The sequence below is a fragment of the Bubalus kerabau genome, chromosome 11 (assembly GCF_029407905.1).
Source record: "Bubalus kerabau isolate K-KA32 ecotype Philippines breed swamp buffalo chromosome 11, PCC_UOA_SB_1v2, whole genome shotgun sequence".
NCBI lineage: Eukaryota > Metazoa > Chordata > Mammalia > Artiodactyla > Bovidae > Bubalus > Bubalus kerabau.
The window spans coordinates 88,562,656-88,706,834 of record NC_073634.1 but is presented as its reverse complement, the minus strand read 5'-3'; the positions used below and the strand labels follow the sequence as shown (position 1 = coordinate 88,706,834).

Below are 144,179 nucleotides of genomic sequence, written 5' to 3'. Positions count from 1 at the left end.
ACTTTGTGGGTCAATTTCTGAAAGAGGGTATGTGAAAGGGCAGGAGGAAATGTCATCTGGATCATTTAAGAGGACGTTTTTCAGGCCCCAGTTCAGATGACACCTCTGTGGGAAGGCTCCCGCCCCTGAATTGTATTTCTCTATTATATATGTCATAGATCAACCATTTGAATCCTATTTATTTATTTATTACCCTCTCTCAACTAAGATGTAATCTTCATGAGGGTAGAGGCCCCAGATTTGTCAGAATATTGCAAATGCCTACAAAGAGAGTCTGGTACATGGTGGGTACTTGATAAATATTTGTTGATGGATTGAGTCAATGAATGAAGCAATAAATAACTAAATTAATGAATGGGTCCAGAAGATGGTGAGAAACAGTAAGAAACTATGGTGAGTGGAAGGAACCCGGCATTTGGAAATAGATGGACCTGATCCCAACCTTGATCCTAAACTAGCTGGATATATGACCTTAATTTTTCTGAGTTTTATTTTGGGTCTGTAAAACTCTGTTTCATAAAATTATTATAAAGATTAAGTCATAGTCCATTACCATCGGCAAAGTGTCTGGCATCATGGCTGACATCATGAGCCATGATGCCAGTCACTTTGAGAACTCGTGTTTATTAGTGTCACTGTCTTCCTTCCAAGTACATAAGCATAAGCACAACCATGCATCTACCTTGTGATAAATAAGCTTCAAATCGATATATATTTCTTGTACAAACTGCTAGGCACTTGGGACTGTTAGATAAATAAAGTTCATATCCTACCCCCAGAAAGCTCCTAGCACCCTTTGTGAGTGTGCTTGGTCACTTCAGTCATGTCTGACTCTTTGCGACCCTATGGACTATACCCTGCCAGGCTCCTCTGTCCACGGGATTCTCCAGGAAAGAATACTGGAGTGGGTTGCTGTGTCCTCCTCCAGAGGATCGTCTCAACCCATGGATCGAATCTGAGTCTCCTGTATTTCCTGCATTGGCAGGTGGATCCTTAACCACTGAGCCACCAGGGAAGCCCTCCTAGTATCCTTTACGTAGAAACAAAAAAAAGTTTGTTTGGAGTCAGGAATATGAGGTGGCGTTTTCATTTCTTAATCATACAAGCACCTACTTTCTGTCTCACACAATTATTGAATTGAATTTTATCTTTAAACCAAGCCTAAGAGATAGGTGCTATTTTAATTTTGCAGATAAAGAAATTGAGACTCAGAGAGTGAAGTAATACTTTCAAGATCACACTGTTAACGAGCCACAGACTAGCAGCTCAGTACCAGTTCTGTAAGACGTGAACTTCTGCATTCTTCTCACTATTTCATGCCTGAGTGTTTCTAACAACTCTGTTGGTGACTCTAGAGGAAGTCTCTGTTCTTTTTTCACCTATTTGCATAGGCAATGTTTATTCTCTCCTTATTTGAATTGAATCTTTCTTCTTGGAGTCCTCTAAGGCTTTGATATATGCCTGCCTTTATGTGAGCTGTTGGCTGCTACCGCTCAGTTTATTTCATTTATTATAAAGGATATGCACATTTTATGTATTCTGCTCCGGGGCAACTTAGTGAATCATCTTGTGATTCAAAAATACCAGACCAGTGGTTTTTTTGAACCGCAGCCATCATTTGGTGTGATCACAGAAGTTTAGCCATTTGGAAATTTTTTTCTGAGAGCCAATTTGTTTCAAGGTGACAACTCACAAACTAAATGAAAAAAAAAAAGATGTATTGAGAATAAACTACACTTACATATAAGAATATTTCATAAACTACATGCTGAGTAAAAGATGCCAAACTCGAAAGATTACATGCTGTATGGTTCCATTTAGTAGAGTTTAAAAACAGCAACAGTAATTTATGGTGAGAGGAGTCTAGGTGTTGGTTACCCCGGAGTCGGGGAGGAGAAGCTCAATGAAGGAATGAGGAAAACTTCTTTGGCTCATCCAGCTTGGAAAAGGGAGCAAGATTCTCGCAAATAATTCTGATGATCTTTCCCTTACACTGTTCTGCCTCTTTCCAAGTAGAAGTTTACTCTGTAGAAGGCAGACTCTTATGTTTTTGAGCCATTCCAGTTGACTAAATGCCCATTACACAGAGAGCTTTCTCCTGCAACTTCCAGCCATTGGTTCTACTTATGCTTTAAGTGTCTCCTAGAAGAACAAGAGTAATAACTACTGAATTTAGATGAGACCAGTCATGTGCTAGGCGCTTTACCAATTTTCTCTTTTAATTTTCATTAGCATCCTTCAAGTTAGGTACTTGAGGATCAGAAAGGTTAAAGTTAGGTGCTATTTTTTCCATTTTAATATTTAAGTAAATTGAGCATCAGAGAGGTTAATAGCATACCTAAGGCCATACAGCAATAAGATGGTCAATTTCAAACTCAGGTCTAAGTTCAAAGTCTGTGGTTTTTCCATCACTCCACTTTACCCCCTTTCCTTTGGTACAATCTGTTAAATGCTTGAATACCAGTCATCATACCCCAACTGTTTTGTTTTATTCTATACATGACCATGATATTGAGCTCACATTTACTTTGAAAAACACAGTGTAAGCTGATCTTGATGATGATTGATCATGATGTGTTGCTGGTGACAGTGATGGTAATGGTGGTGATGGTGGTGGTGATGGTGGTGGTGGTGATGATGGTGGTGCTGCTGATGGTGGTGGTGGTGATGACGGTGGTGATGATGGTGGTGCTGCTGATGGTGGTGGTGGTGATGGTGGTGATGATGGTGGTGGTGGTGATGGTGGTGGTGATGATGGTGGTGGTGGTGATGGTGGTGATGATGGTGGTGGTGGTGGTGATGGTGGTGGTGGTGATGGTGGTGATGATGGTGGTGGTGGTGGTGATGGTGGTGATGATGGTGGTGGTGGTGATGGTGGTGGTGATGATGGTGGTGGTGGTGATGGTGGTGGTGGTGATGGTGGTGGTGGTGGTGGTGATGGTGATGGTGGTGGTGATGATGGTGGTGGTGGTGATGGTGGTGGCGATGATGGTGGTGATGATGGTGGTGGTGATGGTGGTGGTGGTGATGATGGTGGTGGTGATGATGGTGGTGGTGGTGATGGTGGTGGTGATGATGGTGGTGGTGGTGATGGTGGTGGTGATGGTGGTGGTGGTGGTGATGATGGTGGTGATGATGGTGGTGGTGGTGATGATGGTGGTGGTGATGGTGGTGGTGGTGATGATGGTGGTGGTGGTGATGATGGTGGTGGTGATGATGGTGATGATGGTGGTGGTGGTGATGATGGTGGTGGTGGTGATGGTGGTGGTGGTGGTGGTGGTGGTGATGATGGTGGTGGTGGTGATGATGGTGGTGATGATGGTGGTGGTGATGGTGGTGGTGGTGATGATGGTGGTGATGATGGTGGTGGTGATGATGGTGGTGATGGTGGTGGTGGTGATGATGGTGGTGATGATGGTGGTGATGATGGTGGTGGTGGTGATGGTGGTGGTGGTGGTGATGGTGGTGGTGGTGATGATGGTGGTGATGATGGTGGTGGTGGTGATGATGGTGGTGATGATGGTGGTGGTGGTGATGATGGTGGTGATGATGGTGGTGGTGGTGATGATGGTGGTGGTGATGATGGTGATGGTGGTGATGATGGTGGTGGTGATGGTGGTGGTGATGATGGTGGTGGTGGTGATGATGGTGGTGATGGTGGTGGTGGTGATGATGATGGTGGTGGTGATGATGGTGGTGGTGATGATGGTGGTGGTGGTGATGATGGTGGTAATGATGGTGGTGGTGGTGATGATGGTGGTGGTGATGGTGGTGGTGGTGGTGATGGTGGTGGTGGTGGTGCTGATGGTGCTGCTGATGGTGGTGGTGATGATGGTGGTGGTGGTTGCCGGGAGCCAGCATATTGCATATTGAGTGAGGATCTGTAATAGCTCAACTGGAATTCTATCACTGCCGGGAGCCAGCGTGAGGAACTCCGCCCATGACAAAGGTCATGAGGAAGGAGGCTCGGCATACGCAAAGGTGGGATCGAGCCTCAGGAGTCCCCCTGGAAATTCTCGAGCATCTACCCCCAAAACCAGAGTCTGCCTACTTTCTGCTTTGTGCTTTCACCTACACCTCTGACTTTACGGGGGGCTGTCTCCCACTACCTCTCTCTGAAAAAAGAGTTAGCTTACAGCTCCAGTTAATAATTCCTGGGTGTGACAGTGTTTAACCTACAAACTCCTTTGGAAATCCTCTAGCCTGCCTGAATAGGTTTTTCCAGCCACATGTGATTGTTCAGAGCCTCCCAACTGTGAGAGGCAGGAGATGTTCTAAACTGCCTAAACACAGATTCCTTTGAGTAGTTAAAAGATTGATTAGAAATTGTATTGGTGAAGGGTTTTTCACTTGTTGGGCCAATGTTTGCTGCTAAGTCTCCATACTCCTTACCTACTGTGTCCTTGGCAGTGTATTGATTGATATAATGGGTGTATAGAAATGTAAAATGCAGCTTTGTCCAATGCTTTTTTGGAGGCTGGTGCCTGACTTTGGAATAATCACCTTTAGAGAAAAATAAGTTTCTTAAAATGTTAACAGGCCTCCTGGCCAGAAGATGATGTCAATCACCTGAACTTTTGCATATGATAAGTTTGTAAGCCTGGCTTCGATTAGAACCAGGAACTGCTGTCCTTGCATGACTCCACCCCTTCCCCCATTATCCTCTATGCATAACTTAAGATATAAAAACTACTTTGGAAAATAAACTGCGGGCCTTGTTCACTGAAACTTGGTCTCCCCATGTCACTCTCTCTCCCAAATTCTAGCTGAGTCTCCATCTGGAGCACGGAACCCACCATGCTTGCTAATTATGCCTGGGCTTCTAAGATCCGACCGGGGAGGCCTCAGTGTCTCCTCTCCTTCGGGAGAACGGAAGGACGCCTGCGGCCTACGTAAGTGGTGCAAACTTCTTGTCTTGAAGTTTTATTGGTCTCCCGCATAAACCAAGCTACTCAGCCTCTTTTCTCCACTGAATTTTCCTACTGAGCTATCCTCATTCTATTACTCTTTGTATCCTTAATTAACGTGTAATTAAGCAGTTGTTTCCTGACCCTCGCCTACGCCGTCTCTCCTTCGAATACCCTGGATCAGCTGGGGCTGGACCCCGGCAGGTGGTGGTGATGGTGATGGAAGCTACACAGTGGTAGCAGTTCATAGTAGCTGCAAACATTTTTAATAGAAGCTGAGAGCTATTTGTGAACAACAGGCCTATTTTCATCTTATGGGCACCTACGGGAAGATCCCCTGGAGAAGGAAATGGCAACCCACTCCAGCACTCTTGCCTGGAAAATCCCATGGACGGAGGAACCTGTTAGGCTACAGTCCATGGGGTCACAAAGAGTTGGACACGACTGAGCGACTTCACTTTTTCACTTCAATCCTGTCACTGCTCAGGTTTCTCTCTTTGCCTTGGCTGCTAGAGAACTCAGAACAAAAACTGTAGCTTGCCTCTTGTCCAGGATCATACAGAATGCAGTTATATGGACTGACCTTTCCCTGCATTTTCTCTTTCCTTCTTGTTCATGGTTTCCCTTCTTATTTTTCTTGCTGCATCATGTCTTTTGGTGGATGCTGATTATTATTTGTGGTGTGGAATCAGGTGTGGGGAAAAACGTTGTCCAATGCAATTGTCACAAGTTATGGCATAGGTATTATTACTCTCATTTTATACATAAAAAATGAGTTTCAGAGAGGTAAGATGCCTTTCCAAAGTTGCAGAGCTTGTATGTGGGAGACCTTGGTTTCAAAAACAAAATGATGCTACTTTAGAACCCACCCAGGACACTCTACTTCCTCCTTGCAGGTGCCTTTTAGTCTTTTCTGTTTTTAATTGTACAGCCACTTCGTTTTTATTCATTTGTTGTTTTTGAGTTGCTCAGTCATATCCAACTCTTTGTGACCCCATGGACTTCAGCACACCAGGCTTCCCTGTCCATTTCCATCTCCTGGAGCTTGCTCAGACTCATGTCCATTAAGTCACTGATGCTATCCAACCATCTCATCCTCTGTCGTCCCCTTCTCCTCCCACCTTCAATCTTTCCCAGCATCAGGGTCTTTTCCAAGGAGTCAGATCTTTACATCAGGTGGCCAAAGTATGGGAGATTCAGCTTCAGCATCAGTCCTTCCAATGAATATTCAGGACTGATTTTCTTTAGGATTGGTTTGATCTCCTTGCAGTCCAAGGGACTCTCAGGAGTTTTCTCCAACACCACAGCTCAAAACATCAATTCTTCAGTGTTCAGCCTTCTTTCTGGTCCAACTCTCTCATCCATGCATGACTACTGGAAAAATCATAGTTTTGACTGTACAGACCTTTGCTGGCAAAGCAATGTCTCTGCTTTTAAATACGCTATCTAGGTTGATCATAGCTTTTCTTCCAAAGAGCAAGCGTCTTTTAATTTCATGGCAGCAGTCATCATCTGCAGTGATTTTGGAGCCCAAGAAAATAAAATCTATCATTTGTTTCCATTGTTTCCCCATCTATTTGCCATGAAGTGATTTTTTAAATTAATTCATTAGTTTATTTTTGGCCATGCTGGGTCTTTGCTTTGTTACATGGGCTCTTTGTTGCTGCTCTAGGGCTTTTCTCTCGTTGTGGTGAGTGGGGGCTACTCTCCAGTTGTGGTATGCGGGCTTCTCATTGCAGGGGGTTCTCTTGTTGCAGAGCATGGGCTCCAGGGCTCACAGGCTCCAGGGCTCACAGGCTTCCACAGTTGTAGCACAGGCTCAGTAGTTCTGGAGCATCGGCTTAGTTGCCCTGCAGCATATGGAATCTTCCTGGACCAGGTATCAAACTCATGTCCCCTGCTTGGCAGGTGGATTCTTAACCACTGGACCATCAGGGAAATCCAAGCCTCCCAGTCTTGAGAATCTAGTATTCTTGTTCCACCGTCTGAGGATAGGCGGGTGCGTGGTGGTAGCAGAGAGGACCCCAGGATCTCTGTCCTGAGTGCTGATCACCACTGGACCTCCTCACCATGCAAGCCATTCAAACTCTACCTCCCACCTCCTCTCCTTTCACATAGGGGTCCCCGGGGCTTGTGTGTCTCCTCCATCAGCCACCCCAATTCTCTGTGGGCTAAAAAAGTGTGGTAGTCACGTGGCTGCAGGTTTGGTCAGTAGCTGACCTCACCCACAGCTTTTGTTGTTGTTCAGCTGCTTTCTTTCATCTAATCCTCACAGTAATATGATGATGTAGGTCCTTTTTTGATCTCCATTTTAAAGATGGAAATACTCACAGAAGGGTTAGATAAACAGCTTGCATCCATTCACTCAGCAAAGAATGAGCAAACCAGAATTTCAGTGCTGATGTGCTTGCTGCAGAACCCATGATCTTCACTGCTGTGCACACAATCGTATTATTCCCCACTGACTCCTGTCCTGCGTCCCAGGATGGGGTTCAGGGACCTGAGCTGAGGACTAGGTAGCATTTACAATGACCCGTCTGACCTCCCAGCCCTCCTTCCTGAGTCTGGATAGATTGGATTCAACTCTGAGAGCCTCTTAGTGCTCCGATTATATTGTAGGTTTATACTGGTTTGGTTTCAGATTGTGAGGCAGGAGACAGGAGTCTCAAACCCATCCCATCTCTTTTCCTGCCCAGTTAACCTCTGCTCACAAGAGCTGTGCCTTTAGTGGGACGCCCAAGCCTGGAAGAACCTCCAGCTGAAGCCAGCCAAGTCTCATTCAGCCTTCAAAGGCCCACCTCAAGGAAATGCCAGATCCCAGTATCAGATCCTGGTCCAACTCATGCAAACCACACAAGTCCAGGGCGATTGAGGCCATGGAATTCTGAGTCGAGATCAAGTGGCTTAATACTAAAGGAAAACATTTCCAAAGTTTTCTTAGAGAGAAAGTAAAACAGTGATGGTATTGAATTCTCCAGCTTGCTAATTCATTCCTATTTGACCAGTTCTTGATAGGATGTCATGTCTGAGTGTCCCAGCCCACAAATTTATAGTCAAAGAAGTCAGTGTTTTTACATGGATCAAGCAGACGCCAGAGACAGACTTGGACCTGCCCAGCACCAAGTGAGGAAATTTTCCACACCAGATCCTGGGGTAGTTGATTTTGCATAGATTCTCTTATTAATCTCACAAATGCTTTGTGTGGTCCAATATTTTTGGCCACATTTTATAGATTTGGGCATGAAGTTTATAGAAGAAGGAAGATAAAAAACATTTTATGGAACCTAGAAAGTGGTAAGTCCAGTGCTTTGCAATCATGCTCTCAGGTTCAAATACATCCTCTGCTTCTACTTCCAAGTGAACCCACCATCACAACAGGGCTCCTCGCTGGGCAGAAGCACTGTGTCAAGAGAGGAGGGCATTTCCTTGTGGAGATACTGGGAGTGCTGATCGGCACAGTACTACTGCACTCTACATGGTACTGGAAAGTACACAAAAGCACATCCACTTGTACGAGTGTGACAAAGCACGCTGGACATGTGAACCAACGTACGGGATAGGACATAGCAGCACACATTTGCATCTTTGGCAGCTTGCAACTTGAAGATTCCTTCAAGTAGGGGACTTACTGTATATCCTTCAGTCTTGGTGGGGGTGCTGGAGGGGATAGCCCAATGTTTATTACCTAAGCCATTTGCAATCCTGGCTCATAAAAACCTTGCACATACAATCATCAGCTTGTTTACCTTCTGTATGGAAAGAATTGAAGGACCTAGGAAAGGGCAGAGCCACAAGATGAGGAGTTTGGGGTCCCTGAATGACTGCATGGCAGTTCTCCAGATGGAAATAAGCAATAAACGGACCCTCACGGGGTTAAGCCAGAGAGATTAGGATAGGTTTGTAACTGACAGCAGTTGGCTTACCTTAATACTGGTGGGAAGACGAGGAGATTGATGGGAACCCTGGGAAGATTCGGGGTCTGCAGAGCTTCAGTATAATCTCAGAGAAAGGGGAGACATATAACAATAGCCTTAGGAAGCAGAATGTGGATTCTTCTGCGGATCCTCCTCTGTACACAGACATCCCTGGTAAGGATCACTAAGGGCTCTGGAGAGTGGAGGAACTGAAGGCACAAGCTCCAGGGTTGGGTTGCTCAGCTTTGCTACTCAGCCCCAAGCTGTTCTGGGGGCTCCGCTTTGCCCAGCACTGGCTCATCCAGGTAGGATCAAAGCCCTGAAATCTTGGTTGTTGGGGAGAAACATCTGGGGGTGTATGCATCATAGACACCCCCTAGAGATAAAGGGGGAACTAAGCTGGTTAGCGAAAGGTGGTGTGTATGTGTGTGAGTCACTCAGGTGTGCAGCCCCATGGACTGTAGCCCACCAGGCCCCTCTGTCCATGGGATTTTCCAGGCAAGAATACTGCAGTGGGTTGCCACTCCCTTCTCCAGAGGGTCTTCCCAACCCAGAGATTGAACCTGGGTCTCTGTATTGCAGGTGGATTCTTTACCATCTGAGCCCCCAGGGAAGCCAAATGAAAGGTTACCTAAGCTTTTTCCTTCTCAGTTTTCTGAGTCCCAGATTCCAAAGACAGACAAGTAGGAGGAAGGAATCTAAATTTCTACAAGACAGCTCGGCATCCCTCATTCCTGCAGCACTGGATTCTTAGTGCAGGCTGGTGGGAGGCAAGGCAGAACCAGGCAGACCTCAGAAGTTTCTCAGGGCCCTCTGATGGGTTCAGTCTTTACTGGGTAGGCAAAGGGGAGACAGGCAAAGCAGCAAGCAGAGCTGCTCCATGTCTCTGATGTCTTCGATGACTCAGATCCAGAAAGGTGGTGGTGGGGTGGCATGTGACCTGAAATAGAGTGAGTTTCTATAGGGCACTGGTCCAGAGTGGACATGATGAGGGCAGGATGCAGAGAGCAGCAAGGGGAAGTGCTGACTGGCAAGTGGGATGCCGCAGGTGAGGGAGGGTCAGGGATTAGTAGCTGTTTCAGGAGTTGGGAGGAGGTGCAGGGAAGACTAAGCAGCGGTGACCGGGGGTGAGCCCAGGTAATTAGGGTAGGAAATTAGGAAAATCCCGTAGTTTCCTCATTTGCACCCTCAGGACAGAGGCTGTGCTTTTCTCAGCTCTGCACTGGCAGCGCCTGGCAGAGCATGTGTGGGCTGAATTGAATCCATTGCTTCTCTGAGCCATCTTCAGCACCTCTTCGACTTCAGCAAACCAGTTCTTTTGCTCTGCCTGAGGTTCCTAGAACTCTGGCAAGGACCTGGAATGCCAGAGACTATGTGGCTTCTATCCAAGGACAGCTCTCAGTGACCTGGACAGAGGCTGTGACGTCACAAGCAAAGGACACTGTCCAGAGCTACCAGTTGGAGACCCAGGCCAGGTTGAGGGTTGCCGGATTTAGCAAATAAAAATACAGTGCACACAGTTAAAATCTGAATTTAAGATAATAAAATGAATACATTTTTAGTATCACTATATGTCAAAGGGCTTCCCAGGGGGCACAGTGGTAAAGAATATACCTGCCATGCAGTACATGCAAGAGATGTAGGTTCGATCGCTGGGTTGGGAAGACCCTCTGGAGAAAGAAATGGCAACCTATTCCAGTATTCTTGCCTGGAAAATTTCATGGACAGAGGAACCTGGTGGGTATAGTCCATGGAGTTGCAAAGAATTGGACACAACTGAGCGACAGAGCACACATGGAGATGTGTCAAATATTGCTTGGGGCATACTGATTTGTTGTTTATCTATGATTCGAAATTAGCTGGGTGTCCTGTGTTTTCTTGGTGAGCCTGTCCGGGTCCCTCTGGCCTGATTTGCTTGGACAGAATGACTTTGCTAATGAGAGTGCCTCCTCCCAGTAGCTAGAAACAGCTCTTGTGTTGTTCAGTGTCTAAGTAGTGTCCAACTCTTTGTGACCCCATGTACTACAGCATGACTGTCTCCTCCGTCCTCCACTATCTCCTGGAGTTTACTCAAATTCATGCCCACTGAGTCTACCTAACCATCTCATCCTCTGTTGCCCCCTTCTCCTCCTGCCCTCAATCTTTCCCCGCATCAGAGTCTTTTCCAGTGAGTCACCTCTTTGCATCAGGTGGCCAGAGGATTGGAGCTTCAACTTCGGCATCAGTCCTTCCAGTGAATATTCAGGGTTGATTTCCTTTAGGGTTGACTGGTTTGATCTCCTTGCTGTCCAAGGAGCTCTCAAGAGTCTTCTCCAGCACTAGAGTTCAAAGGCATCAATTCTTTGGTGCTCAGCTTTTTTTTTTTTTTATCAACTCTCACATCTATACATGACTACTGGGAAAACCATAGCTTTGACTATAGGGCCTTTGTTGGCAAAATGATGTCTCTGCTTTTTAATACACTGTCTAGGTTTGTTGTGGCTTGCTGACTCTAAAAAGGGGAGCCTCGGACCCGACTCTGGCCAAGCCCAGGTTCCTCCCACTGACAATTCCCTCACACTTTCTTTCATTCAAAACACTCAGCCCAAGGAGGTGATGGCACATGGGGAGGCAGCTGGGTGTCATCCATCAAGGCCACTCCTGAGGCAGGCTGAAGAACTGCTGTGGTTCCAGACAGAAATGATCATTAGGGTCCTAATGAAGATTTGTGGTGCTGCTGGGAGAGGCTTCAGCCCCTTGTGGTCCCAGCAGATGGTGGGGGAGTGTCCTGAGGGGAGGCTTATGCGAAGGGAGATTCTGGGCATGGGAAGACCTGGGAAGGATGAGCAGAAAGGAGGAGGGAAGAACATGTGAGCAGAAGGGGTGTCTGAGCTGAGGGCAGAGCTGAAGGGTGGGAAGGAGGATGCATGCAGGAGTAGGAGGGTCTGAGGCCATCAAGGGCAGAGTCAGGGAAGAGCTGTGAAGACAGCGACAAGCTTGCAGTTAAGGGGCTGTTGGCTTCCTTGGGCTGCTGTAACATGTTAGCACAAAACAACAGAAATGTGTTCTCATATTTCTGGAGTCTAGAGTCTGAAATCATGTTCACTGAGCTGAACTTAAGTCAAAGTGTAGACAGGGCCCTGCTCCATTTGGAGGTCCTGGGGAGAAGCCAGTTCTTATATCTTCCAGCTTCTGGTGGCCCCAGGCACTTCTTGGCTTATGGTCTCATCACTATATTCTCTGCCTCCATGATCAAGTGGCCATCCCCGTGTTGTTCTCAAAATTCCCTGTTTCTCTCTTATAATATAAGGAGTTATGTGATAGCATGGGGGACCCATTGTGATGATCCAAAGGGAGCTTTTGCTCTTGTGATCCTGAGCTTAATCCCTTCCTTTGCCATATGAAGTGATAGTCTCTCTTTAGCCATAGAAAGTGTTACTTAGTGGTCCTAGGATTAGAGTGTGGACATGTTATTTTGGGAGGCACCATTCAGCCCACTCTCTAGTGTGAGGAGGGACTGAGCATCATGTCAGGGTGGGGAAGGTTCCTTCCGGGGTCAACAGGAACCCTGCCCCAGCTTTCATTCCTTCCCTGCATTTTGATGCCTCAAAGTCCAGGCAGAGGAATTCACATGCTCCATAGGAAGAGGTGTGTGTTCCTGGTAGCAAGCACTGGGCCAGGAGTCCCAGCTCTCTCTGTCTTTGACACCCCCCCGCCCCACCCCAGGTGACCTAGGGGGCTGGTCATGCCCCTCTTTGAGACTATCTCACCCACTGCAAATATGGATGTAGGACTGCATGTTTTAGTCACTCACTCGTGTTTAACTCTTTACAATCCCACGGACTGCAGCCCATCAGGCTCCACTGCCCACAGGATTTCTCAGGCAAGAATACCGGAGTGGGTTGCATGGCCTCTAAGGCTTCCCAGGCAGTGCTGGTGATAAAGAACCCCCACCTGCTAATGCATGGGACATAAAAGATGTGGGTTCAATCCCTGGGTCAGGAAGATCCACTGGAGGGGAGCACAGCAACCCACTCTAGTATTCTTGGCTGGAGAATCCCATGGACAGAGGAATCTGGTGGTCTATAGTCCATACAGTCTTAAAGAGTTGGACATGACTGAAGTGACTTAGCATGCATGGGCCCTTTTAACCCAGAAACCAGTTGGTGATGTCCAGTGTCATTTCATGTGGGGAATCTCAGGTCCCTGGAAGTTGACCTCTGTGTGTTTCAGCTTCACTGGGGTGCAGAACCCAATGTTGGCAGTGGTCCAGGCTCAGCTTTTGGACTTACGGTTGATCTTAGCTCTACTGAGCTCTCACTGACAGCATGTCCTGACTTAGCAGTGCAGCACAAACCCAGATCAGCAATGGGGCCGCTGGAACACAGGGAAGATGGATAAGACTGGCTGTCTGTGACCTTGGGCATGCTGCTGAACTGTCTTCATTTAAAAACAGGATATTTTAAGGATGGTCGATGGATGAGAATTAGAAGTCAGTAATTGCACAGAGTCCACTAGAACGTTTGCTTTGCTGTGGGTCTCAGCCAGTGGTAACCCTGGCCCTGAGTAACCCCACAAAGGTGCCTCCTGTTTTGTCTTCAGTAACACTCCCCCAGCCCAGAGCAACCTTCTCCCAGACACACAAGGCTCACCCCTCACTTCCTCCAGGTATTCACGACCTTCTTAGAGAAGCCTCGCTGACACCCTGTGTAAACTCTCTACCACCACCCCACCCGCCCTGCTTTATTTTTCTCCCTGAATTTATCACAAGGTAACTTACCAGACATTTCACATGTTTTTCTGGTTATTCATACTTGCCTGTTTCCCTCTTAAAATGTCGGCTTTTAGAGGCCAGGGATGGAATCCTGTTTTATTTCTACTGGATTCTCACTGAAAACAGTGCCCGACACACAGTGTACCTGCATGCTTAGTCATATCTGACTCTTGGAGACTCCATGAACTGTAGCTCACCAGGTTCCTCTGTCCATGGGATTCCCCTGGCAGGAATACTGGAGTGGGTTGCCCTGCCCTCCTCCAGGGGATCTTCTCAGATCCTCCAGGGATCTGCCCTGCCCTCCAGGGAATCGGACCTGCGCCTCCAGCATCTCCCACTCTGCAGATCCACTGAGTCACCTGGGAAGCCCATCTCACAATAAGCGCTCAAATATTTGTGGAATGACAGAATGAGTTAGAGAGTGAAGGGGATGCTCTTGCAGCTGCTGTGTTGAGGATGGGACATTGGGAGTGGGGGATAGAAGCTGAGGGAGGAGTTAAGAGGTGACAAGAGACAGGTAGGAGCTGCTAGAGGCTTGGGGCAGTGGAAGCATTGGGGTGTGGGGGGTGTAGGGACAGGATATACAGCAGGATCAGATGGAGCGTGTGGCAGAAAGAGGACTCCAGGTTTTTTGAAGCATGTAGATGAATGGAGCTTCTCTTTATTGTGCTGGGATCTCTGCGGAAGAGCAGGTTTGTGATGCCCACATCCAGGAGCATCCAGTAGCCTTTCGAACTAGGCATATGCAGGTGAGGATGAACTGTACCAACCTCAGAGGGCTGGGATTCTCCTTCCACTTTCAAGAGGAGTTCGCTGGGGATTTTTCAGCTATGCTTCTGCTGCTGCTGCTGCTAAGTTGCTTCAGTTGTATCCAACTCTGTGTGACCCCATAGAAGGCAGCCCACCAGGCTCCTCTGTCCACGGGATTCTCCAGGCAAGAATACCGGAGTAGGTTGCCATTTTCTTCTCCAATGCATACATGCTAAGTCTCCTCAGTCATGTCCAACTCTGTGTGACCCTATGGACAGCAGCCCACCAGGCTCCTCTGTCCACAGGATTCTCTAGGCAAGAATACAGGAGTGGGTTACCATTTCCTTCTCCATTTTCAGCCATAATGTGAGTGAAAGTGAAGTCATGGAGTTGTGTCCAACTCTTTGTGACCCCATGGACTGTAGCCCACCAGGCTCCTCCATCCATAGAATTTTCCAGGCAAGAGTACTGAAGTGGGTTGGCATTTCCTTCTCCGGGGATCTTCCCGACCCAGGGACTGTACCTTGGTCTCCCACATTGCAGGCAGATGCTTTACTGTCTGAGCCACGAGGGAAGACCCTAACATGAGGAAAAGGGTGAATTAGACCCATGTGAGGTCTTTGGACAGAGAAAGTGATGGCACCCCACTCCAGTACTCTTGCCTGGAAAATCCCATGGACGGAGGAGCCTGGTAGGGTGCAGTCCATGGGGTCGCGAAGAGTTGGACACAAACTGAGCAACTTCACTTTTACTTTTCACTTTCATGCATTGGAGAAGGAAATGGCAACCCATTCTAGTGTTTTTGCCTGGAGAATCCCAGGGACGGGGGAGCCTGGTGGGCTGCTGTCTATGGGATCACACAGAGTTGGACATGACTGAAGTGACTTAGCAGCAGCAGCAGCAGCAGCAGAGATTCTTGGATTGACAGTGTGCAACAGTGGAAAAGGCTAGACTTCCGAGTTAGACACATGTGGACTCGGATCTGATTCTTGTAATTTCCTGCTTAGTTACTCTCATTGGATTCCTTATCTCTCAAATGAAATGGTAACCCTGACCTCACAAGGTGTAGCAGGAGAGAAAGGGGCAGAGCACAACTTTTGAAAGAATAACATAGCCCAAGAATATAACATGAACTGATTAGAATCAAATGGGACCAAGATGACAGACAAAGACTAGACCTTGATTCTCAATCAGCAAATGAAATGACTCACCCAGAGGTGCCATGACAGTTCCAAGGCACTGTTAAAAGACCAAGGAGTGGGTGGTGGCCCAAATCCTGGAAATCTCTGCCCCCTTCCAAAAAAAAGTTGGAATAATCCTCCCACTCATTAGCATATCAAATTAGCCAGCCTATAAAAACTAACCACGACACATTTCATGGCTCTTGCCCTCTGTGATGGCCCATACTTTGTCTGTGGAGTGTGCTTCTCTCTGATCTGAATAAATCCACTTCTTACTTATCACTTTGTCTTTCACTGAATTCCTTCTGTGATGAGACATCTGGAACCTGAACTTCATTAGGTCCTGAAATCAGGTAACATGGGTTTTGGCTGGGTTTGAGTCCCAGCTAATTTGGAACCAGTCTGTTGTTCCATGTCTGGTTCTAACTGTTGCTTCTTGACCTGCATACAGATTTCTCAGGAGGCAGGTATGGTGGTCTGGTATTCCCATCTCCCGAAGAATTTTCCACAGCTTGTTGTGATCTATACAGTCAAAGGCTTTGGTGTAATCAATAAACCAGGAGTAGGTGTTTTTCTGGAGAAGGCAATGGCAACCCACTCCAATACTCTTGCCTGGAAAATCCCGTGGACAGAGGAGCCTGGTAGGCTGCAGTCCATGGGGTCGCTGAGTTGGATATGACTGAGCGACTTCACTTTCACTTTTCACTTTCATGCATTGGAGAAGGAAATGGCAACCCACTCCAGTGCTCTTGCCTGGAGAATCCCAGGGACGGGGAAGCCTGGTGGGCTGCCGTCTATGGGGTCGCACAGAGTCGGACACGACTGATGTGACTTAGCAGCAGCCGCAGCAGCAGGTGTTTTTCTGGAATTCTCTTGCATTTTTGATGATCCGAAGGATGTTGGCAATTTGATCTCTGGTTCCTCTGCCTTTTCTAAATCCAGTTTGAACATCTGGAAGTTCATGGTTCACCTACTGTTGAAGCCTGGCTTGGAGAATTTTGAGCATTACTTTGCTAGCATGTGAAATGAGTGCAATTGTGTTGTAGTTTGAGCATTCTTTGGCATTGCCCATCTTTGGGATTGAAATGAAAACTGACCTTTTCCAGTCCTGTGGCCACTGCTGAGTTTTCCAAATTTGCTGGCATATTGAGTGCAGCACTTTCACAGCATCATCTTTTAGGATTTGAAATAACTCAGCTGGAATTCCATCACCTCCACTAGCTTTATTCATAGTGATGTTTCCTGAGGCTCACTTGACTTCACATGCCAGGATGTCTGGCTCTAGGTGAGTGATCATACCCTTGTAGTTATCTGGGTCATGAAGATCTTTTTTTGTGTAGTTCTTCTGTGTATTCTTGCCACCTCTTCTTAATATCTTCTGCTTCTGTTAGGTCCATACCATTTCTGTCCTTTATTGTGCCCATCTTTGCATGAAATGTTCCCCTGGTATCTCTAATTTTCTTGAAGAGATTTCTAGTCTTTCCCATACTATTGTTTTCCTCTATTTCTTTGCATTGATCGCTGAGGAAGGCTTTCTTATCTCTCCTTGCTATTCTTTGGAACTCAGCATTCAAATGGGTATATCTTTCCTTTCCTGCTTTATATCAACATACATCAAAACTGTATATTGTCACCCTGCTTATTTAACTTACGTGAGGAGTACATCATACAAAATGCCAGGCTGGATGAAGCACAGGCTGAAATCAAAATTGAAGGGAGAAATATCAATAACCTCAGATACACAGATGACATCACCCTTATGGCAGAAAATTGGAGAGGAACTGAAGAGCCTCTTGATGAAAGTGAAAGAGCAGAGTGAAAAAGCTGGCTTAAAATTCAACATTCAAAAAACTAAGATCATGGCATCAAGTCCCATCACTTCATGGCAAATATATGGGCAAACAATGGAAATAGTGACAGACTTTATTTTTGGGGGCTCCAAAATCATTGCAGATGGTGACTGAAGCCATGAAATTAAAAGATGCTTGCTCCTTGGAAGAAAAGCTACAACCAACCTAGACAGCATATTAAAAAGCAGAGACATTACTTTGCTGACAAAGGCCTGTCTATTTAAAGCTATTGTTTTTCCAGTAGTCATGTGCACATATAAGAGTTGGACTATAAAGACAGCTGAGTGCCAAAGCATTGATACTTTTAAACTGTGGTGTTGGAGAAGACTCTTGGGAGTCCCTTGGACTACAAAGAGATCCAACCAGTCCATTGTAAAAGAAATCAGTCCTGAAAATTCATTGGAAGGACTGATGCTGAAGCTGAAACTCCCATACTTTGGCCACCTGATGTGAAGATCTGACTTCTTGGAAAAGACCTTGATTCTGAGAAAGATTGAAGGCAGGAGGAGAAGGGGACGACAGAGGATGAGATGGTTGGATGGCATCACTGGCTCAAATGACATCAGTTTGAACAGGCTGTGGGACTGGGTGATGGACAGGGAGGCCTGGTGTGCTGCAGTCCATGGAGTTGCAAAGAGTCGGACATGACTGAGTGACTGAACTGAACTGACTGAGTGCCAACCATAGTGGATTCAAGTCCCAGACTGGATTTTGGTTGGGTTCTTGAGTCCAGCACGTGGGTTCAATTCCCAATCTGTGGTAAACGGTTTCAAAGGTACCGTGAAGTTCAAGTGACACATCTCTAAGAGCCAACACTGTGGCAGGCACAGAATAGAAAGTCAGTAATTACTGATTTTCTCTCTGACCCCACTGTGACTTCACAGTCTCTCTACAGACAGAGTTGCATGATGGTAGGGGTTTTTTAATGTTCTTTACTTATGCGCATCTGAGAAAACATTTCAGTGCAAATATGCCCCACAGATTATTATGAAAGGCCATTTAATATGTATCAAATAAAAACATTAAAAGGAAGATCTATTGCTTTGCTCAGTGTCACTTGATTATATTATCCAGAAAGAATTAGAATTAGTCTCTTTCTCTGCCATCACCTTTCTGTTCGATTTTCTCACACCAGGTGTTCACATTCCAGACAGAAAACTTCCTCTCCTCAGTCTGACATTTTCCAACGTGTTGATACATACCCAGTGGAGTGATTCTGCCGAAGAGGGTGCCACTCATAGCTCTGACCTGAATGAAGTGGCTCCCCGAAGTCTATTTATGTCCTAATGAATATACTCAGGTTAACGGCGTCAAAGTCTTGCTACGCACACCCGCAGCTGAGAGGGCAGTATGGGTCTGGAGTGAGTCTGGATTTTCCTTCCACAAAAATAATTTTGGCAGATGGGGATCAATATCTTCCTCCCATATGTTTTAAATTCTCTATAAAGGATAATTGAAGACACCCATCTCAGCAGTGCTGTTCGATGTGAATGCCTTCAGCAGTTCTAAAAAGGTAATTTGGAAAAGGAAGGAGACTAACACTTGGCTGTGTTATGCACCTTTGCATATGTTATCTCATGTAATCTGCACAACAGCTTGGTGGGGAAGCGAATGTCGGGCTTGCTCTTGCTGCACGGGAGACTGAGGCTCAGAGAGGTTAAGTTACTCGCTTAAGATCACATAGTCATTATCAGCGCATCCGGGTTCTGAAGCCTGTGTCGTCTGACTGCAAAGCTTGCTCTCTTGAGTCTCGTCTTATACTCTGCCCACTTCATCTCTAATTTTCCACCTCGCCCACCTCCAGGCTTGTTTTCATTGAGAACTTGGGCTAAATTAGTGGAGAAACCCGAAACTCTGAGACCAGATTTGGAAAGAACCTTCATGGCCCAAACTTACACTTGGACCACCTCCATTTCATCTTCAGTTAGACTGCGTCAGTGTCCTTATTTCCTTGTGTGTAAACGGAAGCAAAGTTGGACAGAGGTGTCTGTGACCTTGGACCTGGGGAGATTTTGCCTCTATTCTAGGAAATGTATCTCTTTCTCCGGAGGTGAGAGGGAGGCAGTTCCTGCCAGGGGAGATGGATTCTTTCCATTGCTGACTGATCATCTGGGCAGCCTCCCAGCTGAGCTCTCAGGGCGGCTCCTCCGTGCTCTGCTGCTTGGTTCCTGTTGGGGTTAGATTTGGCTCTGGGTTTCCCTCTGCCCATTAATCTTCATTTTAGTTTGTTGCTATAAAGATACATCTTGAAACATTCAAGAAGTGAAGGAGGAGTTCATCCGTGTCAAAGACAGCATGCTTCAAGGGTTGCTATTCCATCAACCTGGCCAACTTGGACGTCAAAGCATATACCCCGGGAGGAAGTGGCCTTGGAGGTTTTCCTTGCTTTTCACCATGTCCTCACCTCCAAATCTGTCCAGAGCAGCAATAACCCATTTTATTATTGAGTTGATGACCAAGAGGACAGGAATGCCTTCTATGGCCCTGAGAGCGTCTCTGATCCCAGGGTATTCCCAACTATCACGATCCCCAGACCATATGCCTTCAGCACTTCACTGTGTGAAGTCCTCTGCCTGGAGCCAGTGGATCTCTTCCAGACCCTGCAGACCCACTGGCAGTTCCCTTGATGTCCATATCATTATTATGAATCAGTCTCCTTGGTCTCAGGACTCACACTGCTTCTGCCTCTCTCACATTTGTTAAACTCATAAGTGCTGCTAGTCACTAACTGTACACCGATATGTCCTATATTTCTTTAGGGGGAATTCCAGATAAGGGAGAAGTTCTGACCATTGGTAACTTTGGATTGAATGAAGATGCCTTCCTTAGAAAGTGGAGCACTTTTGATGTAGAGGAATGAGAGTCTTTGGAGAGTGTGTTCCCTAATTTCAGCTTCCAGAAAAATGCCTTCATGGGGCCAGAAGAAAAAAGGATTAACACTAACTGAGTTCCTGCAGTCGAGTTCATATGTTCGTGGCCTTTGCTATCTACTTTATTTACATTGGGGCTTCCCTGGTGACTCAGAAGGTAAAGAGTCTGCCTTCAGTGCAAGGAGAGGGTTCAATTCCTGGGTTGGGAAGATTCCCTGAAGAAGGAAATGGCTACCCACTCCAGTATTCTTGCCTGGAGAATTCCATGGACAGAGGAGCCAGGTGGGCTACAGTCCATGGGGTGACAAAGAATCAGACATGACACACTGTCTGATTTAATTTGTGGCGAGCATAGCCCTATTTTGCAGAAAGGAAAAGTCAGGCTCAAGGAAAGTAAGTGGGTGAGCATGCAGAACTTTCAAATGGGATTGTGCCTGAAAAGACTGAATGGAAGCTATCGTCAGGCTGCTGAGATGTTTCACAAGGTGATTAGTGTTGAGGCCCAATTTTTATGGCTTAAGGTATAACCTTTAGCTTTCTGGTTGAATCAATTCACCAAGATTATGCACCATCTCTTGGGGCAGACTCACATTAACCAAACTTATAAAGGCTTATGTAAAACACCATGGTGTCAATGTATTAAGTGGGAATGGGAGTCACACCTCACACAATGGCCAAAATACTTGCAGTGACCCAAATGGTACCTTCTCTTCTTGTTGGCAAGTTACACTGGAAAATAAATTATAATTGGAAGGTTCCTTGATGAAAATACAGAGTATGATTAGGTAGTTATGCAATGCAAGTGTCCCATGGCCTTGGACTCTAGTGGCCTCTGGCCCCCATTATCATAAAGGGGCTAACTTTTGGCACAGAGGTTGGACAGACTGACCCTTAGACCTGGATTCCATCTCCCCTGGTCATTACTACCCTGTGACTCTCCACTTCCAGGAATGACCGAGTGCTCCTCTGCTTAACTTGAATTATATTAATGTCACCAGTTATTAATACCTTGGCTTATAAGCCATTCTATTTTTTCCCAGTTATCTTTCAACATCCCAGCTCTGACCTGGTATTTGCAGTGCTATTACTAATTCTGCTATTTATTCTCTAATTTCCAAATTGTTGGCAACCCCTATAGCTTTCCCTTGTAGAGATCATTTCTGTGCTGTAGGATTTGGGGAATGGTTAAGTGAGAGACAATATATGGTAAGAGAGCCCAGAGTGAGGCAGCTGATTAGTTAGTTCTGTTCTTTTCTTTCCAGAGGGTTCAGTTCAGTTCAGTTCAGTTCAGTCGATTAGTCGTGTCCGACTCTTTGCGACCCCATGAATCACAACACGCCAGGCCTCCCTGTCCATCACCAACTCCTGGAGTTTACCCAAACTCATGTCCATCGAGCCGGTGATGCCATCCAGCCATCTCATCCTCTGGCGTCCCCTTCTCCTCCTGCCCCCAATCCCTCCCAGCATCAAAGTCTTTTCCAATGAGTCAACTCTTCGCATGAGGTGGCCAAAGTACTGGAGTTTCAGCTTCAGCATCAGTCCTTTCAATGAACACCCAGGACTGATCTCCAGAAGGTTAAAACTATATAAAAATGCCCTACCTAGATCACTATCTCACTGATGTCAGAAGACAGAGTTAAATTATGATTTCTACCTCACATCACAAACTGTGGAGCAGGGAAAAGTTTTTCCCTCACTTAAAAAGAGACTATTTACTAGCAATGATGGTCTCTCTTTCCACATATGTGACTTTGATTACATTTTATAGAATCTCCATGTTGGAGACCATTTTTCTCAAACCTACTGCCTGTCAGTGGAGCTGGTCCAATGTCGTCAGAACAGAAGCAGCATCACTAGCCAAGGAGGACTTGACATTTCCTTCTGCTCATACTTAGCTTTAAGAAAGCCTTTACTGCTGCAGAACTTCAATGTCCACGGTGATACCTTGAGGTTGGGCTTCAAAGAGGGGAAAGAGCAAAAAGATGGCACCTAACTACCCATACAAGGCGTCATGGTGTTGACCAAGGTAGACACCCAAGTTTTATGCCTTCCAGACTTTGTATTTCTCCATTTAAAGAGTGAGGCGGTAATCTCCTGATAATATCAATTAATATTATCATTAATAAACAACACTTTGAAGTGTTTCATACTTGATTATCACATTTGATCCCTGATGAGGGTTTTTTAATTTTTAATCCCATTTCATAAATTAAAAAATGGACAGCAGATGCATCATATAGCCATTCAATTAGTAGAGACATATCTCTGTTGACTCCAAATTCAGGACTCTTTTCAGGATTCCATGTTTTTTCCTCATTTCTGGGCTCAAGTTCACCTCTGGCCCTTAGAATGAGTTTAGTATGAGGACTAGGAAATACATAACATGGGTCACTGTCCAGGTTAATTTTATGTGTCAACTTGCCTAGACCACAGTACTTGGGTATTTGGTTAAATGTTATTTCAGATGGTCCTGTGAAAATATTTTTTAGATGAGGTTAACACTTACATCTCGGAGAAGGCAATGGCAACCCACTCCAGTACTCTTGCCTGGAGAATTCCATGGGCGGAGGAGCCTGGTAGGCTGCAGTCTATGGAGTCGCGAAGAGTTGGACATGACTGAGTGACTTCACTTTCACGCATTGGAGAAGGAAATGGCAACCCATTCCAGTGTTCTTGCCTGGAGAATCCCAGGGACGGGGGAGCCTGGTGGGCTGCTGTCTATGGGGTCACACAGAGTCGGACATGACTGAAGCGATTTAGCTGCAGCAGCAACACTTACATCTGGAAATGCAGGAGACCCCGGTTCGATTCCTGGGTCTGGAAGATCCTCTGCAGAAGGAATAGGCTACCCACTCTGGTATTCTTGGGTTTTCCTGGTGGCTCAGATGGTAAAGAATCTGCCTGCAATGTGGGAGACCTGGGTTCAGTCCCTGGGTTGGGAAGATCCACTTGAGGAGGGCATGTCAACCCACTTCAGTATTCTTGCCTGGAGAATTCCATGGATGGAGGATTCTGGTGGGTTACAGTCCATGGGGTCTATATTCAGATGAGATTTTGAACTTAGAGTTGGTGCTGGAATGGATTAAGAATTTAGAGGCTGTTAGGATGAGGTGAGTGTATTTTATATGTGAGAAGAACGTACATCTTGTGGGACCAGAGGATGGAGTGTTATGGGTTGGATGGTGTCTGCCCAAATTCGCAGGTTGAAGTCCTAATCGCCCAGGACCTCAGAATGTGGCTGCATGGGGAGACAAGGCCTTTAAAAAGTTAACTATGGTGAAATGAGGCTCTACAGTGGGCCTCATCCAGTAAGACTAGTGTCCTTCTGAGAAGAGGAGATTAAACACCGACACATAGACTGAGGGGTGACCATGAGCAGACACAGTGAGAAGACCATCTGTCAAATCAAGAAGAGAGGCCTCGGGAGAAACCAAACCAGCCAGTATCTTGAGCTTGGACTTGAAGCCTCCAGTTCAGTTCAGTTCAGTTCAATTGCCCAGTCATGTGTCCAACTCTTTGCTACCCCTTGGACTGCAGCATACCAGGCTTCCCTGTCCATCACCAACTCCTGGAACTTGCTCAAACTCATGTGCATTGAGTTGGTGATGCCATCCAACCATCTCATGCAGATGAGAAGCCTCCAGACCTGTGAGAAAACAAGTTTCTGTTGTTTAAGCCACCCAGCCTTTGGTATTTAGTTATGGCAGCTGAGCAAGCTGATAGGTTACCAACATCAATTAAATAATTTAGTGGGAAGGGGAGTTAGCCACACCGTTTTATTGGCATGAAGATGACAAATCTTGGTTATTTGATCAATTTTGTTATTTCAAACTTGGTACTGCCTAGACCCAACTTTAATTATATGTTCCTTTATCTCTGGGTTTTTTTTTTTCCCCATATAAAATCATTTTCTCTCAAGTTTATTGCCTTTATAGCCTGGGGAATATTTGCTTCTGAGGATCATATATCAAATCTGTTTCATTTTGGAATATCTCTCTTTCTTTGTAAACAAAATTATACTCTGATTTTAAGTGCAGAACCTTTTGGAAGGAAAAGCCTGCTTTGAATTCTAATGAAGTTTTCTCTTATTACATTTCATCGCTGTTACATTATTCAAGACTTCTACTTGAAGGTTTGTTTGCAGACACTATGTGGAACCAAACTGTCCAAAATTAGCTGTTTTCCACCAAAAGGGATTGTAGGACTAAGGAACCTTCCCTTTGGAGAAATTCTTGAAATCATTCATTTCTCTCCGTAAACTTTTTAAAGAACCCTACCTGGTATGGGGATCTTTCCCGCCCCCTCCCAATTCTGAGTTTTAAATGCCCAAGTTCCAACATTTAAGCACAAATACATATGAAAAAAATGACCTAAAATTATTGCTAACAGACATCTCATTTTCTGGCTGTAGTTAGCTCTGAATATGAGAAATAAGTGAAAGGCAGAAAGAGAACCCTGTAAATATTTGTCGATAGACTCAAGGATAATCTCATGACACTTTAGTTCATGAAAAACATCATTTCTCATTAATTCACTTTTTTGATTAACCAGAAAATATTTCTGGTTTCACCTTTAAAAAAATTGTAAATATTAAAAAAAATATTGTGACCAAATTCACAAAATAATGAAACACTATGTTGAAGAAAATCGATTTTTGTTTTGTGATAATTAACTTTATTGGAAACACTGAAGATTATCCAGAAAAGTGTAGGAGAGCAGATCAAACTGTAGGAGTTTCCATAATACTCAGAGGATATTTGTTCATATCTTCTATCTTTAAAGTAAGTGCTCTCCAAAGCTCTCCTCACCCCCCAAAACCAAATAAACAAAACAGACCACTTTAGATCCCGATTAGTTGGATTCCAGGAGAATTTGGCCTCACAGGTATTTGGTGGGTCGTTATAGTTCTATTGATGGGGCTTCCCAGGTGGTGCTGGTGGTAAAGAATCTGCCTGCAACGCAAGAGATGTGGGTTCAATCCCCGAGTCAGGAAAATCCCCTGGAGCAGGAAATGGCAACCCACTCCAATATTCTTGCCTGGAAAATTTCAAAGGCAGAGGAGCCTGGTCGGCTACAGCCCATGGGGTCACAAAGAGTCAGACACAACTGAGCGACTGAGCACATTATAGTTCTATTGATGGTGTATTTGATGCGCACAATTCAGGAAAAGGAAGAATCCCAGTTCTGTCACTTTCCCATTATATGTCCTTGGCCAAGTCATTCAAATTCTGAGCCTTGATGGGAGAATAATAATATCTGCCTCACAAATTCTCATGTGCATCAAATGAGATAATGGATGTGGATTTGCTCTTTAAGCCATAACTGGGCTATGCAGATGTTAATCATTATTTTCAAACAGCATCTGCGACCTAGTTTTGATTGTGGTTTACTTTTGGAGAGAAGAGAATTATAAATGCCTCTTGGCTCATCTGGAAAAAACCTAATCCAGTGATTTTAACTACCAATGATCATGTTAAAGGCAAAGACCCTGCTACAAAAGAAGACTGACTCCAAGGACTGTTCTTATTTTCTAAATTCTTATTTGCTAATTAATTATAAGTAGCATTTCCATCAGCACACTACATTTTGAAAAATCCATGTAAATAAAAATCATACCCTTCTACAGACCACCTCCTCTAGATTCTCCCGCTTTGTTCAGCTTGGAGAAGGAAAATATATCTTGGAACTTTTCCATATTCAAATATTTCCATCATTTGTAAGGAACTTGCTTTTGTCACTTGTATGTTGTTTCTAGAACAATTTTTTTGGATAATTCTTCTGTTATGTGTATTTTCCATTTAGATGGTTTTGTATAAGGAACTATTTTTTTTATTGTTCATTTGCCATATGGGAGAGATTAATTGTTAAAAATCCCCAGGAAATTAACCTCTGGTTCACAATATTGCATATCAGATGGAATTCTTCAGGATGACCTCATTTTTTCCATCCCAAACTGTCCATTCTGCCATCTTATCAGGGAATCATTATAATGATTTTCTGGTTCAGGCAATATTTTGATAGAATTCAGAGAAAGGAACTGCACAGGAGACCCCCTCCAAGCTTGCCCACCTAGTTGACTTTGGATTTTTGTGCATAGTTGAATTCATACACCTTTTAATCTGTCATCAGTATCTCTGTCTTTATGTTTTAGATCTGACATTGGATTATTTACAAATTTCTGCTTTCACTTCATTTTTGCTGCCCTCTTAAAATAGTGTTCTCCAGGTTATCAGCCCCTTTTCTTCTTGTGTTCTGGGGAAACCTCTGGTAGTCGGTCCATCCCAGTGCATAGTTCTCTGAGTTTGAGCTTGTGCGGTGTAGGAAGAAGGGTAGAGCGGGTGGGCTTCAGGACCTAGTTTCTGGTTCTGCCGCTAATGAACTCCAGAGTGTTGCCAATGTCTCTAACCCTCTCTGGGCCTCCAAATAAAGTGTGTGGAGCGGCTATTCTCCAAGATTGTTTCCAAGTTTAGATTTTTCATGGTTGTCATGTATGTAGTACATGGGAAGATATGGGTTTCAAAGCCCAGCAGACCTGGGCTTTGTGTGGTGTTGGGAGAAGTGACTAAAATTCTTTAAGCCTCATTATTCTCTGTCTGTAAAAAGGGATGTTTCTGTTCACCTCAAAAGGATGAGGATTGAACAGGTTTATGTGTACAATGGGCTTTCCAGGTGACTTGGTGGTAAAGAATCCACCAGCAATGCAAGAGATATGGGTTCGATCCCTGGGTCAGGAAGTTCCCCTGGAGGAGGAAATGGCAACCCACTCAAGTATTCTTGCCTGGGGAATTCCATGGACAGAGGAACCTGGTGGGCTACAGTCCGTGGGGTTGCAAAGAGTCGGACACAACTGAGCAATTGAGCAGCAACAACAACAAATGTATACAAAACTCTGTGATATAGAAAAGAGATAGTAAATGTGGTTTCCCATCTCCTCTTCCCATCCCATTCCCACCCCTTTGGAAAAAAAATAGAAATAGAATAACAAGGCATATTTTGCAGTGGAAAAGGAAATCTGTCAGCTTGGCCCCTTTTACCTGGCAAACTCTTGGAGAAGGAAGAGCTGGAAGGCAGTTCGCCAAGATCTCTAGTTCACTTCTAGCTCTAGGTCTCACTGGCTCTTTAAAGGACTTTTCAAGGGACATCATTCAAGTCTTCTCTAATAAGATTTTCAGAGAAAATAGGGGATGAATAATCTGACAAAAGACACAGGGAATGTTTATGAGGAAAGATGATCTAGGAGAGGCAGCAAATACAGAAAAAAATACTGTGATTTCTAGCACATTTTAATGATTTATACAGACAATGAAGCAGACAGAATATGAGACATTGGGGCCGCTCCAGGTATGTGAGGTACAGTCATTGTGCCTTGGTGGCTTTCTTCCCTACAACAGAAGTGATGTGGATACGGACTAGATTCCAGAGTAACGTGGCAATTTCAGAAATGACAGCTGCTTTTGGAATGCTTGTCTCACCAAAATTCCCAGTTTTACTCTCTCCCAAATTTCCTGATTGTACAGTGCAGAATCTCAGTACTCCGCATTCTTCACCAAAGAAAGGACTGACACTATGATAGGGTTCAGTGGTGGTGGCTGGGAGCGTGAATTGAGAGCGAGGAATAAAATGTAGTAGTGTAAATGCAAATGTCTGTGTTTGAGGAAAATGAAAAATTAGTCCTTTGTAACCATGCAGCTTGGCAGGCATGGGACTCAGCAAAAAGTAGCTACTAAATCAGTGTTTCAGTGATTTGAGAGGACTGTGCACTTCCTAGAAACCAGCTATGGGCCATGGCTACCAGGAAAATCAATTCAAAAGGGAAATGCATTATTTGAAGTACTTGTGTGTTTGTGTGTGTGTTAGTCGCTTAGTTGTGTCCAACTCTGTGCTACCCCATGGACTGTAGCTCACCAGGCCCCTCTGTCCACGGAATTCTCCAGGCAAATATACTGGAGTGAGTAGCCATTCCTTTCTCCAGGGGATCCTCCCAACCTATGGATAGAACTCAGGTCTCCTGCATCTTAGGCAGATTCTTTACTATCTGAGCCACGAGGGAAGTCCATTAGAAGCATTATGACTTTTTAAAAGAAATGTTTTTTTCTTGTGATGTGCATGGCCAAAGCTCTAAGTAGAGTTGTGTTCAACTGTGGGGCTACCAGTAGAAAGGAAGTGGGTCATGTTAACCCAGATGGATCACTGGGAGTTTGCCCTTGTTGGTCACTCTGGAATTAGTTTCTCTATATGTTGCTTGGGGAAGCTCTGCCTATCCCTCAAGACCCTTGAGAACATCTGCACACTTTGTATGTTGTGTTACAGCACATACTGTCCTTTAATCTAATAGTCATTATTGACAGTGTCTTTGTAAGCCATGGATTCCTTGGGTGGACAAACTATTTCTTACTTAACTTCCATCCCTGTTGCTTATCAGATCAGATCAGTCGCTCAGTTGTGTCCGACTGTTTGCAACCCCATGAATTTCAGCATGCCAGGCCTCCCTGTCCATCACCAACTCTCGGAGTTCACTCAGACTCACGTCCATCGAGTCAGTGATGACACCCAGCCATCTCATCCTCTGTCGTCCCCTTCTCCTCTTGCCCCCAATTCCTCCCAGCATCAGAGTCTTTTCCAATGAGTCAACTCTTCGCATGAGGTGGCCAAAGTACTGGACTTTCAGCTTTAGCATCATTCCTTCCAAAGAAATCCCAGGGCTGATCTCCTTCAGAATGGACTGGTTGGATCTCCTTGCAGTCCAAGGGACTCTCATGAGTCTTCTCCAAACCACAGTTCAAAAGCATCAATTCTTCGGCGCTCAGCCTTCTTCACAGTCCAACTCTCACATCCATACATGACCACAGGAAAAACCATAGCCTTAACTAGATGAACCTTTGTTGGCAAAGTAATGTCTCTGCTTTTGAATATGCTATCTAGGTTGGTCATAACTTTCCTTCCAAGGAGTAAGCGTCTTTTAATTTCATGGCTGCAGTCACCATCTGCAGTGATTTTGGAGCCCAGAAAAATAAAGTCAGCCACTGTTTCCACTGTTTCCCCATCTATTTCCCATGAAGTGATGGGACCAGATGCCATGATCTTCGTTTTCTGAATGTTGAGCTTTAAGCCAACTTTTTTGCTCTCCACTTTCACCTTCATCAAGAGGCTTTTTAGTTCCTCTTCACTTTCTGCCATAAGGGTGGTGTCATCTGCATATCTGAGGTTATTGATATTTCTCCCGGCAGTCTTGATTCCAGCTTATGTTTCTTCCAGTCCCGAAATCAGATTGATTATATTCTTTGCAGCCAAAGATGGAGAAGCTCTATACAGTCAACAAAAACAAGACCAGGAGCTGACTGTGGCTCAGACCATGAACTCCTTATTGCCAAATTCAGATTTAAATTGAAGAAAGTATGGAAAACCACTAGACCATTCAGGTATGACCTAAATCAAATCCCTTATGATTATACAGTGGAAGTGAGAAATAGATTTAAGGGCCTTAGATCTGATAGATAGAGTGCCTGATGAGCTATGGAATGAGGTTCGTGACATTGTACAGGAGACAGGGATCAAGGCCATCCCCATGAAAAAGAAATGCAAAAAAGCAAAATAGCTGTCTGGAGAGGCCTTACAAATAGCTGTGAAAAGAAGAGAAGTGAAAAGCAAAGGAGAAAAGGAAAGATGTAAGCATCTGAATGCAGAGTTCCAAAGAATAGCCAGAAGAGATAAGAAAGCCTTCTTCAGCGATCAATGCAAAGAAATAGAGGAAAACAACAGAATGGGAAAGACTAGACATCTCTTCAAGAAAATCAGAGATACCAAAGGAACATTTCATGCAAAGATGGGCTCGATAAAGGACAGAAATGGTATGGACCTAACAGAAGCAGAAGATATTAAGAAGAGATGGCAAGAATACACAGAAGAACTGTACAAAAAAGATCTTCACGACCCAGATAATCACGATGGTGTGATCACTCACCTAGAGCCAGACATCCTGGAATGTGAAGTCAAGTGGGCCTTCAAAAGCATCACTACAAACAAAGCTAGTGGAGGTAATGGAATTCCAGTTGAGCTGTTCCAGGTCCTGAAAGATGATGCTGTGAAAGTGCTGCACTCAATATGCCAGCAAATTTGGAAAACTCAGCAGTGGCCACAGGACTGGAAAAGGTCCGTTTTCATTCCAATCCCAAAGAAAGGCAATGCCAAAGAATGCTCAAACTACTGCACAATGCACTCATCTCACACACTAGTAAGGTAATGCTTAAAATTCTCCAAGCCAGGCTTCAGCAATATGTGAACCGTGAACTTCCTGATGTTCAAGCTGGTTTTAGAAAAGGCAGAGGAACCAGAGATCAAATTGCCAACATCTGCTGGATCATGGAAAAAGCAAGAGAGTTCCAGAAAAACATCTGTTTCTGCTTTATTGACTATGCCAAAGCCTTTGACTGTGTGGATCACAATAAACTGTGGAAAATTCTTCAAGAGATGGGAATCCCAGACCACCTGATATGCCTCTTGAGAAATTTGTATGCAGGTCAGGAGGCAACAGTTAGAACTGGACATGGAACAACAGACTGGTTCCAAATAGGAAAGGGAGTACGTCACGGCTGTATATTGTTGCTTATACAAGAACACTATTATGTCCTCTATACCTGTTGGTCGAACAGTCAACAAAGAAAGGAGGTTTTCAGATGCACTGAGTTATTCATCTGTTTGTTTGATAAATATTTACTGAGCTTCTGCTGCACTCAGGAAGCCTTTATGTGGCTGCACCAGTGGATCATGCGTAGAGCCTGCATGTGGGTGTTCTCAGTCTCACCCAGATCTCTCAGATGAAATGTGGCTCAAGAAACTGGGCGCACAGGTTGTACAAAGAGCTTGGCATTATTTTCCAATGTTTGAAGAGCTGCATTAGGAAGTTTATTCAGCCTTAACAACCTCAGGGGGTAAACTTTGATTGGATTCTTTGAGAGAAAGTGTTCTAATAAGAACAGTCCTAGGATGGAATGGTTTGCCTTGAAAAATGAATAAGTATTGCTCAGTATTCTTGGAAAGAATTCTCCTTCCAAGCAGGAGGTGTTGGTTTGATCCCTGGGTTGGGAAGATCCCCTGGAGAAGGAAATGGCTACCCACTCTGGTATTCTTGCCCGGAGAATCCCATAGACAGAGGAGCCTCTTGGGCTACAGTCCACGAGGTTGCAGAGAGTTGGACAGGACTTAGCGACTAAACAACAGCAAATGCCAGAGGGGCAGTGTTTGTGGCTGATGCCTGTGATTCCCAGCTGACTGGAGGGCCAGAAGATGGAAGGCCAGGCTCTGAGGTCTCCTTTGGTCCTAGAGTTGTTTTCCCTGAAAAAATGGTTTTGCAGAATCCTATTTGGTCCCAGGTTCTTATCTTCTCTTGCAAAAATAAAACCTAAAAGAAAAGTAGAATACAAGGTCTATGTTGAGAAAAATTTCTAGGGACTGCCCAAGTAAGATCCAAGAAAATGTTTAGTCACCAGCTTGGGATATGGTCAGGGAGTCACCTCATTTATTTTTGCTTCTCCAAAGATGTAAATTTACTGGGTTTGAAATTTCGTATGTGGACACAGTAACCTCAATAGGACACTCTCCAGCCATTACTTAGAGTCTTATTGATACACTGGCGCTTGCTTTTAGCAGTGAATGGGATGCTAGAATGAATTCTCCCAAAATATAGCTGTTAACCTCTGTAGCGAGAAGATGTAAGAAAGATATTACACACCAAAGTGTATTCCATGAAAACAATGGATGGGAAAAGAAATCTTTAAGTATTTCTTCTCTCAGTGGTTGAGTCCTAACTGCCTGGTGCAGTAGAGAGGTCCTACTAGGCGGGGAGGGAGGCCAAGATGGCACATCCCACTGGGACCAGCTTGCTGTGTGAGCTAGAGTGAGCTGGTCACCTCTCTGGTTTTTGACGAAATGATCCTCTGGGGCCCTTCTAGCTCTTATACACCAAGATTTTTGTTTGATTCCAATCATCTTCTCAGACTTCCATGGTGGTCCAGTGGTTAACACTTGGTGCTTCCAGTGCAGGGCACATGGGTTCAATCCCTGGGGTGGGAAGTTCTACATGCATCCTGGTGAATCCAGGAAAAAAAAGATAGAGAGAGAGATGCCAAAACATCTTCTCTGCTGACAGGTAAGCCGCTGATTGAGTCACTAATGCACTTGTTTGTATATTCACAAAGAGAGATGCAATTCTTTGCTCACACCTTTGAGTTGCATCCCTGAAATAACTAAATAAGAGTTTTGATGGCTATTTAAACTGGTGCTTGAAGAATGATGAAGAATTTTACATTTGCTGGAAGGTAGAAAGGTTGTTATGTACTCTTTCTCACCAAGCAGATCTATGAACATTTTTTACTCCCTGGGTTGGTTTCCTGGCATTTCTTAGCACCTGGAAACACATAAAATAGGTCATATTTGAAAAATTTACTGGGCATGTTTCAAAAGTTGGGTGGAAACAATGTAGGAAAAAAGATATCTTTGTTTACTTGGAAAAAAGCAGTGGAACTTGGAAAAGTGTAAGTTGTTTTGAATTTAAGGGTTCGAATGACATTTCTGTGCTAGAAATTAGCGATTCTTTTCTACTTAAAAATTTTTTTTTTCTTTTGGCAAAGGTTAGGCTTTTGAGCATGTAAATTTTGAATACAAAAGTAATCTCTTATTTTTGCCTCAGTTCAAATTATTGAGTCTGAGAGGCCCGGCAAAGATGGAACTGGTAAAAATAGCAAAGTGCTGTTGTTTTTACATCTCAGAAAAACAACGTCTACGACTTCTGACAAGTATTTCCTAGAAGGAGTGGGATCGTCCTAGTGCAAATTGTGATACAGAGCCTATCAGGCTCACCAGTGAGCACTTGCAGGCTTTGCAATAGAAAGTGCCCCATAGAATCCTGCAGCACTTTAATACTGAGGATGCACCCACCATCTTCTGTTCATTGTGAAAGTGGCGCCCATTAATTGCATCAAATTTGGAAAATATATTTAACATAAGGGCTGCCATAGATCTACAGAGCAGGGACTTCGGGAAAGACATCTATGTCAGACTGCTTTATGATTGGCTTTTGAAGGTTTTGAGATCAGACTGAGCCCTGGTAGGTAGGGAAGGGTTTGCCATTGAGTGAATGCCCGGTTTCTCATTATCTCCAGAAGATGTATATCTTAGAGCAAGAAAGGAGGACTCAAGAGATGGGCCTTACTCATGTTTTAGAAGTTTGCCTTCTTGTAGAACAAACTTCTCGAGGTCAGTGATCAGTCTCTGAGGCAGAGAGCAGCGTGATGTGATTTAGTGGCAGGTGACCTGCCATGGTCTGTGGGGTCAGAGTGCAAGTCAGGAACCTGGGATCTGGCCTTGGAAGAGATGCTCAGGTGACCCTTGACCTGAGACAGTATTAGAAACAATTCTATCCATACCATTTCCCCTCCATTGTCCCAGAATGCTCTATATCCTCTTGCATGTTGCCGTCTGGGTGGTGGTCTCAGTAGATATGGCGGCAGTGATGGTAGTGGTACTGATACTGACAATAATAATAATACACTGACATAGTGCTCCTTATATTCCGGGTACTGTTCTGAATGGTGGTGGTGGTGGTTTAGTTGCTAAGTCGTGTCCGACTCTTGTGACCCCATGGACTGTAGCCTGCCAGGCTCCTCTGTCCATGGGATTCTGCAGGCAAGAACACTGGAGTGGGTTGCCATTTCCTTCTCCAAGGAATATTCCCAATCCAGGAATCAAACCCAGGGCTCCAGCATTGCAGGCAGATTCTTTACTGACTGAGCTACAAGGGAAACCCACTGTTCTGAATACTAAATGGAAACTCATTTGGTCCTCTCAGCAACATCATGAGTTAGGTACTCATATTTTCCCAATTTTGTAGGTTAGGGAACTAAAGTCCAGAGAGGGTAAGCAACTCGCCAAGGGCCCCACAGCTGGTAGGTGTTGGAGTTGAGATTTGCCTGCAGGTTTGTAGAGACACCTGTGCCCCAGGTATTGTGCGGCAGGCCCGGGGAAGTAAGGCAGAAGCAGTACCAGGTAGGAAAGGCTACACGTGCCCGGGAGCGTGGGCGGTCACAGAGTGAGCTAACACAGAGGCCTCCTGACTAGGATTTGGGAGAAGAGTCAGGAATTTATTCCAGAGCACAGTCAAGGCAGCCTCCAAAAGCAAGTGAGGACCACTTCAGGGAGGCTAAATTCTCACTAACAAGTTGGAAGTGGGACCTTATGGTGGAGGTAACATATACCAATGCATAAAACAGAGTTTAAAAAAGCACTCAGTTATTACCAAAAGGTGAGTACATTGTGTATTTTTGTACATATGCATGTTTGTGTGGACTTGTATGTAAAATGTGTTTTTCCTTGGTTTTATAGGTTAGAAACTTTCAAACATACAGAAAAGTTGAAATAATTGTGAGGTGGACACCCATCTAGTCACATCCAGATTTTCTCTTTGTCATTTTGCTGTATTTGTTGTAGCTCATGTTTCTGTTAATACCTATCCACTGAGCCATTCCTCAGTCTATTATCATATACATTCCCTAGTTAGTTGCAGACACCAGTACACTTCATTTCCAGCACTTCAGATCTGCAGTCACTTACAACACACACACATATGCAGGCATGTGTGATGCCTTTTCATGTGACAGTTTTTAGGAGCTAAGGAATATTTGACTGGTGGGCTTTATCACAAATTACTACAGCGACATGAAGAAATGAAAACGTCTCCAGCTATGTCTTCTACTTTCACCCACCCCAGGACACCTGTACCCACATGCCCTCCCCCTTTTCTGTTACCAGGGAAGAACTCCCTGGAAGAGTTTTGCACCAAGTACCTGCACAACAATTATTTATTGAATAGATTAATTTAACCATGCCCATTTGGGGAAGAGTCACTGTTTCCAATATTGTCTATCATCTATGCAAACACCACAAAAACATGAATGTACATTTATTTACTTTTTATACCTATTTATTTACTTGGCTGCATCCGGTCTTAGTTCGGTCACATGGGATCCTTCAATGCGGGGCACGGAATCTCTAGTTGTGGCACGTGGGCTCAGTAGTTACAGCACATGGGTTTAGTTGCTTCTCCACCTGTGGGATCTTAGTTCCCTGGCCAGGGATCAAACCCAAGTCCCCTGCATTGGAAAGGGGATCTTATATACTGGACCACCAGGGAAGTCTCTTATTCGCATTTATAAATTATTTTATAAGAATGGACTTTAAAAGAAGTGCAATTATTAAATCAAAGTTGATGAGCATTTTAAAGCCTTTCCCTCATTTCCCCAAACTGTTGTCTAGAATGCCATTGGGGTAGTAGTGCTTCTTCATGTGTTTGCATGGTTGGTTTTTACAAGCTTGGTGGCCCTTGTTAATTTAGTTCACTGTATTGTTTGAGATGATAGATAAGGACTCAGCTGAAAACAAAAGGAGAGTGCAGGCTATGTGTTGGGAGTGAATGCAGAGATTTTACTGGATTTTGAAATTCAAGTTATGGGATTTCTTGAGTGATTTTTCCCTCACCTCCATGGAAAATCAGTTTAAAAAACATACACTACCTCTCCTACCGGTGCATTCTCAGGCTGGGCTAACATGGGATGTAGGGATGTATGGAGTCTGATCTTGAATTCCAAGGTACTGATCCAATGTCTTTGAATCCTCTATTTAACCTTTTTGAATCTTCCACTTGGCTGGGTACAGAATGCCTGCCATTCCATCTAAGCAAAGAATGAACACTATTGCACATCAAACTCCTTGCTAATGAAAGAGCATAAATATATAGAGTAAGCAGTTTGGTGGTAATGGCTAGGATGAATAAGAGTTCTGATATGATTTTGAGAAGCATTCTCAATGCCTCAGCATACAAATGAACTTTAATCACCCCAAAGATCAGAACACTTCTTAACTGTAACAATCCATTCTCAACTACCTATTAGTTGGAAGCCTGGATAATAGACATCTGAACTTCAAATGTAATTTAAAATGCCCCTGTAACCGCTGAGATGTGACACCTCTTCTTTTATCAAACTTAAAAAAAAAAACAAAAAACCTTTCCCCCAAAGCTCTTAAACCACGCAATTCAGCTGCTAACCACCGAGGCTCACCCTTCTGGATTTCCCCTGCTGTACCGCGGTTGAGGTGCTAATTAGCAGAGAAAGTGCCAGATGGCAGGCAGCCAGAAGGAAAAGCAGAGAAGTCAGAAGACCCGTGTGAACTGCCAGTGGGATAACCTGTGCAAAATGGAGATGTGCCTTTGAGGAACTCTTCACTGAAGACCCTCTTCTGTTTAAGTGCTATGACAGGTTGGTAGTGGGCTCCAGTCTCCTCCCCTGCTAAATAGGGATTCTAATCAGACCAAGCTCCCCTGCTGGCCAGGGGGAGTAAATAAAATTGGATAAGGAGAGTGGGGCGTCCCAGGTGGAGCTAGTGTTAAAGAACCTGCCCGCCAGTGCAGGAGACATAAGAGACATGGGTTTGATCTCCTGGTTGGGAAGATCCCCTGGAGAAGGAAACAGCAACCTACTCCAGTATTCTTGCCTGGAGAATCCCCTGGACAGAGGAGCCTGGTGGGCTACAGTACATAGGGTTGCAAAGAGTTGGACACGACTGAAGCGACTTAGCATATTCATGTATATATAAAACCACTTCTGATTGATGGATGTGTAAATAAGTGATTCATGGCCAAGAAGCTTGTTGAATGTCATAGACCAAGTAGTCTGACCTCTCTTCAAAGCTGAGTCACAGGGCAGAGTGCTTGGCATTCTGTAGACACTCAATTATGTCCATTATTATTGGAGAGTATAAGAAAAAAAAAACCCAAATTATCCCCTTGTTATGACTGTAAACAGCATGTGTTTAAAGCTGTTGGGAGCCCTTGGGTGCTGATTTTCAACATCTAATTTACCTGCCCTATTTGAACCAATTCACATGAACATTTGTTATATAATGAGCATGTGCTTCTACTGTATATAACTTGGGTTACATAAATCTGAAGGCTGCTGACTATAAGCAGTCTTTAAAATGTAATGAGCTGAGAGGTTTGCTTTGAGCCTTGGAGCAGGATGGTTTTGGTTTAATCATTCACTGAGTTTAGTGCTTTAGGAGAACCTGTTTACTGCATCCCTTCAATAATCCAACTGAAGCCTGGATTCCAAGCAACTAGGGATGTGATTTCAGTTTCTAAAAAAGATATCAACTTCAATAAAACAAGGTTTGAACAGAAAGTCCCTGGGAACTCTGTATCCACATTCCATCAGGATAATGTAATAGAGGTTGGATCCAGACAAACCTCTCTCTTTGGGTCCTGTGACCACTTACTCCATGGAGAGGGGACATAACATAGCAGAGACATGAGGTGAGGTGGCTCATGAGAACTCCAAATCACAGTGGGGTTTTCTGTGGCCGAATATACTTAGCCATTTGTGAGTTTCTCAGCTACAAAGAGGATCTCTGTAAAAAATGCAGGGGAACAGTTTTGGTTAATTGAGGTCAAATGTTGTATTAAAAGAAGAGCAAATTAGAGTTTAGCATCCCATAGAGAAAATTCTCTATGTGGATAAAAGCAACCTAATATTTAGTCTTGTCTGTTTCATTGATCAGTTAAAATTGGAGCCATAAAATCAAGAGAGAAAGCTTCTGCAGAGCCCCTGGGTGCATTCCGCTCCATTAGAGCTGAAGTACATATGGGTCATGGCCTCACTGCCCCAAGCTGAGTGTAGCAGTCATACTGTTCCTTCATATAATTAGATGCAGATTATGGGACCTATGTTGAGTCACTCAGTTCTTCTGTAGCTCACATTATTTTTTCATCTGTAAAATGGGATAGTAATGGTACCTACTTCAAAGGGCTCTGTGTGCAGATTGAGTTCTAAATATTAATTAAATATTCAAATTTAAATAAAATAAATAAATCTCTTGGAACAGACTCAGACACATTGTAGATACTAAGGGTTTGTGATTCTTCTTCTTATCTGTATTACAGAGGCAAGAACATAGTACTAGGAGTGTGTGAGGTCTTAGGAGTCTGATGGAAACCAGCCCTGCCACACACTGCTTCCCCAACCTTGGGCCAGCACACAAAGTCTCTGAGCCTCTATTTTCCTCATCTGTAAAATGGGGATGTCAATTCCTAGCACAAGTAGTGTTATGAGGAAAAGGACACGATTAAATTAGACAATACATAGTAAGCAAGGTGTACAGCACATAACTAATGCTCTCAATAAATATTTGTTAAAAGAAGTAAAAAGGATGAAAATGGGATGCCTCAACCTCCAAGAACTTTTAAAAATTGAGCATCTACTATGTCCCACACAGTCTGTATTTTAAATATTCCTTACAATTCTGAATGCATCATGCCTACTTCAAGGATGATACATTGGAATGTGAACCCCAAAGTGCTACACTGTCTTCTCTTCCAGACTTAACCTCTGATCATAAATTATGAATCTCAAAAATCATACATCTGATTTTTCTTCCTTTCAGTGGCCTATGTGGCTTCTCTCTGGATCTTCTAAATTTTCTCTAATTGTTAATAGCAGTAGAATCTAGACTTGGATCCAGTACTAGAAAGAGAATGGTTATATTCGAGCCAGTGTGAGAAGCCCCTGGGGTTTCTAGGAGCTGCTCTGCCACTGAGCACTCTCAGACCTTCTCTTGCTTTGAAGCACACAGTAGCCAGAATTTACACAGCCAGTGAAAATGTTGTACGTAAATCAGTTTGTAGGCCTTGGGAAAGTATATTGAGAACAATAGACCTTACTGTTTTAAAAATAAATATCGATTTTTTTCAATTTTATTTGATGAATTAATGTTCAGTTTAAGTTTGTGTGAATCAGCTTTTTCTTGTGTTAGTTTCTGTGGCAGCTCATGGTGAATTTTTATGAGTGTGGTGATCCCATTTCCTTCCAGCCCTTACCCCAACCCTCACACTGTTGACTCTGGCCTCAGGCAAGCCCCTTGGCTTCTCTCATCCTGCACAGGTCACTGGCGTAGGGGACACTCAGACAAGACCATGAATGTGAACGCATTTTGAAATTCACGAGGTTATATGCTGACCATTATGATACTATCTGGATGGGTGTAGTTCATGATTTTCCCCTGGGATTCTATTCTTTACTTCTATCTATTAAGCCCTATTACAGTAGCTTCTGATGACATCTTCATAACTATCTTCATAACTTAATAACTATTGATACATTTATGTAAGCTTCTGGGAATGGACCTTGTCTAATTATCCTTTATTTCCAGCAACATTGGCACAGGCTCGGGAGAGAGAAGTTTCTTAACAATTTCTTGCTGATACAGAGACTTTTAGGCAATTGTGGTGGGATGAAGATAGATTGCAAACACTACCCCCCTGACCCCCCGCTTAATGACCAGCCAAAAGGAATAAAAAAAATGTAAAGGTCAAGAAGAATTCAGCAGCAGCAAAGTAATCAGACTCCAAAAGGTGTAAAATGTGGTGTTTTCATGACTTGATGGGCTTCCCTGGTAAGACAGTAAAGAATCTGCCTGCAGTGTGGGAGACCCAGGTTCAATCCCTGGATTGGGAAGATCCCCTGGAAAAGGGAATGGCTACCCTCTCTAGGATTCTTGCCTGGAGAATTCCATGGACAGAGGAGCCTGTGGGCTACAGTCCATGGAGTGGCAAAGTGTTGGGCATGACTGAGTGACTAACACACACACACACACATCCTTTGATAGGTAGGTTTCAGGAAGGAAACAGAAGATTCTTGACACATCTTGGGATAACTCTTTCCACCCTCTGCAGGTCCCCAGAGTGTTATAGAGAAAGAAGGGGAATGTAGGAAATTGTATAACTTCCCATTAGTACTGCTAAGCTCCAAGAGAGCAGAATTAGAGGGTCTTGAATAAGATTAATCCCACCCCATGGGAGATGCTAGGAGGCTGCTCTCTGCCCGTGGTTCTGTGTTGTGGAATGGAGGAGTTTTCTGGAAGAGATCCTGTGAAACCCACAAAGGTAGCAGCCTTTGTGGTGTGTGCTCGGCACCTGTGTGTTATGAGAATCCCAAGCTGAAAAACACAAAACTGGGTCCTGCCCACTGAAATTTTGGGGGGTGCAAGCACATCAGTAGCAAAGGCAGAACTGCTTTGGGGGGACTCTTCCGCTCAGTGTTCAACATAGATTCTTCTGGAATTTGTCGAGTCTTGCTTTGTGGCTTAGTAGATGATACATTTTTGAAACTATTCCATATGTTCAGGAGAATAAGTACATTTTGCATAGTCTTCTCCTGTTTCTGCTTAGCTAAGCACTTTTCCAGTTTGGACACTACCTATCCTGATGTCTACTTTCTCCAAATCTCAGAGGTGTGCACTGCTAAATGTGTATTGTGAGTTTCAAGCAAAAGTTTCTGTTTATTTTCTACTAGAATTCTTCTCTATGATTTTTTGACTTCAGCATAGTGACTCTTGTAAGCAGATTCGAATGATTGATACCAGAAAGCAGTTTTAGGTCATGTTGAGTATTTGGGTGTCTCCATGGCCAATTGAAGGTTTCTGAAACTTGCCAGCTGACTGACCTGCTTCTTCTCTATTAGATCTCTTTTTATCGTGATTCTTGTTGTTATTATCAGACTGGACAGCTCTCTTGTGAAGGAGGATTTTGAAAGATGAGAACTGTTTGTTCTCATTTTTTCCCCCCTTGTCAAAAGGCCAAGTGCAAATCACCCCTGTCTGTTTGTGATCCCCAAGAGTTGGCATCTAAGAACAAATGATTCCTGGGGGAAGACAATACTTGGGGTTCAGGATCAGGCCTGTTGGACCAGTTATCTCTCTCAAGGAAGGAATTCTCCCTTCAGGTTCACATTCAATATCTCTCGATTTGGTCTCAGTAGAAAAGTCCTTTCTTGGTCCAAATTGCCTGGCCTTCTGTAGGACTTAAATATGATCACAAGGAGTCATCTGACATCTGTTAGATGTTTCCTTTGCTTTAAACATGTTCCATAGATCATTAAATCCTCATGACAACTGGCAAAAGTGTCTCAGAGAGACAAAGAAACATTCCCTGGTCACATGGTTAGTGGCAACGCTGAAAATCAAACCCAAGCCTGTGATCTGCTCACCCTGCCCTGTGCTCTGCCATGCTTTAAGCTGAGGTCAACACTCTTGGTGAGATTATTGGAAAGTTGATGATAATGATGTTAGTAGAGCAGAAAGCATGGGATTCTGTGAACGAATTGATTTGATGAGCACAAATGAGTGCTTTCCTTACCAAATCTCAGGATGTTACACTGAGATGAAAACTCTTGGACCCAGAGGACCAGTGAAAAGGAATGCCCTACCTGGCAGGTGGGAATCTTCAAGGAGATCTTGGAAGAAATATTAGAGGCTAGAGTGGCTTTGCACGTCAGATCTCAAAGTCTAAAATGAGTTGCCTACAGGAAAAAGTTCCTGCTAATTAGTGGAGCACACAGAGTCCTTCCCAATCTTTTTGTCTTTGATCCCAACCTCTTTACCTACTCGCTCCCCAACCCTGGCCCACGTGGGACAGTCTGCTGCTCACCACTTCACCATGCTCTTCCCTCTCTCCATCCCTTTGCTCATGCTGTTTCCTTTTCCTGGGACAATCCCACCCATTCCAAACCCCCAGACTTTGAAAAAGACTACTCTCCTTCAAGTCCAAGCTCAGATGTCTCAGGCAAAGCCTTCTCTTGGCACAGTTCCTCTGATACAGATTTTTAAGGTAGAGATGATATTTTGTTTATTTCTTGAGCTCTAGGGCTTTGCACTATGTATAATGCACTTCAGAGCCTGTAACAAGCGTTTGCTGTGAGTATGACTGAATGAATTCACGACACAGCAGCAAAGGCAGTGCAGGGTGGTAGAACCAGAGCCAAACCAGGGATTCCGGATTTGAGCCCTGGTCCTCACGTGGCTACTTCTTGGCTCTGTGACCTCAGCAAATCACTGACTGTCAAGACTTAGATTCCTGTAAAATGGGGAAGCGTTAAATCTTGCTCACCAGGTTTATGGGGTATGGAAAAGATATGAAGAGTGAACTGTAAACTGTGATGCAGAATTGGCAGTGGTTTGAGAAGTAAAATCCAAAATACCAATATGAACTAAAGACTGATAAATTACACTGCATTAAAATTAAGAAGTTCTGATCCTTAAAAGACACCATAAAGGAAGTGAAAAGACAAGCCAGGAGATGATACATGTAGCATCAATAACTGACAAAATCCTAGTCTTAGGAGCTCCCGAAATCAATATGGAAAATCCACGCAATAAATATGGGCAATAAATATGTAGTGAGGTAGATGAAACTAGAACCTCTTATATAGAGTGGAGTAAGTCTGAAAGAGAAAAGCAAGTATCATATAGTAACACATATATATGGAATCTAGAAAAATGGTACTGATGAACCTAATAGATAATGGACCTGTGGACACAGAAGGGGAAGATAAGGGTGGGACAAACTGAGAAAGTAGCATTGACATATATACAATACCGTGTGTAAACTAGATAGTTAGCGGGAAGTTGCTAAATAACTCAGGTAGCTCAGCCTGGTGCTCTGTGATGACCTAAAGGGATCGGATGGTGGTAGGGGAGGGAGGCTCAGGAGGGAAGGGTTATATGTATAATTAGGACTGATTCACCTTGTTGTATGGCAGAAACCAACAGAAAATTGTAAAGCAATTCTCCACCAATTAAAAAATTTAAAAATGGAAAAAAATAAGGGAAATTCAAGAAAAGAAGACTATTATAATCATTTTGAAAAGCAATTGGTGATATTTTATAAATTTGAAGTTCACATACATTCAGTTCAGTTCAGTCGCTCAGTCGTGTCCGACTCTTTGCGACCCCATGAATCGTAGCACGCCAGGCCTCCCTGTCCATCACCAACTCCTGGAGTTTAACCAAACTCATGTCCATCGAGTCAGTGATGCCATCCAGCCATCTCATCCTCTGTCATCCCCTTCTCCTCCTGCCCCCAAATCCCTCCCAGCATCAGGGTCTTTTCCAATGAGTCAACTCTGCGCATGAGGTGGCCAAAGTACTGGAGTTTCAGCTTCAGCATCAGCCCTTCCAATGAACACCCAGGACTGATCTCCTTTAGGATGGACTGGTTGGATCCCCTTGCAGTCCAAGGGACTCTCAAGAGTCTTCTCCAACACCCCAGTTCAAAAGCATCAGTGTTTCAGGTTTAAAAAAAAAAAAAAACCAAAAAAAACCAAAAAAAAACAACTAACTCAACATTGTAAATCAACTATACTTTAGTAAAAACAAAGTTTAAATGACAAAAAACAACAACAACAACAACAACAAAAGCATCAATTCTTCGGCACTCAGCTTTCTTCACAGTCCAACTCTCACATCCATACATGACCACTGGAAAAACCATAGCCTTGACTAGACGGACCTTTGTTGGCAAAGTAATGTCTCTGCTTTTTAATATGCTATCTAGGTTGGTCATTACTTTCCTTCCAAGGAGTAAGCGTCTTTTAATTTCATGGCTTGCAATCACCATCTGCAGTGATTTTGGAGCCCCCCAAAATAAAGTCTGAAACTGTTTCCACTGTTTCTCCATCTATTTCCGATGAAGTGATGGGACCAGATGCCATGATCTTAGTTTTCTGAATGTTGAGCTTTAAGCCAACTTTTTCACTCTCCTCTTTCACTTTCATCAAGAGGCTTTTTAGTTCCTCTTTACGTTCTGCCATAAGGGTTAGAAAATTAGAGATATCGAGGGAAAATTTCATGCAATGATAGGCACAATAAGGGAAAGAAATGGTATGGACCTAATAGAAGCAGAAGATATTAAGAAGAGGTGGCAAGAATACACAGAAGAACTGTACAAAAAAGATCTTCATGACCCAGACAATCATGATAGTGTGATCACTGACCTAGAGCCAGACATCCTGGAATGTGAAGTCAAGTGGGCCTTAGCCAGCATCCCTATGAACAAAGCTAGTGGAGGTGATGGAATTCCAGTTGAGCTATTTCAAATCCTGAAAGATGATGCTGGGAAAGTGCTGCACTCAATATGTGAGCAAATTTGGAAAACTCAGCAGTGGCCACAGGACTGGAAAAGGTCAGTTTTCATTCCAATCCCAAAGAAAGGCAATGTCAAAGAATGCTCATGTACATTAGCACCCCAAAATTATCTACTAAACATATATATAAGAGAAAGTCTTATACATGTGTATAAAGTCTATGTATCAGAATATTCATAGAACTACACTTTTTAATAAAATATCAAGTAAGCCATGAGTATATTGACAGGAGACTGGATTGATAGACTGTAATATAGTCATACAAGGGAATATTACATAACAGTGAACATGAATGAACTTTAATGAGAATCTGGACAAATAATAATATCATAAATGTGAATAGAAAAAATAAATCTGACACAGAGTACGATAACTTGGAGTTAAAAATTAAGAAAACGAAGTGATACATTGTTAATGAATACAGATAGATGCCATATAGTAAGGAAAATAAAATTCAGGATGTTGGTTTCCTCTGGTGGGAGAGGGGAGATAGGAAAAATGATACATGGGAGGAAAACATGATAAGTGCTACTTAATTGTATATTTTCTATTTCTTGGCTTAGGTGGAAGGATCATGGAAGTTCTTTATGTTTTTAAACAAAGAAATAAACACAAAAGATACAAGGTCATGCAAGCTCTGGGGATGTCAATCAGTGCACCACTGCCGATCAATTCAGTTCAGTGTATCTTTTCTTGAGCACACATTCACTTTTAAAAATTTTTTATGCACATTTTAATTTATTTTTATTGCTTTTAAACTTTTTTTTTTTTTTTAATGTTGGAGGATAGCCAATTAACAATGATGTGATAGTTCCAGGTAGACAGCAAAGGGACTCAGCCATACATACATGTGTCCATTCTCCCCCAGTCTCATCGAGGCTGCCCCATAGCACTGAGTAGAGCTCCCTGTGATATACAGTAGGGCTTGTTGGTTAAGAAGGACCTACTGTATAGCACTGGACCACACGTTCATTTTGTTTAAAATATAGCGCTGAATCACACATTCATTTTGTTTTCACTCTGTGTGTGTGCATACGTGGACATGTCCCTGGTGTTAGAAAGGGGAAGGGGGAGTGACCCTAGGTCAGCTTGTCATTGGCCACAAATATGGGACAATGGTCACTCCAAACAACGACTGGTCTTGGGAAAGTCACTTCCTTACTGTGCCTCCGTTTACCTGTCTCTGAAAAAGGGAGTGGACACAGAGGCTTGGAACTCTTGAGTCTCTACAGCTTCTCCTTAATTTCCTTGCCACTCTGCAGGCATCTTTCTCAGATGTCTCTTCCTGGGTTTGCCTCACCACCCCTGCCTCCGGGCACAGGCTTGGGCGCAAGCAGCCTCGCGCAGAATCCTAGCTGCAAATCCAACTTGGCATCTTTTTTATTTTTTTCTGCCTTGACCGTCCGACCACATTTGTTAATCACACAATTTAGTGCCTTGTAAGCATGGCCACTGCTTCATTTCCCCACAAATTCCTGAAAATAGCAGCCAGGGAAGATTTGTTTCTAGTCATGAACCAAATATGAAGGTCGCATGATTTTGTGATTTTTTTTCTTACCAAAGAAATATGGGAGGCTTAAGCAGGCCAACCTTCCAATTAATCCTACAAACAGCTGCCTTCGAGGTGGGTGAGCCTGAATATTATTCACTTTCCTAGTCATTTATCAAGGAAGAGAAACTATCCGCTGGCCTCCGATAGCTTTAATTCATTGGAGGCTAAAATATAGCACAGTGAGAAGGTCCTCGACTCACAGGCATGATGCAGATTGTTACCTGTGCCCACCTTTGCTCTCTAGTGGCAAGGACTTGACTGATTGGACTGTCAATGTGGGTGCACTGACCCGTACACTCAAATACACACACACACACACACACACACACACACAGTGCAGGAGTCGGCATCTTCCTGCTGGTCATGGAGCTTTGGGGTACTCAGGACCACCCCCACTACTCAGTGGCCCAGCCCAGTTGCCCTTGTCGTCTCTTCCATTTGTCCTTGGTCACACCTGCCTCACTTGCCTAATTCTTAGCTCCATGGAGCCGTAGGCTTTTCTAGTAAAAAATGTACTTGGTTGGTGGCTTACCTTAGAACAGGAGAAGGAAGGCAGACTCAAAGTGGGAGGAACCCGCAGTATCAAGAGAAAACCAGCAAAACGGCCATAGTTACTAATGGATTTGGGGTCAAGAAGGGGGAGGTGTGGAGACTGAGGGGGCAGAGACATGGGTCAGGTCCTGTTTCCAGCGCTTGACACGTGTAACTTCAGTCTGCCTGGTAACACAGAGGGAGGCACAATTAACCCTGTGTTATCAGGTCACCCTTGCAGTATGGTTGCTGTGGGTACTGCCTCGCAGGAGCTTGGTTCCAAGTAGGCACTCCGTACATGTCTGCTGAAGAAATGGGTGGGTAGATGGCTAAAAGGAGGTGACCTTGCTGATCTGCATACTAGTTTAAAATTGTATCTCTGTTGCGATGTGCTGTTTTCAAGATCCTGGGAGCACTTTGCTCCCCTGTCTGAGTGGGCAAGAGATTTCTCTGGGTCCAGGTTCCCAGAATTCCACTGGGCCCTGCCTGATCTGAGTGGACCCAAAGAAGTCCTTTACCTCAGTAGGAAATAGATTCCATAGAGACAAGTTGGCCAATTATTTTCCAGAATGGTGAAGGTGGTGAACTTAGATGGTGACATATTAATATTAAGGGAGCTCAAGTGAAAGTGAAGTGAAGTTGCTCAGTCGTGTCTGACTCTTTGTGACCCCGTGGACTGTAGCCTATGGTCTGTCCATCCCTCTGTCCATGGGATTCTCTGGGCAAGAATACTGGAGTGGGTTGCCATTTCCTTCTCCAGGGGATCTTCCCCACCCAGGGATTGAACCCAGGTCTCCCACCTTGCAGGCAGATGCTCTACCCTCTGAGCCACCAGGGAAGCCCTAGGGAGCTCAAAATCGAGCAAAAAAAAGGAGAAATAATGCTTCAAAGGGCTGGGCAGACCCAACAGAATGGTCAGGGAGCCACTTAAGAGAGCTATAATGAGGCTGATTCACAGATTCTCTCCCTGGAAGGCAACTTTGAAATTTTTGTGCCAGTTCTCAGAGAGGAAAATAGAGAGAGGTCTTGTGTGCCTGGAACAGGTACATTTAGGGTCACTTTTCTGACGGCATAGTGTCACTGGCTTCAGGACAGGCATGGTGTCCTAAGTAGAGTGTTTCTGTCCTAGGCCCTCTTCCTCGGTAATTCTAGCCCAGGCCCTCAATTTTTACACACCTCATGAGGGCTCCCAGACCTCTGGTTTCACCCCAGATCTTTGTCCTGGGCTTTTGACTCACACATCCAACTGTCTCCGAGTCTTTGCCTCAAACGTCATGTCTGAATTGAATTCCCCATCTTCCTCTGAATCTGAGTCTTCTCTAATCCCTGGAACTGTTACCAATTTCCACTCACCTAGGCTAGAATTCTGATATCATCTTGTATTAGTCAGGGCTCCCCAGAGAAACAGAACCAATTGGATGTGTATATATAAAAAGATTTATTATACAAAGTTAGCTCATGCTATTATAAACGAAGAGGTCCCAAGATCTTCAGGATCAGTCAGTTGGCAGGCTTGAGCCCCAGGAAAAGCCAATATTTCAGTTTGAGTCCAAAGGCAGGAAAAGGCCAAAATCCTAGTTTGAAAGTGATTAGGAGGTAGAATTCTGTCTTACTCAGGAGGGTCAGCCATTTTGTGCTATTCAGACCTTCAACTGATTGGGTGAGGCCCACTCAGATTAAGGAGGGCAATCTGTTTAGTCAGCCTATGAACTAAAGTATTAATCTCATTCCAAACATCCTCTCAGAAACACCTAGAACAATGTTTGGCCATATATCTGAGCGTCCTGTGGCCCATCAAGTTGACACATCAAATTAGCTATCCATCTTTCCAACCACATGTTTTCATTATCCAGTTTAATCCATCTATTCCCTGTTTATAATATCTGCCCCAACTGTCCTTTCTTCCATTCCTGTGGAGATTGTCACAAGGTCACAAAGCACGTGCCCACAGGGACTTTCTGCCCCTCCAGCCTCAGTGTCCGACTTTGTCTCTGCCCCAGCGTGAGACCTAAAACAGCATGAGGCCACACCCTCAACTTTCATGCTCATGGTGCCCTGTCCCTCTCTTTCCTACAAAATAACAGCCAAGCTCCCTGCAGGGCATTCACAACTCTTTTATATTCCAGTCCCAATTTATTTAAGCCTAACTTCCCATTGCATTCCCATAGGTGCTCAGAGGAAACTCAATAGACTTCTCATTTTTGTACACTCCTCTCCTCCTATTTCTTCCTGGAATTTCCATATTTTTGAGAATACTCATTGCTCATTTTGTTCCTTCAGAAGCTGATATGCAACCAGCCAGTCCTTTCTGCTTTCAGAGTCGAAAAGGCCACTCACAAACCTTTGCATTTTCACCCACTAGCCTCCTACCATAGACCCTGACATGTGGTTTCAGTCTCTTGCAATTGTGCCTGTATACCTCACACCAGAAGACACAACTGGTATATGGGGCTCTGCATCACTGTGCAGTTTAATGCAAGTTCTCCCAGCAAAGAATGGGATTCGAGTCAGAAAGACCTGAGTTCGAATCCCACTGTATTAATTTCTAGCTGTGTGGTGTGGAGAGAACTATTCAATTTCTCTGAACAACAGTTCCTTTATCTGTACAGTGATGCTTCCAAGCTTTCTTCCAGGATTGTGACTATTAAAGAAGGCATGTGCAAAAATGCTTAAACAATACTGGCATCTAGTACACATTCAGAACTTTTATTTGATCAAAGGAACAGTGAAATCATAAACTTTCTCTTTTAACACTTCATTTAGTCATCACATATTGAATATTCGTTTTTCATGTATGATTCCCCTCCCCCTCCATTTTAGTTTGGTTTTCCTCAATGTACTTTTTGAAATAATTTTTTGGATGATGTGAATTATTATTAAATGTTAGTTACTGCTCTATCTCTCTTTTAATGACTGATTCCCTGACTTGAATTTTCACTCGAGAGTGTGTAAGGACCAGTGTTACACTTTTAAGCCATAGACCTATGCAACATGCGGTAGCCAATCCCCAATTCGCGGTGTTCCACTGTGGCTGTGGTTTCCGTAAAACAAGAGGGTGCTGCTTTCTGGACCCTGAAGGGACAAATACGAATCTATATCTCAGTTCTTCCAGGAGAAGCGAAGTGTTGAAAATTATATTCAGCTGCAAGAGTTTTCAGCATCACATTCAGAAAGACAGAGCAGAAGTTGCTAGAGGCTATTTTCAGAGAACTTCTAATAAGTACAGAACCAAAATACAGACACGGTTGTTAACACCCTGGGAAATGCCAAATCCAAGCTGGATCTCAGCCAGCAGAGAAATGGAAAGTCCTAGATAGCTTATCTCGGAGCAAATCTGTATTATGCAGAAGGTGTGAGATGCAATTATACAGGAGAATGAGCGCGCTCCTTCTCCGCTCTGCACCCGCTCCTTGGATCCGCCATGATCGAAGTGCATTTGGCATTTTCTAAATCTGTTTTCTGCGAGCAGCTCAGTTGCTCTGGCCTCTGTTTTTTCCTATGCTTCCGGCTTTCTTCTTTTATACTCTGTGCGTTCTTCCTCTTCCAGCTCATTCGTGCCCATCTATATCCCTAAGCTAACAACTTCTCAATATGTATTAAGTATTTCTAGCCTTATAATTTTTTTTCTAAACTTCAGACTCCCTCACCTTGAAGTTCCCCACAGACTGCTAAACTTACCATATCTTTCTCTACCTCTGTCCCTCAGCATTTGAGCTCAGGTTCTCTGTCTGCCAGCTTGGAGCTTTTCCTCTTTAAAACAATGTCTAACAAGTATGGAATTATTGCTGCTGCTGCTGCTTAGTCGCTAAGTCATGTCCGACTCTTTGCAACTCTGGGGACTATAGCCCGCCAGGCTCCTCTGTCCATAGGGTTTTCCAGGCAAGAATACTGGAGTGGGTTGACATCTCCTCCTCCAGGGAATCTTCCTGACTTAGGGATCAAACCTGTGTCTTCTACATTCGTAGGTGGATTCTTTACCACTGCGCCAACAGAGAAGCCCCATGGCATTGAGCTGAGATTCAATTATCCATTTAGAAAGCATTTTTTGGAAATGTAACAGAAAGGCTGTGACATTGATTAAGAATTTGAATTCTAGGAGACTTGGGTTCAAACCTAAGCTCTGCTGCTCTGTGGCAGCATGGTGTCAACTGGGAAAAAAAAAAAAAAAAAAAAGCACAACCTAAATGTTGAGTTACTTTTTATTGAGTAGATTTTCTGAGGACTTAAGCCCAGAAGACAACCTCTCAGATATCTCTGGGGGAGGACTCTGAAAAGGTAAGGAAGGATAGACAGGAGTTTTTGCAACAAAAACTGGGGAGTCAGAACAGCAAAAGATTACTGTGCTGTGTATAAAGGAAAATCAGGCATCTCAAGTTAAGGAATTCAGTGCCTTTCTATGTATGGGAAAATGCGAGAGTCTGGATTCATCGAAATCATTCTTTTGATATGCACCTTGGTTATCTAGAAGGCTAATAACCAGCTTTTTCCCAGCCTGAATCCCCTCAGGGAGCACAGTTGGGGGTGCCTGTGGTGGCTGATAGCTTGCTGGCCGCAACATCCTTTGTTTGCTGATACAGCTGACATCCTTTTTCATCCTCCAGGATTTCCATCTGTAGGAAGCGGAGCTAGATAACAGCCGATAATAACAGTTAGTCATTATGTTGTGATGAGCATGGTCTGGGCTCTGTTCTAAGTGCCTTCAATATATGAACTCACTGGATTGTCATAACCACTCTGGGAGGGATGGAACCATCACTGTTCACATTTGTTCAGAGTAGGGAACAAAGTCACTGAGCCTAAGAAAGTGAAGGAGTGGGGAATCCAGGAGATTCCACAAAGGGCGCTCCTAGCCCAGTGACTGCCAGGGTGCATGAGTGTTTCTCACCCTTTTAATTTGAGAAAAGTGACAGGAGAGATGAGGGACACACTTGAAGTCCTCCAGCCTCAGAGGTCAGTTCAGTCTGGAAGGATGTCTTGCCCATTTTTTTTTCTCGCCTGCTCACTTTTCTGGCATAGATTTTTGTCTACCCAAAGTAATGTTTAGTCATAGGGCTTCCTAGGTGGTGCAAGTGGTAAAGAATCTGCCTGCCAGTGCAGGAGATGCAAGAGACACAGGTTTGATTCCTGGGTTGGGCAGATCCCCTGGAGGAGGAAATGGCAACCCACTCCAGTATTCTTGCCTGGAGAATCCCATGGACTGAGGAGCCTGGCGGGCTACAGCCCATGGGATTGCAGAGTTTCACATGACTGAGAATACACACACACAATGTTTATTCATAACAAATATGAGCAAACAGAAAAGAGTCATTGCTATTCAATAGGACTGCCATTCAATAGGTGCATTGAATTTCTATCAGTGTTTACTTTTTCAATGTTTACTTTTTTTGCTCTTGGGAACTGGTCATTCAGCTTTCAGAAAGACAAGGGCCTTACAGTTTTCTTTATTCCTTATGCCAGTAATTATGAGCGTGTCCAGGCTTTGACTTCTAAGTGGCAACTGTGGTCTTTAAGTTGCAGATGCTACTACTTTATTCTGCACAGGTTGGAGGAAAAGGTGGTCCAGATAATGCCTGTCATCGGTTGAGGATGACAGATGGTGGACTGGAACTCTTGTCTATGGGACTGAATTCTATTAAGTTTTGTTTGGAAAATTGATATTGATGTCTTATTCTGTTCTGGGCCTATTTATATTCATCCAAAGAAGTAAAAATTCAAATAAGGAACCTTCGTTACTGCCACAGTAAAAGAAAAAAAATGTCAGTTTTATAGTAATCATGTTCACATTTTATAATGTATTAAGATTTTTCAGTCAATCGGGGATTCCCCTGTAGCTCAGATGGTAAAGAGTCTGCTTGTAACGAGGGAGACCTGGATTCGCTCCCTGGGTTGGGAAGATCCCCTGGAACAGGGAAAGGCTACCCACTCCAGTAATCTGGCCTGGAAAATTCCATGGACTGTATAATCCATGGGGTTGCAAAGAGTCGGGTACGACTGGATGACTTTCAATCTATCAATCAAGATTTTTCAAGTGTTTGAGCTTTACACTTATGAAAAGAGATGTTGTTGCTCTTTTAGAGAGAAGTAGAGAGATGCTCAGGACGGAGTGACTTGGCTCTGGGCTTGCTGTTCGGAAACAGCAGGGGAGAGAGTGATCCGGCTGTATGGGGCCGAGTTCATTGGTTCCCTTTCATCTCCCCATGACAAACTTCTCTGGATTCCTGCTTTCAAACTGGGTATTCCTCCTGGATGAGGGAGTGTTTTATCTATAACTTTTTATATACAAAGGGAATAAAAGATGTTTTTTGCTTTTTTCTTTAAGTCATTCTCTGAGTTTTTGCTCTGTATCCATTTCTAATTTTCTCCTCCCATCCTTCTCACTCACTTTCTTTTCTTATCTTTTACCCCTCTTTTTTTCACATTGTTATTATCATGTTTCAAAAGCACAAAATGTTAAAATCTAGCACAGAAGTTGGAAGACTATGGCTCAATTGTCTGCTTTTAAAATAAAGTTAAAAAATAACTTTAATGAGATATGACTTAAATACTATAAAATTCACCCATGTAAAATGTAAAATACAGTGGGTTTTAGTATATTTATAGAGTCTTTAAAAATATCTATTTATTTTATTTCTTTGGCTGTGCTGGGTCTTTGTTGTGGCATGCCAGCTCTTTAGTTGTGGTGTGCGGGCTCCAGCGTGCACGATATTCATAGAATTTCACAACCATGACCATTATCTAATTTTAGAACAATCTTATCATCCCTAAAGAAACCCCATACTCATTAGCAGTCATTCTCTGTTACCCCAATGTCCTCCTGCCTCTGGTCCTGGCCCTAAGCAACTCCTAATTTACTTTTTTTCTCTACGGATTTGCCTATTCTGTATATTTCAAGCAAATGGAATCATACAATATGTATTCTTTTGTGACTGGCTTCTTTTATGAAGCATGATGTTTTCAAGATTCATCCATGTTGAAACATGAATTAGTATTTCATTCTTTTTTTACTGCTGAGTAATATTCCATTGTTGAAATGTTCCATTGAAATGTTCAGTTGATGTACTTTTGGCTTGTTTTCATCTTTCGGCTGTTGGGATAATGTTTCTATGAGCATGCATATACAATTTTATGCATGGACATGGTCTTTATTTCCCTTGAGGGTATATCTAAGAATGGAGTTGCTGGATCATATGGTGACTCTGTGTCTAATATTTTGAGGAACTGCCAGTCTAGTTTTCAAAGTTTAACAACCCCATCAATAATGATTGGAAGTTCAGTTTCTCCACATCCTTGTCCAAATGTGTTATTTATTTATTTATTTATTTTTTTTAAAGTCTTTATTGAATTTGTTACAATATTGCTTCTGTTTTAAGTTTTGTTTTTTGGAGGCATGGGGGATCTTAAATCCCTGACCAAGGATTGAACCTGTACCCCTGCATTGGAAGGCAGACTGGACTGCCAGGGAAGTCCTAAACATGTTACTTTTTATTTTGCTTTTCAATGCTTTTGTGGAATGGTATTTTGCCCATTTTATTTTATCCATTCTAGTGGGTGTTAAGTAGTATCTTCAGGATACATTTCTTATCAATGTGTGATGTGCAAATAATCTCTCCCATTTTGTGGGTTATATGTTCACTTTTAAGATAGTGGTCTTTGAAACATGAGTTTTAAATTTTTATGAATTCCAATTTATCTGTTTTTTTTTTTTTCTTTTATCAGTTGTATTTTTGGTGTCCCTTCTAAAAAAACCATTGCCTTATCCAAGCATACAAAGATTTACTCTCATGTTTTCTTCTAGGATTTTGATAGTTTTAGCTATTATATTTAAGTCTATGATCCATTTTGAGTTGACTTTTTTTATAGGGGTGAGTTAGGGGTTCAACTTCACTTTTACATGTGGATATACAGATGTCCCAGTACCATTTGTTGAAAATAGTATTCTTTTCCCATTGAGTTGTTTTGGCATGTTTGTTGAGAATCACTTGACATAGTCATTCACTTCCATTTTAATAGCTGGTATTAATATTCTCATATACTGTTCTTATATTTTATTTCATTTAAGGCAACACCATTGGCCCACTATTACATACACAGAGCAAAGATAGTGTAAAAGTTGGAATGAGTTTATTTTTAAGCTTGGAGGAAGGAAAGCCTTTCTGAGTAGGATGGAAAATGCAGAAGCTGTAAAAGACAGATACAAATGACAAAGTGCAAATTTTGAATTTATCTCTGGCACATAAGACCTGAAACAAAGTAAACCCAACAAATCTAGGGAACATATCTGCAACAGACATAGCAAGTGAAAGGCTAGTTTCTAGAATCTTTAAAGAGCTCACGTAAATTAATAAGGTGAAGTAATAGGGGGCCAATGAAGAAGATCTACGAATAGTTCAAAGGAAAAGAAAAATGGACATGAAGCATGTTAAAGAATGCTCAGTGCATCTCTTAGTAAAGGAAATTCAAAATAAACATTAGGAGATACCGTCATTTCATTACAAAAGCAAACATGAAAACAGTTCTTGCAAAGTGCTGAGGTGACTGGGGTGATGGGTGGGGAACAGGTTTTCTTACACATTGTGAAAGTTTAGGCTGTTGCTATGTTACAGATTGTAATCTGCCAATGTTCATGAAAATGCAAATTGCTAATAGTTTGATCTAACAATTCCATTGCAATGAATATACTTGCAAGAGTCAACAAAACAAAACACAAAAACAAACTTGGGTATTACGATTCCCACTTTTTAAAAAGAATTTCCATTTGCATGGAATATTTTTTCCACCCCCTCACTTTCAGTCTGTATGTTTCTGAAGTGGGTCTCTTGTTCAGTTCAGTTCAGTCGCTCAGTCGTGTCCTACTCTTTGCGACCCCATGAACTGCAGCACGCCAGGCCTCCCTGTCCATCACCAACTCCTGGAGTTTACCCAAACTCATGTCCATAGAGTCAGTGATGCCATCCAACCATCTCATCCTCTGTCATCCCCTTCTCCTCCTGCCCTCAATCTTTCCCAGCATCAGTCAGTCAGTTCAGTTGCTCAGTCGTGTCCAACTCTTTGTGACCCCATGAACTGCAGCACGCCAGGCCTCCCTGACCATCACCAACTCCTGGAGTTCACTCAGACTCATGTCCATCGAGTCAGTAATTCCATCCAGCCATCTCATCCTCTGTTGTCCCCTTTTCCTCCTGCCCCCCATCCCTCCCAGCATCAGAGTCTTTTCCAATGAGTCAACTCTTCGCATGAGGTGGCCAAAGTACTGGAGTTTCAGCTTTAGCATCATTCCTTCCAAAGAAATCCCAGGGCTGATCTCCTTCAGAATGGACTGGTTGGATCTCCTTGCAGTCCAAGGGACTCTCAAGAGTCTTCTCCAACACCACAGTTTAAAAGCATCAATACTTCGGCTCTCAGCTTTCTTCACAGTCCAACTCTCACATCCATACATGACCACAGGAAAAACCATAGCCTTGACTAGACAGACCCTTGTTGGCAAAGTAATGTCTCTGCTTTTTAATATGCTGTCTAGGTTGTAATAGCTTTCCTTCCAAGGAACAAGCATCTTTTAGTTTAATGGCTGCAATAGCCATCTGCAATGATTTTGGAGCCCCAAAAAATAAAGTCAGCCACTGTTTCCACAGTTTCCCCATCTATTTGCCATGAAGTGATGGGACCAGATGCCATGATCTTAGTTTTCTGAATGTTGAGCTTTAAGCCAACTTTTTCACTCTCCTCTTTCACTTTCATCAAGAGGCTTTTTAGTTCTTCATCACTTTCTGCTATAAGTGTGGTATCATCTGCATATCTGAAGTTATTGATATTTCTCCTGGCAATCTTGATTCCAGCTTGTGCTTCTTCCAGCCCAGTGTTTCTCATGATGTACTCTACATATAAGTTAAAAAAGCAGGGTGACAATATACAGCCTTGATGTACTCCTTTTCCTATTTAGAACCAGTCTGTTTTTCCATGTCCAGTTCTAACTGCTGGTTCCTAACCTGCATACAGGTTTCTCAAGAGGCAGGTCAGGTGGTCTGGGATTCCCATCTCTTTCAGAATTTTCCACAGTTTATTGTGATCCACGCAGTCAAAGGCTTTGGCATAGTCAATAAAGCAGAAACAGATGTTTTTCTGGAACTCTCTTGGTTTTTCAGTGATCCAACGAATGTTGGCAATTTGATCTCTGGTTCCTCTGCCTTTTCTAAAACCAGCTTGAACATCAGGAAGTTCACAGTTCACGTATTGCTGAAGCCTGGCTTGGAGAATTTTGAGCATTACTTTACTAGCGTGTGAGATGAGTGCAATTGTGCAGTAGTTTGAGCATTCTTTGGCATTGCCTTTCTTTGGGATTGGAATGAAACCGGACCTTTTCCAGTCCTGTGGCCACTGCGGCATTTTCCAAATTTGCTGGCATATTGACTGCAGCACTTTCACAGCATCATCTTTCAGGATTTGGAATAGCTCCACTGGAATTCCATCACCTCCACTAGCTTTGTTCATAGTGATGCTTCCTAAGGCCCACTTGACTTCACATTCCAGGATGTCTGGCTCTAGGTCAGTGATCACACCATCGTGATTATCTGGGTCGTGAAGATCTTTTTTGTACAGTTCTTCCGTGTATTCTTGCCACCTCTTCTTTATATCTTCTGCTTCTGTTAGGGCCATACCATTTCTGTCCTTTATCGAGCCCATCTTTGCATGAAATGTTCCCTTGGTATCTCTAATTTTCTTGACGAGATGTCTAGTCTTTCCCATTCTGTTGTTTTCCTCTATTTCTTTGCATTGATCGCTGAAGAAGGCTTTCTTATCTCTCCTTGCTATTCTTTGGAACTCTGCATTCAAATGGTTATATCTTTCCTTTTCTGCTTTGCTTTTCACTTCTCTTCTTTTCACAGCTATTTGTAAGGCCTCCCCAGACAGCCATTTTGCTTTTTTGCATTTCTTTTCCATGGGGATTGTCTTGATCCCTGTCTCCTGTACAATGTCATGAACCTCCATCCATAGCTCATCAGGCACTCTGTCTACCAAATCTAGTACCTTAAATCTATTTCTCACTTCCACTGTATAATCATAAGGGATTTGATTTAGGTCATACCTGAATGGTCTAGTGGTTTGCCCCACTTTCTTCAATTTAAGTCTGAATTCGCAATAAGGAGTTCATGATCCGAGCCACAGTTAGCTCCTGGTTTTGTTTTTGCTGACTGTATAGAGCTTCTCCATCTTTGACTGCAAAGAATACAATCAATCTGATTTCGGTGTTGACCATCTGTGATGTCCATGTGTAGAGTCTTCTCTTGTGTTGTTGGAAGAGGGTGTTTGCTATGACCAGTGCGTTCTCTTGGCAAAATTCTATTAGCCTTTGCCCTTCTTCATTCTCTGCTCCAAGGCCAAATTTGCCTGTTACTCCAGGTGTTTCTTGACTTCCTACTTTTGCATTCCAGTCCCCTATAATGAAAAAGACATCTTTTTTGAGTGTTGGTTCTAAAAGGTCTTGTAGGTCTTCACAGGACTGTTCAACGTCAGCTTCTTCAGCATTACTGGTCAGGGCATAGACTTGGATTACTGTGATATTGAATGGTTTGCCTTGGAAATGAACAGAGATCTTTCTGTCGTTTTTGAGATTGCATCCAAGTACTGCATTTCGGACTCTTTTGTTGACTATGATGGCTCCTCCATTTCTTCTGAGGGATTCCTGCCCACAGTGGTAGATATAATGGTCATCTGAGTTAAATTCACCCGTTCCAGTCCATTTAGTTTGCTGATTCCTAGAATGTCGATGTTCACTCTTGGCATCTCTTGTTTCACCAGTTTCAATTTGCCTTGATTCATGGACCTAACATTCCAGGTTCCTATGCCGTATTGCTCTTTACAGCATTGGACAGACAGCATTATATACGGGTTTTGCTTTTGTGTTTATTCAGCCAGTCTGTGTCTTTTGATTGGAGTATTTAATCCATTTACATCACAGCTTAAAGGTTTTGTCAAGAATATTAAACAGTCTATAAGTAGCTACAGTATAGTCTACACAAGTAACTCTGCATCCTAACAGGGAAAAATCCCTCTGAATCTTTTCAATGGGAAAAAAGTTAAATCCTAAAAAGTGTACAGGGTATAAAACAAGTTGTATAAATGTTAGTGCTATAAATATAAAATCTTAGAATGTAAATATAAACATGCAAAGTGAAAATGTAAAAATATACACTCATGCATATGTGCCATCATATCACTTGTCTAAGGGCACCATTTGTTGTTGTTGTTTAAAGAATATGTTATGACACTGTTAATAGAGATTACCTTTGGAGAGAGGGGCTGGGAAGGAAAAAGAGGCTTATGCTTCTCATGTTACAACATGTGCACTGCTGAATACGCCAAGTAAGTTCATGTTATCACTTTTACCTTCACAAATGTGGTCAGCTGGGATTATTTGAGTACTGAAATTATGAGTCAATATAATAAATCTCTGCATTAAAGAAAGTTATGGTCTTTTTCTTTAATATTCTTAGAAAAAGTTTTTTTTATTGAAGTTGATTTATAACATTGTGTTAATTTCTGGTGTACAGCAAAGTGACTAAATTATGCACAAATATATTAATACATTCTTTTTTATATTCTTTTTCATTATGGCTTATCCCAGGATATTGAATATAGTTCCCTGTACTGCACAGTAGGGCCTTATTATTTATTCTTTCTATATATAATAGTTTGCATCTCTCAATCCTAACCCTAAACTCCTAATCCATCCATGTCCATCCCCACCTCCCCCTTGGCAACCACACATGTATTCTCTATGTCTGTGAGTCTGTTTCTATTTTGTAGATAGGTTCATTTGTGCCATATTTTAGATTCCACATATAAGTGATACCATATGGTATTTGTCTTTATGACTTACTTCACTTAGTACAATAATCTCTAGTTGCATTTATTATTCTTAAAATACCCACCAGTGGTACCCTAGCAACCCCCCTCTCAAGTTGCTAAAGCTGGTTAGGTGATGGAACTCCCAGAAACCAGATGCTTTCTAGAGAATGTTGTTCAATGTTGACACTCATCTGTTTATTGTTCTTTTTTTTTATTGTAAAAATTTCATAACATGAAATTTACCATTTAACCATTTTAAGTGTACAGTTCAGTGGTCTTCAGTACATTCACATGATTGTGCAACTGTTAACTTCATCCATCTCCAGAATTTTTCATCTTCCTGAACTGAAACTTTATACCCATTAAATAGTAACTCCTCATTTCTCCCTTCCCTTAGCCCCTGTGAAAGTGAAAGTCACCCAGTCGTGTCTGACTCTTTGCAACCCCATGGATATACAGTCCACGGAATTCTCCAGGCCAGAATGCTGGAGTGGGTAGCTGTTCCCTTCTCCAGGGGATCTTCCCAGCCCAGGAATCGAACTGAGGTCTCCTGCATTGCAGGTGGATTCTTTAGCAGCTGAGCTACCGGGGAAGTTTTGGTAGCCACTATCTACTTTCTGACTCTATGAATTTGACTCTTTTTGGTACCTCATAAAGCAAATTAGGGCTTCCCAGGTGGTGCTAGTGGTAAAGAACACGCCTGCCAATGCAGGAGATGTAAGAGATGCAGGTTCTATCCCTGGGTCAGGAAGACTCCCTGGAGGAGGACATGGCAACCCACTCTAGTATTCTTGCCTGGAGAATCCCATGGACAGAGGAGACTGGTAGATTACAGTCCATAGGGTCTCAAAGAGTCAGACACGACTGAAGTGACTTAGCACGCATGCAGTCACATAATGAATCACAGTATTTGTCCTTTTGTTTCTGGTTTATTTCATTTAACATAGTGTCCTCAAGGTTAATCCATGTTGTAGTGTGTATCAGAGTTTCCTTCATTTTTAAGGCTTAATGATATTCCATTGCATGTCTAGACCACATTTGCCTATCCATTCATCCATTGATGGGCAGGCATTTGGTTGCTTCTGTCTTTTGGCTATCATGAATAGTGCTGCCATGAATGTGGGTGTGCTTGAGTTTCTGTTTTCAATTTTTCTAAGTACATACCCAGAGAAGGACTCTGGATCCTATGGTAATTCTATATTTAATTTTTTGAGTAATTGCCTTATTGCTTTCACCATTTACATTCCCAACAGCAATGCACAAGTGTTTTAATTTCTCCACATTCTTGCTGATATTCATCTTGTGTGTCTGTTTATATATATATATATATATATATATATATATATATATATATATTTTTTTTTTTTTTTTTATAAGAACGAACCTAGCCAGTGTGAAGTGATATCTCATTGTGGTTTTGATTTGCATTTTCACCTGTTCCTTCTTACAGCAAAAGTTTATTCTGAGCTCACAGGGGCGAAGTCCAGGGTTAAACCTGCAGGCCTCTAGAACTGCATGCCCCACCCCTTCACCCCCAGTCAGATACATCAGAGTGTGGTGGGGGGAAAAGATGATGCAAATGCAAACTGGTGTTTTGCCCTGTTGGCATCAGTGGGCTGGTGGCAGGTGCGTGGTGCTATGAGAACTGTGGTGGTGATCAGGCTTCCCTCTTTTCTCTGTCATCTCTGGTACTTACTAGAGGTCCAAAGGGAGTGAGTTCCAAACACTTACCAGGAAAATTACAGAATAAAGCTTCACATTGGGAAATGTCTATTCATCTACTTATTCTTCTCCTGCAAATTGGGAAAGGACATGCACTCTTTGCCTTTATTGTTAGAATGCCTGGGTTCTTTGGAGCATTCACTGAGCCCTGCAGGCTGAAATGAAGCATGTATTTCCAGGGAAAGAAAGTGGAGGGTAAACTATTCCCTGGGAAACTGCTCCATGTGCAGCCTTGGCAGTGATAAGGTGCAGTGAAGGCAGTAATAACCCCACCACCTGGCATTTGTAGAAGGTGTTTAGCTCTTCAAAACACTGCTACATAATCAGAGGAGGTGGTGTCCGTGCCGAAAAAAGGTTATCGCTTCATTTTTGGCTCATCTATAATTACTCTTGTGCTTCAAGCACCTGGTGGAAATTATATTTAACCGTGTATGCAAATGCTCATTGCCCGAAGGGGCTTACATTTTCCTAGTTACTTTCTATAGTTTTCTTAATTTGGGCCCTATTAGCCACTTTTTATTCATTTCCGTCGATACTATTTTCTTGGGTGGTAACATCTTCATTTATGGCTATCTTGGAGGTAGGACAGGCTTCCCAGGTGGCGCAGTGGTAAAGAACCTGCCTGCCAATGCAGGAGATGTGAGAGATGTGGGTTCAATCCCTGGGTCAGGAAGATCCCCTGGAGAAGGGCATGGCTACCCACCCCAGGATTCTTGCCTGGAAAATCCCATGGACAGAGGAGCCTGGCTGGGGCTGCAAAGAGTTGGACCCAGCTGAGCACAGCACACATGGAGATAGGACATACATTGTATGTGTGTTTGCTAATATCAAATTCTTGAAAAATTATTTATTCAAACAAAACCAACCAACAACCAACCAACCAAGCAACCCAAAGGTTTGAAAGCAGAGAAGTCTAGAATTCTACACTGGCATTTCTTTGAGATCTCATCAGTTGATAGATGCTACACTTTGATGAGGTTCAGTTTTATTTCTGCTATTTATTATTATTTTTTTTTTTGTAATAAGCATCCTCCCAGTGACCTGCCTCAGGATCAAGATGTGGCTCTTAGATTTGTGTTCTTTCTTTTCCTGTTTAAATGACATTCAGAGCTTCCCATCTTTCTTTGCTGTTTGTTGTTGTTTAGTCGCTGAGTTGAGTACGACTCTTTTGTGACCCCAAGGACTGTAGCCCTCCAGGCCCTTCTGTCCACGGGATTCTCCAGGCAAGATTACTGGGGTGGGTAGCCATTCCCTTCTCCAGGGGATCTCCCCAACCCGGGATGGAACCCACATGTCTTGCTTGGCAGGCGGATTCTTTACCACTGAGCTGCCTAGAAGCCTCCCATCTTCCTTACACAGTTGTAAAACTGCCTGCGATTTTAGAGGAAAAGGGAGTGGGTTAGGATACCTGATGGGAGAAGAGTTGTCTCCTCATTCTATCAGGACCCAGAAGGTCCCCAGCATGGTGGAGGCTTTGGCAAATCTGACAGGTTTCTTCAGGCTTTGGAAAGAACGTGGAACAGCTGTACTCAGGGAACTGAAGTATCCAGAGAGAACCTACAGGGATGATATCAGGAGTCCTGGAACGGGCCATGGGGTCTTTCTAATTCAAGAAATAAGAATGTATCGTCTGTCACAAATAAATCAATCTATGTAACAGAAACAGAATCACAGACATAGAGAACAGACTAGTCATTGCCAAGGAGGAAGGGCTTGGGAGAAGGATGGAGTGGGAGGTTGGGGTTAGCAGATGTAAGATTTTATATATAGAATGGATAAACAACAAGGCCCTACTATATACCACAGAGAACTATATTCAATATCCTGTGATAAACCATAATAGAGAGGCATTTAAAAAAAGATTGGACTTCCTCCACAGTCCATGGTTAAAACTTGGCTCTCAAAGTGGGGGGTGCAAGTTTGATCCCTGATTGGGAAACTAAGCTTCCACATGCCATGCAGCATACCCCCACCCCCCAAAAAACAACAAAAAGCAACAACAATAAGAATAATAAAAATAATTTTTAAAAGAATATATATATATATGCATAACTGAATCACTTTGCTGAACAACAGTAATTAATACAACTTTGTAAATCAACTATATTTCAACAAAACAAAGGATTTATCATCTCTGTCATGGGTTGAATTGTGTCCCTCTCAAAGATAAGTTGATGTCCCAAGCACTTTGCCTTTGACTATGACCTTGTTTGGAACCTGGTTCTTTACAGATGTAATGGGTTAAGATGAAGCCATACTGGAGTAGGGTGGCCCTATTGCAATGTGACTGCTGTCCATATAAGAAGAGAAGAGACACAGACTTGGACACAGAGAGAACACCATGACAAGATGGGGGCAGAGATTCCAGGGATGCATCTACACACCAAGAACAACCAAGGACTTCTGGTTCACAATCAGAGGCCAGAGAGGCTTGGAGAAGATGCTCCCTCAGAGCCCCAAGGAGTAACCAATCTTGAAGGCACCTGGGTTTGGACTTCCAGCTTCTAAAATGTGAGAAAATAAACATCCATTGTTTTAATCCACCCAGGTTGTGATAAACCATTTTAGCATGGCTGCCTGAGAAGCTTCATACAACTTCCAAGATACCAACATGTCTTGGTCCTATGGAATCCAAGGTGACTGGGACAGTACACGCCATGACCCTTGAAGAGCTCACACTGTCTTCAAGACGGGGAAACATGCACGTGTGATTAGGACAGTGGGTCCCGTGGAAGACGGTGGGCTTTGCGGTCAGATGGAGCTGGCTTCCAATCCTGAGCTGGTTTCTCCATCTTGAGTTCCTGGTTTCATCATCTTCACAGGGCAGAGCACTCACACCTTTCTCCTGGAATTGCTGGTGAAGGATTTACCACGTTCCTGGATTTGAATGAGCTTGACCAGTGCACAGCCCACCTAAGGTGCTCTGCTAACACTTGTTACTAACGACCTGGATGTGTTTTTGCTCCATCAGGTCATCCATTTAGAGTCCGTCTCTGGTCTTTCAATTTCATCTTGATAATTTTTGTCCTTGCCTTGTCTTTATTTCAGGAACCATTCAGTTGGGTGAAACCTCACAGCATTTAGGTTTTGGCTCAATGCACTGGAACCATCTACAGGGTATTTATAGCTAAAAACGTTTGTGCACCCAAACCACATTATTTTCATCTTCTGACACTTGAACGAGCTCTGGTTTGGGTTGGATCTTCAAGCTTTCCTGTGGTGTGGAGGAGAGCAAAATTTCCAACACCCGTCACTTGTCTCCATAAATATCTTGGTCCCACCCCATTGAGTCGGTCCAAACTGCCATCTTTATCAGGTGATGCAAACAGCGCCCTGGATGATACTAGAGTGGGAAGATGCTGGGTGCAGATCCTGTGGGTCCTTCTCAGCAGATACTGGGCATGATATTTTCATAACTCACTGCTCACCTTTCTCTGGACTCACTTCAAGTGTCTTAACAGACACTTCCTGTGGAAAAAGAAATTCATATTTGGGTCTCATACGTGTTTCATATTTGGGTCTTGGCAAGACCTGAACACGTAGAAAAATTTCCTGTTTTTTCTATACACCTGTGTGAGAATGAGCCAGGATTTATGAAGTTTGTTTTTTTGAAAAAAAAAAAAAAAAAAAGTTATTTAATTCCCAGCCAATACCATGACCTTCATGTGCATTCCAGCAAGATCTCCAAAGGCAGTTGGATGAGTGGGCCCCCAAACCTCAGGGCTTCCTAATCGAGACCTGAAGTCAGACCCAAGTAGATGGTGGAGGAGGAAAGACTGGAAGAAACAAGAGCCGCATTTTTGTTCTTTTGTGGCCAGAAAGCCAAAACCAAAGGTGGAATTTTGTGGTTCCGGCACTTTTTTGTGCCTCCCAGTCATTTCACACAGATGGTTCTGGTTTAAGGATAAGACACTTCATCCACCAGAGGGAACGGAGCCCAGTTCCTGTGCCTGCCCTGGCGTTCTTGTGCCAAAGTATACTTTGCAGCCGGAGAAATGAGAATGAAAAGTCGATTCTAAAGCCATCGGTTGGGAGGTTAATAAAAAACAAACAAAAAACACAAAACTTGGAAAGGTAAAATGACTCTGCAATGCGGAAGATTGAACATCTCTTCTAGTTATGTCACCTTGGGAATTCTAATGAGAGCCTCTCAGTCAATTGTGAGTCGGCTGGAGACCTTCCACCTATCCTGATGATGGTCACCTGTCAACTGTTCTTGCTGCTCTTCTGTCATTTGAGAAAACGGAGACTCTGTGAAGCTTAGTGACTTGCCATTTATCAAAGATTCAAGCTCAAGTGGGAAAAATCTAAGTGGAAGTTTGCATTGCCTCTTTCCTTGCTACTGAGTGGGTGAGAACTGTTTCTGCTTGTGTCTTTCTTGATCAACCCCTTTTAACCCTCGACCTTCCCCCGTTACCATCTCCTAGCACAGCTAATTGAGGTCTTTCAGTTCTGCTTCACCCACAAAGTGTGAGGTGGTGGGATCACCAGGAGGGCTGGGTCACTCACTGTACATCATCCTGCCTTCTCTCTTTCCATGAACCAACCCCTGGGTGAGAAAGTCCACGGCTTAACAACATCCTCCTCTGAAAAGTCTCAACCGCTTTCTTTCTTTGTATTTATGCTGTGACTTGCTTGATTTATGAGCACATTTTTCATTACTTCTCCACATTCAGCTCAGTGGCCTTTCCTTCAGGAAGCCCTTTCCAGGAAGCTCAAGGCCATAGAAGCCTGTTCTTTCCAATGCGTCTGCATTATTATTAATACGTGTCTGTCATTCACTTCCAGTTTGGACTGTGAGTTTCTCCATAGGTAGAACCCCACTGCCTAGTGGTAAATTCTCAGTGCCTAGAGGTGCCTAGTACATTAGAGGGAGGGTCAATAATTTAGGTTCTTTACAGCCTTGTAGGTTGGCCCTCTGGTTGAAAATGTTCCTCTGACAAATCCAGTTTATCCACATGACTATGACTTTCTTCCAGGCCTAGTTTCATACTTTTGTTGAATTGAAATTGGAGAAAATGGTATATATTACATTTATTGAGTGGTTGGCAGTTTGCGTTATACTTTCATGAATGTGTTGATCCTTGGCCTTATACCATCCAAGAGAGACAGGTAAGATATCCATTCCACCCATGATGATGGATTATCACCTCCATTGTACAGACAAGAAAACTGAGTCTCAGACTTACTGATTTTTCCTCCTGGCTACAAAATTAGTAAATGACAGCTTAAATCCAGGTCTTCTGAATCCCAGCTCACAGTTTTCTAACAACATGGTATTGTTGTTAGAAGAGCATAACAGTAATTTTGTGGGCTTTGTAAAACAAAAGAAAACCACAACCCACCATGATGATAATCATCACGAGGTCTTGAAACCTTCGGCGCAGATGCTATCTATGTTTACTGGTGGGTCATGTGCTGGAGTGCCGCTGGTGTAGTGAGCAGTGCCCAGACCCCAAGCACACAAGACAGGCTGCAATGGGCAAACATCGTCACGGCTCATCAAGCTCACAGATCTGCAAACACAAAACATTTACCAAGACTTGGCTCCATGAATGAGGGACCCAAGCCCCTGGGATGCGGCCATGTGACTCCATCAATAAAACACTGAAACAGACCTTGGCAGGGTTTCAGGGTTCACATCTGGGGAGAAAGGTATGATTCATCATTAGTTTGTCCATGTTTGCAAGCGTGGGTCAGGCCTTCCTTTAGAATCCAGGCTGGACTGATTTACGCTGGCATTTCTTCTTCTTTGGGTCCTTCTAATGGCATTTCCAAGTTCCCTTTTGGCAAAGATGTAGAGGAAGCGATTTATTTATTTATTCTTAAGCCAGATTTCTCATTCTGACCTATGGCCAGTTAGGTGGGTTTAGATGATGCTTCTAGGCCAAATCTTCTGGGTCCTTAGGTTACCCCAGGTCTTTGGGGAAAAGGAGCTCTTGGAATTTCTGTGGATCCTTGAGGATTTAGATCAAGGAAGGTCACTCTAGGCTGACTTGAGTCATTAAGCCAAGAGCAGCATGGAAAAACTGACCAAAGTCTCACTGTGTGTGGTCCATGCTCACGTCTGGGGTGCTTGACCCCCTTCTTCCTCACTTCTCTCTGAGCCCCTCTGGCTGAGTGGTCTGAGCAGAACCCCAGACTCCATGTATCCTTGTCACACTCTGGGAGCCATCACCTTAACTGAGACCCTCTTTGTGTAGGGAGATAGTAAAGCACGCAGTGTAGAGCATCACTGCTGGGACCAGACAACCTGGGACCTGAGCCTATGTCAGTTCAGGGTGAAGTGTGAGGTTGGGTGGAGCCTTTACAAGCCTTTGTCTCAGTGTCTGTAAAGGGGCCGTGTGTGAACAGCTGGACACCCCTGGGATCAGTTTCTGCTCGTGGCTGCCTAAAGTCACATTCCTTAGCTCCTCTGGGCCTCAGTGTCCTTATAAATGAAATAAGGATTGTAGTACTTAACCCAGGGCCATCAGTTCAGTTCAGTTCAGTCACTCAGTCGTGTCTGACTCTTTGAGACCCCATGGACTGCAGTGTGCCAGGGCTCCCTGTCCATCACCGACTCCCGGAGTTTACTCAGACTCATGTGCATTGAGTTGGTGATGCCATCCAACCACCTCATCCTCTGTTGTCCCCTTCTCCTCCCACCTTCTATCTTTCCCAGCATCAGGTTCTTTTCAAGTGAGTTAGTTCTTCGCATCAGGTGGCCAAAGTATGGGAGTTTCAGCTTCAACATCAGTCCTTTCAATGAATATTTAGGACTGATCTCCTTTAGGATGATCTCCAAGGGACTCTCAAGAGTCTTCTCCAACACCACAGTTCAAAAACATCAATTCTTTGCCATGCAGCCACTGCTTGCTCCAGTGCTGCGCTGGAGAAATAACTGGAGAAATAACCCAGGGCCATAATACATGGCATTTACAACACCAGGGATATAGTGTGAATTGATCGAGACTACAGATCTGAAGCACCCTGGATAGTTCTTGTCCCAGGTGGCACTAGTGGTAAAGAACCTGCCTTTGGTACAGAAGATGTGGGTTCCATCTCTGGGTTGGGAAGATCCTCTGGAGAAGGAAATGGCAACCCACTACAGTATTCTTGCCTGGAGAATCTCGTGGACAGTGGAGCCTGGTAGGCTACAGTCCATAGCATTGCACAGAGTCAGCATGACTGAAGCGACTTAGCACGCATGCAAAGGAGTTTGGATTCAGAGGATCAAATACTGTCTGTGTAAACTCAGGCCTCAGTTTCCTCATCTGCTTTATCATAAAATCATTTTATCAGGTCATTGAGAACATTTCATGAGATGGGGAAAGCGGCTTTGTACACCATACAGTCAATGCTAACTGTCATTATATTTTAAATTTTACTTTCCCTTCTGAGAAATAAATAATACATGTTTTAAACCTCTATCCACCACTTTCCTTTTTAAAACTTTTTGGTAGATCCTGCCATCTACTCCTCTCTCATTTCAATGATTATAAGATAACTTGAGAAGCTAAAGGCCTGTAATTTCCCTAAATCAGAATTTTCTTGGGAGTCCTTTGCTCTGTAAGCTGGGCATTCCAGAAGCTCTTCCAGAAACTGCTTTGATTTTCTGCAATTGTTGCTTCGACATGAGTGCATTTCTGGCTCTACCTGTCCCTCCTTTCCTGGGGCTCAGGGAAGGACAACTCACCCTGGCTGATAGGCGACAGTTATTTGGTACCATCCCACGTGATGTCTTGTATACACTGATGAAACAGAGGGAAGCGTAATGCAAGATTTGAGAATAAGTCTACAGTGATGGGAACCCAAGTCTGTGAAAGGGTTGGGTCTCTACCCTTTGCCTCAGGAGCTCTTTTCTCTTCCCCCCAGGATGCTCTTATTCTCCCCCTTGGCTGCACAGTTCTTCTCTCTGCCCATCATTCTCCACCAAGCCTGTTTTCATGATGCTCTTGCTAATCATTCAAGTGTCAGCCAGTCATCATTGTCAGCATGGCAAGTTAAATTCTGTGGGGCTTGAAGCTTTTACATTTGAGGTCAATGTGCCTTAGCTTTCTCTGGTTGCCAGAACAAAGCACCACAGACTGGGTGCCTTAAACAACAGAAATGTATTGCCTCACAGTTCCCTACCCCACTGGTGCTCTGGTCAGGCATTAGTCATCACCTGTACCCTCGAGGAAATGTAGGGTCAGCAGGGAGACCCTGGTCTTCCAGCCAAGCTCTTTTTACTACACCAAAGCCATTTATTTGTATGTACCAAAGGCAGTGTCTTTGAAAAATAAATCTTCATGCTAATGGGACTCTAAGGACAAGGCGACAGACACAGAAGCCTTGGGGCCTGGGATACAAGCCATAAAACAGATCTGGATGAGAGGAGAGAGTATAGTCAGCTGCAGGAGAGCTGGAAAGTGATGGAAGCCCTGACCAGCCAGACACAAATCTATAGGGATTTTCACTAACATTGGTCTCACTCACCTAGTGTCAATCCTAAAGGAAATCAGCCCTGCATGTTCACTAGAAGGACTGATGCTGAAGCTGAATGTGAAGAGCCACCTGATGTGAAGAGCTGACCCATTGGAAAAGACCCTGGTGCTGGGGAAGATACAGGGCAGAAAGAGAAGGAGGCAACAGAGGATGAAATGGTCTGGATGGCATCATAGACTCAATGCACAGGAGTTTGAGCAAACTCAGGGAGATAAGTGAAGGTCAGGGAAGCCTGGCATTTTGCAGTCCATGGGGTAGCAGAGTTGAGCATGACATAGCGATGGAACAACAACAGCAATGTCAGAGTGGGCAGGATGGTGAAGCATCATCAGATAGTCAAACATTTCAGCAAGTTGGGTGAGTCTGGCCTGGAAATACAACCAAGAGAAGAGTAAGGCACTTGGAGGAAAGCCAACGTGGGGAGATAGGGTGTGGATGATTCGCTTCATGTCAGCTTGATTCATGTTTAACTATACTTTGCAGTAATTACTCTAATTAGTGGTTTTGAGAGTGATGAAAGAAAAAATAATTATAAGCATTTATAGCTGGTCATTGGATTACAGATGGGACAACCGAGTAAAGTAGACGATGAAGCATAGTTGAGCTGAATTGACTCCGTGTTATAATTAAGACTCACTGTGCTCTTGGTTAAGTTTATCTGGCAATAGTTCAGCATTTACTACAGCATAAACTCAGGAGTCAGGTTAGAGTGGTTTTGAAGGCAAGATCTTTGAAGAGATGGATCTTGGGGTCCCAGTATCTCTGATAGGAGGCATGATATGGGTCTGCAATGTGGGTTGGTCGAGGGAAGGAATAAATGTATGACTGCTTCCTCCCCTGGACAAGGGACTAGTGTGTGGTTGCTGTACAGCCCTGGGCAGGAACACGGTAGATTCTCAGTGAATATCCGCTGCTGCTCCCAGCCTCCCCAGCCCATCCTGCCTGCTCCAGCCAGAGCTCCCCTTGGTCTCCATGACTCCAGGCTCAGTTTAAGGCTGCTCTGACCCTGGGACTCCTCTGATTTCTCTAAAGAACACCTGTCTCTCTCCTGCACAGCTCAGTTCTCAGCTCTTTACGTCTGGCCACTGGCTCCTTTCTGATACCCTCAATCTGTTTCTCTAAGCGGTCTCATGGGAGGCCACGGGTTATGTAAGCTGCTTATTTTTCCTTTATTTCTCTTTCTTCTGAGTCTTAAAGGAAGATTACAATTGGATAGATCCGATTAGACAGTCCTGGACTGACCACTTGCTAGCTATCTGTTTTTGAGTCAATTACTTGCTCTCCTGAGGTGCAGTTTCCTTGTCTGGAGAAAAAGGGACAGTAATGTCTACTTTTAGGGTTGGAGTAATTAGACATACAATTTTAAGAGCCTAGTACAGGTTTTACTCTTGCCTGGAAAATCCCATGGATGGAGGAGGTAGGAGGAGGAGGTAGGCTGCAGTCCATGGGGTCGCTAAGAGTCAGACACGACTGAGTGACTTCACTTTCACTTTTCACTTTCATGCACTGGAGAAGGAAATGGCAACCCGCTCCAGTGTTCTTGCCTGGAGAATGCCAGGGACGGTGGAGCCTGGTGGGCTGCCGTCTATGGGGTTGCACAGAGTTGGACACGACTGAAGCGACTTAGCAGCAGCAGCAGCAGCAGTACAGGCTTTAGCACATATAAGAAGCTCCACAAATTGTAGATGATGGTGATATAATAATGATGGTAATATAATAATAGTAGCAATTGTTGTTTTTGTTGTTTAATTGCTAAGTCGTGTCTGAATGCGACCCCATGGACTGTAACCCACCAGTCTCCTCTGTCCATGGGATTTTCCTGGCAAGAATACTAACTGGGTTGCATTTCCTTCTCCAGAGACTAGCAGCAATGTTGTTCACTCGCTCAGTCATGCCTGAGTCTTTGCGATCCCATGGACTGTAACCCATCAGGCTCCTCTGTGCATGGGATTCTCCAGGCAAGAAAACTGGAGTGGGTTGCCATTTCCTTCTCCAACTGGTAGCAATAATTTATGTTTATTGAGCTCCGATTATGTCCAGGCACTTTCAAATAATGTTTCTTACCTAGTAGGTCTTACTTTGGATGAATACCGCTATAAAAAATTCTGGACTTGGGCAATGATCTGATGAGAAAGATTGGGGGACATGATGAAAACTAATCATATTTGAGTGCTTACTGAGTGTTAGCCATTTTATAAAGGTATACAAGTCAATCACAGATGCCATAAAATGAGGAAATTGCCCCAAATTATATAACCAGATGGGAGCTAAGAGCCAGAATTTGATGTCAGGTTTTTCTGATCTCGAAGTTCATGACCCCTCATTTTTTGTCACTAGGACAAGTGGACCTGGAAGGATGGGGCAGGCTTTAGTGTCTGTCCCTAAACATCAGGGTCAGTAGGACAAACTGTAGCATCTGAGGAAGGTGACAGAGCTGGGCTTGACCCAGGCTGCCGTCAGCCAGCACTGGACCTGGGGAGTGAGGGCCGGTCCTAGCAGGCAGAATAGGTAGTACTGAGTTGGCCAAAAAACTCTTTTGGATTTTCCCTTAAGATGTTATAATGTGACACAGGCATGTGAAAAGCTTGGAGTTCCAGTGATTTGTGCCTTGGAGAGACCCACTCTCCACCAGGGCTCTGTAGCCTAACCAGCTCTTTACCCGAAGAACAGAGCTCCCAGGAAAATATCTGGGGAGAAGGTATAGTCTGTGGTCCAAGGGAAGAAATAAATCTTCAAGCTCCATCTCTTAGAGAAAGCAAACTGTCTTCTTCAGGATCTTCCTAGGAACAGGTCAGAGCTGAACTTATGGAGCAAAGTCCTCAGACCTCAAAGCTTGTAGAGTAGGAGGTCATGATATTCACATGGAAACTCTGTAAGATGGTAGCATCACTTAGTTCTTGGTTGACAAAAATGTAACTGAGGATCTCAGAAGTGACAGAATTTATCCAAGGCTCTGTGGCTCATCAGTGCTGATCAAGGGTTTGGACCAATGTTCCTTGCTTTTTTGCTTGAGCTATTCAAAAAATGTATATTTGACAGAATCAGGTGAATGAATTGCTGGGAGGAAAGATGAAAAGGAAGGAAACACCAAATCCTTCCTTCCCTTACTGACTTCTCCAAGAGCATTAAAACTAGAGATCTGTTTAGTCATTGATGCTAAAATATGGATTGTATGATCTTTCACGTCCCTCCATTGGAAATGCTAGTGTTTAGGGAAGGCTGGTATTTGGAACCAGATAAATTGGTTTCAAATTTGAGTTCCAACCTCTCTAGACTCAGTTTCATCTAAAAGGGGGCTAATATAGCTTACCTTGTAGAATCTTGTGGATTGGAGTCAATGTAAGGAAATCACCCAGCCCTTCTTGGTACTGATGAAATGGTAGATTCTTTTTCTTCCAATTTTATTGAGATATAATTGACACACAGCCCTGTATATAATTAAGGTGTACAACACAATGACTTGATTTACATATATCACAAAATGATTAACTCAATAACTTTAGTTAACAACCATCACCTCATATAGTTACCAAAGAAATAATTTTTTCCATTGTGACAAAAATTTTTAGGGTTTACTGTCTTAGCAACATATAAATATACCATGAGTGAGTGAATGAGTAAGTGAAGTCACTCATTTGTGTCCAACTCTTCGTGACCCCATGGACTGTAGCCTACCAGACTCCTCCATCCATGGGATTTTCCAGGCAAGAATACTGGAGTGGGTTGCCATTTCCTTCTCCAAGAGGTCTTCCTGACCCAGGGATTGACTCCAGGTCTCCCGCATTGTAGGCAGATGCTTTACCATCTGAGCCACCAGGGAGGTCCCCATCCAGAGATGTTAACTAGAATCTTCATGTTGTACATTACAACCTCCAAACTCACTTATCTTATACTGGAAGCTTGTACCATTTTGACTACCTTTATCGAAATCACCACCCTCTCCTCTACCACTGGAAACCCCAAATCCAATCCCTTAGGGCTCTATCATTTAGGTCACATTTACTGAGGACTCAGAGGGAGAGAAAGAGACAGGGAGAGGGAGAGAGAGATGAAGAGGGACTAGGGGGGTGAAAAGGAGCAGGACAGGAAGGAGACAAGAGAATCTGTTTTCTCTTCTCATTTGCGGGCATGAAAAGATGAGCACCCCAGGGGGTTTCCGCTGCTCCTGGCTTGGCAGCCCTGCCTACCTGGCCTGCAGGGGATGTGGGAAGGGGCCCAGCACAGCAAAACAAAACTAGTCACTTTCCTTTGGACTGTCATTAAAGCCTGGATGGGTGTGCTCTGCATGTACAAAGTATGTTTTTAGTTGAGATCTTCAATCAGCATCTCTTACAAATGGAGAAGCAGCCTCCAGCCTCCTGCTAAGCTTGCTCAATCCTTGGCAGGGAGAGGATTCATGGGTTTGAGTGGACTTGGAAAAGGTTATTCCAGTGCTGGCCTGACTTACAGCGAATACAGCTATAGTTTTAGCCAGGAATCCTTCAGGGTCAGTAGACCTACTTTCTCCAGGAAGAGGCTCTTCCCAGGCCCATTGTCAGCATCCAACACGGTTGAGCCAAGAGAAGAAGCATGAGCATCATAATCGGCCATGTACCTCCTCTACCCAGAATTCACTCAGGCATTTGATAGACATTTATTAAGCACCTAATGTGTATTTTCTTGGGCTTCAAAATCACTGCAGATGGTGACTGTAGCCATGACATTAAAAGATGCTTGCTCCTTGGAAGAAAAGCTATGACCACTCTAGACAGCATATTAAAAAGCAGAGACATTACTTTGCCAACAAAGGTCCATCTAATCATAGCTATAGTTTTCCCAGTAGTCATGTATGGATGTGAGGGTTGGACTGTAAAGAAAGCTGAGTGCCAAAGAATTGATGCTTTTGAATTTTGGTGTTGGAGAAGACTCTTGAGAGTCCCTTGGACTGAAAGACCAAACCAGTTCATCCTAAAGGAAATCAGTCCTGAATATTCATTGGAAGGACTGATGTTGAAGCTGAAACTCCAATACTTTGGCCACCTGATGAGAAGAGCTGACTCATTGGAAAAAACCCTGATGCTGGGAAAGATTGAAGGCAGGAGGAGAAGGGGATGACACAGGATGAGATGGTTAGATGGCATCACTGACTTGATGGACATGAGTTTGAGTAAGCTCTGGGGGTTGGTGATGGATGGGGAAGCCTGGTGTGCTACAGTCCATGGGGTCACAAAGAGTCGGACTCGACTGAGTGACTGAACTGAACTGAATGTGCCCCAGGTCCTGAGGTAAGGGGTGAAGGTTCAAATGCAGTGTTAATAATTATCATGATATATTGCCATTTTTAGAGGACCACTGTGTATCAGGAATGTGCCAGACAGTAAGATTATGAAGTGAGGAACGACAACAGTGATAATAATTCCTGCTTATGTTTACACCTCATATAATGTAGAGAGGATGACCTTCCAGTCAGGAATTGAATGCATTTTCTATCTCTTCCCTGGTGGTTCAAAGGTAAAAATCTGCCTATCAATGCAGGAGACACAGGTTTGATCCCTGGGTTGGGAAGATTCCCTGGAGAAGGAAATGGCAACCACTCCAGTATTCTTGCCTGGGAAATCCCATGGATAGAAAAGCCTGGTGAGTTATAGTCCATGGGGTCACAAAAGAGTTGGACATGACTTAATGACTAAACAGCAAAAACAACAACAAGCAACAGCAACAACCTTTATTTGCTTGTCACTTTTCCAGGAAAAAAAAATCATTAAAATAAATATTTATTTCAAAAGATTAGTACTCCTCAACTGCTATAAATCTACCATCTCTCTCTGGGGACGTCCTCCAGCCGAGAGCTTGTTGACTGAAAGTCGGGGCTTCCCATGCCAATCCCGGCCTCTGCCATGTGTCCACGAGGCAGAGGCAGATGGTTTTCCGGTCAGGTGTAACTGAGATATATTTTCTCAACACAGTCTGGCAGACAAGCCCGTCTCCCTCAATGCATATCTCATCTCCTAAAGAAACCATGCATATTGCATGAGCCTCCAAATGTAGAAACAGATACTCAGAAAATACAAGTCTCAAAATAAAACCGAAACATTTCAAAACAACAGCAGTTGCAATGCCACCAAATGATTTAGTTTTTTTTTTTTCCATCAAGCATCAAGATCTTGAAAAAAAAAAAAAATTCCCACAGTCCCCAAGCAGAACCTGAACATCTCAGATGCCATGGTGAGGGTTTGAGATGAGTTCTTAGTTTAAGTGTGGGAAAGCAGTAGACTAACAGACTCAGGTAGCAGTTTAGCTGAGCACAAGGTCGTTTCCTGATCTGGAAGTCAGTGAAGACGAGGGCAGAATTGAATAGTAGTTTTTCAGAATCAAGTTCCTAGAACTCACTGCTGAGTGATTTGAGGTCTCGGTGCCTGGAGTTCTGGCCCAGGTCTGGTCGTTCTCATTCTCGCTTCCTCAGGTGCGTACAGGTGTCTTGCTCCCTGTTTGTCCCAGGTGCCTAGCCCATGCCCAAGCTCTGGGCTCCTTGAGCATCGCTGGATACCTCTCCCAGCTTCCATCCCCAGGTTGTTCTGATTCCACTTCTCCTCTGCCACTTTAGAACATGTATTAGTATGCGAGTGAGGCTCACAATATGTCAGGGGTAACCTTTAATATGCTCTAATTTATGAAAAAAGTAACATTTTCAAATTTGGTGCTTCCACTATTATTAGTGCTGTGGACATCTGCTGATTTGGGATTTCTGGCACCCTTTCCTTCTTCTTATGGAAACAGCTGCCTCTTTTCTCTTGGAGGGTTGACCGTCCTTTCTTCTTTCCTTGGGGTTGGAGGACTTGCAATCACAGTGGTGGTCACAGTGGGGATGGACTGATTTGAGAAATATGTATTAATAATTGGAGTCAGCAGGACGAAGTAATTTGACATGAGGGGTGAGGACAGGACAGGGAGTCTTGGCTTGGGTAATGTCAGGAGATGTTGTCACTGCTAATGGAGCCAGAGAACATAGCATGAGAATTGGATCATGGCTGGGACACTGAATCTGAGGTGTCTGTGGCCCTTCTGGGGGAGAAATAGGCTGCAGGCACCAAGCATGTCTCTCTGGCTCTGAGCTCTGCCCACCCAGGTGCGTTTGCTTTATCTGCTTCCCCATCCTGCTGCACCTTCCTGGGAGGTTGGCCTAATGCCCCAGGGAGAGCACTGATCACTTCTCCTTCATGTGTTCTCTGCATCCCAGGCAGATTTAGGCAGTTTCTGGAACGCTATAACTCACTGCTCTGTCTGCTACCTTTTTCTCCCCTGGATCCTGTGCTCAAAGAGGGTTCAAGGTATGGGTCTCATCCCTGCCACCCCCCCATAGGATACAGGATGTCCAAGTATAGGGCTGGCTGTCAGAGAGGCCACCTGCTCTGTGTTCAAGGGAGAGTGTGAAGCATCCATTTCCCAGTGATTAGACAGCCACGTGGAGGAGTTTCCTGGGGGAATGCTGGGCTTGAACTGAGCTGTCCTCACACTAGCCTCTGGACCATTAATGCCTTGCAGCCGGTTCTGCAGCCTGTGGTCACAGAGCGGATCAAAGCCACCTAGCTTTTCTTCTAGAGGTCCTGACACCTTGGCTTATGGTCACAGGGTGGCAACCAGTGAAGTCAACACCCACAGGACACTGGTGGGGCTGGTGTCCCCCACCTTGACCACTCTGGCTTGTTAGTGTCAACAAAGACCACATTTGAACTAGCTTTGCTTGAGTTTAAGAGGCCAGAAAATGTATGATGTGGGTATAAAGGCTCTACATTGTCTAGTTTTTGGAGGGTTTCCTGTATACCAGGTAATTGATATTCATTATCTAGAATGCTCATAATAGTCATGCAAAGTTAAGTACCAGATCCTCTTTTTACACACGTGGAAACCAAACTAAATAAGGTTGAGTCACTTGCTAAGGACACATAGCCAGGAAGTGGGAGGGCCTGGGCTCTACACATCTTCCTCCCAGGTCACCTCCTCAGCTGCCTGGGCCTGGTTATCTTAGTGATGTGCTGGAATACGTGTTATCTGTCTGCCTGGGAGCATGTTTTGTTTTGGATCAGGTCACCTCCTTCTGTGGGAAGCTGAGTTTTCTCCTCTTATTCCCTAAAATGTACCCTTGTTTCCTTCTAATCCAAAGACAGTTGCTTCTTCCAGCTTCTGGTCGACCTGTCCAGAAGTTCTCACCTGGTCCTCCCACTGTGGTCCTGTGGAATGGAAAAAGGCTTCAGAACAGGCCAAACTGGATTTTTGTTTCGCGGCAGACATTTGCTAGTTGTGTGACTTCAGCCAATTTATATAATCACTGCAAACCTCAATTTCATCTGTAAAACCTGGGACAGTATGGTATCTTATCTCAATGAATTCTTCTGAGGATTAGATGACATTTTTGTTGTTCAGTCACTCAGTCATGAACGACTCTTTGTGACACCATGGATTGCAGCATACCAGGCTTCTCTGTCCTTCACCATCTCACAGAGTTTGCTCAAATTCATGTCCATTGAGTAGGTGATGCCATCCAACCATCTCACCCTCTGTCATCCCCTTCTCCTCCTGCTTTCAATCTTTCCCAGCATCAGGGTCTTTTCCAATGAGTCAGCTCTTCACATCAGGTGGCCAAAGTATTGGAGCTTCAGCTTCAGCATTGGTCCTTCCAGTGAGTATTCAGGGTTGATTTCCTTTAGGATTGACTGGTTGGATCTCCTTGCAGTCCAAAGGACTCAAGAGTCTTCTCCAGCTCCACAGTTTGAAGGCATCAATTCTTCGTCACTCAGCCTTTTTTATTGCCCAGCTCTCATGTCTGTACATGACTATTCAAAAAACCATAGCTTTAACTATACAGACCTTTGTAGACAAAGTAAGATCTCTGCTTTTTAATATGCTGTCTAGGTTGGTCATAGCTTTTCTTCCAAGGAGCAGGTGTCTTTTAATTTATTGGCCACAGTCACCGTCCACAGTGATTTTGGAGCTCAAGAAAATAAAGTCTGTCACTGTTTCCATTGTTTCCCCATCTATTTGCCATGAAATGATGGGACCAGATGCCATGACCTTAGGTTTTTGAATGTTGAGTTTTAAGTCAGCTTTTTCACTCTCCTCTTTTACCTTCATCAAGAGACTCTTTAGTTCCTCTTCACTTTCTGCCCTTAGAGTGGTGCCATTTGCATATCTGAGGTTATTGATATTTCTCCCGGCAATCTTGATTCCAGTTTGTGCTTCATTCAGCCCAGAATTTCTCATGATGTACTCTGCATAGAAGTTAAATAAGCAGGGTGACAATATACAGCCTTGACGTACTCCTTTCCCAATTTGGAACCAGTCCATTGTTCCATGTCTGATTCTAACTGTTGCTTCTTGACCTGCATACAGATTTCTCAGGAGGCAGGTCAGGTGGTCTAGTATTCCCATTTCTTTAAGAATTTTCCACAGTTTTTGTGATCCACACAGTCAAAGGCTTTGGTGTAGTCAATACAGCAGAAGCTGATGTTTTTCTGGAACTCTCTTACTTTTTCAATGATCCAGTGGAAGTTGGCAATTTGATTTCTGGTTCCTCTGCATTTTCTAAATCCAGTTTGAACACCTGGAAGTTCTCAGTTCACATACCATTGAAGCCTAGCTTGAAGGATTTTGAGCATTACTTTGCTAGCATGTGAAATGAGTGCAATTGTGTGATAGTTTTCTAGTACTTTCCAATAACTCACATGGATGTTGCAGGTTAAATACAAAGATTAACAGAGATAAAGTATACCAATATTTCATTCAAAAAATATTGACTGAGCACTTACTATGTACCAAGAACTTTTCTAGGTGCTGAAAATATAGCAGGAAAAATATAGTTGTCCTCAACGATGTTACATTGTACTGGGGGAAGACAGGAAATAAAATGATATATAGTGTCAAGTGATGATAAATGTAGTGGGTGAAAATAAGGTAAGGAAGATAGAGATGTTGGGGGTCTCGAAGGTTTTTTCTATTTTACACAGGCTGGGCTGGGGATATGGATGGTTGAGGTAATACTTGTGCAGTTGCCAGATAGGCGTGTGGAAGAAAGCCTTGCATATACTGCTTTAAGTGGGTCCAGCCATAGAGAGGAGCCTGTGCACCCACCACGTGGCTGGGATGGGGTGTTTTGTTCAAGCAAAAACAAAGGGGCCCAAGGGGCGTCAGTGGGGTGACTGGGAAAAAATATTGGAGGTAGAGAGGCAGGAGGTGGGTGGAGGGTAGAATATGTAGGAGTTTGTAGGCCTTTTAAGAACGTTGGCTTCTTGTCTGAGTGCTCTGGGAAGCCATTTAAGAGTTTGGAGCTAAGTATTTACATTACATAATATGATTAATGTTTCAGTAGGATCATTCTGTCTACTGAGTAGGGAGGAGTATGTGGATGGTGGCTATGGGTTGTGGTAAGGGAACACGAGTGGCACTGGGAATACCAGACAGGAGGTTTTCCTTATAGCAGAAATAATGAAATTAGTGAGAAAGATATGATTTTGTGTGTACTTTGAAGTCAAAATTGGCAGGATTTGCTGATGTGCTGAATGTGAGACATAAGAGAAATACAGGAGTCTCTCTCACATTTTTGGCATAAGCAATCGGAAGGATGGAGTTGCGTTTATTGGAGTGAGAAGACTAGGGGGGAACAAAGTTTGCAGGGCTGTGGAGATCAGGGCGTCAGAGCTGAAGGTTGGGTTTGAACTGCCTATTAGGTATCCAGTGAAATTGTCGAGTAGATTAGTTTGATATCTTTTGCCACAATGTCTATCCAACGTCCTGTAATATGAAAAGGACTTTAGCGAGAGCACCATTTACTCTGTTCCGAGCAACTGTGAGAGTCAGAGCTGGTTCTGCAGGAAATGAATTTTCCTGCTGCTCCCATTGGCTGCCTTTGCTTTTTAGCTCCAATGGGGTGGTCCCCAGGCCTGCAGATGCTGACGACCGCTCTGGCTTTGTAGCCCGAAGTACACCTCCCTCCACACACGTGTGCTGGTGCAGACATAAATTATCTTTGCAAACAAACAGGATGATTTCAAGAGTCAGTCTAATGAGCGGTGAATATGGACTGATTACTGTGTTTGTGAGGAACCTCATTTTTTTCCTCCCAACATTGCACTAAAGATTGGGCCAGTGCTTCCTTGTGGGCTTACAAATGTAAGTAATCAATGTGTTTGTGTAAATATTTAAAGATGTCCACATCATGTTTATGAATCAATGGGCTATCATAATTGCTTTTGTGTGATCTGATAGACACAAACATAAACAGGACCCACCGTATCTTAGAAAGTTTCCTCATGGAATTTAGAAAACATGGTGATTAAAGAAACATTTATACCACATCAAAAAATCTTGTAGGAAGAATTATGATGGAGAATTCATGCTTGGATACATTCATTTGTATAATTTTCTTTTTTTTTTTTGGTAACATTGTCTTTGTGATTTAGTTTGTTTGTTTTATTGTGGTAAGAACACAACAGTGAGATCTCCCCTCTTTAACAAATTTCTCAGCGTACATTAGCATACGGCTTACTACAGACGCGATGCAGTACAGCTGATCTTGAAAACTTATATTCGTCTTGCATAACAGCAACTTTACAATTGTTAGATAGAAACTCCTCATTTTTCCTTCCAGGCATTTAGGTGCTTAAGTCTATTTCTAGATCTTCTTGACTTGCTGATTCTCCAAGAGGCGCTAAATGATTTGCTTACAACCTCACAATCATGCACACAACAGATGTTTCTTGATGTATAGCTAGGTGATCAGATGGAGTCACCTACAGAGACCTCGCTTTGGCTTCTGACTGTCCTGGGTTCAAATCAGAACTTCTCTGTTGGTTAGTTGTTTGGCTTGGGGCATATGAACTAGTCTCTGAGTTTCAGTTTCTTTATCTCTGTAGTGGGGAATAATGTTTACCTGGCTCGGCTATTGTGAGAATTGAATGATACAACATGTGTTGAGCACCCAAAAATTTCTGGCAAATAGTAGGTGCTCAATGAAAGGTCATTTCTTCCCATCCCCTTTTCTCTACCTGGAAGCTTGTTCTAGCTCAGGTGTGAAAGAGAAGCAAAAGAGCATTCCCTAAGATATTTTTGGCTTACAGTAGTTTGGAAAGATAAGTAATTTATGGGACCAAGAGAGAGAGGAGGGGAGCACCATGGTGACATTTCTGGCATATGCCCAGTGTTTTCTAAAACTTGGGCCAATTAATATTCTTTTAACCTGGAATGCTTTTTCTTGCCTGTCCCTTTAAGTAGTCCATGTCCTCCACCAAACCTTTCTTGCAGGACTTTCCCAGCCAAAGTTGTATGTGAGCATGGCCTCCTCTGAACTTCCTTACATCTCTCTCAAACATCACATCTGTCCTTGTCTCCTTTTATAGCTGTTGAAGTCTTGGCTGATAGTGTTTGCTGAGGTCTAAGTGTAGTCAGAGCCAAAGCAACACCATTTAATCATTGCTTATTGGGCACCTGGGGGACCTGGCAAGGGAGCATATATGGCAAGTCATGTGGGTTTCAGGATAGAAGACCTGGGTTTTGAGTCCAGCTTTATTGCTTACTGTGTGAGGTTAGTCCCATAGACTTTCCTAGACTCTGTTTCCTCACTTACAAAACAGTTATAGTAGTTCTATTGACCATTATTTTTTTAAATAAATGTCCTCAAATCCTATTCAAAAAAGGTGCAGTATAAATAAAATGAATGGAATGGTTTCTACTCCACCTTCATCAAGGGACTGTTGGGCAGCCACGGAAGATCACGGCTCAGAGAATATTTGGTAAACAATAAATGAGGTACTCACGCTATATTGAGTTATTAGGCTCTCATTAAATATCTCCTGGGTCAATGCTTAATTGATTGATTAAGCATTGAAAAAACTTTTATCAGCCAGGGCAGAAGGGTCACAGCTTTATAACATGCTTTAGGGGAGGGCAGAAGCATCTCTCATGGGAAGAAGACAATCAAGGGAAGGTGGCAGGTGGACACACAGTAGGTCTAAGTAAATGTATGTTGAATATGGCTGATTAGGTAAACAGAGTGGTGGGGACAGTATGTCATAATATAGAAAAGTGTTGAGAGATCAAAAGGAGATGTAAGCGTTGATTAGACTCCTTCCCCTAACTGACTTTCCTTGTTCCCTTTCCATGTATCCTTTTTTTTTTTTTTTTTGGTAAAGTACTTTGTTTGGATAACACAGCACTGTTTAGTCACTTGGTCATGTCCGACTCTTTAAAGACCCCATGGACTGTAGCCTGCCAGGCTCCTCTGTCCACAGGATTTCCCAGCAAGAATAGTGGACTGGGTTGCCATTTCCTTCTCCAGGGGACCCTCCTGACTCAGGGATCAGACCAGAGTCTCCTGTGTAGACAGTCAGATTCTTTACCACTAAGTCACAAGGAAGTCGTAAAGCACTTTACACCTACTTACTTGTTCATATCTCTGTGTTGGTATTTATTTATCTGATTAGTTAGTTCATTTGGAGAAGGCAATGGCACCCCACTCCAGTACTCTTGCCTGGAAAATCCCATGGATGGCGGAGCCTGGTAGGCTGCAGTCCATGGGGTCTCTGAGAGTTGACATGACTGAGCGACTTCACTTTCACTTTTCACTTTCATGTGTTGGAGAAGGAAATGGCAACCCACTCCAGTGTTCTTGCCTGGAGAATCCCAGGGACGGGGGAGCCTGGTGAGCTGCCATCTATGGGGCCGCACAGAGTTGGACACGACTGAAGCGACTTAGCAGCAAGAGCAGCAGTTAGTTCATTGAACATCTCTCTCTACTTGCTAGATGATATGCTCTCAGAAGCAGTGATTTTTGACTGTTTTCCTGACTCCCATAGCCACAGTATGTAGAATAATGCCTGGTAGAGGGTAGGTGCTCCATACATGCTTGTAGAATGAGTAATGATGGAATTTATTGTTTTCTGTAGGCTAGGAAGATTTTCAGGCCACCTTTTTTCTCCTATGATTCACTGCATCAATCTTCTGGTTTCCTGCTCACCTTCATCTTGGATTATCTTGTCTTGTAAATATACTTGCTACTTGCTTGTTTGTCATTTGTTCCTTCTCAATTGAGCTGGAGTAGTGGAGTATAGACAGCTTGGGACTGAATTCTGGCACCATCACTGACTTACTGTATGGCCCTGGACAATTTACCTATCTGTTCAGAGCCTGTTTCCTTGGCTGTAACATGAGGATAAGAGCAGGTCTTCCTCCCAAAGTAGTTAACAAGGGTTGAATTTGTTAACGTACCTAGAATATAATACCAGGCACATAGTATGTGCTCAGTGAAGGGCTTTTAATATTACAGTGGCAGTAACAAGAAGGCAGGGGCACTGTGTTTCTCACTTATTCTGCTGTCCCTGGTATCAACGATAGAGTTCAGTTCAGTTCAGTTCAGTCGCTCAGTTGTGTCCGACTCTTTGTGACCCCATGAACCACAGCACGCCAGGCCTCCCTATCCATCATCAACTGCCAAAGTCTACCCAAACCCACATTCATTGAGTCGGTGATGACATCCAACCATCTTATTCTCTGTTGTCCCCTTCTCCTCCTGCCCTTGATCTTTCCCAGCATCAGGGTCTTTTCAAATGAGTCAGCTCTTCGCATCAGGTGGCCAAAGTATTGGAGTTTCAGCTTCAACATCAGTCCTTCCAATGAACACTCCAGGACTGATTTCCTTTAGGATGGACTGGTTGGATACCCTTGCAGTCCAAGGGACTCGTAAGTCTTCTCCAACACCACAGTTCAAAAGCATCAATTCTTCGGTGTTCAGCTTTCTTTATAGTCCAACTCTCACATCCATACATGACAACTGGAAAAACCATAGCCTTGACTAGACGGACCTTTGTTGGCAAAGTAATGTCTCTGCTTTTTAATATGCTGTCTAGGTTGGTAATAGCTTTCCTTCCAAGAAGCAAGCGTCTTTTAGTTTCATGGCTGCAATCACCATCTGCAGTGATTTTGGAGCCCCCCAAAATAGTCAGCCACTGTTTCCACTGTTTCCCCATCTATTTGCCATGAAGTGATGGGAGCAGATGCCATGATCTTAGTTTTCTGAATGTTGAGCTTTAAGCCAACTTTTTCACTCTCCTCTATCACTTTCATCAAGAGGCTCTTTAGTTCTTCTTCACTTTCTGCCAGTAGGGTGGTGTCATCTGCATATCTGAGGTGACTGATATTTCTCCTGGCAATCTTGATTCCAGCTTGTGCTTCTTCCAGTCCAGCATTTCTCATGATGTACTCTGCATATAAGTTAAATAAGCAGAGTGACAATATACAGCCTTGATGTACTCCTTTTCCTATTTAGAACCAGTCTATTGTTCTATGTCCAGTTCTAACTGTTGCTTCCTGACCTGCATACAGGTTTCTCAAGAGGCAGGTCAGGTGGTCTGGGATTCCCATCTCTTTCAGAATTTTCCACAGTTTATTGTGATCCACACAGTCAAAGGCTTTGGCATAGTCAATAAAGCAGAAATAGATGTTTTTCTGGAACTCTCTTCCTTTCTCCATGATCCAGCGGATATTGGCAATTTGATCTCTGCTTCCTCTGCCTTTTCTAAAACCAGCTTGAACATCTGGAAGTTCACGGTTCACATATTGCTGAAGGCTGGCTTGGAGAATTTTGAGCATTACTTTACTAGCGTGTGAGATGAGTGCAATTGTATGGTACTTAAGCATTCGTTGGCATTACCTTTCTTTGGGATTGGAATGAAAACGGACCGTTTCCAGTCCTGTGGCCACTGCTGAGTTTCCCAAATTTGCTGACATATTGAGTGCAGCACTTTCAAAGCATCATATTTCAGAATTTGAAATAACTCAACTGGAATTACATCACCTCCACTAGCTTTGTTTGTAGTGATGCTTCCTAAAGCCCACGTCTGCACCGGTGACACAGGAGTGGTGGGTGCGATGGTGCAGGAGTGGCAGAGAGGAGCTACCCCACGTCCAAGGTCAGGAACAGCAGCTGTGCTTTGCTGGAGCAGCCATGAAGAGATATCCCATGTCCAAGGTAAGAGAAACCCAAATAAGACGGTAGGTGCTGAGAGAGGGCATCAGAGGGCAGACAGACTGAAACCACAATCACTGACAACTAGCCAATCTGATCACATGGACCACAGCCTTGTTTAACTCAATGAAATTAAGTGATGCTGTGTCGGGCCAACCAAGACAGATGGGTCATGGTGGACAGGTCTGACAGAATGTGGTCAGCTGGAGAAGGGAACAGCAAACCACTTCAGTATTATTGCCTTGAGAACCCCATGAACAGTATGAAAAGGCAAAAAGATAGGACACTGAAAGATGAACTCCCCAGGTTGGTAGGGGCCCAATATGCTACTGGAGATCAGTGGAGAAATAACTCCAGAAAGAATGAAGGGATGGAGCCAAAGCTAAAACAACACCCAGTTGTGGACGTGACTGGTGATAGAAGCAGGGTCTGATGCTGTAAAGAGCAATATTGCATAGGAACCTGGAATGTCAGGTCCATGAATCAAGGCAAATTGAAAGTGGTCAAACAGGAGATGGCAAGAGTGAACGTCGACATTCTAGGAATCAGCGAACAGAGTTGCTACTCACTAAATGCTGATGGATGAGTGAATAAATATGTCAAAACAAGTAGTTGTAATGTAGACATCTGACTTAACAATATCCTACGATAGGGAATTTTACTGAACAAACATTTTTGAGGGTGTCTGCTATATGCCAGGCACTGTGGAGAAAAGTGAGGATTCCATTTATTTATTATTACCTAGGTGCATACATCTCAAACTGATTTCACGGCCTCAGAATGCCAAGGATTTGTGGACTCCAGGGAGAAACAGTGATCTGGACTGGTTTTTGTGTGGTGGCCCTTTGATGATCCCCTGGACAAGTGTTCATTGGACACCACTAGGCCCCAGGTCCTGGTGGGGTTGCAAGGAAGCAGTGATGGGAAAGTCAACCCCTGCAGCACAGAGCTCATGGCATGTTTTTGACATGAAAGTGACAACCAGGATGCTCTGGGGTGTGTCTGTGGTTAAGAAAAGGAACAGGGCTTGGGGAGCACAGAGGAGGCACCTAAATGAGAGTGGAGGGTGCAGAGGGTAAGATACAGCTTCCAGTATTGCTCTCAGGAACTTCAGATACAGACCATTTGGACTAACCTCAGCAAGGTTAGAATGCTGCTCTGAATCAATTAAAAGGAACTAATTACAGGATATTTTCCCCTGAAGGTAGTTGTATTCTCTTCTGAAAATACACCATCGTCACACTCCTCATAAAGTATTGTGATTGTTTACTTACCTGTTTTATTACCCACTACACTGAGCTCAGTGAATAGTTGTTGAACCAAAATAAATCAAACTCCCAAGTGTATTAATTTCATAGGGTTGCTGTAACAAAGCACGAGAAGCAGAGTGGCTTACAAAAACCTAGTTTTTTTGTCCCTCATTTTTGAAGGCTAGAAGTCCAAAGCCTAGGTTTGGCAGGGCTGGCCTCCACCTGAGACTCTGGAATCCTTGCCTCCTCCTAGGTCTGGATACTTTGCCAGCGATCTTTGACATCCTTTAGCTTGTAGGTGTATGACTTAGTCTTCTGTCTTCATGTGGTCTTCTCCCTGTGTCTTCAGCCATCCTCCCTGTGTACATGTCTGTCTCAATGTCCAACTTCCTCATTATTATCTGGACCCTGGTCATTTGGAGTAAGAACCACCATAGTGGTTCTTAACTTGATTAAATCAGCAAAGACCCTATAGCCAAATAAGGTCACATTGTGAAGTATGAGAGGTTGAGACTTTAACATCTATATGTTAAGGGACACAATTCAACTCTTAACACTGGGGTACTTAAGGATTTACAGGATGAGCAAGAAGATTAGCATTTCTGGGGGCTGCAGTGGACATGCATGAGGCTGGGGGCTTCTTGGGATCCTCCCCTGAACAGGGAAGGCTATGGGAAGACAGTCTGTAACCAGAAAGTCAGACCCAGCCCTGGAGACTCTGTGGCAGACACTCAGCCCAGCTCTGCTGGAACGTGGCTTTATGGCTTCCAAGTCCAGCCCAGTACTTCACAGATCCTGACATCTGTCCAAGGGCTGGAGTCTGTTCCTGCCTTTCGGGCTCCACTCTGTACCTGAAACCCGAGGTTGACATTTTCTCACTTCAAGACCTGGCACTAGAGAAAGTGAAGTCACTCAGTCGTGTCTGACTCTGCAACCCCATGGACTGTAGCCTATCAGGTTCCTCCGTCCATGGAATTTTCCAGACAGGAGTACTGGAGTGGGTTGCCATTTCCTTCTCCAGGGTATCTCCCTGACCCAAGGATCGAACCCAGGTCTCCCGCATTGCAGGCAGACGCTTTACTGTCTGAGCTACCAGGGAAGCCCAAATTTGCTCAGTTGCGTCCGACTCTTTGGAAGCCCTTTTAGGGATCCGGATCAGTTCAAATCAAATGTGAGTTCACTGTGCCTCTGTGGGCTTCTGCTAGCAGCTGATGTAATAATATGGTTTCTGTTGGTCAAGAACCTAATGGATACCTTGCCTCTGGTCCTCTGATGGCCCTACTGTGGGGACTGCCCTGGGGTAGGGAGGAGAGCATCACCTTGGTAGAGAAGAAGCATGGAACCCAGAGAATTTATACTGACGTGCACACTGCCACACAGCTTGTCGGTGGAGTCTGACTCCACAGTCTGAATGTTCATCTGCCGTAATCCCCTCAGCGGGAGGGTTTAGGGGCAGCTCCAGGAGGGATTTGACCCTGCTTCCTGGCCTTATCTGAATAAACCATCCTCTTAAATGCCCACTGACTTCGCTTGAATCTTTCTATTTTCTTGATCCTCGAATTAGAGGGCACAGGTGTGTGAGATGGACAGCCCAGGTCATGGAACACTCATTCTTCTGTTCTAGCTGGTGGGCTCTCTAGGTTTGACTGTCAGCTGCCAGTGCAGGGGCACTGGGAGGCTCATGTTATCCAGAAAGTTCTCTGGCCTTCAAGGCTGTGGGGGAATACATCACTTTCCAGTCACTAGGAGACTGAGCTTCCAGAACCCATCTGCCCTGCCCCTAGACTTCAGTGCCTCCTATGAGGTCCCTACCATCAATAGTGTTCTGAGGGCTCCCAGTGTCGTGCAACTAAAGGTAAACCCGAGCAGCACGCTGGACAGGCATGCGTTCTGCAGAGAGGACTCATTGGTGGGCGAGTGCTGAGGGGGAGTCACTTTGGGGTCTCTGGTTCCTGTCTCCCAGACTCCCCACCATGGACCCTGAGAGGCATGAGGGTGGGGAGGGCAGGACCACGCGGGCTGTTTTTGTCAGCCAAGCCGCAGCAGGGGACCACACGGTCTCGGGGCCAACCTTGGCCGACCACAAGGCCCGGCTCTCAGGAGGGGCCGTGGGGCCAGCAGGGCTGGGGTTTCCGCTTTCTCACAGGAAGCCTCCATCGTTCTCCTGGGGCCCACTGGGGGCCTGGCTGAGAAGGGGTGACTCAGCTTCCTCTGGGCCTCCGCAGAGAAACAAGACCCCTGTCAACGCAGGGGTCCTCTCGCCTGTGTGTTCCCATCCACTTCCTGCTCTAGAAAACCTCCAGTCATGGTTCAAGTCTCTGTTTAGAGGAAGACTTGTTGAAAAAAACCAGTTTGTGCTTCACATTACTACACCATTTGTCACTTTATAGAAATTTTCTCACATATTGGTTCCTCCACTGTTCACAGCAACTCTGAGATTATAGGGAAGCGATTGTTACCACTGCTACTCCCATGAAGAAAGTGAGATTCAGGCTGTGAAGGCGGTTGGCTGAGGCCACTTGGCTTATTGGTGGAGGGCTGGAACTCAAGCCCAGGATTCTAGAAGACTCTTTTGGAACCTTATAATACTTTCTTGGGTGGCCCTCAGCATTTAGCCCTTATCATATTCTTCCCAGGTGATGCTAGTGGTAAAGAACCTGTCTGCCAGTGCAGGAGACATAAGAGACATGGGTTCAATTCCCTGAGTTAGGAAGATTCTCTGGAGGAGGAAAAATGACAACCCACTCCAGTATTCCTGTCTAGAGAATCCCATGAACAGAGGAGCCTGGTGGACTATAGTCCATGGGATCACAAAGAGTCGGACACGACTGAAGTGATTTAACGTGCTCACGCATGTGCTTGCTATGTGTAAAATGTTTGTTGATTGAATGACTAATTGTAATTTTCTACCATCGTGAGACAGATCCATAGAGCTCTAAGCAAGCTACCATTTGGAGGGGAAGGACACAGACTTTGGAGAGACAATTCAGGTTTAAGTTCACTAAGACCCACATTAGCTACGTGATTTTAGGTAAGGCTCAAGTTCCCTAAGTAGTAGTTTTCTCTGAACATAGGATAATAATGGTGATTTTTGGGGCAGTTATAGCATCTAAATGAGATAATGTGGCTCAAGGGATGGCATAGTGTTTACCTCACAGAAGGTGTGTAGCTATGCAAGATTCTTTCCATTGTTCTCATAGTTGTGCTTAGCTTCAGATACTCATCAGAGCTAAACAAACCCTGCAGATACGTTCTTTGTATATGGAACAATTCCTTTGCTCAGTAATCTTTGAAAAATTAAGGACACACACGTACAAAGGAAATCAAGTCTGGCCCTGGCTCATTTAGTCACTATAATCAGGAAATGAGCTCGGGTGCCATCAGTGTGAATTTCCCAGTTCACTCCTCTGAGTTCTGGGTACCAAGATTAGTCATCATTTCATGTGATTTATTTCAGATAAACACCATTTCTAGCCCTGTAAACAGAGTAGAACAACCCACTGCATTGCAGATTCTCTGTGTTTCTCACTCCTCACTGGATGGTCTGACTTTCATTGTCCCTTGCTCTTGCCTACCTGCAAGGGGTCACAGAGACACTCATCAAGGTGAGGAAGTGGCACCAAACCTGAAATTTCAGACACTTACAGTTCAAGAAAATGCATAAGCAGTCAGGATGCGAAAAGTGCCCTTTATTTCACCAATTAGATATTTTCTGAGTTAGCAATTTTTTCTTTGAAGTCAAATGTATGAACCTAGTGCTGTTAATATCTTAGATTTCAAATTCCTTATAGCCAGGAACCATGTTATGGTCATTACCATATACCCAGGCCCAGGGTCACTCTGCATTCTCAACGAATAGTTCTTGAATGAGCAAGGATCCTGCATTCATTCATTCACTTTATAGAAATAGACTGTGAACATTGCTGAGTCCTGAGTTGCCATCCAGGTGGGTAAGATAGTTTACCACCTTAAGGAGCTCAAGGCAGGCATGTTATCCAAGCAGAATAATCTTAAAGATGAGTGTGACTCCCCACCGAGAGGAGGGATGAGTCTGGAGATGAGGAGGTCAGGCAGAGGGGATCAAGCAGGATGCAAAGCTGTTCAAGAGGACAGCTGTGAATGAATCAAGTAAGTCTCCTCATTGGGAGCCAATCATGTGATTTTAGGTATGAATCTGCTACCAAACTGAATGAAGGAGAAGAAATTGCCACCATGGAGAGGGTGGCAGATAATGATGGCCTCAGGCAATCAAGACAGGTCTCTAGGGCTTCCCTGGTAGTTCAGAGAGTAAAGAGTCTGCAATGCAGGAGACTTGGGTTCGATCCCTGGGTCAGGAAGATCCCTTGGAGAAGGAAACAGCAACCCACTCCAGTATTCTTGCCTGGAAAATCCCATGGATGGAGGGATTTTTAAGACAAGTCACTTAGGACAAATATAATCCTGTGTTCACATCCAGGACAGTGGCTGATGTCATTAGTATCTGCAGAGAACCAGGGACCACTGTGGTCCTGTCTGCTAATGGAAACTTTCAATGTGATGGAGCCTCTGCTGGATGGAGCATGAAGGGCATGATCACTTCTGGGGAGATGTTTGACCCTTTCCATGGCCTCCTTCATTATTTCTTGATAAAGATGATTTATTTTTTAAAAATATTTACTTATTTATTTGGCTGCATCGGGTCTCAGTTGGGGCATGTGGGATACTCGTTACATCACGTGGAATCTTTCCTTGCAACACATGGACTCTCTAGTTGTGGCTTGCCGGCTTTTGGTTGCTTCGTGGCATGTGGGATATTAGTTGCCTGACCAGGGATCAAATGTGTCGCCTATATTGCAAGGCAGACTCTTAACCACTGTGCCACTAGCAAAGTCCCAGTAGGATTTAAGTAAATCAAGATGATTGTGTGTTTTTTTTTCTTTCCACAATTACACTGTGATGGGAAGTGGGATAATGCATTTTACATCATAGCCATGATCTACATCGTTGTTTACTCTTGTTCAGTTAGTATATTTTGCTGAGCACCTCTCTTTTATGCTGGTGCCGAGTAGGGCTTGGGATTCAGAGGTGGGTAAAAGGATGTCCCTTCAATTTAAGGATCTCCCAGTAGTGGAAAAAAAAATGACTCATAGGTAATGACAGTGTCCTGTGATGAGTACAGAAGGGGAGACAGAAAAAAGAGGGTAGAGGGAGGCTGATTAATTATGCTCTTAGCAGCGAGGGAAGCCTCACAGAAGCCTCACAGAAGAAGTAAGGGATGATTAGGAGTTTTCTGGTGGTGAAGAAGAAAGTAACATTTTTAGGTAGTGAAAATGACATGAATAATTGCACAAGGGCAGTAAATTCATGGTTTGGAAAATAATGAATTAGTGTAGCTAGAGTTGAGTTGCCAACTCAAATATAAGCAGCCCAGTTAGATGTGAATTTTAGGTAGACAGTGAATATTTTTTTAGCAGGCACATATCCCAAATATTGCATGAGGCATGCTTACATGGAAAACATTATTCGTTGTTTTTTCAAAAATTCAAATTTTCTGGAAATTCTTCATTTTTATTTGCTAAGTCTGGTGACTCTAGAGTACAACACAGATGAGACCACATTATAGAGGTCTTTGAAAGTTTTGACTTCAGTCTTGTGAGGTGGTCTTGGAAAGTTCTTAAACTGAGTTGTGATATAATCAGACTTCTGATATTCCTCTGGCTTCATGAAGGATGCTCTAGAAAGGGGGAAACTGGAAGTAAGAACACTGATTTAAATGGAGAGAAAGGGGGTTTTCAACCAACCCTTGGTAACAACCAAGAACTTCTCAGGCAACAGACTCCAGAGAGATTTTGGAGATGGAAGCCATGGACTTGCTGAGAAAGCCTGAGTATTTGTGCTGGCAATCTTTATTTGTCACAGCCTCTGTATGTTTGTCTTTGAAAGCTTATGACCTTAAGGACATTCACTGTCAATAGTCTTCAGGCTGGAGATTCTCTGGAGGCTGGAATTCTGTGCCATTAGCCATTAGAACATGGTTTAGCTCTTCATTTCTTTAAAACGTACACTCAGGCTAAGCTCTGAGCCAGTTAATCACAACTTGATTAAGAGGCCAAGTCCATGCTGGGCACAGGTGGAAATACTTAGTGCCATAACTTTAGAAGGGTCTATAAAAAAGAATGTCTTCTATACTTTCTTAGGAGAGATTTATTTTTCAAAAGAAAGTGTATATTTTGGAAGTGGAGGGACATTGTTTATTTCTGAGACTGAATATACCTCTAAAGTTATAGAATATGCTTGGATTCTCTAGACTGGGTGCCGAGAACTCACAGAATTGTGTTAGAAGAAAGTGTTTGGTTAGGTTAGTTTCCTCCCATTACAGCTGGGGAAGCTGTAGGCCAGAGAAGAGATGTGATCAACTCAGGGTGGCAGAACTTGGGCCAGGGGAGAGGATTCGTGACTTCCAGCTAAAAGGCAACAGGAATTCTTTAAACATTTAGAGTTTGGAAATGCAGTGCCATTCTTTTCCTCTGTAACAACCAAATTGCAAAGGATTTCTCCTTGAGATTTTTCAATTTGAATGAAAGTATGAACACAAACCTTTTTAAAAGGGATTTCATGAAATTGTGTCACTTGGGAATTACCACATTTTATTCGTATTGACAGCCCTTTTGAAATAGATTGACCCAGCTTAATTCCTGAAGGTTTTCAAAGTTTTTGGAACTTGGAAAAAGAAAAGTTTATGTAAATAGGAAATAATAGTTATTTGCTAAATGCATTCTCGGCTGCAAGATTCTGACATTTTGGCAAAGGCAAGTTTTCCTTTCAATAAATCAACTTTCAGAGCCAAGTTGTGCTTAAAAAGAATAAAACAAAAAGTATTGTATTTACATTTCAAGGATGAAATGTCTTTACTCCTTAGAAATCTGAGGAATTATGTCTGGACCACTGCCTGGCCTGCTTTTGCTTCATCAATTCCAAGGAGACCTTCACTATTATAATGTCCCAAGGTAACTCCTCTTTCAGGGTTGAGAGATTTGCTCCCTATAAAAAGACTTACCAGAACCCTCCCTTCTTTCCTCAACAATGAGAAACGACAACCAAATGGGTCCTGAGTTATCTACTCTACGTTCAGTCCTAAGAGGTGATTTGATTTTGTTTCTAATATCTTGATCACTGGATATCTTTTCTTTCATATCTTATATGTGGTCCCTTCCAGCTCCTTCTGAGATAGGGAGGGTAGGGAGAAGCAAGAGCAATGATTCTGGAGTCGGGGGGGCCCTGGGGCCACCTTATTCACTCACATACTTCTGAGTCACACACTTTGTCCTTCACGGGGATTTGGCACAAACTCTCTTCCCTGTTAATGTTGATGAAAAGTGTTATAAAACCATAAATGCTAATCACCAAGTGAGGAATATAGAGATAGGACCCTCAGATGGATCTTAGGGGTGGTATACAGTGTACACACTAAATAAGATGGTCCATGATACATCAGGCCTCTGCCAAATCCACCCCCTACACCTGTCCTACCAGTTCCCCATGCAGTCCAATGGCTCAAGCATTAAAAAATCTGCCTGCAATGCAGGAGACACAGAAGACGAGTTCAATCCCTGGGTCCAGAAGGTCCCCTGGAGGAGAAATGGCAACCCATGCCAGTATTTTTGCCTGGAATATCCTGTGGACAGAGGAGCTTGGTGGTCTACAGTCCGCAGGGTCACAAAAAGTTGGACATGACTGAGCACGCACATGCTATGTGATGCACTGTCTTGAGTATCTTCCATACACGAGGCATGGGGCATGGCAATGAACAAAACAGGCAAGTAGTAGTCAATATTTCTCCTACTGGATCTATGGATTCCCAAGGGGTCCAAATTCTTGTTACTCTGTGAATTCTACGAGAATTTAGCAAATTCCTCTTTTCATTTGAAGATCATATAAAAATGAACATAAAAAATAATCTTGATTGATTGAAAAGGTTGCCTTAAAATAGTCCTACGACAGGTTCATGGTGTCTATATTCACACTTGTGTCATTGAGCACATCAGAGCCAATGATCATTAAACTGACAGTAAGCTTTCAGCGACTACAGTGGAAGTGAGAAATAGATTTAAGGGACTAGATCTGATAGACAGAGCTCCTGATGAACTATGGGTGGAAGTTTGTGACATTGTACAGGAGACAGGAATCAAGACCAACCCCAAGAAAAAGAAATGCAAAAAAGCAAAATGGCTGTCTGAGGAGGTCTTACAAAGAGCTGTGAAAAGAAGGGAATCAAAAAGGAAAGGAGAAAAGGAAAGATATACCCATTTGAATGCAGAGTTCCAAAGAATAGCAAGGAGAGATAAGAAAGCCTTCTTCAGCGATCAATGCAAAGAAATAGAGGAAAACAACAGAATGGAAAAGACTAGAGATCTCTTCAAGAAAATTAGAGATACCAAGGGAACATTTCATGCAAAGATGGGCTCGATAAAGAATGGAAATGGTATGGCCCTAACAGAAGCAGAAGATATTAAGAAGAGGTGGCAAGAATACACGGAAGAACTGTACAAAAAAGATCTTCACGACCCAGATAATCACGATGGTGTGATCACTGACGTAGAGCCAGACATCCTGGAATGTGAAGTCAAGTGGGCCTTAGAAAGCATTACTACAAACAAAGCTAGTGGAGGTGATGGAATTCCAGTTCAGCTATTTCAAATCCTGAAAGATGATGCTGTGAAAGTGCTGCACTCAATATGCCAGCAAATTCGGAAAACTCAGCAGTGGCCACAGGACTGGAAAAGGTCCGTTTTCATTCCAATCCCAAAGAAAGGCAATGCCAAAAAATGCTCAAACTACCGCACAATTGCACTCATCTCACACACTAGTAAAGTCATGCTCAAAATTCTCCAAGCCAGGCTTCAGCAATATGTGAACCATGAACTTCCAGATATTCAAGCTGGTTTTAGAAAAGGCAGAGGAAGCAGAGACCAAATTGCCAACATCCCCTGGATCATTGAAAAAGCAAGAGAGTTGCAGAAAAACCTCTATTTCTGCTTTATTGACTAGAAAGGCCAAAGCCTTTGACTGTGTGGATCGCAATAAACTGTGGAAAATTCTGAAAGAGATAGGAATCCCAGACCACCTGACCTGCCTCTTGAGAAACCTGTATGCAGGTCAAGAAGCAGCAGTTAGAACTGGACATGGAACAACAGACTGGTTCCAAATAAGAAAAGGAGTATGTCAAGGCTGTATATTGTCACCCTGCTTATTTAACTTCTATGCAGAGTACATCATGAGAAACGCTGGGCTAGAGGAAGCACAAGCTGGAATCAAGATTGCCGGGAGAAATATCAATCACCTCAGATATGCAGATGATACCACCCTTCTGGCAGAAAGTGAAGAAGAACTAAAGAGCCTCTTGATGAACGTGAAAGAGCAGAGTGAAAAAGTTGGCTTAAAGTTCAACATTCAGAAGACTAAGATCATAGCATCCGGTCCCATCATTTCATGGCAAATAGATGGGGAACCAGTGGAAACAGTGGCTGTCTTTTTTGAGCCCCAAAATCACTGCAGATGGTGAATGCAGCCATGAAATTAAAAGACGCTTACTCCTTGGAAGGAAAGTTATGACCAACCTAGATAGCATATTGAAAAGCAGAGACATTACTTTGTCAACACAGGTCCGTCTAGTCAAGGCTATGGTTTTTCCAGTAGTCATGTATGGATGTGAGAGTTGGACTGTGAAGAAGGCTGAGCACCAAAGAATTTATGCTTTTGAACTGTGGTGTTGGAGAAGACTCTTGAGAGTCCCTTGGACTGCAAGGAGATCCAACCAGTCCATTCTGAAGGAGATCAGCCCTGGGATTTCTTTGGAAGGAATGATGCTAAAGCTGAAACTCTAGTACTTTGGCCACCTCATGCGCAGAGTTGACTCATTGGAAAAGACTCTGATGCTGGGAGGGACTGGGGGCAGGAGGAGAAGGGGACGACAGAGGATGAGATGGCTGGGTGGCATTACTGACTCGATGGACGTGAGTCTGAGTGAACTCCGGGAGTTGGTGATGGACAGGGAGGCCTGGCGTGCTGAGATTCATGGGGTTGCAAAGAGTTGGACATGACTGAGTGGCTGAACTGAACTAAACTGAAGCTTTCAGTGCATGGTGCGTCATTCAAGCTGGAAATCAGTGGACATGCCCTTGAGGTCCGACAGCGTTCTTTCCTCTAAATGGGTTTCACGTTTTTCTCAAGTTTAAGAAGCACTGTCCACTTTTGGCACCAGAATGGGTGTAGTTGCCTGCAGTCATCATTCTCTTCCAAAACTTGGATCACACAGGTCTTATGGGAGACAAGAAAATGGTCCCCCAAAGATGTACACTCTCCAATACTTGTGAATATGTCATATTACATATAGTTTAAATAGTTAAAAAATTTTTTTGATGTGGACCATTTTAAAAATCTTTTTTGAATTTGTTCCAATATTGCTTTTGGGTTTTTTTTTTTTTTAATGTTTTGGTTTTTTGGCCCCTATTAGCTCCCCGAGCAGGGATTGGACCTGTACGCCCTGCATTGGAAGATGGAGTCTTAACTACTGGACCTCCAGGGAAGACTCTGGAACCTGATTCTTTTGTCTCACACAGCCATGCAGCTTCAGAAGATGAAGGATCATGAGGGTTAAATCAGAAGTGCCTTTGGAGTTCTGTGCTCACATTCATGTGGGGGTCGGGGGTCGGGTGTTACCTCTCATGTTCTGTATCAAAGGTGCAAAGAAGTTAATTGAGGGACCCAAGGTCCTGTATTTGATATACATCTGAACTGATTTCTGTGAGAGAAGCAACACTGACCTTGGCCATTTTGGCTAATAGCATCTTTTCTGGAACTGTGACTCGAATAAATGTGGGAGCTCTCTGCCTTTACTTCTAATTCTGATTTTATAAAGAAGGCCCTGCTAGGAAATTATATTGGGGTTGGAGATGAAGAAGGGGTTTTGAAAGAGAGAAAGAAACAAGATTTCAGGGTCATGGGTGTCAGCCACCAGGGTGCCTGAGAGCCTGGGCTGGTGGGCAAGGGTCCCTGAGGGATGGAGTTAAATGGCCTGTGAGTCTCTTGAAAATCCCTTAGCTTTTTCTGCAACACCCAGAAGAGAGGACTCTGGGTTGTAAGCTATTTTGTTCTAAAACTTCCTTTTTATTTTTCTAACTTTTGTAGAAATAAAATAACTTTGACAGGGCAGTCATTTGTGAAAATACAAGTCAATGAAATGGAATTTATAAACTTTAAGTGAAGCCAGTGTTTGGATTGTCTTGTTTCAATTAAGTTGCTGTGCTTTTTACCTTTTAAGAACGAGGATTCTGTCGTGTTCTGTACTTAAATGCATTGTGCCGAGGTTAACTTTTGAATAAGCAGAAGATGGAAGGAAAGGGGAAGATACCAGAAGTAAAAGGGGAGAGGAGGGGAATGGAGCAATGCAGTGGAATAAGCACACTGTTCAAATCAGAGAGGCCTGAATTCAAATCCTGGTTCTGGGCTGGCTAGCTGTGTGACATTGGGTAATATACTTAACTTCTCTGAGCCTCAGCTTCCTAATCAATATAATTAATATATTTAATTATATAAAAATATATAATTAATATATAAATATATAATTAATATATAAATATAATTACAAATTTGGCTTTGAGGGTTGATTAAATGGAATATCATATGTAATTTTCCCTGGTGCAAAGGAAAATACTGAATGAATAAATAATAACTCAGTAAATACTGAATGAATAAATAATAACTATTTCTGGCTGTCTGTGGATCACTTCTTGATTTTTAAGGTACTTTGAAAATCTATAGTTACCTAGGGGGGTGTCATTTCGTTGTGACCTCTTAAACCTAATTTTCCAAGCAGTTAACTTCATCGCTGTTAGTTTTGCTGGCTCTTCTCTCAGGAGTGGAGAGCGAGCCTTCCTTCCTCCCTACTTTCTTCTTTCCCTCCTTCCTCTTTCCTTTCTTCCCACATTCACAGAGGATATGAAAAATGGATATTAAAATTTTATTATATTCCAGGCACTAGGTTAGGAGGAAAGCCTATGAGAACAGGCTTGGTCTTGGCCCCTGGGAAGGTCACAGTCTTGGGGAAGGACACAGAGCAGGGAGCCATGGACTCTGTCTGAGTCGCAGGTGGGGAGTGGAGAGGAGTGGGCTTCCCCCGAAAGGATGGCATTTTCCTGAAAATCTGAAGGAATTACACGGAGTGTCGTGGCAGGGCCACTCCAGCAAGAGGCAGAGGTGAGTGCCGAGGGACAGAGGCCATATTGTAGATAGAGCAATTTTTCCAGCCTAGGGAAATCTGAGTGTGAGTTCTGGTTGCGTCACACATTATTATTGGTGAGGCCTTGTGTGCATCTCTTAGCATCTCTGGGCCATGGTTAATCACGTCAGCACAGGGTTGAGTGTGGACATGGACAGACCAGGAGTTACGTGCCTTTTGATGGGTTTGCCTTAGTTCCTCCTTTATGAGCAGCGGCATGCATATCACTATTGCTCTCACATCTCAGAACTCCAGCTTTGTAAATTCTGAAAGTTTGATAACTCATCTTTTTAAGTTTCTTGAGGCTTTATTTTTTTTTAGTGGTTCAGTCAGGTAAAAAAATCTGCCTGCAATGCAGGATACCTGGGTTTGATCCCTGGGTCAGGAAGTTACCCCAGAGAAGGAAATGGCAACCCACTCCAGTATTCTTGCCTGGAGAATCCAATGGAGAAAGGAGACTGGCAGGCTACAGTCCATAGGTTTGCAGGAGTTGGACATGACCAAGAGACTAAACCATCAGGCAATGCATTTACAATGTTGTGTTAATTTCTGTTGTACAGCAAAGTGATTCAGCTATACACACACACATATAGACATTTATATACATTTACATTAATAATAATTAATATTATTTTCCTGTATGATTTATCATAGGATACTGAATATAGTTCCTTGTGCTATAAGAGTAGGACCTTGCTATTTCTCCATTCTATATATACTGGTGTGCGTCTGCTAACCCCAAACTCCCACTGAGGCGTAATTTATATTCAGAAAGTTTCTGCCTTATTAAGTGTACAGTTCTATGAATTTTGAAAGAAAACACATCCAATGTTGTAACCACTACCATGGCCAGGTAGAGGCCATTTTCATCACTCCAAAATGCTCCCACATGCCTTCTTTTTAGTCAATACCTTCCTACCACCTGCGGCCCCTACCAACCATTGATCTGTTTTTCTATGTCGATAGTTTTGCTTTTTCCAGAATATCACATAAGTGAAATTATACTAGTGGGTTGTAGCTTGAATCTGCTAACATTTAACGTAGTATACTGTGTTTGAGATAGTTTGGTAGTGTTGCCCTTATTAATAGTTTCTTTCTGTTCCATTGTGTGGATGGACCACTGCTGATGACATTCAAGTTGTTCTCAGTTTTTGAAGACCTCGTGGAAGTTGCTACAAATATTTGCATGCAGGTTTTGTGGGAGGTGTTTATTTTCATTTCTCTTGGGCAATTTCCTAGATGTAGGATTGGTGCATCTTATGGCAAGTCCGTGCTTAAGTTTATAAGAAACTGTCAAAGTGGTTTTTTAAAATGCTGTGTCATTTCAATGACTCAGTGTTTTGAAAATGAAACTTTGATTCTGAGACAGTGTAGATTTCCACGCGGTTGTAAGAAATAATACAAAGAGATCCTGAAAGCCTGTATATCCTGTACCCAGTTTTTCCTGGTGGTAACATTTCACAGAACCATGGTAAAATGTCACAGCCTGGATACTTAGGTTGTCACAGTCAGGATGCAGGATGCTGCACCACAACCAGGGGTCTTTAGGTGGCCCTTTCCAGCCCCTCCCATCCTCCCAAACCAGCCTCTCCTTCTCTTCTGGCATCCAGTGATCAGGTGTCCATTCCTGTAATTTTGTCATTTCAAGAACGCTGTGTGAATGAAATCACACATTTTATAACCTTTTGGGATTGAGAGTCATCAGGGTGTTCCTTGCAGCGGTAGTTGTTCCATTTTATTTTTCTGAGTGGTTTTCCATGATATGGACAAACCTCTGTATTTAACCAGTCTCCATTGAAGGACATCCACATCGTGTGTTGTTTTTAGTTTTAGCCTATTACAAACAGAGTTGCTGTAAGTATTCATGGATAGGCTTTTGTGTGAATACAAGTTTTCATTCTCTGGGATGAATATCCAGGGACAACTGATGGATCGTTGGTAATCGCATGTTTAGTTTTATAGGAAACTTCAAATCATCTTCCAGCCTGGCTGAACCATCCCTGGGTTGGGAAGATCCCCTGGAGAAGGGAACAGCTGCCCACTCCATTATTCTGGCCTGGAGACTCCCATGGGCAGAGGAGCCTGGGTGGGCTATAGTCCATGGGATCGCAAACAGTCTTTATATTTTAAATATAAACAACCATCTTTATATTTCCATCAGCAACGTGTGAAAGAGTCTGCTGACCCATGTCCTTGGCAGTTTTTTAATTTCTTCAGCTTCTCATGGAGATTTACTTTTCCAGAAGCTATCAGCAATATGCCCTTGGATTTGTCGTTTCTGTAATGTAAAACTATTGTTTCTGTTAATCTCTTCTTTGTGTAGCTGAGTGAGGTGTTTTCTGATGTCAGACCAAACAGGGATAAAAGTGGACGTTCCCCGCAAACTGGCTGTTTTGATTTGACCCCTGAGCTGTATGAGGCATATGATTCCCGTTTCCACTATCCTGCTGGGATGTTCAGCACCAAGTCATGTGTTTATTGTCAGGATCTCCCATTATCCTTTCATTGCTTGTTCATGTCCTTTTTATAATGCTGTAAATATTTAGCTATAAATAATTCATCTCACTCACTGTATTAGTATCTCCAGAGTAATGCCCCTCTAACTGCCCACTCCTCCTCAGTTCAGTTCAGTTCAGTTCAGTCATGTCCAACTCTTTGTGACCCCGTGAACTGCAGCACGCCAGGCCTCCCTGTCCATCACCAACTCCCGGAGTTCACTCAGACTCATGTCCATCGAGTCGGTGATGCCATCCAGCCATCTCATGCTCTGTCGTCCCCTTCTCCTCCTGCCCCCAATCCCTCCCAGCATCAGGGTCTTTTCCAATGACTCAACTCTTCGCATGAGGTGGCCAAAGTACTGGAGTTTCAGCTTTAGCATCATTCCTTCCAAAGAAATCCCAGGGCTGATCTCCTTCAGAATGGACTGGTTGGATCTCCTTGTAGTCCAAGGGACTCTCAAGAATCTTCTCCAACACCACAGTTTAAAAGCATCAATACTTCGGTGCTCAGCTTTCTTTATAGTCCAACTCTCACATCCATACATGACTACCAGTAAAACCATAGCCTTGACTAGATAGACCTTTGTTGGCAAAGTAATGTCTCTGCTTTTTAATTTGCTGTCTAGGTTGATCATAATTTTCCTTCCAAGGAGTAAGCGTCTTTTAGTTTCATGGCTGCAATCACCATCTGCAGTGATTTTGGAGCCCCTCAAAAATAAAGTCAGCCACTGTTTGCACTGTTTCCCCATATATTTGCCATGAAGTGATGGAACCTAAAGATGCCTTGAAAGTATTTATTAATTCATCAAAGTCCATCTAGTCAAAGCAATGGTTTTTCCAGCAGTCATGTGTGGATGTGAGAGTTGAACCATAAAGAAAGCTGAGCACTGAAGAATTGATGCTTTTGAACTGTAATGCTGGGACTTGAGAGTCCCTTGGACAAGGAGAGCAAACCAGTCAATCCTGAAGGAAATCAGTCTTGAATATTCATTGGAAGGACTGATGCTGAAGCTGAAACTCCAATACTTTGGCCACCTGATAGGAAGAACTGACTCAATGGAAAAGACCCTGATGCTGGGAAAGATTGAAGGCAGGAGGAGAAGAGGATGACAGAGGATGAGATGGTTGGATGGCATCACCAACTTGATGAACATGAGTTTGAGCAAGCTCTGGGAGTTGGTAATGGACAGGGAAGCCTGGTGTGCTGCAGTCCATGGAGTCAAAAAGTGTTGGACACGACTGAGTGAATGAACTGAATTCATTAGATACGTAAAGAACAATTTGCATGGATTTTATGTGGGTTTGGCCTCAAGCAATCCTCAAGAGTCCAGAAGAAAAATTAAGCTGTGAATCTGAATAATTGTAAAACCAAGCAAAATATGCTGATTAATTTAAAAGAACTCAGATGCTCAAGGAGTTCAGAGATGAGAGAAATTGTGACTACAGTAGAGATAAAGAAGGCTTGTTTTAATAGCTTTATGACTTAAAAAAAAAGCAAACTTTTTATTTTGTATTGGGGTATAGTCAGTTAACAACATTGTGATGGTTTCAGGTAAACAACAAAGGGGACTCAGCCATACATACATATCCATTCACTCCCAAACTCCCCTTCCATCCAGGCTGCCACATAACATTGAGCAGAGTTCCATGTGCTACACAGTAATTCCTTACTGGTTATCCATTTTAAATGTAGCAGTATGTATGCATCCATTTAAAGAGTTCTATGACTTTTTAAAAGTTAGTATCTTCAGCATCAACTGTTAATATTAAAATTCTTTTAGGAGTTAGATGGGGTTGTATAAACTCCTGTTACTTCTAAGGGAGGCACCATGGGGAAAGAAGTCTGGGGGATACTTGGGGAAGTCTAGAGATGAGGTTCTGCGTGCAGTAATGGCAGAGCTGAGTGGGTAACCAGGAGGGAAGACAGCTGGGGAAGGGCCTTCCCTGTCTCAGGAAAAATCAACCAGAGGCAAGAGCGAGGAGGACTGGGATACTGAGAGATAGAGAGGCATAGCTGTCCATATGAGATGACTCTGAAGGACCCAGCAGCATTCTTAGAAATTTCAAGAGTTTGAAATAGGGAAGAGTTTACGGTTTTGAGGCATCACAATTGGAGTGGTGAACAGCCTGCCCTTCTGGGGTCCCGAAACTGAAGGAGACCTAGATAGATGGGGCTGCCTGACTGCAGAGTCTCTGCTCATTCTTAGGTCCACAGTCCTGCCAGGAACAGTGAAGGAAATACACTGACGACCTCAGAGGAGCCCAAAGGGCACCACTGGAGTTTGATGTCTGATCCAATCATTGGCTTTGCTATTTTTTTTTTTTAAACAGCAAAACCCCTCAACCAAACAAATGCAGAAGTGAAAGAAAGGACTTGTGGAACAAGGAGGGTCACAGCTCTGGTAGAAACAAAATTACTCTCATGACAAAGTTGTTGGTCTGGCCCCGGATTCATGACCCAGACCTTGGTGAATAGTCATAATAAAAGCTACTGGTCTAATCAGTTTGGGAGAAAAGGGTTGTGACCACACAAAGAAAGCACGGGGAACTTATTGGGCTCATGGAACTGCTGTGCATCTTGATTGTGATAGTAAGGGTTACACAAATCTGCACGTGTGTGTGTGGTGTGTGTGTGTGTTAGTTGCTCAGTCATGTCTGAATCTTTGTGACTCCATGGACTGTAGCCCACACAGGCTCCTCTGTCCTTGGAATTCTCCAGGCCAAAATACCAGAGTGGGTAGCCATTCCCTTCTCCAGGGGATCTTCCCAACCCAAGGATTAAACCCAGGTCTCCTGCATGGCAGGTGGATTCTTTACTGTCTGAGCCACCAGGGAATCCATAGGTATTAAGATTCATGGAACTGTAAAAAATGCTACTAGTCTAATCAGGTGCCTTTCCTGGGTTTATAGAAAGCACAGTAACTCTGTGAGGCAGGTATTATCCATTTTTCCCAAATAAGGATGCAGACTTAAGGCGCTTGAGGAGAGAGCCCAAGTCATACAAACAAGAAATGAGAGCAGAGGTGAGCTGCAGGGCAAGGGTGGAGGTGCTAGAGCCAGCTGTGTGTGTGCGTGCCGCTCTGTTTCAGTTCCTGGATTTGACCCCAGTATATTTTATTCTGAAAAGCAAACAAACAAAACCCCAAAACAAGCTCATCCAATTCTAGAAGTCATCGAATCACAGAATTCAAAGATGAGCGGGACGTGTGGGGGCTTCGTGTTGTTACTCATTTAGAATATGCCTGGTCCATGGGGCTTAAGGGACTCTTCCAAAGCCCCATCTTCAGAAAACACTAGTGTCAGTCCTGACTCTATGTCTCCCGAAGTTAAACCTGAAAGGCATTATGGGGTTTTTCTCTCTTCATGGCAAAAATTGAAAGACATGAAAGAAGAGACACACACAATAGCTGTAATCAGCGAGTATTCTTTTCCCTTCGCTCTCTCTCCTCTTCATCTGTTTAGTTTAAAAATTCCTACAATTGGTTACAAATTCTCACATCACCTCTGCCTTCTTATCAGCTTTGTGCAGTTGGGAGATAAAGACCCACACTATCTTCAAATCAAGCAGGCAGTTGCTGTGATGAATCCTTCCTTCCTAATTTAAGCTGAAACCGCAAAGTGGGCCCCACGTTATAACCAGTGATGGGAAAGGGGAAAACCAGAGGGGAAAAGGGCGGTGTCGCTGGGCTGATTAACTCTACAGGAGAGCCTCCAACTCACCCAGGCCCTCCCTCTCTGACCTACTTTCTCTGGCCATCGAAAAAAGAGAGAGGTTACACAGAGATGTTTCAAAGCGAGGTCGGATAGCATCTTGTCTGTTCCCACCAGATAAGCATTCCCAAGCCTGCCTTCGTCACTCACTGCTTTGGAGGCCAAGGTGCTGCCGTAATCAATTGAAACAGTAGCCTACTATTAGTGCTGCCTCCGTCCCCAGCATAGTGCAGGGTTTCTTGGTCTGGATTTAAAGGCTGACATTCTTGGTAATGAATAGGACATTTTTAAATCACTAGTCTATGTCCCACAGGCATTCTGCCCAGGGACAATTGATGAGGGCAAGAAGAATGATAATAAGGCAACCCAAGACTTAATTCCTACCAGAATGCTGCTGGTGGTTATGGAGAAAACAATCTGACGTGTGTTCTTATTAATCCTCTGCCTGTGCATCTGGGACTAGGATGGAGATGCTAAAATTCGAGCCAGGCTTCTCTGGCTCCCTTTGGAAACTGCTGGATCTAATCTTTAGCAGTAACAGAGCACCCGTTTCTTTGTTTATTTTTCCGAGTAAAATACTAATTCATGTAAATGAATCATTGAACTAGGTCTGTTAGACTATCTCTTATTTTCCTAATGATTCCCATTTTCTGGACACCCAACAGCACGTTTCTGAAGATGTTAATCTAGGTTTTTTCACGTGTACTGGATGCTGGGTCCTTCTCCTTGTCATTCTCCTCATGGTTCTTACTCTCTTTTGCTTCTCTTTCTTTGACTTATTTTTATTGACTTATTTATTTTCAATTGCTCTGGGTCTTTATTGCTGCATGCAGGTTTTCTCTAGTTGCAGTAAGCAAGGGGGCTCCTCCTTGTGAGTTCTCACTGTGGGCTCTAGTACACAGGCTTCAGCAGTTGTGGCTTGTGGGCTTAATTGCTGTGTGGCATGTGGGATCTTCCCAGATCAGGGATCAAACCCGTGTTCCCTGCATTGGCAGGTGGATTCTTAACCACTGGACTACCAGAGAAGTCCATTGCTTCTCTGTCTTTGAAACTTGATTTCCTTCTTCTCTTGATCAATTCCTACCAATCTTTCAAAATGTACCACATTTAAAAAGTTTTTTTTACTCCAACTTCAAGATTATTTTTGAAATGGGAAAATTTATTTCCAACTCAAAGGAGGTGCCAAAGTTTCCATTCTTTGGTGACATAAAAGGCCTGAACCTATTTTTTTAATTGATGGATAATACACATGCAGTAAACTACTTAGCAATTAATTATTTAAGTAGAGCTTGATAATATTTTATATATATCTGTGTAACAAACATGCAGATTAAAGTAAGTATTTCTAGGATACATGAAGATTCTTTTCTATTCCCTACTCCTGATATCAGCACATTTTTGACTTCTGTGACCATCAATTAGATTGTCCTACTCTTGAACTTCATGTAAGTTCAGTACACAGTTTTTGCAGTTTTTTTTTTGTTGTTGTTGTTCAAGGTAATACTTTTTAGATTCAGCCATATTATTGTGGGCATCAGTGGGTGATTTTTTTATTGGTATATAGTTGTTCATTTTTTGACTATACCACAATATATGTATCTGTTCTTCTCCTGGTAATTATTTGCTCCCAGCTTTTGAGAATTATGAATAAATCTCCTATAAATAATCTCATTCATATTTTTTTCTGGATAAATGTACTTACTTCTCTTGGGGATAAAACTGTACATGAGACTGGTGATTTACAGGGTAGGTCTTTGTTTTTAGGTTTAATGGATACAACCAAATAGTTATATAATGTGTTTGTACCAATTTAATTTCCTAATATTTGAGATTTCCAGCTGCACTACATCCTTACGAACACTTTGCATTATAGAATTTTTAATAATTTAATTTGAAATTTTTTTCATTTTAAAAAGAATTTAAAAAACTTTAATTTTATTTTCTTAGATGAGTGTTGATATCTTTTCATTTGTCTATGAGAAACTTGAGCATCCAATTTTGTAAAGTGTCTGTTCAAATCTCACGGTGTTTTTAAAAAAATAGAATTGTTTGACTTTTTCTTATTGGGCATATCATTTGAACAGACACTTCCCAAAAGAAATTTTGCAGAGCCAATAAACCCTTGAAAACACAGTCTTTTCTTTAATCAGCCTCAAAAATCAAATAAGATAAGATCTGTCTTGGGCAGGTTTTTGCCACAGATTGGCATTGGCCTTGTTCTCTGTTTACTAGTATTCCTGGTGATAGTCTTTCTGCACTAGAGCTACAACTGGGGAGCAGGGGGCCCTAAGTGGGTCTCAACCCAATTCCCAGATTCTAGAAAACTCTCACCTGGCTCTCCTCTGCTCTTCAAAGATGACAACTTCCTTTAAATCTGCTTGTGGTTTTCCTGGTATTTGGAACTACTGTAAATTATGATGTAAACCTGCCATTTTTAGGAGGCAGGGTTCTGCTTCTCTCCACTCCTATTTTAGGGTTTGTTTGTTTTTTTATATGAAGGCTTCCCAGGTCAAGAAGCCCTAGTGGTAAAGAACCCACCTACCAATTCAGGAGACATAAGAAACGTGGGTTCAACCTCTGGGTTGGGACGATTCCCTGAATAAGGTAATGGCAACCCATTCTAATATTCTTGCCTGGAAAATCCCATGGACAGAGGAGCCTGGCGGGCTACAGATCATAGAACTGCAAAGATTCGGACATGACTAACTGACTAAAGCACATAGGCAGAAAAAAATTGTTATTTTAACATTGACACCAGCGTTCCTTTGTTTGAAAGACATACTTTGATAGGTGGTTGGTGTAGAAAGGGTGGCATGTTGTCAAGAACTAAAATTTAAGGAGGTTGCATGAGACCAAGAGGAGAGTTGCTTGGCTCTGAAGAGTTGGGAAGAGGATCAGAAGAGATGTGAGAACTACTGAGTTCTTTGGGGTTTTTCAAAAGCACTTTAAAGTGATGATATCCACAAGTGCATTTAAAAGTGCTGATGTGGTAGATCGTATTACTGTTCATCTATTTTCAGTGCCACTTCCTGTGGGAGGATTATATAGCTCCAGGCTCTCAGAACTCGGACTTGGCCACGGGAGTTACACTGGTCAATAAATCATGAGCGAAACTGATGTGCGTCACTTTCCAAGCAAAAGCTTTAAGAGTCAGTGAGTGATTCCCTCTTCCGTGATGACTGGCTGTGTTCCAGATTGCAAGTACTCTGTCAGCCTCTATCCACAAGAAGAAAATGGGAACATAGCCAGAGCCAGTGATGAACTTGTAGGGTGACTAGACAGTAAAATTTTATTCCTGGAAGCCACTATGATTTGGGGGTCATTTGTTAATTTAGTCTTACCCAATTGATTCAGTTCCATTCTGTTTTGTAAGTTCTCCTTTATTCTCTATGTCCTCAACTAAGCAAATCTCTAGCAAATTCTGCTCTGCTCACAAGTAGTTTGGGCTTCTCTGGTGGCTCAGTTGGTAGAAGAATGGCCTGTAATGCAGGAGACTCAGGTTCAATCCCTGGGTGGGGACGATCCCCTGCCGAAGGAAAAGGCAACCCACTCGTGTTCTTGCCTGGAAAATCCCATAGATAGAGGAGTCTGGTATGCTACATACAGTCCATGGGGTTGCAAAGAGTTGGACACCACCACCAGAAGAATTTTGCATGGGAAATTTTTGTAGTTGAATCAAAGAGGGAGGTGCCCTTTGGGTTTGGGTTGATGCATTGCAGGGAGAAGCACAGGCTGAGCCAGAAGAAAAAGAACGATCTAGAGAATGCTAGCACCCTTGGGATGTGCAAAAATGGTAGGCAGTGCTTTGGCATTCCTGGGCCATGGAGGGGGAGGTTGAATCAATTCTAACCAGATATTCAAAAAGGAGAGGACTCCCATCTGACATCTGGGTTATCTTTGGAGACAGCATTGACCCATACTACTCTGTGCAATCTCCATGTCTTGTTGTTTTTCATTTTCTAGACTCAGCTTGCAGTACAGATGGTGATGGTTTTGACTGAAGGAAAGGATTATCTCCCAGTGGGTTAAGATGAAAGATGGCTGTCTGTGGTGACTATAAGCTTGGGTCTTTGGATCAAGGGGTAATGTTGGGGATTTATGAAATGGCCTCATACCTTTTAGACCACAATATTTTACTTTAGAAAAATGGGGCTTTATCTTTTGCTGAGCTTTGGCTGATGCTGATGCTGGGAAAGATTGAAGGCAGGAGGAGAAGGGGACGACAGAGGGTAAGATGGTTGGATGGCTTCACCAACTCAATGGACATGAGTTTGAGCAAGCTCTGGGAGCTGGTGATGGATAGGGAAGCCTGGTGTGCTGCAGTCCATGGGGTCGCAAAGAGTTGGACACAACTGAACTACTAAACTGAACTGAGCTTTGGCTGTTTTTTTTCCTCCTAACATCAGTTCTAGTGCGTGCTCAGTTGTTTGGTTGTGTCCAGCTATTTTTTTTGATGCAGTGGACTATTGCCCACCAGGCTCTTCTGTCGATGGAATTCTCCTGGCAAGAATACTGGAGTGGGTTGCTATTTCCTCCTCCAGGGGATCATTCTGACTCAGGGATTGAACCCATGTCTCTTGTGTCTTCTGCATTGGCAGGTGGATTCTTTACCATTGGGCCATGTGGGAAGTCCAACATCAGTTCTAACCAGAAGGAAATTCCAATCAATTTGTGGCAGTCAGTTGTCTGTCAGGCTGATGGTAAGTTCTGAGTTTTCACCTCTTTCTTTGTCTACATAGGCATTTTTTTGGGGGTGAGATTGGATAAAAACTCCTACCCAGGCGTCATTTAAGCCATGTTTCTGCGAAAAAAATTTTCTTCTGTACTAGAAAATTGTGGGAGAAGTGATGAATGCCACCTAAATCTCGATGGGTGGACGAGCTTCCTGGTCGAGGACTAGCCTTCACCGCAAGTGAATCTTCTTTAGTTTAGTGGAATAAAGCAATACTTTTAGGTGGCAACCTTTGGCAGGTTTCTGTTGGTCTGATGGAAGAAACAATGATGCTTTTTCAGACTTCACAATTTGGCTTTTCATTTTTTTAGGGTGTAGGTGCTAGGGGAAGCACACTGACTAAAACCGCCCACCCTGGCCAGGAACCATAGTAACCATTTGCATGAGTTGTTTTACGACAGGAGGTCCTGGTAAGGAACACGGAACTAATAAGCCACCACCAACCGGAAGAGTTCGGGAAAGCTCAAAAGGAGACACCACATGTCCGACCACCTCCCAGAATCCTTCTCTCTGGCATCTATCTTGGCTGAACAAGGTGTGCACCACCAGGAAAGACTCTGAGGCAGAATGATTGGCTAAAGACAAACGGGAAACTAATCCCATCACCATAAAACCCAAGACAGGGAGCCACATGTCAGAGCAGTTCTTCTGGGTTCCCTTACCCTACTGCTCTCCACCCGGGTGCCATTTCCCAATAAAATCTCTTGCTTTGTCAGCATTTGTGTCTCCTCGGATAATTCATTTCTGAGTGTTAGACAGGAGCCCAGTTTCGGGCCCTGGAAGGGGTCCTCCTTCCTGCAACACAGGGGTTAATGTCCTGAGGGAACACAGTAGAGGCACAGGAGAGGGTCTCTCAGCCGCTGTTGACAGTTGCCAAGAGGAGTTACCATCAAAAAAGATACTTTTATTTTCCCTCGCCCTATTTATTGTTTTTGTGGGCTTCCCTGTTCATTATTCCATTCTTTTATGGATGTAAGGTTTTAAAAACCATTCAACTTCCGAACAGTTGAATGGCCTCTCCTCTGCCCTTCCCATCCCAAGTGTGTTCCCTGAAGATTTAAGTCTGGCTTCTTGGTCTGCAGTTACTATTCTGTAACTTTTGTTTCATGCCCTCCAGAGGAAGCCCTGTCTTTTGGCTCTCTAATCAGCTCTGACAGCTCTGGGTGCCGCGACCCTGGTAATTAGTCAAACCGGGAAGGCAAGTGGCATTTATTCCATTCACCTTTGGAAACTTGCATCTGGGGTCTCCTGCAGAGAAATCTAGGTTGGGATTCAAAGTCAGTGATTGCTTCATCCCCCTACTCTCCGCCCCACAGGATCACTGATTAGGAAATGGCTGTTCCCCCAAGACCATTTCCATTTCTATGGCAGGCTTTGAATAGAACTCACACATTTTAGAAATGCAAATAGATTTAATTTGAGCAGAGTGAGTGACAGAGGAAGCTAGAGTCTTACTTTTTACCAGTTGCTTCCTGCCACAATCTTTCAGGCAGATGTTCTGGACAAAAGGAAATAGCCAAGTTCACATCACGATGATAAGGTCACAGTATTGGCTTGCTTATGCTGTGCTATGTGCTAAGTTGCTTCAGTTGTGTCTGACTCTTTTTATCTCCAGGGACAATAGCCTGCCAGGCTCTTCTGTCCATGGGATTCTCTCCAAGAATTCTGGAGTGAGTTGTCATGCCCTCCTCCGGGGGTTCTTCCGGACCCAGGGATGGAACTCAAGTCTCTTACAAGTCTTCTGCATTGTCAGGCAGGTTCTTTACCCTAGTGCCACCATGCTTCAGCCCGATTAAAAATTCCTCCTAGTGGAGCAGGAGAAGGGAACATGCCCGACAGACTGCTGAGGGTGGGGTCATTTACCATAAATGACGAGCATAAAATTGTTAGGGGAAGCACACTGATTGAAACCACCCACCCTGGCCAGGCACCATAGTAACCATTTGCATGAGCTGTTTTATGACAGGAGATCCTGATAAAGAATATGGAACTAATAAGCCACCACCAACCGGAAGAGTTTGGGAAAGGTCTAAAGGAGACACCGCGTGTCCATCCACTAACCAGAATCCCTCTCACTAGCATCTTGGCTGAGTGATGCGTGCACCACCGGGAAAGACTCTGAATTAGAATGATTGGCCAAAGACCACCTGGAAACTAATCCCATCACCATAAAACCCGAGACTGTGAGCCACGGGGCAGAGCAGTTCTCCTGGGTTCTCTTACACTACTGCTCTCCACCCGGGTGCCCTTTCCCAATAAAATCTCTTGCTTTGTCAGCACATGTGTCTCCTCGGACAATTCATTTCCAAGTGTTAGACAAGAGCCCAGTTTCGGGCCCTGGAAGGGGTCCCCCTTCCTGCAACAAAATCTTTGAAGAAAGCCAACATAAGAAAAACCTGAATGAACTTCTTGGCTACTGTCATATATCATTTTATTTTATTCAACTCCTAGTCTGAAGAAATAAGTCAGGAAGGGCCAGCAAAGGTTTTGTCTTGGATGCTACCAGGATGAACATTCTGCCTCTGTTTCCTCTAAGCATGTGTCTCTTGGCTCAAGGAGGGAGGCCTCGTGTTGCTTTTCTGTCAGAGGCCTTCATGGTGCAGATTCCAGCAGCGAGGAAGAACTGACAGGGGGAGGTGAGGCCTTCTCTGTGCCTGCCAGAACAGTCCAACCAGGGAGTGTTTATCCTTCCCACATACAAGGCCTCCCAAACACTGCGTTTCCTAGAAACACCTGGACCCTCAAAGGCACATAGTAGAGGTTCAGATAACACTACATATGCTCCAGGGTGTTGTTGTTGGGTCGGTCAGTCATGTCCAACTCTTTGAGACCCCACGGACTATAGTCCACCAGGTTCCTCTATCCATGGGATTTCCCAGGCAAGAATACTGGATTGGGCTGCCATTTCCTACTCCACGGGATCTTTCCAACACAGGGATCAAACTCCCGTCTCCTGTACCCGCAGGTGGATTCTTTGCCGCTGAGCCACCAGGGAAGTGCATGCTTTAGCTATCAAGATGTATTTTCTGAAAACCTTGACTCTGAAGACTGGGAGGTTATTATACTATGATCTCAAGTCTCATTATCACTCTGTAATCTTTATACACAGTATTAACTGACACTATTAACATAACATGAAAGTCATCAGCTTAGCATATATTGTGACAAAGACTCTCCTTGATCAAACTCTAGACAGGCTTCTCTGAGCACTCTTGGGACTAGGCTTTCCCCATGTGCCTTGTCCTCAAGAGCCCAGTGGTGACAAGAATCCCTGCTGAATCAGTTTAGCCAGAACCCCCACCCTTTGTACTGATCAAATTCCTCTTCCCCTACCACTTGCCCAGGCTATATCTAATCTGCCTGCCCTGCCTTCAGCAAGAGTCCAGCTTGCTCGGTCCCCCAAGGAAGAATCTCCCTTCTTTATAAATTTCCTGGACTGGTGCCCCAAATCTACTCCTTGGCTGTAAATCCCTACTTTCCCTTTCTGTTCTTGGACTTGAGCCTAGTTCCATAGGAAGGTCTCTTTTCCCCTATTGCAATAGTTCTTGAATAAAAATCTGTTTTTATTACATTAACTACTGTCCTGCTCTGGTTTTCATGAAGAGTGTGGGATTAACATATACACACTCCTATGGATAAAATAGATGAACAACGAGGACCTATAGTATAGCACAGGAATGTCTTTTAATAACCTATAGTGGAAAGGAATCTGAAAAAGAATAGACGTATCTATATCTATCTGTATGGAGAAGGCAATGGCACCACACTCCAGTACTCTTGCCTGGAAAATCCCATGGATGGAGGAGCCTGGTAGGCTGCAGTCCATGGGGTCGCTAGGAGTCGGACACGACTGAGCGACTTCACTTTCACTTTCCACTTTCATGCATTGGAGAAGGAAATGGCAACCCACTCCAGTGTTTTTGCCTGGAGAATCCCAGGGACAGGGGAGACTGGTGGGCTGCTGTCTATGGGGCCGCACAAAGTCGGACATGACTGAAGGGACTTAGCAGCAGCATATCTATCCATACGTGTGTGTAACTGAATCACTTTGCTTTACACCTGAAAGTGAAACAATGTAAGTTAGCTATGAAGTGAAATGAAGTGAAAGTCGCTCAGTCTTGTCTGACTCTTTGCGACCCCATGGACTATACAGTCCGTGGAATTCTCCAGGCCAGAATACTGGAGTGGGTAGCCTTTCCCTTCTCCAGGGGATCTTCCAAACCTAGGGATCCAACCCAGGTCTCCCGCATTGCAGGCGAATTCTTTACCAGCTGAGCCACCTGGGAAGCCCAAGAATACTGAAGTGGGTAGCCAATCCCTTCTCCAGCGGATCTTCCTGACCCAGGAATTAAACTGAGGTCTCCTGCATTGCAGGCGGATTCTTTACCAACTGAGCTATCAGGGACTTCAGGAAAAAATAAATGGTAATACAAAAAAGAAAACTAAAAACAAACAGAAAACTATTGTCAATACAGATGTTATTAATGATAGCTAACTTCCGTATGACATATAACAGTTTTAAGGCATCTCCACAGCCTCATCTAACTTGAGCCACACACTGTGGGTTGTAGAAGAGGATGCCTGTCTATACACACACATCGGCTTCTCTGTAGACATTTATCAGGTGAGGTGTGTAGAAGAGGCATCAAACTAGGTTTCTCTTTAGATCTTTTATTATGTCAACCTGGACTCAAACAATAAGACTAAAAAAAAAAAAATCTCTTAAATATAGGGACCAGAGTGGCCTCTGGAGATTTTGAGGGAAATGATGACAAAGAAAAAAGGTTAACATCTTTGCAAGTGCTTTGCAGTTTACAAAACCCTTTAGAAACACACCCTCGTGTGGAATTCTGTGAAGCAACCACATTCCATTGTTTTAAAATGAGGAAACTGAGTCCCAGCAATGTAATAACGTGGGCATGACCTTGAAGTTCACGTGTAGCTTAGTCCTGTGGCTTTAGGAATTGTGCTGTATTCAACCACATTCCTCTCAAAATAAGATCCATTGCCTTGGATCATAATGGAAGGACAAAACCAGTTTTAATAGATTTTGAAAAATGAGAAACTAACACCGAAGCAAAATTGTAGTTGTCTGAACTGGGCGCAGTTTTATGTGGAAATTTCTATTCTCTGGTCATCCCTCCCTCCATTTCCTCCAGCCTCACACTGACGCTGGCTTTTCTTTAATGTTTTTATTTTCTCTTCTGTGGACTCTGTGGGAGAGGGAGAGGGTGGGATGATTTGGGAGAATGGCATTGAAACATGTATAACATCATATATGAAATGAATCGCCAGTCCAGGTTCGATGCATGATACAGGATGCTTGGGGCTGGTGCAGTGGGATGACCCAGAGGGATGGTATGGGGAGGGAAGGATGGGGAACACGTGTATACCCGAGGTGGATTCATGTTGATGTATGGCAAAACCAATACAATATTGTAATTAGCCTCCAATTAAAATAAATAAATTTATATTAGAAATTAAAAAAAAAAAAAAGATCAGCCTGTCCCTGGCGACTTCTGTCACACTTCCAGACACACAAGCTTTTCTGATTCCAGAGTTTAATGTTTACATACGTTGTCACATTCAGTTTTAGAATCCAGTTTGGTTTTATCTCTATAATATCATAAGAAAAATTTATTAAGAAATAAATGTAAGTTTTCTAACCTCTATAGCTGTGTGTGTTTCAAACTAAACATCAGAGCCAGTCATAGTATGTGAGGTACACTTGTTCCTAAACATCTGGACACACTGTTACCATGGACACAGAATATCCTCATATTTGCAGACACATTTTATAAAATATAGACAGGACTATAATCAACATGTGCTCAGTTGATTCAGTTATGTTCAAATCTTCGCAACCCCATGGATTGTAGCCCACCAGGCTCCTCTATCCATGGGATTTCCCAGGCAAGAATATTGGAGTCGGTTGCCATTTCCTCCTCTAGGGGATCTTCCCGGCCCAGAGATATAACCTGTCTCCTGCATTGCAGGTGGATTTTTTTACCAACTGAGCCACCCCAAATAAGGAGTAACACATTGAAGTTATTTTTTCCCAAACAGAAATCTCTTTACTACTTATCTTATTATTGACATATATCTAATAATTATTGAGAAATTAAACACTACCAAAATGTATAAAAAATTAACTGAAAGCTCTTTATGACCCACTTCCATGAGAGGACTATTCATCATAGTTTGGCAAACATACTTTTAGCTTTTAGGTTTTCTGATGTGCATAAACACATGTATGCAAATATTATGTTATTTGCAATAGAATTGGAATTAATACACACTAGCTTGTGATTTAATTTTTAAAATTAGCAAAATTTCAGGAATATCTCTCACCTTTTTTATATATCTATGTATCCATACACTTTACATTCCTCTATATTTATATTTATATCCCTTTGATCCTTGGGTTGGGAAGATCCCCTGGAGAAGGAAATGGCAACCCACTCCAGTATTCTTGCCTGGAGAATTCTTTGGACAGAGGAACTTTGTGGGCTATAGTCCATGGAGTTGCAAAGAATGAGACACGACTGAGCGACTAACACTTTGACTTACTTTTCTTTCATATCCATATATATGGGCTTTGCTGGTGGCTTAGTGGTAAATAATCTGTTTGCCAATGCAGGAGATACGGGTTTGATCCCTGGATCAAGAAGATCCCCTGGAGAATGATCTCTAATATTCTTGCCTGGGAAATCCTATGAATAGAGGAGCCTGGTGGTCTATAGTCAAGAATAGTAGCAAAGAGTAGGACACAGCTGAACAACTAAACAGCAACAGCATCCATATATGTATCTATATCTCTGTCATACCTTTTAGTATATATGGAAAGTGAAAGTTGCTCAGTTGTGTCTGACTCTTTGTGACCCCATGGACTGTAGCCTGCCAGACTCTTCTGTCCATGGAACTCTCTAGGCCAGGATACTGGAGTGGGTAGCTGTTTTCTTTCCAGGGCATTTTCCCAATCCAGGGATCGGACCCAGGTCTCCCACACTGCAGGTGGATTCTTTACCATTTGAGCAACCATGGAAACCCAAGAATACTGGAGTGGGTAGTCTATCCCTTCTTCAGTGGATCTTCCCAACCCAGGAATCGAACCAGGGTCTCCTGCATTGCAGCTGGATTCTTTCCCAGCTGAGCTATCAGGGAAGCCACTTTAGTATATATATATATGTGTGTGTGTATATATATATATATATAATATTACATTGCCTAGATGTACTCCAACATATTTAGCTAATCCCACATTGACAGCTTGGATTTTCTTAATGTTTCACTACTAAAAATAATGATGCAATGAATATATTTTATACATCAGTTCAGTTCAGTTCAGTCGCTCAGTTGTGTCCGACTCTTTGCGACCCCATGAATCGCAGCACGCCAGGCCTCCCTGTCCATCACCAACTCCTGGAGTTCACTCAAACTCATGTCCATTGAGTTGATGATGCCATCCAGCCATCTCATCCTCTATCGTCCCCTTCTCCTCCTGCCCCCAATCCCTCCCAACATCAGGGTCTTTTCTGATGAGTCAACTCTTCTCATGAGGTGGCCAAAGTACTGGAGTTTCAGCTTCAACATCAGTCCTTCCAATGAACACCCAGGACTGATCTCCTTTAGGATGGACTGGTTGGATCTCCTTGCAGTCCAGGGGACTCTCAAGAGTCTTCTCCAACACCACAGTTCAAAAGCATCAATTCTTCAGCACTCAGCTTTCTTCACAGGCCAACTCTCACATCCATACATGACCACTGGAAAAACCATAGCCTTGACTAGATGGACCTTTGTTGGCAAAGTAATGTCTCTGCTTTTGAATATGCTATCTAGGTTGTTCATAACTTTCCTTCCAAGGAGTAAACATCTTTTAATTTCATGGCTGCAATCACCATCTGCAGTGATTTTGTAGCCCAAAAGAAAGTCTGACACTGTTTCCACTGTTTCCCCATCTATTTCCATGAAATGATGGGACTAGATGCCATGATTTTCGTGTTCTGAATGTTGAACTTTAAGGCAACTTTTTCACTCTCCTCTTTCACCTTCATCAAGAGGCTTTTGAGTCCCTCTTCACTTTCTGCCATAAGAGTGGTTTCATCTGCATATCTGAGGTTATTGATATTTCTCCCAGCAATCTTGATTCCAGCTTGTGCTTCTTCCAGCCCAGTGTTTCTCATAATGTACTCTGTGTGTAAGTTAAATACATTGGAACAATTATTTACTTCCTTAAGGAAAAATTCCTCTAATTAGAATAGCTAGGGCATTTCCAATTTTGACACACATTGCACTGTTGTCCTCTAGAAAAGCTTTGTTCGTATACAACCCCTGTCAACAGAGTACTTGAGTTCCCTTCCTTACACCCACCCCTGATGGTGCTGAGTATCATCAATCTTTGAAAGTTTTTGTTGCAGATTTTTCAGTTTAATGTGATTCTACTCAAGCTCTAACATGTTTCCCTTCAGATGCTAATATAATATAAATGTAAAAAATGAATTCAGCTGTGGTGATAAATCTAAATATAATGTCAATTAGATCTATACAGAGTGAGTCCAAGGTGGTCAATGATGAATCTTAAAAAGCTGTTAGAAACATGCACAGATGAGAGGTTTTGAAAACTCTTTCACTTGGTTGAACAGTAGGAAAATCAAAAAGACTCCCACCAACATGCAACGTGTGGTGTTCAACTTGACTTTACACAGCAAACAGGAAGGCTCTATTAGAATAGCAATTAGCACAAGAAAAGAAGACATATTCTTCATCTGGTCCTAATCATGGCACAGGTATACACCTCCTCATCAGTCTGTCTGTCTGTCCTTCCATTGTGGTACTACTTGTCCTACATCTACCCATCCTGTTGCTCTGCCTTTATTGAATCAGCTCTCAGCGTGGCTGTCTGCACCAGGCATTCTCAGAACCTCGTGCCTTTCCACTCTGTAGCAGCTCTGCAAGATGCATGCCTGTGTCTGACTTCATCCTGTAAACAAGATCTGACCTCAGGAAGGCCAGGTGACCATCGTGGCCCCAGGGCCCACATCCTGTTATCTTCATATCACAGCCAAACCAAAGATGCTTATCTTTGCACCCTCACCTATCAATCCCAGGGAAAGAAGTGGCAAGCCCTGCTTGGGACATGCCTCCATCCTAGAGTAATTCTCTATGGACAAAGGGTAGAGTATTTCCATAAGCTAACCTGGGTCCTGTGCCCAGCCTTGGTCTGAGAAGGACATGCACTGACTGATATGATTAACAGGAAAAAAAAAAAGAGGCTGGTAATCAGATTAGACAAAACTAGAGCTACCAGTTTTTTCTCTGAGAGGGAGGTGGTGATAAAATCGTGGATGACTCCAACTCCCATGTGTGGTACAGGGACAGGACTAGAGGAGCACTCGGAAAGGCGAGTAACATATGCAGAAAGATAAGAGAAGAATCAGAGGCAGAAGAAAAAAGCATGACGTGTGTTTGGAAAATAATGAGTCATTTTATCAGGCTGGAAGATGTGACTTGTGATGGAACACAGTGGACTCTGAGACAGAGAAAGTCAAACTAGACTCCTATGGAATAGAAGAAGAAATTATAGCTCTTAGAATTTATACTATTATCACAGCTTCTCTAGTCTTTAAAACATTTCTAGGATCTGAATCAATAGTTTTTTGAATCCAACAAAAATGAGAGTCTAAGTAACTTGCTCAAGTGCAAAACTTAAAGGATAATTACAGGACAAGTTCTAGCATCAAAGGAGAAGGAAATGGCCACCAACTCCAGTATCCTTGCTTGGGAAATCCCATGGACAGAGGAGCCTGGCGGGCTACAATCCATGGGGTTGCAAAGAGTCAGACACCACTGAGTGACTTTCATTCACTTCTTAGCTTCAAAGTCAGGTCTACGTGACTCCCAGACCTAGACTCCTTTCTCAGGGCTAGAATGCCTTTCATATTGCAACACAAGCTGATTTCTGTGAATCATTTCCCATTAAAGATATTTTGAGTAATGATATTAATCAAAAAGAAATGAGAATATTCCATTGGCTAACATAGTTCATTTTTAGATACTAGAATTATAACATTCATTTTATAGAAAAAAATTAAGTGTAATAACCAAGAAATGGCACTTACTGGAATAGCTGAAACAATAACTAATATCCTTAATCATGGAAGATTGAATCTCTAACTTTGAATATTAAAAAGCTTGGTTTGATACCTAACATTCATTTAATGGCATTTTGTCTTTGATACTATATGATTTGCAGATATTATATAACTAATCCTTAACAGGAGACTTTAAGCTGGTATCACTTCCTCCAATTAACTGGTGAACAAAAGTTAGGCTCACAGAGTTTATGTAATTTGCCTGCAATCATAAAGCTGGTGGTAAATGGCAAAATAAATATTAAGACAGAATTCTGAACGAACTCTCTGTGTGGAGGGGAGGGAGCTGGTTGTGGTGTCTGGCAGTCCAGCCCCCTTGAAGTTCTCTGATTCTCCCCATCATGCATGCAATCCCTCTGTGTTCATTTAATAAAAAGCCCAGGACAAAAGTCACAGGAAAGGCTTAGTGTTGCCAGAGGCAGGAGCAGTCTATTGAGGCTTATGTAGGTATAAGTTAGGATGGTTGAGTTGCTGTTGTTTTCTTTGACCAGAAAATTGTTACTATCGGATCATGACATTGGTTGGCATTGAAATAACCACAATGGAAAGTAAAAGTGTTGGTTGCTGTTTAGTTGCTAACTTTTGTCCAACTCTTTTGTGACCCCTTGGACTGTAGCCCACCAGGCTCCTCCATGCATGGGATTTCCCAGGCAAGAATACTGCAGTGAGTTGCCATTTCCTTATCCAGGGAAGCTTCCCAACCCAAGGATCAAACTTGAATCTCCTGCATTGGTAGTAGATTCTTTACCACTGTGCCACCAGGGAAGTCCATGGATGGTAAAATAGACCAGCTTAAAAAAAATCACATAGCAGGTAAAGAAGATGGATTTAAATAGAGCAGATGATGTGTGTGTGTGTGTGTGTGTGTGTGTAAACACTTTCTGTTTTCAGGTTCACTTGTTGGAGACAAAAAGATTGACAACATGGAAGGGAAAAAAATCCCCTTTGCAATAGAAATTGCTTACTTCTCTTTCTATTTCTCCCATCCCCTGTTTATTTCCTTCCTTCACCCCTGTTGAAATAATTTTATTTTCCAAACTAACATCTTTGGGTACTCTTGTGAATAATTGGGCTTATCTAGGAGAGTGGGAGCATTGTCTGAACTCTTAGAGTTTCATAGTTGAGGAGGATAGAATTTTTCTTCTCATCTATCATTCACAGTTTGCTGCTGTGAGTTCACAAGGCCAAGAGCTTACAAAAAGTGGAAGATAATAAGGTAGAAATAAGCAGAAAATGAATGCTATCATTCTGAAAGAGGATTCCAGTGCCCTGCTGCCCATGGGCATGGGCATAGTCATTCTTCTGGCAGAAAATGAATCAATCATTTTGCTTTGAAAATTCTGTGTTACCTAGTGAGGGGGTTGAGCATGTGGCAGCCAACATATTTGCTTTTCTGAGCTGTGGGAGACCCTTACATTGGCAAAGAGAAGAAAATCATTTAAAGAACGTGACTGGTTGGAAAATCTCCAAGACCTTGGCATGGCAGATCTGGTTCATGAAACCAATCACACTCACTCTCTTCTCTCCAGAAGTTGATTTCAAAGCAAATGGAGGGCCAGTAAAGACTATGCGTGGAAAATGACACATTGTTATATGCATAGAGCAGGTTAATAGCACAAGATAATTGTTAACCCTTTGAGAGAGCTGCTGGGCTTACCAGTTTGGTGTCCATGTTCCTTGTGCTCTGAGCATCTGGAGTGGGATCCCCTCCCGGTTCCAAACTACAGAGTCTGGTTGCTCTGATGCAGTACATCAATGGCCAATGTGATCTGTACTCTAGACCTGGATTCCACTGTCCTTGCCTCCTATCTGTCTTTACCTTTAATCTGACTGTCCTTGACTTTTTAGATTTATCTCATTTGAATTTCAGAGAAGGCGATGGCACCCCACTCCAGTACTCTTGCCTGGAAAAATCCCATGGACGGAGGAACCTGGTGGGCTGCAGTCCATGGGGTCGCGAAGAGTTGGACACGACTGAGCAACTTTGCTTTCATTTTTCACTTTCATGTATTGGAGAAGGAAATGGCAACCCATTCCAGTGTTTTTGCCTGGAGAATCCCAGGAACGGGGGAGCATAGTAGGCTGCCGTCTGTGGGGTCACACAGAGTCGGACACGACTGAATCAACTTAGCAGCAGCAGCAGCAGCATTTGAATTTGATGACCTAGATTTCAAACTGAACCACTTAGTTCTCAACTTGCTCTATGCTCAGACTAGGGTCTAATTCCTAAAGTGGTAGCAGAATTTATGTTCACTTTGAGTTGAAAGTAAACAGAGCTTAATGTGGTGAAAACAAAAGTAGTGAAATAGGCATTGTGTCTGATAAATTTGCTTTTTGCTTTATTATTTCTTTTAAAAATATTTATTTATTAAAGTACAGTCAATTTATAATGTATTAGTTTCAGGTGTACAGTTCAGTGATTCTTATATATATACATATATATATTCTCTTTCAGTTTCATTTTCTTTTTAGATTATGACAAAATATTGAGTATAGTTCCCTGTGCTATACTATAAATCCTTTTTGGTTATCTATTTTATATATAATAATGTGTATATGTTAATTCCCAACTCCTAATATATTCTTCTTCCTCTTTGTAACCATTAGTTTGTTTTCCATGTCTATGGGACTATTTCTGTTCTGTAAATAAGTCCATTTGTACTTTTTTTAAGATTCAAATAAGCAATATCATATGATATTTGTCTTTATCTGATTTATTTAGCATGCTACTCTCTAGGTCCATCCATGTTGCAGCGGATGGTATTATTTCATTCTTTTTTATGGCTGAGTAATATTCCACTGTATATGTATGTATATATATATATGTGTGTGTGTGTGTGTGTGTGTGGTATCTTCTTTAAATTAAAATTCATTTTAGTAAAATAACTTCAAAAATGGACAAATTACTTTAAGATAGATTTTTAAAATTCAGTGTGGAGTGCCAAGAAATTACCAGGATTTGAAGTTGTGATTCTCAGCATCTACTTTTGAAGATTTTTCATTTAGATGAAAAGTAGAAATGTCATGCAATTTTTAGAAAAGTGAAGGCTAGCATAATTGTCTGGAGGCAAATTAAAAATAAAAAAGAAAAAGTGAAAAGTAAGAATAAGTTCTACAACAATATAAAAAATATATGGAATTAATGAAAAGGTAAATACTTTCAAGAAATAAATTGAAATGCTTAAAGATTAATAAAAAATTTGTATCCTGGCCCTTTGTGTACAAAAATCATTATATGAAGAAGATTTTGCCTTAGAGAGCAAACATTTTGGTTAATTTATTTTTGACAAAGTTACTCTTTAATTGTCATCAACTCTCAGAAAAACGTGTTTGTCTTAACAGAGAATTCAATCTAATAATAATCACAAACAACACTGTCACCCTCCAATGGATTATTAGATCAGTGTAGACCCTAGTGTTATAAAGATCCTGGGAGACCACAGAACTAGTTCCCAGAGAAAGTTTCACAGTTACTCAGAGCTCTGTTCCTCTTCTTCAAAGTGGGAAAAATTACATGAGATGACATATTTGAAAATTATTTGTAATGTAAAGCTTCTGACAAATGTAAAGGAATATTGCAATACATTATTATTATTATTTTAAGTCCAGGAAGCATATTATATCAACTGCTAACAGAAGCATAGATTTGCATACAGTCCTGAAAATAATCTCAGTAGGATTTCTAAACTCTGCAGTTCAGAATCTTGTTCTAGTTAGTTATGTGTTCGTGGGCACTAGTTCAGTAGAGACCTGTGTATCTTTGGCTAAAACATTTCATTAACTGAACTCTTCAACACATTTTTTGATTCATTCATTGATTCGTCCATTTATTGTTTTGTTTCACATTTAGTAGATGCCTATATGGGCCAGATGCTGGGGTAGGTGCTGGGCATTTAGGCATAAACGAAATGATCCGTGTCCTTAAGGAGCTCACATTTATTAGGGTGACATGAAGAAACAATGAATTCTGACGCACTGCAACAGTGCTGTTTCAATAGCCAGCCTCTTGGATGAGAGCAGCAGCGTTTAACTCAGCTGCAAAGATCAGAGAAAAACTCTTGGAGGAGATGGCAACTAGACATCTGAACTAGCTCTCAAAGAATAATAAAGCACTAGCTCGGGAAAGAAGGGGTTGAGGAGAGGAACATGTGGTTTTTCTAACAAGCAAGCAAGGTCTCTAGTTAGTTGAACTGAATTGAGTCAGCTTTAAGTGAAGTGAAGTCGCTCAGTCGTGTCCGACTCTTTGCGACCCCATGGACGGTAGCCTACCAGGCTCCTCAGAACATGGAATTTTCCAGGCAAGAGTACTGGAGTGGGTTGCCATTGCCTTCTCCAGGGGATCTTCCCAACCCAGGGATCGAACCTGGGTCTCCCGCACAGCAGGCAGATGCTTTACCGTCTGAGCCACCAGGGAAGTACTAGCTTTAAGGTAAATGTATTTTTTTTTTTTAGTGGTTACAAGGTGGGGAAGCATAGAAAAGAGCTCTTCAGGTAACCAATTCTCTTTCATACTGCCCAGTTAATAATTGCATTCATTCTTAGAGCAACTCGTATTACCACTTCAGACCCACTGCTCCAAAATGCATAAATGAAAAATCATCAGTCCTTCCCTCCTTACTGTGAATATTTTAAGTTACAACATTAATGTACTTATTTCTCTTTTATTAGGGCCGAAATAAGCATTGAAAATAATGGGTTTGCTTTATTGATTTCAGAGAAACGACAGAGATGTAGAAATAGTGAGCTGAAAAAACCAACCAAATAAACTCTTGCCTCCTGTAGAATGCTGTGTTTTAACCTGAAATAGTTCATGGGAATCCTGATGTTGTGTTTGCTTATATTAAAAAGAGAAAAACCACATGACAGCTCTTATTGGACTGGAATCATGTTGCAACTGGTTCTTGAAGTGTGTTTGGAAAATATCGTCTATGGAAGAGCAGCACGCAGGGTACAGCAGCATTAGGAAGAGCACTGGAGCCGAACAATGGTCCTAAGACTTCAAGGTTGCGAAAATGAAGGCAAAAGGGAGGGAATCAGGGCAAATATTTACTGAGTACTTATGATATCTCTGCAGCTTCCTGGGGGAGCTGTTATCTACATTTCACAGATGAGAAACCCAAGGCTCAAAGATGTGGGAGAATTTGCCCTGGGTCACAGAATTCGCAATGATCAGGGCTGGAATCCACTCTCAGATTTGCCAGACTCCTGGTCCCAGGCAGTTTTTGTTATGCCATTTCACTGTATTTAAAAGGAGACAGAGGAGGATAGAAACAAGTATTTGGAGAAGGAAAGGAGAATAGGCATTTCTACTGAAGAGCCATGATCATTTGAGTTAAAAGCTAGGCGTGTGTGCGTGCTTAGTCGTGTTCGACTCTTTGCAGCCCCATGGACTGTAGCCTTCTAGGCTTCTCTGTCCGTGGGATTTTCCCAACAAGGATATTGGAGTGGGTTGCCATTTTCTCCTCCAACTGAATGCTGTAGCGTACAATTGAGCAAGTATTTCTTAAATAAAGAACATTATTTAAACCTAAAATCTCTAATTTGTGAAACAGAAATAGTAATACCTGTCTCATGGAATGGTTGTGAGGATAAAATTTTTGAAAAATGTGAAAAAGAACTTTTCAACTATAAAGGTCATTAGCATCCTAGTTGTTATGAAGTTCACGTTGGTGCTGGGAATAAAGCTTTGTGACTGCAGATTCTACTCCAAGTTAGGAATTAAACTTAGTTTAGGGATTCCTGTAATATACAACATTTTATGCAATTATTAAAATTTCTACTGGTCTATTAGGCCCAAAGTGCCTTTTAATTATCTTAGCTTTAGGGAAAAAAGAGATACATTAAGAAATGAAAGCCTCCTAACAGCTTGTTGTAGCACTATTTGTTCACAACTGCTAGCAAATGTATTTTGCCGAATGCTTCAAATCCAGTTTTTAAAGACTGAGCTGCAGCTAGTAATCATTTCATAAATATTAATGGGGAACATGCAAGTGGAAAGTTAAATTAAAATGCTACCAAATGGCTAGCATGGAGCAGAAAATGAGCAGAAATTTTAATCAGCGGAATACATGGTTGTATAACTTTTATCCTCCCATTAGAGTACAAAACAGAAGTTGATTTTTCTTCCACTTACAATCAGTTCATGTTGAAGAGAAAATGCAAATCAACTCAATTAGTGAGAGATTCTAGAAATAGCTATTCTTTAAGGTAAGTCTGCTTTCTCTGATCTTGACTGACTGCAAATGGCTGGACACATAGAGTTCATGACTGACTATAGTCTTCTCATTGGGTTGCTTGGCAAGACTTCACAAAATTTTGGGAAAGGAACCACTAAGCAATATTTTACATTCATCCATCTGCAATGCAGGCGACCCCAGTTTGATTCCTGGGTCAAGAAGACATGCTGGAGAAGGGATTGGCTACCCACTCCAGTATTCTTGGGCTTCCCTTGTGGCTCAGCTGGTAAAGAATCCGCTTGCAAAGTGGGATACCTGGGTTCGATCCCTGGGTTGGGAAGATCCCCTGGAGATTGGAATGGCTACCCACTCCAGTATTCTAGCCTGGAAAACTCCATGGACTGTATAGTCCACAGGGTCACAAAGAGTCAGACACAACTGAGCGACTTTCACTTTCGTTTACATTCCTTTGCCATCAGTTTATCATTTTTAACTTCTGGAGCTATTATGAATCTACATATTAACTAGCCTGTTGAAAATATGATTGATTTAGAGATCTCAAACTGGAAGGGAGGGCAAAGAGTTCAGATTAACTGAGCCCAGTGTTGCTAAAGCATCTAATTTTAGATCATTTTTAGTATCAGCATTAGACATCCTTATCTCATATTATATTCATTCATCTATCCATCCATCCACCCATATAGCAAATGTTCACTGAGTATGTACTGTGGATCAGGTACTTGTGTTAGGTATTGGAAATGAACAGTTGCGTAAGATACAGTCATGCAGGTTCTTCTCCTAGAGTCTAATACTGCAGGAATACCATAGCTTTGTTATGAGATTGAAGAAATTATTGAAAGTAAAGCACTTAGAGCAGTTCTTGACACAATATTGACATATGATAAACACTATCTGATGATAGGGGTAGGGCAATAGTAGGGGATAAAGATGGACAAATTGAAAGGAATTTGAAAATGACAAACTCTATATGTCGTGAGTATTTTTCTAATGAAAGAAGAGTAGTTGAAGAACAAAAAGCAGGTGAATGAGGTGATCATCCATGAGTTCCATAAAGACCACCGTGACTGCTGTTTGGAGGATGGATTTAAGATGGCAGGGGCCAGAGGGCTCATACCAATTATAAAGCAATTTCATTAGATGAGCAGAAAGAAGACAGTAGGCTGAATAAAGGGAGCAGCATGCAGCATGGAGGACAGAAGGAATATCTGAGATTTTTAGGAAGGGGAAATTGGTGCTATTAGTAATTCATTGGAAATAAAAGGTGGTGGGGGTGAATTGTAGAGTCTCAGATGATGTCCTGGTTTCTAGCATAGGTGGCTGGTAGCCAATTGAGCCTTTAATGAGAAAAGTGAAAGTAAAAAAGGAGCACTTTTGGTGGAGTGGTTTTGAATTCACAGCTTTCTGAAGAGCTACATCACTAAACAGAGAATGCACTTAGCTGTGTTCAAACTCCGCCAGATCAACAGTTTAATTCTTGGATAAGGCACTGTACCATTCTGGACTTCCATTTCCAAACTCATAAAATGGGGCAAATACCATCTCAATCCAAAGGGTTGTTGAGAAAGTGAACAAAGATAATGTATATGGAAGGCCCTTACTTGGGATGACAGGACTTAGTATGTAAAACTAATGAGTGGTTTGTTCAGCCTGGGAAACTTGCCCGAGAGGAAAACAGCTGGTCACACACTTGTTCATTCATGTTCTCCCTTATTCATTTATTTATTTATTTGGCAAGAATTTATTGAGGAGTTTCTGTGTGCAGGTAATGTGTCAGGTGCTTTAACAGGGAGGAGTTTCTTTGGCAAACAAGGATTTTTTGGAGTGCCGACTGTGTCTCTGGGCTAAAACCACGGTGAGTTTAGTTTGATTGTGTCTGTATTCCTGCTCAATAGCATAATAATGCAACAGAGGTGTCCCTTAGGGTTTCAAAAGATCCAACCTCTACCCTTTATGTTACTCTCATGACAACTAGACAGCCCATGGGATGGTTGCTGGTGAGTTAATTTTTTTTCATTTTGAATTAAATTAATTGGTGGATAAAGTGTTATTAACAACAACAATAAAAATAATAGCTAAAATCTACCAAATGTTTTCTAGTAAATTGTATTTAACTATCTCAATTCTGTGAGATGGGTTTTTTCCTTCCTAGTTTACAGCTGAGGAAATTGGGACCAAGATGTACTTTGTGTTCTTCCAACAAGATCAAGCATTTTCCTTGAAAAAAAACAATGTGAATAATTTTCAGTACAATGAAAATACAGTTACTTGGGCAAACCTTTGCCCAAAACAAACAACACAGCATTGCAAAGCAACCATGCTCCAATAAAAATTGGAAAAGAAATCAGGATGAAAGAGAGTGGAAAAGCCTATGTATAGGATGGGATACCACACGGTGAAATAATAGCTGCGTTATGGCGGTAACAGAAGGAAAAGAGGGAAGGAAAGAAACAGAAAAGTTGTTTAAAGTAATAATCTCCCAGAGGTAGGGGAGATATAGCTAGCAAGATATATGACGTTTCAGTTCAGTTCAGTTCAGTTCAGTCACTCAGTCGTGTCCGACTCTTTGCAATCCCATGAATCACAGCACGCCAGGCCTCCCTGTCCATCACCAACTCCTGGAGTTCACTCAGACTCACGTCCATCGAGTCAGTGATGCCATCCAGCCATCTCATCCTCTGTCGTCCCTTTCTCCTCCTGCCCCCAATCCCTCCCAGCATCAGAGTCTTTTCCAGTGAGTCAACTCTTCGCATGAGGTGGCCAAAGTACTGGACTTTCAGCTTTAGCATCATTCGTTCCAAAGAAATCCCAGGGCTGATCTCCTTCAGAATGGACTGGTTGGATCTCCTTGCAGTCCAAGGAACTCTCAAGAGTCTTCTCCAACACCACAGTTCAAAAGCATAAATTCTTTGGTGCTCAGCCTCCTTCACAGTCCAACTCTCACATCCATACGTGACCACTGGAAAAACCATAGCCTTGTCTGGACGGACCTCTGTTGGCAAAGTAATGTCTCTGCTTTTCAACATGCTATCTAGGTTGGTCATAACTTTCCTTCCAAGGAGTAAGTGTCTTTTAATTTCATGGCTGCAGTCACCATCTGCAGTGATTTTGGAGCCCCCCAAAATAAAGTCTGACACTGTTTCCACTGTTTCCCCATCTATTTCCCATGAAGTGATGGGACCGGATGCCATGATCTTCATTTTCTGAATGTTGAGCTTTAAGCCAACTTTTTCACTGTCCTCTTTCACCTTCATCAAGAGGCTTTCTAGTTCCTCTTCACTTTCTGCCATAAGGGTGGTGTCATCTGCATATCTGAGGTTATTGATATTTCTCCCCACAATCTTGATTCCAGCTTGTGCTTCTTTCAGCCCAACATTTCTCATGATGTACTCTGCATATAAGTTAAATAAACAGGGTGACAATATACAGCCTTGATGTACTCCTTTTCCTATTTGGAACCAGTCTGTTGTTCCATGTCCAGTTCTAACTGTTGCTTCCTGACCTGCATACAGATTTCTCAAGAGGCAGATCAGGTGGTCTGGTATTCCCATCTCTTGAAGTATTTTCTACAGTTTATTGTGATCCACACAGTCAAAAACTTTGGCATAGTCAATAAAGCAGAAATAGATGCTTTTCTGGAACTCTCTTGCTTTTTCTGTGATCCAGTGGATGTTGGCAATTTGATCTCTGCTTCCTCTGCCTTTTCTAAAACCAGCTTGAATGCCTGGAAGTTCACAGTTCACGTATTGCTGAAGCCTGGCTTGGAGAATTTTGAGTATGACTTTACTAGAATGTGAGATGAGTGCAATTGTGTGGTAGTTTGAGCATTCTTTGGCATTGCCTTTCTTTGGGATTGGAATGAAAACACGTTTTCCAGTCCTGTGGCCACTGCTGAGTTTTCCAAATTTGCTGGCATGTTGAGTGCAGCATTTTCACAGCATCATCTTTCAGGATTTGAAATAGCTCAACTGGAATTCCATCACCTCCACTAGCTTTGCTTGTAGTGATGCTTTCTGAGGCCCACTTGACTTCGCATTCCAGGATGTCTGGCTCTAGGTCAGTGATCACACCATCGTGATTATCTGGGTCGTGAAGCTCTTTTTTGTACAGTTCTTCCGTGTACGCTTGCCACCTATTCTTAATATCTTCTGCTTCTGTTAGGTCCATACCATTTCTGTCCTTTATCGAGCCCATCTTTGCATGAAATGTTCCTTTGGTATCTTTAATTTTCTTGAAGAGATCTCTAGTCTTTTCCATTCTGTTGTTTTCCTCTATTTCTTTGCATTGATTGCTGAAGAAGGCTTTCTTATCTCTTGTTGCTACTCTTTGGAACTCTGCATTCAGATGCTTATATCTTTCCTTTTCTCCTTTGCTTTTCGCTTCTCTTCTTTTCACAGCTATTTGTAAGGCCTCCCCAGACAGCCATTTTGCTTTTTTGCATTTCTTTTCCATGGCGATGGTCTTGATCCCTGTCTCCTGTACAATGTCACAAACCTCATTCCATAGTTCATCAGGCACTCTATCTGTCAGATCTAGTCCCTTAAATCTATTTCTGACTTCCACTGTATAATCATAAGGGATTTGATTTAGGTCATACCTGAATGGTCTAGTGGTTTTCCCTACTTTCTTCAATTTAAGTCTGAATTTGGCAATAAGGAGTTCATGATCTGAGCCACAGTCAGCTCCTGGTCTTGTTTTTGTTGACTGTATAGAGCTTCTCCATCTTTGGCTGCAAAGAATATAATCAATCTGATTTCGGTGTTGACTATCTGGTGATGTCCATGTGTAGAGTCTTCTCTTGTGTTGTTGGAAGAGGGTGTTTGCTATGACCAGTGCATTTTCATGGCAAAACTCTATTAGTCTTTGCCCTGCTTCATTCTGTATTCCAAGGCCAAATTTGCCTGTTACTCCAGGTGTTTCTTGACTTCCTACTTTTGCATTCCAGTCCCCTATAATGAAAAGGACATCTTTTTTGGGTGTTAGTTTAAAAGGTCTTGTAGGTCTTCATAGAACCGTTCAACTTCAGCTTTTTCAGTGTTACTGGTTGGGGCATAGACTTGGATTACTGTGATATTGAATGGTTTGCCTTGGAAATGAACAGAGATCATTCTGTCGTTTTTGAGATTGCATCCAAGTACTGCATTTCGGACTCTTTTGTTGACCATAATGGCTACTCCATTTCTTCTGAGGGACTCCTGCCCTCAATAGTAGATATAATGGTCATCTGAGTTAAATTCATCCATTCCAGTCCATATTAGTTTGCTGATTCCTAGAATGTCGACATTCACTCTTGCCATCTTTTGTTTGACCACTTCCAATTTGCCTTGATTCATGGACCTGACATTCCAGGTTCCTATGCAATATTGCTCTTTATAGCATCAGACCTTGCTTCTATCACCAGTCACATCCGCAGCTGGGTATTGTTTTTGCTTTGGCTCCATCCCTTCATTCTTTCTGGAGTTATTTCTCCACTGATCTCCAGTAGCATATTGGGCACCTACTGACCTGGGGAGTTCCTCTTTCAGTATCCTATCATTTTGCCTTTTCCTACTGTTCATGGGGTTCTCAAGTCAAGAAGACTGAAGTGATTTGCCATTCTCTTCTCCAGTGGACCACATTCTGTCAGACCTATCCACCATGACCTGCCCATCTTGGGTGGCCCCACAGGCTTGGCTTAGTTTCATTGAGTTAGACAAGGCTGTGGTCCTAGTGTGATTAGATTGACTAGTTTTCTGTGAGTATGGTTTCAGTGTGTCTGCCCTCTGATGCCCTCTTGCAACACCTACTGTCCTACTTGTGTTTCTCTTACCTTGGACGTGGGGTATCTCTTCACGGCTGCTCCAGCAAAGCACAGCTGCTGCTCCTTACCTTGGACAAGGGGTATCTCCTCACCACCGCCCCTTCTGACCTTGAATGTAGAATAGCTCCTGTAGGCCCTCCTGCCCCTGCGCAGCCACTGCTCCTTGGAGGTGGGATTGCTCCTCCCAGCTGCTGCCCCGGCCTCGGACCTGGGGTAGCTCCTCTCGGCTGCTGCCCCTGACCTCTTGGCCACCTCCTCTCGGGCATGGGGTCCTCCCAGCTTCAAGGTCCCCAAACAGAGATCTCTGAGACTCGTTATGATGGGGATAATCAAGCTCTCAAAAGACGAAGAATTTTGAAAGCAGCATGAGAAAAAAGACTCATCACATACAAGGTAGTCCTGGTAAGATTATCAGCAAGTTTCTCACCAGAAACCCTGTAGACCAGAGGAGAGAGGGATTTATATTTAAAGAGCTAAAAACCAACCAACCAACCACAGAAAAGCAAACTGCCAACCAAGAATGCTTTCCTCAGAGCCCTTTAAAATTCCTGTTTTATGTGTGCTATTTGTTTCTAGCACAGCACTTTGTCAAGCGTATTGGACTCTGTTACAGTTTGTTCATCACTTTCCAAAAGTGGAGTGATGAGAACTCTATTGCGTCATGATAGTCAATGACCAAAACTTACTTGATTTTCAAGAACCTGATGTATTTACACCTGCAAAATTAAAAGGAAATCATCAACAGCTTCCCCTGGTGAGACAGAATAGATTGGTAACGACAGAAACCATGTCTAACCCTTGTACCAAGGCCAGAAGTTTGGAAAGCATAGTCATTGTGTCCCGAAAAAGGAATCAGGAAGGCAAAGCCCTGGAATTCAGCTGCCATGGTCAGTGGGAAGGGCTTCCCAGGTGGCGCTAGTGGTAAAGAACCTGTTAAGGCAGGAGACGTAAGAAATGTGGATTCCCTCCCCGGGTCGGGAAGATCCCCTTGAGGAAGAGCATGGCAAACCCACTCCAGTATTCTTGCCTGGAGAATCCCCTGGACAGAGGAGCCTGGAGGGCTAGAGTCCACAGGGTCACAAAGAGTGGGTCACGACCAAAGCGACTTAGCACACATGCCGTTAGTGTATCACCCTGCACCCACCCCCCCCACCCCACCCCCTGCCCCAGATCTGTGAGACCTCTCTCTGGTCCTGATATAAATCCAGAATTTTGCTTACATTAGTGTCAGTAGGTTTCTATCTCCCGCAATGGACACAGTCTTTGACTAATATATACTTCTAGTCATTGTTCTTTTACTGTAAACATTATTAAAATCGAGTTAACAGGTACAGATGCTCACAACTCTTCAAGTGATCGCCAAGCTCCTGCCATGTTAGAGCATGGGATACCCAAAAGTGTGAGGCATGGATCCTGCTCTCAACCTATCATGAAAATAAATATCAATAATAGCAATGTTTGTTAATTGCATCTTTATTTTTTATTGTTTTTGGCTGTTATGGAGGCATTGCTTTATAGTGTCATAATAACAACCCTCTGGGGTAGATTTTATTAACCAGTTTTGTTAGGGGAAGCACACTTACTGGAACCGCCCACCCTGGCCAGGCGCCATAGTAACCATTTGAATGAGTTGTTTTATGACAGGAGGTCCTGGTAAGGAACGGGGGACTAATAAGCCACCACCAACCGGAAGAGTTTGGGAAAGGTCTAAGGGAGAAACCACATATTCGACCACCTTCCAGAATCCTCTCTGGCATTCATCTTGGCTGAACAAGGCATGCACCACCAGGAAGGACTCTGTCAGAATGATTGGCTAAAGACAACCTGGAAACTAATCCCATCACCATAAAACCCGAGACTGGGAGCCATGTGGCAGAGCAGTTCTTCTGGGTTCCCTTACCCTACTGCTCTCTATCCAGGGACCCTGTGCCAGTAAAATCTCTTGCTTTGTCAGCATTTGTATCTCCCTGGACAATTAATTTCTGAGTGTTAGACAAGAGCCCCCTTCCTGCAACAGTTTTACAGATGAGAAAATGATGGTTTTAATGAATTTAGCCAACATATACTCTAATAAGTGGCACAGCTAATAGAGTAGGGGGTAGGGGGTGAGTCTGTCTGATTCTGCTTCCTCTGTTTGTGTCTATTAATTCCAACTTGGAAAAGAGTCAGTAAGACTGGAATGGAAAACTGTGCCTCAGATGGCTTGCCACATGGAACCAGCCCAAGAGACCTAACCTAACTTTCTTTTCTTCATTTCCTCAACTGACAACACCCTCAGAATCAGCTCTTCCTACCCTCCAGCTCTGTGAATCATCTTCCTTAAAGTCAAAGAGTCTTGAGCGGCTGTGCATCTGTACATTGAATTTTCACACTCCAATGACCGGTGGCTGGACATCATCTTCTATGCCAGATACAAGCCCTTAGTGTGTGATGAATGCCTGAAAGCTATAATTCAGTCTGAAAACCCAACACTTCCTCACATCAGGAGATGCTTGGATCAAACTGCATTTAGGGCTGATGAATGAAATGTTATTAAAGATAATTCTTCCCAAAGCAGTGGTAATTATCTCAGCATTAACATTCCTAATTTAATTCAGCCCTGATTAAATCTTTTTTTTTTTTTTTCAGAAGGAGGAAATTGAAAGTGTGAACACAAGATGGGAGGAAAAGGTTCTAAGGAATGTGGTTATCCATTGGAAAGACACTTTCTATAGCTTATACATGTTGTTGTTGTTTAGTTGCTAAGTTGTACTCAATTCTCTGTGACCCCGTGGACCATAGCCTGCCAGGCTTCCTTGTCTGTGGGATTTTCCAGGCAAGAATACTGGAGTTGGTTGCCATTTCCTTCTCCAAAGGGATCTTTCCAATGCAGGAATTGAACTCACAACTCCTGTACTGGCAGGAAGATTCTTTATCACCAAGCCACCAGGAAAGCTTATATAGTTTATACATAGGTCTGAGTTATGCACACTTCCTAGTGCAAGCTGGCTGATACCTGGAGAACGGCTCCATCTTACATAGTTGTAACTCTAACACTCTTTCAAGAGGGGGATTTAAAGGATGGCAATGCTGATTTTAATATCTTTACCCCTTGGCCCTCTGTGCTATGCTTATTGTTACCAGGTACATTGTTTCTTCCCTTTGCTCTTTGAAATTATCTGGTACCTGTCTTTCTCCCTCACTAGTCAGAGTCCCTCAAGGACAGGACAGGGACGATGATGTAAGTACCTTTATATTCTTTTATTGTTTGTTGTTCAGTCACTAAGTCAAGTCTGACTCTTTGTGACTCCATGGACTGCAGCATGTCAGGCTTCCCTGTCCTTCACTATCTCCCAGAGTTTGCTCAAATTCATCTCCATTGAGTTGGTGATGATATCTAACCATCTCATCCTCTGCCACCCTCTTCTCTCTTATATCCTTTGCATCCAGCATAATGTTTGGCACAGAATAGATACCCAATACTTGTTCGACAAAATGACTAAAGGGTTGATCAATCTGGATAGCATCAATTTTCATTTACCAGCATCCCTATCTTAATCCTTTATGCTCCAAAATAATTCATTCATTTCCTGGCCTGAGAGCAAAATGCTTTAGCAAAGCACTTGGGGTTGGGTGGAACGGAGATTAACGGAAAAAAAAAAAGACGAACTGACTGAGAATAATAAAATGCAAACTTATATCTCCTGAATTTCAGAATGAAAGGTGGAGTTTCAGATCCCATTTCCCATGTGAAATTCTTGGCTTGCTTTTGCTAACAGTCAAGCTAAAAAAGGGAACTTTTCACAAAAGAGGTATTTTTCTTCTTGGCCTGGAAAATCAATTTCGATGTTAATCTCACTCCTTGGAATGTCTGCCCCCCCCCCCCCACCCTTTCCACCTAGCAAAATACTCTTCATCATTCACAGCGTGGCTCAAATGTCCTCTCTTCAAGTAATAATAATCATAGCAAATATCTGAAGAGTATTAACTGTGGGATGGGCTGTGCTGAGGGTTGTGCAGAAATTATGTCACTTGCTGTTCACAAATCTCTATCCAATAAGGACTATTATTTATCACAAATGCACAGATGAGGACACTAAAGCCTACAGAGGTGATGTAATTGCCTGAGTTCAAACATTAAGTGGTTCATAGATTTGAAGAAAGGAGGGTTGACACAGCTGAGCTTTAACTGAGAAGACTTGCTGACCTCCTCTGAGGCCTCCTATGATAGTCTCCAGACAGAGCCAGCCCTTTTCTTTATTAAGACTCAGCATCCCTCCCTGGCCAGTTCTCAGGGGACCATCATAGCCTCTTAACTCTTCCCCACAGCTCCAAGCTCCGCACTTGCAATAACACCTAATGCCAATGCCAAGTCAGTCAATCTTCTAGAAACAATCTTTACTTCTGCCACCCCTTTGCACTTTGAATGCCCCAGTCTTTAGCCACTGCCCCTGTAGCTTCTTCTGGTACATTCTGCCTCATCTCACTCGAGCCAGCAACTTATGGTTTTTTCGTTCTTTGACATGGTTCTACATGTAGAAAGAAATAACACTGTTTTGTGTTTTCCTCGCCTCGCACAGCATCAAGTCTGGAACACATATAAATGTCAGTTATGTGTTAAAAACAGTGCTAATGAGTTTTTTAATTTTTATTAATTCTTTTGTTGTTATTGTTCAATCAGTCGTGTCTATTTGTGACCCATGGTGGCAGGTAGTATGCCAGGCTTCCTTGTCCTTCACCATCTCCCAGAGCTTGCTCAAACTCTTGTCCATGAAATCTGTGATGCCGCAAACATCTCTTTCTCTGTCGTCCCCTTCTCCTCCTGCCTTCGATCTTTTCCAGCATCAGGGTCTTTTCCAATGAGTCTTTGGAAGTTGTTATTCCAATAGACTGTGTTTATGCATTCCACTGAACTTCCCAGGTGGCTCAGTGGTAATGAATCTGCCTGCCAATGCAGGAGATGTGGGATAGATCCCTGGGTTGGGATGATCCCCCAAAGAAATGGCAACCCACTCTACTATTCTTGCCTGGAGAATCACATGATCAGAGGAGCCTGGTGGGCTAGAGGTCCATGGTGTTGCCAATGAGTTGGACATGACTGAGCATCTAAACAACAACACAATATGCATTCCACCACAGCCCTGATATGACACAGTAGAGAATCAGAGCTCATAATAGCAGGTAAAGGTAATCCCTCTGCCCAACTCTCCCGTTTCTAACAAATGATGCTTGTCAATCCAGAAAGATGTCACAGGTTAGTCTTCCTTTTCTTCAGTCATGTTTCCTTCTTAAAAGAATCTCTTGACATATGATCAGAGAATTGATTTCTTTGAAGTTCTCAAAGTAAGCTCACGGGCATAGAAATCACATCCGACCAAAATACTCCAAAACATTGGACTGTGGGACTTGGAAAGATAGACCAAGAGGAGGAATCCTTTTGGGTTTCTGGTTGGCTATTCCACTGAGAATGAATGTCAGTCATCCTCGAAATTAGTGTAAATTCTCGCCCTATTGAGAAGTAAGTAGGTAAAATGGTCCTCTTTTCCTCAATAAGGATCAACTTGTGTCTTACAAGGTTGCTTGTGCATATGTTTTCCCTCTCTGTCATATGAGCTGACCTTTTTCTGTACATACTATTGTCATAGAAGACAGTACAGAGGAACCATGAAATAATGGCCAGAAAAACTGATGCTACTTGCCAGCCATGTGACTTTGAGTAATACATAAATTCCCCATGCCGTGTGGTTTTCATCAGAAAAGTGGGGTTAGCAATAGGAATAATTATTTTATTGGATTGTTATAAAGATTAAATGGTTTAATGCATGTGATGTCTAACTGTAACTACTAATACCCATTAGCCATTATTTCCGTTTAGTGAAGATAGCATTGAACTGAGAGAAAGGAGACTCAAATCTTATCTCCGGTAACAAGCCCAACGGCCTTGGGTTGACTGCTTCATCTTGCTGAACGTAAAGAGCCCTCCATGACCTGTCATTCATGTCAGGCTCCTCTCTACATCACACTTGGTTTTCCATCCATTCAAGCTGTTTATGGTCAATCACTGTTGCTCCTGGACACAAGTCTAGCCTTCCTCCCATTTCCACCATGCTTGTACTATGTGGGCACATGTGTTCATTCGTGCATGTGCTTGCATGCGCACACGTGCACACACACACATGGTGCTCCCCATCCCCTGTGTCTTTGCTCCCCATCTCTTTGTCTTGCTATCCCCTGGATAGCTCCTCTGCTTAGAAGGCACATCTCAGAGGGGTTTGCTGACACCTGAAACTGACTCTAAGCCCTTCTCTCACTTCACACACAACCCAGCCTTGTCATGGCTTGTTTTAATGTCTGAATCTTTCACAAATGTGGAGCTACATAGTGAAAAATTCTATCTTATGAGAGCATGTGATGTCTGGCACATCCTGAGCCCACAGTAGAGTTTCATAAATGGTTCCCGAAACATTAACTTAGTGGTGAATGTGATGTTGCTCAGTCGTGTCCAACTCTTTGCGACCCCATGGACTGTATAGCCTACTAGGCTCCTCTGTCCGTGGGATTTTCCAGGCAAGAGTACTGGAGTGGGCTGCCATTTCTTTCTCCAGGGGATCTTCCTGACCCAGGGATCGAATCCCGTTTCCTGCACTGCAGACAGACGCTTTACCATCTGAGCCACCAGGAAAGCCCCTTAGTGGTGGCCTCCCTCAAAAAAAAAAAAAAAAAAATAATGGGAAGAAATTGGTGTTCTTGAGCTGGGGTGTGGGAGTGGTGATGCAGTTATGAAAATAACCTACTTGGCTTTTAATTCTGTACATTCCTTCCAGCGGCCCTTGAGAAACACAGGACTAGATTCTTTAAAAATAGTTTTAATCAGATAATTTTTTTATAAATTGAAGCATAGTTGATTTACAATGTTGTGTTAGTTTCAGATGTACTGCACAGTTATTCAGTTATATATATATATAAATAGAAATATATGCACACACACACATATATATGGAAAAGAATCTGGAAAAGAATATATATGTATACATATGTAATATATACAATACACATATATTATATACACACATAATATATATATACACATATTATTTTATTTATGTATTTTATATATTTATAGATAAATAAAATTTTATATATTTTATTTCTATATTTCATATATACACATATATTTTATATATATGTTTGTGTGTGTATTTTCTTTTTCAGATTCTTTTCCCATATAGCTTATTACAATATATCGAGTATAGTTCCCTTTGTATACAATGGGTCCTTGTTGGTTATCTATTTTATATATAGTAGTGTGTATATGTTAATCCCAAACTCCTAATTTAATCCTCCCCACCCCTCTCCCATTTGGTAACTTTTACTTTGTTTTCTATGTCTGTGGTTCTATTTCTGTTTTGTAAGTTTATTTGTATCTTTCTTTTTTAGATTCCACATATAGGTGATACCATATTTGTCTTTCTCAGGCCTAGATTCTAAATCCCACCCTGGTGCCCATGAAGGTCATATGGGGTAGGGGGAAGGGAGGAGATTCATGAAGGACTTCAGGCAGTTCTGAAAGCCTCATGGAATTGCTACACTGACTCATGAAGAATGTTCAAACTTAGTTTCATGTGTTTTTGTCTTTAATTGAAATCATGTTCTCTCAAGATGGTCTCACTTTCTCTTCCTGTTGATCAGATGTTCTGATATCAGTTTTCTCTTTGATTATTGTAGAATGATGATTAAAAATTGGTTATTATTGTATGGGTGAACTTTTTCAGGTAGGAAAGTTATTTGAAAAACAAAGAATGGGAGCAATTCAATGAGGAATTTAGAAAGATGGTAACAATAACCCTGTATACGAGACAGCAAAAGAGACACTGATGTATAGAACAGTCTTATGGACTCCGTGGGAGAGGGAGAGGGTGGGAAGATTTGGGAGAATGGCATTGAAACATGTATACTATCATGTATGAAACGAGTCACCAGTCCAGGTTCGATGCACGGTACTGGATGCTTGGGGCTGGTGCACTGGGACTACCCAGAGGGACGGTATGGGGAGGGAGGTGGGAGGAGGGTTCAGGATTGGGAACACATGTATACCTGTGGCGGATTCGTTTTGATATTTGGCAAAACCAATACAATATTGTAAAGTTTAAAAATAAATAAAATTAAAAAAAAAAGTAGGTGACGTCTGCAGAAGAGGATGTCAGCTCTCTCACCCCTTTTTTGGTGTTTCTGGAAGCTGGTTTCTGCATTGGATAGGAATTCCACCGTGAAGGACCACAAACTGAATAGTTTAAACAACACATGCTTGTTGTCTCACAGTCTCAGAGGCTGGAGGTCTGAGATCAAGGAGTCAGCTGAGCTGGTTCTTCTGAAGGCTATGAGGGAAGATCTGTTCCAGGCTTTTCTCTTTAACTGGTAAGAAGTCTGTCTTCTGCCTGCATTTCTTTCCATCAGCTTCTCTCCATGAGTATCTGTCTGTAAACTTCCCTTTTATAAAATCACCATTCAGATTGGATTAGGACCCACCCTAATGACCTCACTTTAACCTGAAGCCCTCTGTAGAGACCCTCTCTCCAAATCAGGTCCCATTCTGATGTACTTGGGCTTAGGACTTTAACATATGAATTTTGAAAGGGGCACAAATCAACCCACAATGCTTGAGGACCACCTAGATATGGGGTCTTGTGGTCTCACGCATGGTGTTGGCACTTTCATTATTTATACATATCCCCCACCACCCAACTTCATTCCTTGTGAATTTACAGCAAGACACATGGATAACATTTCCTGAATTCTAACTTCCTGTTCTGCTGCTGCAAAGCTGTTATTCTCTTTGGTTTCTCCTTTCATCAACCTGGCTGCCAACCAATGTCTAAAAAAAAAAAAGATCCTCGCACTGCAAGCTGAGTTCCTGCTTCGGGTCGATGTGGCTTTATTGATATTCCAGCATGGTTTGCTCCACGATTTATGCTCTGCAGTTTGCTAACCACAGACCCAAGGGGAAAAGAGATAGTGAAAGAGGGGATTTTTCGATCACTTTATATGCAGTAAGTGAATCTCAATTTCCTGCCATGTTATTTCAGAGTCCTTAAATATCCCTTTCTCTGCTTGGACGTTAGAAATGACAAAGGGTCTACAGTCTTCAGGATGAAATATGTATCCTGGAAGATCTGTAATCAGAGTGACCTCTTAATGTGAATGGACCCAGAGACTTGTGCATCCTTCTGATTTAAGGTGAGGGGAGGATGCTTGTGTTGGGGTCTGAAATGATAGGAACAGCTGTCAGTCTATGAGAGACCTTATTATTCCTGGATCTTTAGGGTAGGAACCATATCATAACCTGCACCCTCACTTCCCATGGTGTAGGAACAACCAGAACTGCATCATTAGAAAATGGAGGATGGTTATTTAGAGCATCTATCTCTGCTCAGAATAGGACTTTCAAAACAAGACAAAACATGGCAGGGCCGTGAGGGCCGCAGCCCCACATTTAGAAGAGGGGAAGGAACACAATGGCAGAGCAGGAGGAGAATGCAGGAATGACTTCATATGAGAAACGAACAGAGACCCACGACACTGATTTTTTCATATGAATTGATTGCATACAGGCTTTCCAGGTGGCACAGTGGTAAAGAATCTACCTGTCAGTGCAAGAGACATAAGAGATGCAGGTTCAATCTCCGAGTCAGGAAGATCCCCTGGAGGAGGAAATGGCAACCCACTTCAGTATTCTTGCCTGGAAAATTCCACGGACAAAGGAGCCTGGCCAGCTACAGTCCATGGGGTTGCCAAAGAGTTGGACATGACTGAGCAAACACATACACACATATGCATACTGATTGCATAATAAACTAAAAAACCAGGCCATTATTTGTATTGAATAAAATAACTTAAAACATCTATTTCTGGTTAAGTTTAGAAAGCGTGATGCAGGGAGCTCAAATCTGGTGCTCTGTGACAACTTAGAGGGGTGGGTTGGGGCGGGAGGTGGGAGGGCATTTCTAGGGGGAGGGGACATACGTATCCCTATGGCTGATTCATGTTGATACGTGGCAGAAACCAACACAATATTTTAAGCAATTATCCTCCAATAGAACTGCCTTATGATCCAGCAATCCCACTGCTGGGCATACACACTGAGGAAACCAGAAGGGAAAGAGACACGTGTACCCCAATGTTCATTGCAGCACTGTTTATAATAGCCAGGACATGGAAGCAACCTAGATGTCCATCAGCAGATGAATGGATAAGAAAGCTATGGTACATATACACAATGGAGTATTACTCAGCCATTAAAAAGAATACATTTGAATCAGTTCTAATGAGGTGGATGAAACTGGAGCCTATTATACAGAGTGAAGTAAGCCAGAAAGAAAAACACCAATACAGTATACTAACATATATATATGGAATTTAGAAAGATGGTAACAATAACCCTGTGTACAAGACAGCAAAAGAGACACTGATGTATAGAACAGTCTTATGGACTCTGTGGGAGAGGGAGAGGGTGGGAAGATTTGGGAGAATGGCATTGAAACATGTAAAATATCATGTATGAAACGAGTTGCCAGTCCAGGTTCGATGCACGATACTGGATACTTGGGGCTGGTGCACTGGGACGACCCAGAGGGATGGAATGGGGAGGGAGAAGGGAGGAGGGTTCAGGATTGGGAACACATGTATACCTGTGGCGGATTCATTTTGATATTTGGCAAAACTAATACAATTATGTAAAGTTTAAAAATAAAATAAAATTAAAAAAAAAAAATAAATAAATTTAAACAAAAAAAGAAGAAAGAAACAAAAAGCCTCATAGGTGATTTACACAGAAGGGAAGACAGAGAGGAAACGGGTCAGGTTGAGGAAGGTATAGCGGGAGAGTGAGAGATGGTGGAAGGTTCTACACTGTGGTCTCTGGGGACCCCAGGGACCAGCCGTTTTGCTATGCACGCTCCCAAGTGGTTTGACTGAGTAAAAGGAGCTCAGGAGGAAGAAGATGTGAAGTCCTGAAAGGTTCTGCTCGATGAGCAGCAGGCAGTTTCTTTCCAAGCCTGAAGCATACAGGAAGGAACAATGATCAACAACAATAACTACGCCCCAAGGGCAGCTCTTTAGTGCTCTGTTTGCCTGACTCTCCTGCTGTCCCCCAAAGTGGATGGGGTGACTTTTCGACAGGATGACGTAGTCTTATTGTATGACCCCAGGTTTGGTGAGGTCCAGACTCAATTTGCCTTGTTCATGCCAAGCAGCTTACTAAACTTCTCCAAGGCAAACCAGAACTTAGGTTCTTTGGCACCTGCCCAGGGTCATGCTCACTTCACTTTACCTTTTGCTTCTCCTCCCAACAGGATCACAGATTTTTCGGTCAGCTCTGCCCTTTCACTTCCCTGATATTGGGAAGTCTGTCTTATCCACCTCTGGTTTTGTCTGGTGACTTGCTGAAGAGATGACAGAGAAACGGCGTAACCTGGAGGGTATCTTCCAAATTCTTTTATTTCAATCCATTCTTAGGATGCTCTTATATTTGCAGCTAAAATGTGAAGACCATATTCTTTAAGCCTGAGTCATTACTCAGCTGGATTATTCCAAGGGCCATCCCTTTTCTTCCTGGCTTTTTTTCTTCCACATTTATTGACTGAGTCTCCACTGATGTAAGCAGGGCGAACTTCTAATGATGGTCCATGCTATGAGTTTCAATCTGGTCTGCTGGGTTCCACTTAAGTCTGCCAAATCCCTTGACTAAAACTCATCAGTGGTTCCTCTGCCCCCAAACTGAAGACCAAGTTTGTTGATGGGACAGGTCTATGGGCTCTTGATCCTCTGGCTGCTGAAGGGGGAGGGGGTAGGGACAGAGCTGGGGGCTAAGACTGTGAGGCAAGAGTAGGCCACAGGGGACCACCTGCATCTCATTGAAGAACATGGACTTGGGAGCAAACGGGAGTCTGCAAAGGAAAGAGCTGAACTGATCATCTCTAAATATTGCATTTGATTGCTCCAGCCCCAGACCTGTAACAGGTGTTGGGAAACACTGAAGAGACCTATGGCATGATTCTTATCTTCTAGAAATGTATAACCATAGAGGTTATGAGATCTGCCATTGTTGCTTTTAATATTGATTTATTTAGAAGATATTTAATGAATGCCATTCTATGCTGTGCTCAGTCATGTTCTACTCTTTGCGACCTCATGGACTGTAGTCCACCAGGGTCTCCTGTCCATAGGATTCTCCAGGCAAGAATACCTGAACAAGTTGCT

The 144,179-nt window shown here is 43.0% G+C and overlaps 1 long non-coding RNA gene and 1 other non-coding gene across 2 annotated transcripts; one reads left to right on the top strand and one right to left on the bottom strand.

Annotated features, from left to right (window-relative positions):
• Nucleotides 1-34,326: 34,326 nt before the first annotated feature.
• Nucleotides 34,327-110,501, top strand: LOC129622540 (uncharacterized). The gene is made up of 3 exons (XR_008700049.1): nt 34,327-34,521; nt 109,667-109,768; nt 110,112-110,501. It is a non-coding gene; the product is annotated as an uncharacterized LOC129622540 (long non-coding RNA).
• A 13,792-nt stretch (nt 110,502-124,293) lies between these two features.
• On the bottom strand, nt 124,294-124,365 carry TRNAS-GCU (transfer RNA serine (anticodon GCU)). Its single transcript has one exon. It is a non-coding gene; the product is annotated as a tRNA-Ser (tRNA).
• Nucleotides 124,366-144,179: the final 19,814 nt, after the last annotated feature.